Source organism: Myodes glareolus, chromosome 8, assembly GCF_982192425.1.
Source record: "Myodes glareolus chromosome 8, mMyoGla1.1, whole genome shotgun sequence".
NCBI lineage: Eukaryota > Metazoa > Chordata > Mammalia > Rodentia > Cricetidae > Myodes > Myodes glareolus.
The window spans coordinates 19,674,195-19,786,229 of NC_142033.1; the positions used below are offsets into that span (position 1 = coordinate 19,674,195).

General features: G+C 37.5%; 2 protein-coding genes, 2 long non-coding RNA genes and 1 pseudogene across 5 annotated transcripts; 3 read left to right on the forward strand and 2 right to left on the reverse strand.

The window, feature by feature from the left end:
• Window positions 1–16,470: 16,470 nt before the first annotated feature.
• On the reverse strand, window positions 16,471–36,223 carry LOC146893792 (uncharacterized). The gene is made up of 3 exons (XR_015002664.2): window positions 36,126–36,223; window positions 32,815–32,993; window positions 16,471–20,590 (listed from the first exon to the last, which is right to left on the reverse strand). It is a non-coding gene; the product is annotated as an uncharacterized LOC146893792 (long non-coding RNA).
• LOC148121109 (UDP-glucuronosyltransferase 2A3 pseudogene) lies at window positions 34,625–35,424 on the forward strand (annotated as a pseudogene).
• A 9,476-nt stretch (window positions 36,224–45,699) lies between the features above and the next one.
• Window positions 45,700–59,446, forward strand: LOC125406233 (UDP-glucuronosyltransferase 2A3). The gene is made up of 6 exons (XM_085691678.2): window positions 45,700–46,455; window positions 50,584–50,732; window positions 53,417–53,548; window positions 55,145–55,232; window positions 55,631–55,850; window positions 58,590–59,446. The coding sequence occupies exons 1-6, from the start codon at window positions 45,735–45,737 to the stop codon at window positions 58,882–58,884; spliced, it is 1,605 nt and encodes a 534-aa protein (XP_085547804.2). The 5' UTR covers window positions 45,700–45,734; the 3' UTR covers window positions 58,885–59,446.
• A 23,254-nt stretch (window positions 59,447–82,700) lies between these two features.
• Window positions 82,701–88,814, reverse strand: LOC148121110 (uncharacterized). Its single transcript, XR_015738544.1, has 2 exons — window positions 87,677–88,814; window positions 82,701–85,605 (listed from the first exon to the last, which is right to left on the reverse strand). It is a non-coding gene; the product is annotated as an uncharacterized LOC148121110 (long non-coding RNA).
• Window positions 88,815–89,529: 715 nt separating this feature from the next.
• LOC146893793 (UDP-glucuronosyltransferase 2B15-like) lies at window positions 89,530–111,576 on the forward strand. 2 transcript variants are annotated; one of them, XM_087908908.1, is made up of 5 exons: window positions 92,126–92,250; window positions 93,614–93,747; window positions 98,567–98,654; window positions 104,330–104,549; window positions 109,466–111,576. In XM_087908908.1, exons 2-5 carry the CDS (start codon window positions 93,619–93,621, stop codon window positions 109,743–109,745), a joined length of 717 nt encoding a protein of 238 aa, XP_087765034.1. In that variant the 5' UTR covers window positions 92,126–92,250; window positions 93,614–93,618; the 3' UTR covers window positions 109,746–111,576. The 2 variants fall into 2 exon arrangements, 1 of the variants encoding a protein (XP_087765034.1); XR_015738539.1 differs by lacking the exons at window positions 98,567–98,654; window positions 104,330–104,549; window positions 109,466–111,576 and adding an exon at window positions 89,530–90,311 and having other exon boundaries at window positions 92,104–92,250.
• The last annotated feature ends 459 nt before the right edge of the window (window positions 111,577–112,035 follow it).

Genomic DNA, 112,035 nt, shown 5'->3' on the forward strand with positions numbered 1-112,035 from the left:
TCTACTATCCATTTTCTGTAAACTTAAACTCATAACTTTTGGCTGTAATAATAAAATTTATTAGTTTACCAGATTTACTGAGAATGTGACAAATGTCTAAATTAAGAAACTTATATTGATATAGAAGATACCTGACATAGTAGAATTGATGCTAGAATAGACTTACTAATAGATTTGCTTAGAACTCACTAAATAACATGTAATTCAATTTAGCTAAAGGAGCACTGTCTCTAAGATACACCCAAAGATAAGTCGCATACTAACCAGGCGCCTTAGAGACCAGCAATATTTAGGATGCTAGGAGGCTAATACTTGTTCATCATGACTGACCTCTAATTAAGCTCCATTCCCATTACAATGGAGACAATCCTGACTTTCAACCAGAATTAGGCCCACCCTCCTATCCAAGTGCCACACAAAGGAGCAGCCAATATTGGCAGGACAGTGTCACAACCACCAATAAGTCCAGGTCTGTTGACAGAGGTATCTGGCCCACTCAGTCTGACAACCATTCAGTCCCAAAGTAACACAGAGGCTTACATTAATTATAAACTTATTGGGCAATTACCCTAGACTTCTTATTAACTGTTATAACTTATATTAAACCATAATTCTTGCCTGTGTTAACCGATTAGCTTGGTACCCTTATCAATGAGGCATTCTCATATTCACTCTGTTTGGGTGACAACTGCAGACTGAGTCTTTTCCTCTTCCCAGAATTGTCCTTTTCTGGTCATCCTGCCTATACTCCCTGCCATGTGACTAGACAATCATCTAGTTTTTATTAAACCCACAAAACTGACAAATCTTTACAAGGTACAAGACCATTGTCCCACAGTACTTTCCTTATTTTTTTTATTTCAAACCGAAAACTTTGAATCTAATCTCCTTTGTTTAGGTTTCTTCCTGACTATTATCCATAACAACTTATAACCAACTCTAAAGACAAAGAAAAATATCCATAATACATTTTTTGGGAATGTGGGCATAATTTTTAAGGCTACTTCCTGGTGATTGGGGGCCCTGATAGTCATATAGTGACCTAAAGAAAATTTATGATTATGGTCAAGTCCTGACTGAAATATTCTGTGAGGTTTGGCCATCTCAGCCAACAGTCTTGAGGCTGTCCTGTATTTAGAACTCATAGGAAAGTCCAACAGATGTCCTGTGAAATATGGATCCTCTGGCCATCTGCTTCTCTCAGAGATTTTTTTTCAGGGGGATTTCCTTGATCAAACCTAATTTTTCTTAAACGAGAATGAAACCACAGCCTCTTATTTCCTGTGGAAACAAAGTAGCAAATTTTTGACTTAAATTTTGAAGTCAGAGCACTTTAAAATATATATGTTATATTTATCCAGAAGCATTTGCAATCAAACGTCTTCTAGCGGCTATTGTTCCTTCCTCAGCCATCAAACCATTCAAAGGCAACACAATAACATATAGCATCCTGATTCTCTGGGTATTCCACATTTTTATGTGGCTTTATTTTATACTGTATTTCTTTTATTTTTATTTTTAATTTTATTTCTTTTTTTAAGTAATTTTATTAAATTATAAAAGTTTCCATTTCCGCCCCACCTCCCAACACCCTCCCACTCCCCCCACTCCCTCTCCTCCTTCCTCTTCGTCCCTAAGGGCAGACAGGGTTTCCTGCCCTGTGGGAAGTTCAAGCTCCTCCCCGTCCCTCCAGGTCTAGGAAGGTGAGAATCCAAACAGACTGGATCCCCAAAATCCAGTATATGCAGAAGAAACAAGTCCCAGTGTCATTGTCAATGGCTTTTCAGAAAGACTCCGGGCTAGCCACATTCAGAGAATCCGGCCACATTCAGAGAATCTGGTTGGATCACTTGCTCTTTCAGTCCCAGTCCAACTGGCGTTGGTAAGCTCTCATTAGATCCGTCCCCTTGTATCAGTGGGTGATAGCATCCCTTGCAGTCCTTATTTCTTTTTTCATTTTCTTCGTCCATCTGCTCCTCATTTGGACCTTGGGGGGCTCAGTCCGGTGCTCCAATGTGGGTCTCCGTCTGTATCGTCATCCATCTCCAGATGAAGGATCTATGGTGATAAGCAAAATATTCATTAGTATGGTTATGGGCCAAGGCCGGTTCAGGCACCCTCTCCTCTGTCCAGAGAACAATCTGGGGATCTCTCCTTGGACCTGGGATCCCATATATAATCAAGTCTCCTGTAATCCCAAAAATGACTCCCTTAGTTGAACTATATTCTTCCCTGATCCCATATTCATCCTTCCTCCCTCCCCCACATCCTGGTCCACCGAGCTTTGCCCATTCCTCCCCTACTCCCTTCTTTCTAACCGTCTCCCCTTCCAACAACCCTCCCCCCCCCATGCACCCGAGGTTACCTGGGACTCTTGTCTATTTCCTACCTCCTGGCGGATAGCTAAATAATCTTCATCAGGTTCATCTTCTTATTTAGCTTCTCTAGGATCATGAATAACAGGCTCAAAGACCTTTAATTATGGTTAGAAACCACTTATGAGTGAATACATACCGTGTTCCTCTTTTTGGGTTTGGCTTACCTCACTCAGTAAAGCGTTTTCTATGTCCATCCATTTGCACGCAAAATTCAAGATGTCATTGTTTTTTACCGCTGAGTAAAACTCTAATGTGTATATGTTCCACACCTTTTTTAACCATTCTTCTATTGAGGGGCACCTAGGCTGCTTCTAGGTTCTGGCTATTACAAATAGTGCTGCTATGAATATAGTTGAACAAATGCTTTTGCAGTATGTTAGGGAATCTCTAGGGTATATTCCCAAGAGTGGAATTGCTGGGTCCTGAGGGAGGTTGACTCCCAGTTTCCTGAGAAACTGCCACACTGATTTCCACAGTGGCTGCACAAGTTTGCATTCCCACCAACAATGGATGAGTGTTCCCCTCATTCCACATCCTCTCCAGCATAGGCTATCAGTGGTTTTTTTGAGTTTGGCTATTCTGACAGGTGTAAGATGATATCTCAAAGTTGTTTTGATTTGCATTTCCCTGATCGCTAAGGAGGTTGAGCATGACCTTAAGTGTCTTTTGGCCATTCGAAATTCATCTGTTGTGAATTCTCTGTTCAGATCAGTACCCCATTTTTTAATTGGGTTAATTAGGATTTTAGTGTCTAGTTTCTTGAGTTGTTTGTATATTTTGGAGATCAGACCTTTGTCTGATGAGCAGTTTGTGAAAATCTTCTCCCAGTCTGAAGGTAGCCTTTTTGTCTTACTGACAGTGTCCTTTGCTTTACAGAAGCATCTCAGTTTCAGTAGGTCCCATTTATTCATTGTTTTTCTTATTGTCTGCACTCCTGGGGTTCTGCTTAGGAAGTGGTCTCCGGTGCCTATATCTTGTAGACTACTTCCCACTTTCTCTTCTATCAGGTTCAAAGTGGTCGGATTAATGTTGATGTCTTTAATCCATTTGGACCTGAGTTTTGTGCATGGTGACAGATATGGATCTATTTTCATTTTTCTACAGGTTGGCATCCAGTTATGCCAGCACCATTTGTTAAAGATGCTATCCTTCTTCCATTGTATACCTTAAGCTCCCTTGTCAAAAATCAGGTGTTCATAAGTTTGTGGGTTAATATCCGGGTCTTCTATTCGATTCCATAGGTCGACTTCTCTGTTGCTATGCCAATACCAAGCTGTTTTCAACACTGTTGCTCTGTAATAGAGTTTGAAGTCAGGGATGGTAATGCCTCCAGAAGTTCCTTTATTGTATAAGATTGTTTTGGCTATCCTGGGTCTTTTGATTTGCCATATAAACTTGATTATTGTTCTCTCAAGGTCTGTAAAGAAGTTTGATGGGATTTTGATGGGAATTGCATTGAATCTATAGATTGCTTTTGGTAGAATTGCCATTTTTACTATGTTGATTCTCCCAATCCAGGAGCAGGGGAGGTCTTTCCATTTTCTGGTATCCTTTTCAATTTCTTTCTTCAAAGACTTAAAGTTCTTGTCAAATAGGTCTTTCACTTCCTTGGTTAGAGTTACCCCAAGATATTTTATGCTATTTGTGGCTATCATGAAAGGTGATGTTTCTCTGATTTCCCTCTCTGCTTCTTTGTCCTTTGTGTATAGGAGGGCAACTGATTTTTTGGAGTTGATCTTGTATCCTGCCACATTACTAAAGGTGTTTATCAACTGTAGGAGTTCTTTGGTAGAGTTTTTGGGGTCGCTTATGTACACTATCATATCGTCTGCAAATAACGAAAGTTTCACTTCATCCTTTCCAATTCGAATCCACTTGATTCCCTTGTGTTGTCTTATTGCTATTGCTAGAACTTCAAGCACTATATTGAAGATGTATGGAGGGAGTGGACAGCCTTGTCGTGTTCCTGATTTTAGCGGAATGACTTTGAGTTTCTCTCCGTTTAATTTGATGGTAGCTGTCGGTTTGCTATATATTGCTTTTATTATATTCAGGTATGATCCTCGTAAACCCAATCTCTCCAACACCCTTATCATAAAGGGGTGTTGAATTTTGTCAAATGCTTTTTCAGCATGCAATGAAATGATCATATGGTTTTTTCTTTCAGTTTATTTATATGATGGATTACATTGATAGATTTGCGTATGTTGAACCAACCCTGCATCTCTGGGATGAAGCCCACTTGATCATAATGGATGATTTTTCTAATGTATTCTTGGATTCGGTTTGCCAGTATTTTATTGAGTATTTTTGCGTCAATGTTCATGAGTGAGATTGGTCTGTAATTCTCTTTCTTGGTTGTGTCTTTGTGTGGTTTTGGTATCAGGGTAACTGTAGCTTCATAAAAAGAGTTTGGCAATGACTCTTCTCTTTCTATATTGTGAAATACATTAAGGAGTATAGGTATTAGCTCTTCCTGGAAGTTCTGGTAGAATTCTGCATTGAAACCATCTGGTATAGGACTTTTTCTGGTAGGGAGATTTTTGATAACAGCTTCTAATTCTTCACGACTGACAGGTCTATTTAGATTGTTCACCTGGTCTTGGTTCAACTTTGGTATATGGTACTTATCTAAAAAAATGTCCATTTCTTTTACATTTTTCAACTTTATGGCATATAAATTTTCGTAGTAAGATCTAATGATTCTCTGAATTTCCTCTATGTCTGTGGTTATGTCCCCCTTTTCATTTCTGACCTTATTAATTTGCAAGTTCTCTCTCTGCCGTTTGATTAGTTTGGATAAGGGTTTGTCAATCTTGTTGATTTTCTCCAAGAACCAGCTTTTTGATTCATTGATTCTTTGGATTGTTTTCTGTATTTCTATTTTGTTGATTTCAGCCCTCAGTTTGATTATTTCCAGTCTTCTAGACCTCCTGGGTGTATCAGCTTCTTTTTTTTTCTAGAGCTTTCAAGTGTGCTGTTAAGTCTCCAATGTGTGCTTTCTCCGTTTTCTTTAATTGGGCACTTAGTGCTATGAACTTTCCTATTAGCACTGCTTTCATAGTGTCCCATAGGTTTGAGTATGTTGTGTCTTTATTTTCATTAAATTCAAGGAAGACTTTAATTTCTTTCTTTATTTCTTCCTTGACCCAGGGGTGATTCAGTAGTTGACTGTTCAACTTCCATGAATTTGTTGGCATCCTGGGGGTAGCACTGTTGTTGAATTCTAACTTTAATCCATGGTGGTCTGATAAGACACAGGTGGTTACTAATACTTTTTTGTATCTGTGGAAGTTTGCTTTGTTACCGAGTATGTGGTCAATTTTTGAGAAGGTTCCATGAGCTGCAGAGAAGAAGGTATATTCTTTCCTATTTGGGTGGAATGTTCTATAGATGTCTGTTACATCCATTTGATTCAATACCTCTAATAATTCTCTTAATTCTCTGCTGGGTTTCTGTCTGATTGACCTGTCCATTGGTGAGAGAGGAGTGTTGAAGTCTCCTACTATTAGTGTCTGTGGATTGATGACTGCCTTGAGTTCTAGAAGTGTTTCTTTTACATAAGTAGGAGGCTTTATATTAGGGGCACAGATATTCAGGATTGAGACTTCCTCCTGGTGAATTGTTCCTGTTATGAGTATAAAATGTCTGTCTCCATCTCTTCTGATTGATTTTAGTTTGAAGTCAATTTTGTTGGAAATTAGAATGGCTACACCTGCTTGTTTCTTAGGTTCGTTTGCTTGAAAAACCTTTTCCCAACTCTTTACTCTGAGTAGATGTCTGTCTTTGTGGTTGAGGTGTGTTTCTTGTAAACAGCAGAATGTTGGATCCTGTTTTCGTATCCAATCTCTTAGTCTGTGCCTTTTTATAGGTGAATTGAGTCCATTAATATTAAGTGATATTAATGACCAGTGGTTGTTGACTCCGGTTATTATGATTTTTTGTTTGTTTGTTTAATAGAGTTTGTATGTGTCCCTTCTTTGAGTTAAGCTCGTGAAGGGTCGCTAGATGTCTGAGATATTGTAGGCAGTGTTGGTGATGTTGGATTCCTTGGGTTGCGATTTTCCTTCTATTACTTTCTGTAAGGCTGGGTTTGTGGCTACGAATTGTTGAAATTTGTTCTTATCCTGGAATATTTTGTTTTCTCCATTGACGGTGAATGATAGCTTGGCTGGGTATAGTAGTCTGGGTTTGCATCCATGCTCTCTTAGTTTCTGCAGTACCTCTATCCAGGACCTTCTGGCTTTCATGGTTTCCATAGAGAAGTCTGGTGTAAGTCTGATAGGTTTACCTTTATAAGTTACTTGACCTTTTTCCTATGCAGCTCTTAATATTCTTTCTTTAATCTGTATATTTTGTGTTTTGATTATTATATGGCAAGGGGATGTTTTTTTTGATCAAGTCTATTCGGTGTTCTGTATGCTTCTTGAACCTTCATAGGAATATCATTCTTTAGGTTGGGAAAGTTTTCTTCTATAATTTTGTTGAATATATTTTCTGGGCCTTTGATCTGCAGTTCTTCTCCTTCTTCAATCCCTATTATCTTAGATTTGTTTTTTTTTATTGTGTCCCAGATTTCTTGAATGTTTTGTGATGAGAATTTGTTGGATTTGCTGATTTCTTTGATCTGAGCATTTATTTTCTCTATGATATCTTCAGACTCTGAGATTCATTCTTCCATCTCTTGTATCCTATTGGTTATGCTTGATTCTGTAGTCTCTGTTCGTTTACCTAGATTTTCCATATCCAGCCGGCCCTCGTTTTGTGTTTTCTTCATTGCCTCCATTTCAGTTTTCAATTCTTGAACTGTTTCCATTACCTGTTTGATTGTTTTTTCTTGGTTTCCCAGTGTATCATTCACGGATTTACTCATTTCTTCAAACTTTTTGTTATATTTCTCATCCATTTCTTTACTCATTTCTTCAATCCTTTTGTTGTACTTCTCATCCAGTTCTTTAAGGGAATTATTCATATCCTGTTTAAGGGACTCTATTGCTTTCATCATGGCATTTTTTTCCAATTCTTCTGAATTAAGAGGTTCAAGTCCTTCTATTGTAGGGTCGTTGGGATCTGGTGATTTCATGTTGTTTTTTAGATTGTTGGAGGAGTTCTTGCCTTGGCGTCTGCCCATCTTTTCCTTCAACTGCTCTATATTGGCTCTTCTGGTACCAGGTCAGGTTCCCTTGTTGAGCAGGAACTTCACTGACAGAATGTCTACCTTTCTTCAGGCAGTCTATTGAAACACATGCACTCCCTCGTGCTGGGTTGCACTCACAGCCCCGTCCCAGCATGCAAGGGAGCAGCTGTGGGCAGATCTTGTGGCCCCAGGGGGAGGGGAGAAAGAGAGGGAGGTGTACCTGGATGAGGGCTGGGATGGGATTTGGGAGAGCTCAGCAGGGTATAGCCACCACTGCAGGGCAACCAGAAAGTCGAGGGGGGTGGGGAAAGTCTGAATTCCTCCTAGCCGAAGTCCTCGGGCCAGGAGCAACTCACCCCTCCTCCAGTGGATGTCTGCTAGAAGATCACTGTCTCTTGCTGGCCAGGAATGTGGCTGAGGTGATTCAGGGCCTGCCTGTCAGGCAGGCTCTCAGAGCACAGGAACTGCCCCTGCCCGGCTGAGCCCACAGCCCAGGCTCAGAGTCTTTATTTCTTTTTTGAGAACATGATTTCTCTTTATCTTTTGCTGTCCTGGTACTCACTCTCTAGACCAAGCTGTCTTTGAGCAGAGATCTGCCTGTCTCTGCCTCCCAAGTACTGGGATCAAAGGTGTGAGCCACCACAGCCAACTACTTTCTCTCTTTATTTTTTAAAGGACTTTGTTCTTTTACATTTCTCTCCAAAGACAACATATATTTTAAATCACCCTGTAAACTGTTTAGAGGTTTTCTTCTTCTGAATTTATATTTATTGTATATCTCTCGTTTTCTGACCACATGAGTCTTTAATTTGCTAAGCGTTGTGGCTAGGATTAAAGTTGTGACTTTGACAGCTAGATCCATCCAATTCCTTAGCTTTCTGAGAGTCTAGCTTAATGGTGGGGGTACTGGAGGGAACCTTGTTTATTGTCACAACTCTATGGAGATTTAAGGCATTCTCATCTTGCTTTCTCTGTGTGTGGGTGACACATAAAGACTGAGCCTTTCATCTTCCTAGAATTCTCCTGTTCTGATCACATTGTCTATATTTCCTGCCTGGCTACTGGCCAATCAGCGTTTTATTAAATCAATAAAACTGACTAATCTTTACAGGGTACAAGGCCATTGCCCACAGCACAGTTCTGTTGCTGAGTCCCCTGTACTCTCAGCATAGTTCTGCCAGATGGACAGGATAATCCTTAGAAAGAACTATTAAAAAGAACTACAGTGGTGTACTTGAGAAAATATTCATAGTACCTTTAGACTTGCAGTCTCTTGTCTCTGTTCAAAATTTTACAACCATAGCCCAAGGTCAGGAACTAAAAAAAAATTAAAAACTGAAGGTGTTAATGGATTGTAAAACCATAAGTTGTATGTAAGTTAGTAAAATTTTTTCATATCTGGCTCCTTTATGAACAATAGTCTGAACTGGACACATACTACTGTTAATAAGCTTTTCCCCTTTACTAATTTCTAAGAGTGATTTCTCACTTAGAGCGCATATCAATATTAATTCTAGAATATTCTAGCACGTTGAAGCTCTAGTTTTGATGTCCAGCAATGTAAATGTTGACTGAGAGAAATATCATTGTAAAATGACTTAGAACATTTTAAAGATTGTATTTCTTAACTAAGAAAACTCAAAATGAGGAAAAGAGTTCCAAGAGCAGACTTACCACACTTTAATTAAGAGATATAAAAAATAATAAAAGAAAGATGAGGGGGAGGATGTATAAACAACTCCATCAATAAGAACAAAGGCTGATAGTCCAAATTTCATAACAATTTTTTTGAACAAGAGTTTAGTTAGCTCCATTATTTTATCAATTTTATTAGGTTATACCTTTATCCTGCCAAAAGTGTATCCACAAACAATAGCTAAACCTTAAAATTACTTCCTGTTTTAGTCATCTGAATGGATTTTATTTCTTAGTCTGCTAATAAAAATTTCTTATAGTTTGCTCCTTTTATTGGGTGTTGAGTTTAGTATGGAGTATATTTTAAACAAATAGTACATTGTTTAATCTGTTTAACAATCTTGTGTACTCAAGTAGATTCTGAGTGGATATATTACTGAAATTTTACCACAATGTATCTCCTCATGTGGATGCTTTAGAGCTGGATTTACCAGAACTTCTGGAACTTATTAACTGGGAGTTTTTAGATTCTTGGCCTCTTATTCAATAAACTGGAAATAAGGTTCACAGAGATTTGGTTTTTTTAGAAAAAGGTAAGATTGGCCATGAACAACTTGAGTGAAGATGTTCAAAGGCCACAAGTAATGGTCTGGACTCAGTAGTTATTCCTAAGCATTGAGTCTGAATTATTCCACAAGTAAAGACAACAGAGTAGAAGTTTGAGCTGGGTGAATTACAGGATAAGTTAAGATGAGTGGCAGGATCAGCAAACAAGGGAAGGAAAAAGTCCATGAGAAAATGTTGAAAATCTTCAAGAATATTCTATCATGAATGAAAAATCAGCTTAAAGCTTCCTGCAAGGAAGGTCGATGTGGAATTAACATTAGACAAACTTTCCATCCAGGGAACTAAGCCTTTCTCATTGCATAGGCAAAAGGGCAACTTAATACGTCAGTCCCAAGTTAAATGTCTTAATAAGAGCCATTATTAATCTAAGGAATGGAACATGCATCTAATTATGGTTACAGTTCTTCCTTTTAGACTGACTGCCAGTATCCAGTGAATCTTAAGGATTAAACCTACACATATGCCTACAATTAAGTCTCTTTGGGTCCCTAGTTTTATGCTGGTATGACCTGCCTTCCTGATGGTGAAAGACAAAAATGACAGGACATAGTGAGATTTAAAAGTTGTAGACCAATAAATCCAATCATGGGCACAATTTTATTGGGCATTTGTACTTCAAAGCAATAGAACAATAGGACATTATTAAGGTCAAAGACAAAGCAGATTCCATAATGTTGGCTAGGTTTATGCCAGATTGACAAAATCTAGAGTCATCAGAGTGGAGGGAGTCTCACTTGACAGAATGCCTTCCTAAGATCTGGCTTTAAAGACGTTGTTGACTCCCCATGGGAGCCCTTACTTGTTGGAAGGAGTGGATGGTTAGTGGGCTGGTGGCAAGGCAAGGAGTGCAGGAGGAGAGGTAAATTTTGAAGAGATCTGAAGGACCTACAACAAGACCTGGAAACAAGGTAATGCTTATAGACCTCATAAGGAACTGTGATGAACTGGTGACCGAGGTGCTTCAGATTCTACTTGCAAACATCATGGGATTCAGCATGGGATACAACACAGAGAAAAACTGTAGCCAACTTGTAGTTCCACTCTGCTATGTACCAGTTATCATGCGTGAACTACCAGACTACATGATCTCCACAGAAAGGGTAAAAAATATGATGCTGTCACTGTTCATGAATTTGGGCTCCAGCAATATGACTTTACATTCTAGGATCAGTTTTATAGTGAAACACTAGGTAAGAGACTACATTTCTTGCTAAGCTAGTTGTTATATATTATTTTTAAGCTTAAATAAAAAAAAATAAAGGGAATACATTTGATAAACTTTGGTTCCCGGGTATAACTCTACAAGAATTTCTATACCCTCTTTTTCTTTTAAGAATGAGATACTGAATCTAATCTCTATTGTTTAGGCATATTTTTCTCTAAACACAATAGCTACTTGTAACCAAGCCCCATATATAGTGATAAATATCCATAACCTAATGAAAAACGAAAATCTACCTATCTCAACTTTTGAGAATGAGGTTGTCATGTTCTTAAAATTACTTTTTGTTGTCAACATCATCTCTAGGGGTCCCTAAAATGACCAAAACAATGGTCAAGTCAAGGAAGCCAGCTGCATCAGTTGTTACTAGTCTCTGAGTAATGGGAAGGTGGAGGGCTTTTCTATAGTTCTGGCTGGAGTATTGCATGAAGGTGGTTAATCTCAGCTAATCACCTTGGAGTTTTCTTGAGTAGTTTGTAGGCCAAAGCCATTTTTTTGGACAGTGTTTATCAGCATTACCACAATCTAGATAGAATCATCATTGTGGGGCCCCATTATCCTTGTGGAGACTTAAGTGATCATTGTTAGGAATGTTTAACATTTACTGCTGAAAAGTCAAACTTATTATATGTCATGTGTTGTAAATTTTAGGGAGGTTGAAGGACTATAATCTATTAAATATGTCTGGAATAATCAGCCTTAATCCCTAAATAACTGCTTCAGACTAAGCTTGAAAATACATAAAGTAAACTACTGATGTGGAAGTCCCCTCTGTATGCTGTGATTACCATTAATGAATAAAGAAACTGCTGTGGACCTATAGCAGGGCAGAACATAGGTAGTAGGGGAAAACTAAGATGAATGCTGGGAGAGAGAAGGCAGAGTCAGAGAGAAGTCATGGAGCCTGCAGAGACAGACACTTGTTGGAACTTTTCCTGGTAAGCCATAGTCACTTGGCAATATACAGATTAATAGAAATTGATTAAATTAATATAAGAGTTAGCCAATATGAAGCTAGAGCTAATGGGTCAAGCAATGATTTAACTAATACTGTTTTTGTGTGATTATTTTGGGGGTAAGCAGCCAAGACAAACAAGTGGCTTGCTGCTACAAATTGGTGCCTTATGTATGGATAGCATCATCCACATAATTCCTGAGAGGGCCTGAAAAGAAATTCTAGACACTAAAAAACAAAGTTTAGCTGCATTTTTTCTAAATAGGCTTTTTTTGAGGAGGCATGCTGTGGATCCTTTAAGAGAGGTCTTACTGATTCAGTGGTAACAACTGTTTGGTTTTAAAATGGCAGTTTTCCAGCTGTAGGCTATGCTGCTAGTATGAACTCTGACTCTTCTGGAAAACCAAACATTTGGATAGGGTTTGTGAGCAGTGTGCTGTGGCTTGCTTGGTGACAATGTTGACTGGCTGTGTGCCTGGAAGTGGGGTGATGTGCATGGCTTAGATGCATAAGTGGCTTTGCCATGCTGTACTGGGCAGGGCAAGCAGAAAGTACCATATATACCCTAGTAATGGTGCAGCTTAAGTTTTAAGAAGCATTTAGCATTTTCAAAAGTGCTTCTGGACAGTAAAGAATTTAAAATAGGCAATAAAGACAAATCCAGATGGAAAAGACCTCTAAATGGGTCATAGTGTTAGAAAAATGTATGTAGGCATGGTAGAGAGAAGAAAAAGAGTACAGAGATTTGGAAAAGAAGTAAATCATTAAAAAAAGTATCTAAAGAGACAGAGTACAGAAAGTCATAAATTAAAAAGAGTAAAGAAAAATAAGCCATGTAAAGATGGACTATACACATAGAGTCTTGATAATGTATATTATTGTGTTTTCTTTGAATTTTTTGACTGTGATGGAGCTAAGTACAGAGAGGCATTTCGTTGTATGGATTGCTAAGCTAAACCAACATAAGTGCTTTAAACGTATCTTGATTTCAAAATATGGATCTAAGGATACGTTGCTTTGAAAAAGTGGTTCTTCTTGTATTTCCACAGAGGATGAGAACCTGTGGATTGCTTCCAGACTAATATGTTTTGATGGAACAAGAACCCCTGAAATGTCATCTTGAACATTCCTCAAAAAACTACTTTGCCCAATAAAAAGCAGTAAACAGTTTTGAGAAAACTATGCCCATATTCCCAAATATTGTTTTTTAAATGTTTCTTTACATTTAAATGGATATGCTATAGAGATTTACATTGGTATGGATCTTGCTTTATTGGTGTAAGTTTAAGGTCAATCTTGTCATATGTATATTTTAGCTCTTGATTAAGGCATTGTGATTGTGTAATTTATTTAAAAATGTAATGTATAATTAAGAAATATAGGTTAATAGTCATCTATAATAGTCAAGCTTGTTGTCATGTTAGTTAGATTTTCTAGATATACAGAGATATATTTCAGATAGATAGGTATTCTTTTTTTAATTTACTTATTTATTTATTTAAATTTCCACTTCCTCCCCTCCTCCCAATACCCTCCCACTCCCCCCACTCCCTCTCCTCCTCCCTCTCCAGTCCTCAGAGCAGTCAGGGTTTCCTGCCCTGTAGGAAGTTCAAGTTCCTCCCCTCTCCCTCCAGGTCTAGGAAGGTGAGCATCCAAACAGACTAGGATCCCAAAAGCCAGTACATGCAGAGGAAACAAGACATAGTGCCATTATCAATGGCTTCTCAGTCATTCTTCAAATATTTCAGAGACCTTCAGAATATGGCATTTAAATGTTTTAAGAAAATAGGATTCTTCATGACAGTGAGATACATCTGCTCCTGGCAGCACCAAGCTACTTCAAGAGGAAGATGGGTACCAAACAGGCTCCTTATGGCACTGGTTAGCCATTTGGGCAAGAAACTGCTCTTGCCTGAACTGCTTAATGAACTGGACATTTTGTACTCACAGAGAAATGACTGCTGAAGTTGCCTAAAAATGAGATGATCTTTCAGAGTTCCTGCTTCATGAAGGAGTCTATAAGACATTCTGCAGGATACAAAAGAAAGTGACTAGCAAACTGCCAATATAGGTAGAACTCTTTGAAATTTCTTACTTTCTAGAAACATCTGCAGGATACTATGGGACTATAGGCTGGAGATGGATACCCCAATGGTACAGAACTTTGGGTGACTGTCCAGGCAGTGACATGTTTCTGTCAATTCTAGAGTTTTGGAAGTTGCTTATAATGTACTTCCTGTTTACTTAGGTAATATCATATCCTTCTAGAGTCTTTGATGGAGTTGAAAAATTTATAGTTATAGTTATAGCTTTCCTTATTTAAGATAAAAGATAAAGTAGATATAAATATCAAAAACTGCAATTCTTGCTTGATAACTGTTATATGCAATTTTAGTATGTTAAAGTTAAATCCTACCTTTTTGTTTAAACAGAAAAGGGGAGATGATGTGGGAGTCCCTCTGTGTGCTGTGATTATCGTTAATGAATAAAGAAACTGTTTTGGACGTATAGCATGGTAGAACTTAGGTAGGCAGGAAAAACTAAACTGAATCCTGGAAGAAAGAAGGCAGAGCCAGAGAGAAGTCATGGAGCCACCAGAGACAGATTCTTGTAGGAACTTTACTCGGTAAACCACATTCATGTGATGATATACAGATTAATAGAAATGGGTTAAATTAATATAAGAGTCAGTCAATAAGAAGCTAGAGTTAGCCAATAAGAAGCTTGAACTAATGGGCCAAACAGTGATTTAATTAATATAGTTTCTGTGTGATTATTTTAAAGTTAATCAGCCGGGATGTACAAGAAGCCTGCTGCTATAAACTACATGAAGCCTAAGGTTAGGATTGGTTAGTACTTTACAATACCATTAATGTCAAAGCAGGAAGCTTAAGTTTTGAGATAATATTTATAATATAAAAAACATTTTAAAAAGTCAAAATAAATTTGAGGAATATGAGATCAGGGACAACATAATAGTCCCTAGATTTGGAGTTTCTTTTTTTCCTTGCTAGGTCTCTCTTCCAATATGAGGTAAAGGCTTTGAATTTTTAACAAACATGTTTAGGATTAAAGAAGAGAGACACATGCACTCTAACTCCAAAGCTAGCTTTAGGTTTTAATTGAGTCAGGAATACATGAGGACCATCTCTTTATAATGTCTGTAGAGACCAGCAAAAGCAAACTTTTAGAAAGTTTTACGAAGTATTACCTTGTAGGGAATATTGTATTCCATTAGGTCAGATTATTTCTTTTCTTGGTAACTTTTCAAGATGGAATCCCTTCTTCTTTCAATGCTTCCTTTGTCCATAGGTCTTTAGATTCCTCATTTGGATGTTTAGATTTTTCTGGGAAGGCAGAATAAATCCCTGCCTCAACCCTAATTTTTGTGAGTTTTACTTTGTCTGGTTGAATTACCACATTGATTGATGAACTATCACTTGTCCTAATTAGGAGTTGTCTCCTGTTCAAATTAAATCTTTGTCAATTTTGATGATACCCATAGCATTTCTTCTTCTATGGAAACGAAGGTAATACTTCTTCTCTAATGAAATACATATCATGTTTTTTCCTGAGGTCAACACATCTTTAAAGTACACCAGCTGATTTAGTCCAGTGGTTTGTTTTTTCTTTATTATCCAATGTCTCTTTGTAGCTATTGTTCCCTTTTTGTTAGCATTTAAACAATTTAAAGACAATAAATCATTGTACAATCTCTCTCTAGGGGTTGCTTTATCCTTTCTGTTTATTAAGCATTTCTTGTAAAATGTGATTAGATTTTTCTATAGTTACTTATCCTATAGTTTGTGTAGTTTACCACCTGCAATATGCTTTATCTCTCTCTGTCTCTGTCTCTCTCTCTCTCTCTCTCTCTCTCTCTCTCTCTCTCTGTGTGTGTGTGTGTGTGTGTGTGTATCTTTCATTTTACTAGAGACAAATAGTGGATCTTTATTAGTCTTAATTTGAACAGGTACTCTAATGATGGCCAAAACTTTTAATAAATGTATAATTACAGAATCAGCTTTTAAAACTCATAATTGCCCATTGAAATTCTAAATATGTATTTATGGTATGGTGTGTGTTTTAATTTTCTAAACTCTGTAAAATGAAGCACATTCATTTGTCAAATTTAATTTCTTTTTATATCCTTTGAGTTAATTTCTGTAGGTACTGAAGTTTGGTTATGTAAAAGTACAACTAGGACTTGTACTATAATTTCCTTGGCTTTCTGACAAGTGATAAAATTTCCTTTATTAAAGCCTAATTATTATGATGATATTTCTTATTACGAAATTCTGAGACTTTTAGTCCCATATCCTACTAATAGCTGACAAATTTCATCATTACCTTATGCTAGTGAGCCTGGTAGAGCCACATGGGATCTGATACACACACACACACATATATATATTTTCATAAATATATATATATAAATATATATGAGTGTGTGTGTATGTGTGTATGATTTCAATTCTTGATTATTTATGTAATTGGATAAACAAAAAAACAGACTTAATTTTGAATCATTAGGAATAAATTTATTTGTTTCAAGATGTAAAACAACTCTATCTGCATATTGAAAATAAGTAACTATATTAAGAGCACTGAAATTTCTAATAATACCATAAGAACAGAATATAATTCTGACTTTTCAATGAAACAAAAGTACTTTGAGCCATTTTTATTTGAAGATTTATAACTTGCCTTTCCTGATTCATTTGCATCAATATAGACTGTAGGGACTCCAGATATTAGTGTTCTCTGTACAATGTAAGGAAGGACACAATTGTTTCTTTTTATATATTGAAGTATCTTGCTTTGGGGATATCTGTTGTTAATCTCTCTCAAAAAGTTACTGCAATATTTTTTGACAATATTGATTTTATTCCCATAAAGAGAAAATTTTAACATTAGTAAAAAGTACAACAATTTATTTTGGGTCCAATCCTGCTAATTGACTAAATCTCATGTTTTCTTTTAGAATCAATTCAGAAAACTTTTTAAACATAGGTCTTTAATTTTCTGCTCTCACTCTGTGAGATAAATATCCATTCCATGATTTTCTGCATAATAATTACAGTAGGAAAATTGTTTGAAGGTTGAATAATTAGAATAAAACCTAGCTCCATATTATTTTTCTCTATTATAGTCAATTTTCTTTCAATTTCAACTGATAATTTTTTGAACTATTTAATTCTTGTCACATTGTAATGTTTAAAATAAATAATTTAATTCTTGAGTTCTTGATCCAATTGTGGGTTCTTGTCAGTTCAGGCAATCCACAACTTCTTGAAATGAAATAGTATCCCAAATTGTTTTTTCTAGATTTGTATCCTATGGGGTTGAATTTTTGTAAAGCTATTTTATATCTTAAGTAATTAATAGAATCTTCTCTTTGCATCTTTTAAGGAGCAGCTTTTAATTCCCACAAGGCTTTACATTTTTAAACATTTCAGTCAGTAAGATATTCATTTAATGGTAATGTATAGATTGAGGAAACTGTTTACAAATTATTTACAACAAATGTAAGACAAAATATTGGCACATGGGAGAACTGTTTAACATCTCTTGTGGGAAAATTTTCCACTGACACCTTTTAATGGGCAGAGAATTATTAAAAATAGACACTGTAAAGGCAAATTTTTCTCTATCCTCTTCTTTTAAAGGTATACTAAGAAGCAGTCTTTTAAATCAATTGCTGTAATAGACCATCCTTTAAGTAACAAAGAAGGCAGGGAAATTTCAGGTTCTCGAAATCCCATCAATGGAATTACTTTATTTATCTCTCTCAAATCTGTTAACATTCTTCATTTTCCATATTTCTTTTTAATGACAAGAAATATAGGAAAATTCTAAGGACTGGTTGATTTTTAATATGTTGAGCATTTAGCTGTTCCTGTACCAGTTGTTTTAATGTCTACAATTTTTTTATGTTGAAGGCCATTGTTTCATGCAGACAACCATTTTAAAGATTGGGCTGTTGGCTCTGTTGAGAGGTCACCAATTATTGGGGCAAGTTTTGTACATTTTAAAAAGTCTGTGACCACTATAGGGAAAAACTTTAAATATTTTTTCTGAAGTATTTTTTAATTTTTGGTTTGTTTTGAGATTGGAAGATCTCGCTTTCACTGCTTTAACAAGTTCATTGTGATTTTGGCCACATATGGTTTTTAGACCCATTGTGTACTTTGTTTTAACTGAGACAAAATTCCAATCCTTAGAAGCTGAACTTTTACCTCCTGAATAAGCCAATTTGGATGCAATGATTTGGGCGCTATTATTGCTAAATCTGCCCCCGTGGCTACCAAACCTCAGTTTTAATGTCATTTATTTGTATTGTTAACTTTAGTTCTTGATAATTTATAGAAAAATTTTCAAAATATTCCTTTTATAGTTTCTCTGAAATTTTTGTTTTAACTTTTAAAGCTGTTTTCCCATCTAGAGCAATATATATATATATATTTTCAACAGGCATTTGGTTCTTTAATTGTCCTCTAGAAGATTTTCCCCTATGATGACAGGGAATGATTGAGGCAAATATGTCATCGTACTTCTGATTATCCTCCAAAGGCAATTTTTTATGGCAAAGGGATACCTTGTCTGTCCTTGGTATTCTGCCTTTATTGGTTCAATGTCAGCCTTTGCTGCACCTTTCATATATTCCAGAGGTCTGTGACTTTCTGATTGGATTATTTTAGAAACAAAATATTGTTTCTAGTAACACCCTGCCTACACACTTTTTAAAATAACCTTAGTTCCCACAATTAAATATCTGACATTTTGATGTTCTTAAACCTTTGTAAACCACTTTTTAAAAATCCTGGTATCATTCTTATGAGAATCAATCTTGACTATGTCTCAGATCCATTTTTCGGTGGTGGTTTCTGATCTTCTCTTCAGAGGCCTAGTTGCACTTTGCATTGTAAATTATTATTTTCAAAAGCCAAGATATGATTAATATTTGTCTAGATTCTGGATTTGTTATTATTTTATGTGTAGTTGAAGTAAATTTTTGTAAAAATCAGTGATGCCTTTTGAGGGGAGGGTCCTGTGTAACTCAAATTTCTTTCTAATTTTTCAACTTTGATCCAGGAATTTGAATCTATTGTATGGCAAAGAACCAATTTGTGTTGATCATATAGAGACCGTATTTGTGCAGCATCAGCATAATCACCTTTTCTAAGAAATTGGTCTTGGGAAATTTTCATACCTGCTGCCCTACTTTCTTGTTCCATGGTCCTATCCTCATCTTTTCACCAGGTCCTCCACTGTAATTGAGGATGAGTTCTAATACTGCTGTAAAGAAATTGTTCTAACCTCATGGAATAATTTTGTTACTAATTGTCCATGAGTTTAATATCTGCATCACTAAAGGTGAATGCATAACATATGAGAATATTGCATCCTTAAATCTCCTCAAATCTAACATTTTTATAGGAACCCAGGGAGTCCTTACATGCTCTTCAAAATACCCATCATTTGGTAGTTGTTCTCATTAGGTGACTGAGTAAGATTAATTTTTTGATAACCTTAGGCTGCTACTCTCTACTTTCATAATGTTATGGTGGTGTTTGTTTACCTCTAAATCTCTTTATGTCTAAAAAATTATAATCTGTTTTAATAAGTTTTTTCCAGCTTGTAAATTATCAGTCAGAATTGTAATATTTTTAGTAATTATTTGTAGGCCTGTATATTTTCAGTAGTAACCTTCTTTAAGGTATATTTTTTATGAATAGCAAGTTTTTTTTAAATTTTACACTTTATTACTTAACTTTTCATATTTGGCACAGTTATCAAATAATTTTAGGTATAAAATATGAATTACCATACTGATAATAATTATGACCGACATTATCTTAACACCAGCTAAGTTGTTTATCTTTTCATTTAATTTTTCATTTGTATCACTGTAACATGAGGGGGCCTGTTTGTTGGGAGTTTTTCTGTCCTGCCCCATTCCCCAGCTGTTTAGTCCCAGAGAAAAATCACACTGAGATCTCTATAAGTTATAAAGCTGATTGGCCCATTAGGTCTAGCCTCTTATTAGCTAACACTTTCATCTTGATTAACCCAATATTCTGATCTATTTTAGCCATGTAGCTTAGTACCGTTTTCAGTAGGGCAGCTCACATCCTGCTGCTTCAGTGGCCTGGGCAGGAGTGGGAGGAATCAACTTCTTCCTCCCCAGAATTCTTCTGCTCTCCTTGCATCATTTCCACTTCCTGTCTGGTTTTACCGCCTATACCTCCTGCCTGGCCAATCAGCGTTTATTTAAAACATGATTGCCAGAATATAGGCAATTTTTACGCACTACTTTCCCCTCTTATTTAAAAAAACAAAGGAAAATATCCATAGTTCATTTTTTGGAAATGTAGGCGTAGTATTTTAGGCTACTTCCAGCTGGTTGGGGGTGCTGATAATCTTATGGGGACCTATAGAAAATTTTAGAGTTATGATCAAGTCCTGACTGAAGTATCCTGTGAGTCTTGATCATCTGAGGCAGCAGTCTTGAATCTGTTCTGGATGAAGAACTCAGACATCTGGGCCATCTGTTCCTACTGGAGATTGCTCAGGTGGTCTCCCTTGGTCAAAGATGATTTTTCTTAACTCTAAATAAATCCAGAGCCTCTTGTTTTCTGTGGAAACAAAAGCAAAATCTCTTTTGACTCTTATGTCAAAGTTACATACCTTTTGACTTTAATTTTGAAGCCAAGGTATTTTCAAAATATCTATCTTGGATTAATTTTGTAGCATTTATAAGCAAATATCTTTTAGCAGCTGTTGCTCCTTCCTCAGCATTTAAACAATTTGAAGAGAGCATAATAGCAAACAGTATCAAGATTCTCTGTGTATTTTTCTTCTTTATGTGGCTTTATTTTAACCTCTATTTTTTTTTATTTTTACTTTTAACTTTTGGCTTTTTGAGACAGGTTCTCTGCATATCTTTGTCCTGGAATAACTCTGTAGACCAGGCTATCTTTGAACTCTCAGAGATCCGTCTGTTTCTGCCTCCCAGGCTACTCATTCTTTATTTCTTTTTTATTTTGAGAACTTTAACCTTTAGCCTGTATATATTTTTAACACAATGTAAACCATTTAGAGGTTTTGTTACTCTTTGAATCTCTCTTTATTGTGTATTTCTCTTTTTTTGACCACATTGGTCTTTAATTTGGTAAGGAATATGGAGAAAACAACAGTCAAAAGCTCCTATGGCTTTTCAAGGTCCTTGCCAGGAAGCAAGCTGCAACATTGTTTCATAGTCCGGACTGCCTGCTTGAAAGAGTCAAGAGTTATCCCTGGCAGGACAGCCCAGAAAACCGGCATTTTAAAACAGCGCAGCTTTTTTCCTGTCACTGCTGAAAACTAAAATGCTTTAATCTTTCCCAAGTGTTCCCAGGCTTTCTGTGGATTCAGTTATCCATGATGGACGCCATTCTGTAACATGAGGGGGTCTGCTTGTTGGGGGTTTTCTGTCCTGTCCGGTCCCCCAGCTATTTAGTCCCAAAGAAAAATCACAAGGGATCTCTATAAGTTATAATGCTGATTGACCCATTAGGTCAGGCTTCTTACTGGCTAACTCTCACATCTTGATTAACCCATTTTTCTGATCTATGTTAGCCATGTGGCTCAGTACCTTTCTTAGTGGGGCAGCTTACATCCTGCTGCTTCGGTGGCCTGGGCAGGAGTGGGAGAAATCAACTTCCTCCTCCCCAGAATTCTCCTTCTCTCCTTTCATCATTTCCACTTCCTGTCTGGTTTTACCGCCTATACCTCCTGCCTGGCCAATCAGCGTTTATTTAAAACATGATTGACAGAATACAGACAATTCTCCTACATCACTCAGAAAAAGAGAGATTCAAAGAGTAAGAAAACCTCTAAATGTTTTACAATGTGCTAAAAATATATGCATTTTTGAAAAAAAAAAGGTTTAAAGTCCTTAGAAATAAAAAAAGAAAGAAAGAGAGTAGTTGGGTGTGGTGGTACACACCTTTAATCCCAAGGCTTGGGAGGCAGAGGCAGGCAGACCTCTGTAAATTCATGGTGTGGTGGCAGACACTTTTAATCCCAGCACTGGGGAGGCAGAGACAGACGGATCTCTGGTAGTTCAAGGATAGCCTGGTCTACAGAGGGAATTCCAGGACAAAGATATGCAGAGAACCTGTCTCAAAAAGCCAAAAGTTAAAAGTAAAAATAAAAGAAATAGAGGTTAAAATAAAGTCACGTAAAGATGGAAAATACACAGGGAATCTTGATACTGTATGCTATTATGCTCTCTTTGAATTGTTTAAATGCTGAGGAAGGAGCAACAGCTGCTAAAAGATATTTGGTTATAAATGCTACAGAATCAATCCAAGAAAGGTATTTTGAAAATACCTTGACTTCAAAATTAAAGTCAAAAGGTATGTTACTTTGGAGAAGAGATTTTGTTTTTGTTTCCACAGAAAACAAGAGGCCCTGGAATTATTTAGAGTTAAGAAAAATCATCTTTGACCAAGGGAGACCACCTGAGCAATCTCCAGTAGGAACAGATGGCCCAGATGTCTGAGTTCTTCATCCAGAACAGGTTCAAGACTGCTGCCTGAGATGATCAAGACTCACAGGATACTTCAATCAGGACTGGATCATAACTCTAAATTTCCTTTAGGTCCCCATAAGATTATCAGCACCCCCAACCAGCAGGAAGTAGACTGGAATACTACGCCCAGATTCCAAAAAAAAAAAAAAAATGGACTATGGATATTTTCCTTTGTTTGTTTTTTAAAAAAAGAGGAGAAAGTGATGTGGGAGAATTGTCTGTATTCTGTCAATAATGTTTTAAATAAACGCTGATTGGCCAGGCAGGAGGTATAGGTGGTAAAACCAGACAGGAAATGGAAATGATACAAGGAGAGCAGGAGAATTCTGGGGAGGAGGAAGTTGATTCCTCCCACTCCTGCCCAGGCCACCGAAGCAGCAGGATGTAAGCTGCCCCACTAAAAAAGGTACTGAGCCACATGGCTAACATAGATCAGAAAAATGGGTTAATCAAGATGTGAGAGTTAGCCAGTAAGAAGCCTGACCTAACGGGCCAATCAGCATTATAACTTATAGAGATCTCAGTTGATTTTTCTCTGGGACTAAACAGCTGGGCCAGCAGGACAGAAACACAAACAAGCTGCCCCCCTCATATTACATATCACCTCCAAAATAGCACTGAATAGGGCCCGAATTCCCTGCAATGTGATATTTAATAGTTTAATGTGGGAACTATTTTAAGATAATACTTTTCCCTTTTAAACATATTTTTTATTTATTTTGATTAATTAATTAATTAATTTAATAGACCAGATTATTGTTTAAAAGTTCCCAAGTGTTTTACCAATTCTGATGCTGATCTTCTGACTATTTGGTTGTGTAGATGTAGTGATGATGTTTGATCAGCAGGTGGAGTCAATGCTCAGAGTGTTGAGTTGTATGAAGGCATTCAGATGTAGTGTTAATGTTTGACCAGCTGGTGGAGCAGGCACAGCACCAAGGCAGCTCAGGTAGAGCATGCTGAACCACACCAGATTCTGCTCCAGTACCTGACCAAGCTGAGCAGAATGGAACTGTTAGGGCAATGGCACAGCAGCCTAGATTCTGCTCCAGTTCTTGCATAAACTTAACAAAAACAGCTTAGGAGGATAGCTGCAGACCTGGAGTTCACACCTAGGAAGGCAGGAAGTGAGTCGGGAATGATGACTTATTAGAGCTCTAACCTTCATCACAGCAGCTTCCTAGCAGGCATTCAGACCAATAAGAGAGGAAAGTTGTTTAGGACCAAAGTGTTTTCTTCTTCCTCAGAATGTGGGAAAGTGTGGACTGATGCTAATTTGTAAGATAATTCATAATTTTGATACAATATTATTTCTATTTAGTTTGTGTTCTATTCATCAACCTTAATTGTCTTCATCTCATTTTCAAGCTAGCACTCTGCTGATGTCTGCTACCAATGCTTTATTAATCTTAAAAAGCCATATTTAGTTTCCATTTTAAGAGGTTTAGACTTGAACTTTTAAACAACTGGATCTAGAGCTTTCTAAGAATTTGACATATTGTACTCCCTAGAGGAATGTTCTATGTATGCTGTATCTGAAAGGCATCTTGACTTCTGTGTTTTTGTAACTTAGGAAGTTAATTTTTAAATTATTTAATATCTAAACTGCTACTAAACTAAGGTGATCCTCAATCTCCAGCTTGGAGATACACATGATAGACAACAATGTTTGACCAACAAAAACTCCCAACAGTTTAATGATCATAAAATGTGATAATAATACCAAAATAATCTGATAGTATTTCCCATTTTATTATCAATAAATGATTAATTACTTTTGCTTGTAGAGTTTTTACCTGGAGAGCAAAATAAATGAAATATTTTCCTGTTATTTTTAAATACATTTAAGCTTTAAAATAATATTTAACAACTAGAGTACATGAAATTTAATCTCATACCTAGTGTTTCACTGTAAAACTGATCCCATAATGCAAATTCAAAAAACAGTGGCAGCATCATATTTTCACTCTTTCTGGGATGGTCATAATTTTAGTTTACCCATGATAACTGGGACATAACAGAGTAGATTTGGAAGCTGGCCAAAGTATTTGTCTGTGGTGTACTAGATGACGAACCTCAGAGAATTCATAAAGGGACCTTAAGCACTTCAGTCACCAGGTCTCGCAGGGTCACACGAGGACCTTACCACAGAGGCCATAACCAACATTGGAAACCAGCAGCAGGAAAACTGCCACAGCACTCTTCTCAGATGCCATGCTGTGCCTCTTGAGCCACTCAGGGGAGAATGAGTATTTACTCAGTTAGGTGACAATTTAGACATTAAGTAATTTAAAAATTAACTTTTTAGTTACTAAAACACAGAGGTCAAGTCATCTGTTAGATACAACACCCATAGTTCATTCCTCTCAGGAGTACAATTAGTTAAATGTTTAGAAAGAGGTAGATCAAGGTGCTTAACAATTCTACTCTTAGCATCTAAAATAGAGACAAAATATGGCATTTTAAAATTAATAATGCAATGGTAGCAGGCATACCTGAGTGTCACATTGAAAACTAGATGAAGACGGTTAAGCTAGATGAAGCAAAGAATACAAGCTAAAGACAAATGATGTTGTATCAAAATTGTGAAATAGTTTATGCACTGGCCAAAATCAGTCTACACTTTCCATATTCTGAGGAAGAAGAAAACACTATGAGCTATGAGCACATACAACTCTCCTGATTTATTATCCTGAATGCCTGCTAGGATGCTGCTGTGATGAGCAGTCACAGACTGTTCAAGTTGTACATAAATTTGCCCCAACAACTGGTGACCTCTCAACAAAGCCAACAATCCAACTTTTAAAATGAATAACTGGTGAACCTGTCTTCATGATCACTCTAGGGAATAACTTTTAATATGTTTTTCCAAAGTATTTTTTATTACATGGTTTGTTTCTGAGACTGGAGGATTGGTGATGTCTTTTTCACTGCTGTGAAGCAACATCTTCATAAGTCCATTGTTATGTTGGCCACAAATGGTTTTTATTTTCATTTCTGTCTTTCAGGCTCTATGATTTTGACCTATCTTGTGCTTTGTTTTACCTGAGGTAAAATTCAAATCTCTAGAAGCTGAACGTTTACCTCTTGAAGAGGCCATTTGGACACAAAGATTTTGGCACAATTATTGTTAAGTATGTTTCTGTGTCTACCAAATCTCAATTTTAATGTCATTTATTTGTATTGTTAATTTTGGTTTTTGAAAATTTGTAGAAATTTGTCAAAATATTCCATTATAGCCTCTTTGAAAGTTTTTGATTTAACTTTTAAAGCTGTTTTCTTTTTAGAGCAATAAGTTTTTTTTTTTTCAATAGTCTTTGGATCCTTTCATTGTCCTCTGGAGGAGTTTCCCCTATGATGACAGGGAATGATTGAGCCAAATATGACATGGCACCTCTGATAAGTCCCCAAAGACATTTTTGATGGCAAAAAGATACCTTGTTTGTTCTTTGTTGATCTTCATTCATTGCTTCAATGTCGACCATTGCTGCACCTTTTGTATATTCCAGAACACTGGTGCTTTCTTCTTAGATTAGCTTTAGAATAAAACTTTGTTTCTAATAACACTCTGCCTACAATCTCTTTTTAGATAACTTTATTTACCACAATTCAATCTCTGACATTTTGATATTGTTAAGCCTTTTTGTAAATCACTTTTTTATCCAAGTATCATGGTTATGAGATTCACTTTTCACTGTCTTAGATCCATTTCTTTGTAGTTTTCAATCTTGTCTTCAAAGGCCTAATTTCCCATTTCATTGTAAATTAGCATTTTTAAAAATAAAATATCTAATTAATATTTATCTAGACTATTGATTTGTTATCATCTTATGTGCAGTTGATGTTTATCTTTGTAAAAAAAAAAAACACTGATGCTTTTGTATAAGTTTGGTAAAGGACTCAGTTTTTTTTCCAACTTTTTCAGTTTTGTCCCAAGCATTTGAATCTTCTGTATGGCAAAGAGCCATGGTGTGTTCATCATATAGAGACTGTCTTTGCACATCATCAGCATAATTGCCTGTTCTAAGAAAATTGGTCTTGGGAAATTTTAATACAAGCTGCCCTACTTTGTTTTTTATGGTCCTAGCCTCATCTTTTCACCAGGTCCTCCACTATAATTGAGGTTCAGCTTCCAATACTGCTCTAACAAAAATTTTCCAGTCTCATGGAATGATTTTGTTACTAGTTCTTCATGAAATTAATATCTGCCTCACTAAAGGTGAATTCATATCATATGAGACAACTACTTCCTTAAATCCCCTTAAATATAACATTTCCACAGGAATCCAAGGAGCCCATACATAGCCTTGGGAATACTTGTCATTAGGTAGTTGTCCCCATAAAATGACTAGTTAAATTAAGATTGGGTTTCTGATAACCTTGGATTGCTCCTCTCTAATTTCATAATGTAATATTGGTGCATGTTTACCTTTAAATCTCTCTGTCTGAAAATTTTTTATTATCTGTTTTAATGAGATTTTTTTAAGCTTGTAACTAATCAATCAAAGTTTTAATATTTTTAGTAATTATTTGTAGGGCTTTTATATTTTATTTAGTAACCTCCTCCAAGGAACATATCCTATGAATAGCAAGTTTTTTAAAAGTTTGTACTTTTTCCACTCAATTATTCATATTTGGTACAGTTATCTGCTGTGCACAGTGCCCCCCGTCTGCCCTCTATGCGCTAGAACCCAGTTCGAGAGCTTCAGGTAAGGGGCTGGATGTTGAAAATACACACGCAGAGACAAATTGACACACAGACCTTCCAACACTGGTACCAAAAAGCCCCCTTTAATAGCACCTTCGAGGTTTAAATACCCTGCAGTCAATGGCCAACAGGTGAAAATTCCATCCTCTGATCCTCTAGGCAAAGCACAGCTTTTAGTAACTTCAATTAGAAGGCTCTAGCAGGGAAAAGCAGCTGAAGGCCAGGACTCAATTAGTCCCAACAGTTATCAAATAATTTTTAAGTATAAATGATGAATTACCATACTGATAGTTATTGTTTCCAACAATATCTTGACCATAGTAAACTGTTTATCTATTCATTTAATTTTTCTATTTGCCTCCCCTCCATAATAGCAGTGAATATGGTGGTGCTGTGGAAATACCTTCAGTCAATAGTCTTTAAGATAGTGGCCCATTTTGGACATGGTGACATGTATTATATACATACATACATACATACATATAGATAGATAGATAGATAGATAGATAGATAGATAGATAGATAGATGTAGAAGTGTATGTGGGCCCTTGGCTGCTGAATTAAGTTACTGTTCCCCTCTCTTGCAAAGGACTGCAGATCTGTGAGTCTACTAAAAAATGGAAACCTTTATTATACTCAATTTAGAGCTAGTGTGGGACTATTTTATTACAATCAACAACAGGGCCCTAACTACCAGCAATGTGATATCTAATATTTTTAATATGGGAAATGTTTTAAGATAATCCTTTTCCCTTTTCAAATATATTTTATTTCATTTTAATTAATTAATTAATTAGACCAGATTGCCATTTAAAAGTTCCCAAGTGTTTTTACCAATTCTGATGCCGATCTTCTGTGTAGATGTAGTGATGATGTTTGATCAGCAGGTGGAGTCAATGCTCAGAGTGTTGAGTTGTGTGAAGGTATTCAGATGTAGTGTCAATGTTTGCCCAGCTGGTGGAGCAGGCACAGCACCGAGGCAGCTGGGGCACAGCATGCTGAACCACACCAGATTCTGCCCCAGTGGTTGACCAAACTGGACAGAATGGACCTACGAAGGGCACTACACAGCACAGTAGATTCTCCTCCAGTGCAGACTAGCAGCAGACCTGGAGTCTTTGCCTGGGATGGCAGGAATGCAGGAAGGCAGATCAGAAGGGGAATTGGGAAGGATTGAGGTATGTGTCCTGGACCTCTCACTGCTAAGTTGCAAGGAGCAGCAGCAGCTGTGGTTGGCATAGGAAAATTGCACTTCTTTGCATGGTCAAACAAGGCCCCACAGTGGGCGCCAGATGAAAATGATTCCTCTACCTTTTATTAATAAACAAATCCCATGCACAAAGGTAGAAGAAAATTTAAGGTAGAAGAAAAGCTTAGACGGAGCCAATTTCCTGTAAGCATACTGCACACACATTTGTTTAACAGTGTGAAGCCCTACCCGTGCGCTCTTTTCTGCTTTACATTATCTCCACGTGATTTTAGTTCCTCTAGCATTAGAGTTGAGCTCCACCCTAATTTATGACCTGTTCCTAGCTGGGTGATCCTGCCTCAAGTGGTGGGCTTCACCTTTTAATCGAAGAAAATGAACTTCATTCCATGGCCTTCATATGACTCTTGTGTCCAGTAACTGACTAGATTGGGGTTGTGGGAGAAGTTGTCTCTGATGTTAGGAGTGATGATGTATTATAGCTATAGTCCTCATTACAGCAGCATTTTAGCAGGATGTCAGCCCCATAAGAGAGGAAAACTGTATGGGCTCAAAGTGTGTTCTTCTCCCTCAGTATGTGGGAAAGTGTGGACTGGGGTCAATTGATGAGATAATTCATAATTTTGATACAATATCATTTTTCTTATATTTGTGTTTTTCTATTCATCAGTCTTAATTGTTTTCTTCTGGTTTTCAGTCTGACACACAGCTAGTATGCCTGCTACCAATGTTTTATTAATTTTAAAATACCGGATTTTGTCTTTATCTTTAAGAGCTTAGGCTAGAATTGTTAAACAACTGTATCTAGCACTTTCTGAAAATTTAACTAATTGTACTCCCCAGAGGAATGTTCTTTCAGACCTGTATCTGACAGATAACTTGACCACTCTATTTTAGGAACTTAGGAAGTTAATTTTTAAATTGTTTAATATCTAAACTGTTACTCAACTAAGGTGACCCTCAATCTTCACTGAGAAGGTTGGAGAGGCACATGATGACATCTAAGAAGTGTATTTTTGGCAGTCTTTCTGCTACAGTTTTGCTGTGTTGGCTGTGGCTTCTGCATCAAGGTCCTTGTACGACCCTGTAATATGAGTCGCTAGCTGAACCTAAAGACTACTCTTGAGGAGCTTCTGGAGAGAGGGCATGAGATGACTGTCCTGGGACTTCCCAATATCACCATGGATTCTAGTAAACATTGTGCACTGCACTATGAGGATATCACAGTTTCGTTTGGGAATGAGACTGCTAAGAATTTGCTAAATTATTCTTTATACATAGGTGTGAAAGTCATTCCAACCTTGTCACTTTGGCAAGCAGCAAAAGCATTTTAAGATTTATTTACTCAATTGACTGCAAATTTTGAAGAGATGTGCAAGAAGCATCTACAATCAGACGTTCATGAACAGGATTCAGGATGCAAAGTACAATATAATGGTTAAAGACCTGGTTGTTCTTTGTGGAGAGCTGGTCACCGAAGTGCCACAGGTCTCTTTAGAGAACACTCTAACCTTCATCATCAGCTACACTATAGACAAAAACTGTGGCCAGCTTCCAGTTCCACACTCCTATGTACTGGTCATGGGTGAACTAATGGACAATATGACCTTCATAGAAAGGGTGAAAATATGTCACTGTTTTGTAAATCTGGGGATCATCAATATGACTTTGCATTCTGGGATCAGTTTCACAGTGAAATAGTAGATAAGAGATTGCATTTCATGCTAAGCTAGTTGTTAACTATTCTTTCAAATCTTAATGCTTTCAAAAATAAAAAGGATACTTTTCATTTATTTTGCTATCCAGGTAAAACTCTTCAAGAAAAAGTAAATAATTGTTTGTTGATAACTAAATGGGAAGCACTATGAGTTTATTTTGACAGTTGTTTATAATCATTAAACCGTTGGAAGGCCTTCTTGGTCAAAGGTTGCAGTCTACTTTGACCTGGCAGCTCTCTCCAAGCTAGTTAACATGAAGGACATCTTCCCCAGATGTTTTCATCTAGTTTTCCACCTCACACTCAACTGGTATGGCTGCTACCATTGCATTATTAATTTTAAAATACCATATTTGTCCCCAATTTTTAAGATGCTAAGGGGAGAATTGTTAAACTACTGAATCTAGTTCATTCTAAAAATTTAAATGACTGTAATCCACAGAAGAATGTTCTGCGGATTCTGTATCTTGACCTCTGTGTTTTTGTAACTCATGAAGTTAGTGTTTAAATTGTTTAATGTCTAAATTACTGCTAATCTAAGGAGACAGTCAATCTCCATAGAGCATTTTAGGAGGCACAACATGGCATCTGAGAAGTGGACTGGGGCAGTTTTTCTGCTGCAGGTTTCTTGTGTTGTCTGTGGCTTCTCCCACAAGGTCCTCATGTGGCCCTGTAACATGAGTCATTGGCCGAACCTAAAGACTATTCTTGAGGAACTACTGGAGAGAGGGAGTGAGGTGGCAGACCTGAAATTTCTCAATATCATAATGGATCAGAGTAAACATTCTGCACTGAACTTTGAGCGTATCATTGTGTCATTTGCGAATGAGACTGCTGAATGAGATTTGCTAAATGACTTTGTCAGAATAGCTGTGAATTTCTTTCCAAAATTTTCATTTTGGTGAGCAGTAAAATCCCCTAAAGATTTATTTATTAATTTGACTGCAAGTTTTGAAGAGATCTGTAGGAGTGTAGTATACAGCCAAACATTCATGCACAAGCTCTGGTAAGCAAAATACAACATAATGGTTATAGACCCCGTCATTCCCTGTGGAGAGTTGGTGGCCGAGGTGCTTCAGGTGCATTTTGTGAACACCCTGAGGTTCAACATGGGATCTACCATAGAGAAATACTGTAGCCAACTTCCAGTCCCACTCTCCTATGTACCAGTTACCATGGGTGAACTATCAGAATATATGACCCTCACAGAAAGGGTGAAAAATATGATGTTGTCACTGTTTTTTGGAATTTGGGCTCCAGCAATATGACTTTGCATTCTGGGATCAGTTTTACAGTGAAACACTAGGTAAGAGACTGCATTTCATGCTAAAATAGTTGTTGTATATTATTTTAAATCTTAAATTTTTTCCAAAACTATAAAAGGAATACATTTGATAAACTTTTGTATCCAGGTAAAACTCAACAAGAAAAAGTAATGAAATGCTTATTGATAACTAAATGGGAAGCACTGTGAACACAGTTTGATATTATTACCATGTGTTTATAATCATTACACTATTTTGAGGCCTTGCTGGTCTAACATTTCAGACTACCATGCTCAGCCCTCTCCAATATCCAAACCTGGAGGAATCTCTCCCAGTGAAGATCACCCCGCCCTCTACTCTACCTGCCCTTATTTGGAAAATGCCTCTAAGTCTGGAATGCTGATCTTATCTGAAAGCTCTCCCTTGTCTGGATGTCTGATTTACAGTGAAGATAATAAGGACCACAAATATTGACAACACTTAGAAGATGTACCATCCTGGGTACTTGGGACCAGGCAGCCTGTTTCTCATTTCCTGCTCTGCCTGGGCAGGTCACAGGCCATGGTCAGTGGTCCTGCCATACATAGACCATGACTGGCTGGCAAATTTAGCTCCGGTTTGCAGGTGTCCGCGATTGCAGTAGCTTGGAGACTGTCACACTCATAAGCTTAGGCGAGCACCGCCATACTGATTATTACAGTCCTTGCCTTTTTTTTATTTTAAAACTTGTGATCACAAAATTAGGAGAATGCCTTAATCACCTCCTCTGTTAAAACCGTAGATTTATCCATATGAGCATCTTGGCTCATGAGTCAACTAGCCTCTAAGCATTTCTGTTGACCAACCCGGGGGCGCTGGCTGTTAGAGATATAGTCCTTTAAACTTTCCTGTCTGCCTTTCCTGGATCCACAGGAGCCTGGACTCAGCTGGCCAGAGCACATACGTGGACTGTTACAATCTCCGCGGTAACCTAGGACAATTCTAGGTCAAACGCCATACTTCCATCATTCTTTTGACCTGTTCAGTAGCAACAGAGGCTGCACTAGGTGACCAAAGCACCACTGCTTGCAGGGGTGAAGGCGAAGTCTTACTTTGGTCTCCCAAATGGTAGGGCTCTGGAGCAGCGAAGGCGCTGGCGGTTACGTCGCTAGCACAGAGGTAGGTAGGAATATAATATTTACAAACTCTAGAAATCTCTGTCTTTGTTTCTGCTTCATTTCAGTTCCTCTAGCTATCGAAATACATCTAAGCGACTGTACAGATAGTTGAATCCTATTTCTTTGTTCCACTTTTACAAATATTTAAAGTATAACTTCCGATTTCATGCCCCACATTTTTCTTTCCTTTTTTTATATCTACTATTTATTTCTGAGTGCTCATTACTTACCTGTTCATCTGTGGTGCAGTTTTCTTGCGGTGTCCCTCAAATGTTCCCTTGTATTCCTGGCCTCATTTCTTTGCGTTTTGGGGGTCACCAGTCAGCCCATCATTGTGACGCCATTTTGTCGACTGATCATCCCATGTTGGGCTCCATTTTGTCGGGAACCAGCCTTGACAAAAATAACTCTGGCCAGGGTAAGGGCGTGGGGATTTAGAAATATAGTAAAGAAATATGAAGACATGAATGAAAATAATAAAATGGAGAAACATATAGGATAGTATCGGGAGGGAATTTTTCAGTGGGTACTGAAAATTCACCCGTGTTTAATTTTCAACTGCTTCAAATACCCTTGACCCCAAAAGGTACAAGTAAGACAAGAGACTGCATTAACATGATACAAGGAAATGAACAGACCAATTGAAATTCATGGGCTTCATTCATAGTTAAACATTCTGTTGCTAGAACAAACCTAGTCACCAAGTCACACTCACGCCTAGACCAAAACATTCTGTAGGCAAACCACTCCCTGGGTGAATCCCAAGTTATCTCCATAAAGGGAACTGGAACTTAGTTGGATCCTTAGACTTTTGTTTGAGGTAAGAACAGATCTACTTCTCTATTTCTGGAGAGCAAGGTCTGACAATTAGCCACCACGTGTGTTGGCAATAAGAACTCTCTGAATCTAAATCTAGGTGGAACTTTTGTTTGATGTAGGCACAATAACCTTAAAGGAACTAGGTAAAAGTTCCAAACTCTCTGACCTTTGGTCAATGTGAAAACAGGCTCACATTTCCAGGCCTCCACAGTAGCTGTGGAAGAAATTACTCAAGTTCTAGTAAAATTTGGTTACAAGAGAATTCCACTTTTCATATTTTGGAGAGGATTTAAAAACAGCTGGTATTTTTTTTTGTTTTCAAAAATAAAAGTAAATTTCAAAATGATTTTATATTTTATCCAGATTTTTAAATATTATAGTTTGCCTGAAGAGAAATATACCTTTTTGAGTTATATTTTTATTGCTTTAAGAGATGCCATGACTATGGCAACTAATACACAAATTCCTTAGGACATGGTTTACAATTTCAGAGAGTGAATCCGCAACCATCATGGCACAGTACCAGGCAGACACGTATGGTACTGTAGGTTATATCTTACATCAAAAACACTGACAACTTATGCTAGAGAGGATATTGGGCAAAGGGAACACTCCTCCATTGCTGATGGAAATACTTTGGAAATTAGTATGGCAATTTCTCAGAAAATTAGGAAACAACCTACCTCAAGACCTGACAAAACTTTGTTTTTAAATTGTTGATGAGCTCTCACTTTTTATCATCTTAAGAACTCTAACCCTCTGGTTCCATCCACAGGCTGAGATATTATTCTCCCTGACACACTTTCAAAGAGATTTAAAATGAACCCAAAGTCTCCTCTTTGAACTTGACTTCTTGCCCACTCTGTGGTCCACACAGTGAACCGAAAGCTCCCCACGACAATGACCATAATTCCAACACCATTTTTCTTCAGTGTGTTCTTCCAGGCACCTAGTTCAGGAGTCTTCATTTAGCTTCTTGCTGACACTCAGGTGCTGTGCCTACAACCACTACATGGTTGATTTTAAAATATTGTATTTTGCCCCGTTTTTTAGAAGCTCAAAATAGAATTGTTAAACAACTGGATCAAGTTCCTCATGCATATGACTGTAATCTACAGAACAATGTTCTATAGGCGCTATATCAAACAGATATCTCTTGACCTGTGTGTTTTTATAACTTTGGAAGTTAATATTTAATCTATTTTATATCTAAATTATCACTTAACTGAGTAAACGCTCAATCTCCACTGAGCAGCCTGGGAAAGTGCACAATGGCATCTGAGAAGTGGACTGTGGCAGTTTTTCTGCTTCAGCTGTGCTGTGTAGGCTGCGGCTTCTGCGGCAAGGTCCTCGTGTGGCCCTGTGATATGAGTCACTGGCTGAACCTAAAGACTATTCTTGAGGAGCTTGTGCAAAGGGGGCATGAGGTGACAGTGCTGAAATTCCCCAGTATCATTGTGGATCAGATTGAAAACTCTGCGCTGAACTTTGAGAATGTTCCTGTGTTGTATGGAAATGAGATTCCTGAGAAAGTTCTAAACCATTTTCTGCACGTAACTGTGGATGTTATTCCACGTTTGTCAGTTTGGCAAGCAGCAAAAATGCTTCAAGATTTATTTATTCAATTGACTGCAAATTTTGAAGAAATCTGTAGGAGTGCATTGTACAACCAGACATTCATGAACAAGCTCCGGGATGCAAAATACGACGTGATGGTCATAGACCCCGTCGTTCCCTGTGGAGAGCTGGTGGCCGAGGTGCTTCAGGTCCCTTTTGTTAACACCCTGAGGTGCAGCATGGGATCCATCCTGGAGAAATACTGTGGCCAGCTTCCGGTTCCACTCTCCTATGTACCTGTTGTCATGAGTGAACTATCAGACCAAATGACTTTTCCAGAAAGGGTGAAAAATATGATGCTGTCACTGTTTTTTGAATTTGGGCTCCAGCAATATGACTTTGCATTCTGGGATCAGTTTTACAGTGAAACACTAGGTAAGAGACTGCATTTCATGCTAAGCTAGTTGTTAGTATTTTAAAGCTTTAGAAATGTTTAAATACAGTGAAAGAAATGCATTTAATAAACTTTATGTTCATATGAAACTCTACAAGTAAAAGCGATAAAGAGTTTATTGATAGGTAATTGGGGAAGTATGATGAAGCCATTTTTGCTATGATTAACCTTTGTTTATAATTGCCAGACTGCTTAATAGTACTTTTAAATTTAATAGGTCATCATCATATCTTAGAAAAGATAATCAAGGATAAAGTCAATAGTACAGAACATAGTTTTGTTTGTCAGATAAAGACTTATAATTTGTCAGATTAATTAATTACAGTTTGTTGTATCTTTTGAAAATGTAGGTCTCTTATTGCTAAACAATACACTGTTGCAAAAATAAGAAATCTCCTTTTTTCAGGTAATAAGATGATTATAAAATAATTTTAAGATGAGACTAAATTCACCATGAAGTGCATTGATTCTGAATTCTATTCCACAAATATTTGCAGCTACAAATTATTGCTCAAATCTATTTCATTCTCCTCTCAATTGTGGTGCCTCCCGCACAGTACCCTACAGCCGGCAAGTCCCAGAGAAAATCAACCACACAGAGATCTCTATAAGTTATAAAGCTGATTGGCCCATTAGGTCAGGCTACTTATTAGCTCTTATAACTTATGTTACCCCATTATCCTTATCTACATTAGCCACATGGCTCCGTACCTTTCTCAGCTGGGCAAGTTACATGCTGCCTCTTCAGTGGTCTGCGCAGGAGTGACAGAGGGAGCTTCTGCTTCCAGAATACTCCCAGTCTCTTTGCTCCACCCCTACTTCCAGTCTGGCTTTCCCGCCTATACTGCCTGCCTGGCCAATCAGGGTTTTATTAAAATATGATTGACAGAATACAGACAATTCTCCCACACCAATATATCTTCACATAATGCACACATATTCCACAACAGAATAGAGCAGCAATGAACAGGGTTGAGCAAGTGTCATTGTGGTAATATGAAGTGTCCTATGAGTATATACTCAAGAGTGGTATGGCTGGATATTGAAGTAGATTGATTCCCAGTTTTCTGTAGGACCACCGTATTGATCTCCAGGGTATCTGCACAAGTTGTCACTATCTCCTTTGATGGATGAGTGTTCCCCTTACTCCCTATCCCTGACAGCATGTGCTGTCACTTGCATCATTGACCTTTACCATTTTGACAGGTTTTAAGATAGATCTCTAAGTAGTTTCAATTTGTTTTTCCATGATGACTAAGGATGCTGAACATTTCTCTAAGTGTTTCTCAGACATTTGAATTTCTTCTACAGAGAATTCTCTGTTTAGATCTGTACCCCATTTTCAATTGAATTATCTGGCAGGTTTTTTGATATCTAAGTTTAAGTTTTTTATGTATTTTGGATATTAGTCCTCTAACAAATGTGGAATTAGTGAAAATCTTTTCCCATTCTGGAGGCTGCCACTTTGTCTGATTGACAGTGTCCTTGCCCTACAGAAACTTTCAGTTTTATGAGGTCCCATTTCTGAGCTGTCCATGTCAGTGTCTGTTATATCATTGTTATGTTCAGTAAGCCTTCTCTTGTCCTGATTAGTTCATTATTCTACACTTTCTTTTCTATAAGATTTAGTGTATCTGTTTGTCACTGAAGTCTTTGATTCATTTGTGGTTGAGCTTGTGCAGAGTGAATTATAGATATATTTGCATTGTTCTACCTGAATACTTTCAGTTTGACCAGTACCATTTGTAAAAGATGCTGCCTTTTACTGGTGTTTCTGACTTATTTGTTTTTTTTAAAAAAAGGATGCTCATAGGTGTGTAGTTTTATTTTAGAGACTTCAGTTCAATTCCTTTGACTAATATATCTGCTTTATGCCAATATCATGTTTTTTTATTATTATTATTACAGTTCTGTAGTACAACTTAAAATTGGGAATGGTAACACCTCCACTCCAACAGTTCTTTTACTGTTCATGATTGTTTTACCTATCCTGGTTTTCTTTTTTTTCCCATATGAAGTTGAGGATTATCTTTTCAAGGTCCATTAAGAATTATGCTGGAATATTAATCAGTGCTGTGGAAACTCTTTCTGTCAATAGCCTTTAAGATACCAGTCTACTTTGGGTGTGGCATCATGTACTACAAATGCAGACTATAAATACAAAAAACCATGTGCAGACCTCCTGCCTGATGGACTCAGTTCTAGTTCCCAATGCTTGCAAGACTGCAGATTGTTTTCTTTCTGTGAGTTTATCCCCAGATAAATAAACCTTTGTTATACTCCATTCTGTGCTACCATGGAACTCTTTTGTACACCAACACATCAGGATGGCATGGACTCTGTATATTTCCTTTGGTATAATGGCTATTTTTAACTATATTAATCCTACTGATCCATGAGCTTGGTGAACTTTCCATCTTTTCATATCTTATTTTTTTCTTCAAAGACTTGAATCTTTTATCAAACAAGCCTTTAACTTTCTCAGTTAGAGTTACCTAAAGATATTTTATATTACTTGAAACTTTGTGAAAGGTGTTGTTTCTCTGTTTTCTATTTCAGTGCTGTTGTCATTTGTACATAGCAGAGCTAATAATTTATGCGCATTGAACTTGTATTAAGCTACTTCACTGAAGGTGTATATTAGCTGTAGGAGTTCTCTAGTTTAATTTAGGGTCATTTATGTATACTATTATATAATTTGCAAATAACAATACTTTGACTTTTTCCTTTCCAATTTGTATCCCTTGTATCTCCTTCAATTGCCTTATTGCTCTAGCTAAGACTTCAAGCATTATATTGAATAGGTATATAGAGAATAGACAAGTTTGTTGTGCTCCTGATTTTAGTGGAATTACTTTGGCCTTCTCTCCATTTAATTTGGTGCTAGCAATGGGCTAGTTGTAATCTGCCTTTATTATGTATGCCCCTTGTATCCCTAATCTCTCCAAGACTTTTATAATGAAGAGATATTGGATTTTTTTTAAAAAAAGGCTTATTCTATATCCAATGTGATGATCATGGGGATTTTGTCTTTAATTTTGTTTATAGAGCAGATTACATTGACTGATTTTCATATATTTAACCACTCCTACATCACTGGGATGAAGTTTACTTGGTCATGGCTGATGACCTTTTTGTATCCTCCTGGAATCAGTTCACAAGCATTTCATTAAGTATTTTTATATCTATATACATGATTGTTTGAGGTAGAAGCACAGTAACCTTAAAGGAACTAGGTGAAAGTGATTTAACTGTTGTTTGTTTTTATATAGGTAATTAGTGCTGTGAGCTTATCTCCTTGAACAACTTTCATTGTGTCCCATAAGGTTGGACATGTTGCGAATTAAATTTTATTCAATTCTAGAAAATCTTTAATGTATTTCTTCATTTCTGTCTTGATACATTTTTCATTTAGCAGAGACTTGTTCAGTTTCCTTGAGTTTGTAAGCTTTCAGTTGCTTCTGTTGTTATTGATATCAAGGTAATATTTGTGGTGGTCTGATAGAGTGCAGAAAATTATTTTAATTTTCTTGCATCTGTTAAGACTTGCTTTGTGTTTGAGTATGTGGTCAATTTTGGAGAAAGTTCCATGAAGTACAAAGAAGGTATATTCTTCAAACTTTGGGTGAGATGTTCTGTAACTATCTCTTACATGCATTTGGTTTATAACATCTATTAGGTCCAACATTTTTCTGTTTAGTTTTTGTCTGGATGTCCTATCTATTGATTGAAGTAGGATGTTGAGGTCTCCCACTATCAGTGTATGAGGGTCTACATGTGGTTTAAGCTGTAGTAGTTTATTTTTATGAACTTGAAGCCTTTATATTTGGGACATAGATGTTTAGACTTGAAATGTCATCTTGATGGATTTACCTTAGATGAATAAATAGTTTCCTTCTCTATTTCTTTTTTTAATATTTATTTATTTATTTATTTATTATGTATACAATATTCTGTCTATGTGTATGCCTGCAGGCCAGAAGAGGTCACCAGACCCCATTACAGATGGTTGTGAGCCACCATGTGGTTGCTGGAAATTGAATTCAGGACCTTTGTATGAGCAGGCAATGCTCTTAACCTCTGAGCCATCTCTCCAGCTCCTAACTATTTCTTTTAATTAGTTTTTGTTTGAAGTCTATTTTGTCAATTTTTTCCCAATCTGTTTATTGAATACATTTAGGGTTTTTTGGTTTTTTATTTTTATTTGTGTGTTTGGATTTTGAAACATGGTTTCTCTGAGTAACTTGGGCTCTTCTGGAACTCACTCTGAATACCAGGAAGACCTTGGACTCAGAGATCCACCTGCCTCTCTCTGCCTCCCGAATCCTGGGATTAATTGTCAGAGAAACATTTTCACTCTTGGAGTCTTGTTCTTTTTTTGAAAAGGAAAGGCAGAAGAGTGATCTGGGGAAAAAGGAAGGTGAGGAAAGCTGGGAGAAGTGGAATTCAGGGGAATTGTGCTTGAGATATATTGTATGAGAATAAAATCAATTTTCAATGTTAAAAAATGGTCATATGATTTTTATCCTTGGGTTAATTTGCAGTTCTTCAGAAGTTTCATTGATGCTGTTATATATATATATATATATATATATATATATATATATATATATCCAAATTTCAGTTTTTCTTTTAAGGATTCTACTACTGAGATAAAAGTCTATGGTCAAAAACAACTTGAGGAAAATGTGTTTATTTCAGCTTTGTGTTCCACATCATAGTGTATCATCCAAAAAAGTCAGGGCATGTATCAAAGGCAGGACCTTAATGGCAGGAAACAAAGCAAATTTTTACTCAAAAGTGAATAACTCTGCTTATTATTTCTTATTCAATCTTCTATCAATTTAAATATGTTATTTGATTGTTATGATAAGGATATATTGTTCTAATAGTTTGATGAAGAATATGTTAAGGAGTTTTGATATAGTTCAGTTCCAAAATACTTGCCTTGTATTCATGAAGACCTGGTTTTAGAATCTAACAATGAAATAAAAAGGTAATAAATAAGCAAACCACTTGACTCCAGAGGTTGACCCATGAGTTATGCTGTGGGATAATGCTTTTGTGTCCTGTAGAGATTTGTCACTTGTATTGGTTTAATAAAACACTGATTAGCTATAGCCAGGCAGGAAGTATAGGCCGGGCAACCAAACTAGGAGAATTCTGGAAAAAGGAAAGGTTCAGTCTGCAGTTACCAGCAAGATGCAGAGGAAGCAAGATGAGAATGCCTCACTGAGTAAGATGCCAAACCATGTGGCTAAACTTAGAATATGAATTATGGGTTAATTTAAGTTGTAAGAACTAGTTAATTATAAGCCTGAGTTAACAGGCCAACTAGTTTATAATTAATATAGGTCTCTGTGTGTTTTGTTGGGACTGAACAGCTGTGGGACTTAGTGGGACAGAAATCTCCATCTACAGAGTTGCTGAGTTTAGAGATGTTTGTATGACCTTGGAAAGAAAACTGTTTAACATAGCCCAGACATCTATATCAGTATTGTGAAAGAAATTTACTTTCTTTTTCTGAGTAATAAAAGCATTGTAGTGAATAGTAAACCTTTATGGAATCTTCCATGTAAAACGGGATGTTGAAAGGCTCAAAATTACTCAGGTCTTATGATGGTAACCACAACTACTAGGTGTTTCAATTATAATTATAAACAATGTCAGAAGAAAACAGTGGAATTTCATAGTATTTCTCCCACCATCTTGCTCTTATGATCTTTCCATTGCCTATTCTAGTATGTCCCTTAAACCCTGAGTGTGGTGCTATAAATGTCCTATTTAAGATTGAGCATTCAGTACTAACGTGTTCTCAGCTCTTTGGCCTGTTATAACTCAGTGTATTAATCATTGCCTATCTAAATATGGTCCAAGAATTGAGTTATGTAAGGAGGATTATTGCTTGTGAGAAAACAAGAGTCTTGTGACCTCAGTTTCTTAAAAAAACCTGCTGTTCGTGGAATGTCTTTTCATGCTCCTCCCAGGTGTACTGGATAGAAGTGAGTTTACTTCAAAGTGTTCATTACACCCGGCCTATTATTATTTTTTTGTTAGTGCTTCTATGGAAAAACATGTTTATGCTGCATTTGACTTGTCAGTCACAAGTGACTTGCCCTTATGATTATACACTCTATGGTTGTGGAGCCTCTTAACCCTCAGAGTATAAATTGTTGGATGCTCTGAACGAAGTTGGCTATTACATGTGAATTTAGTCTATTTTACTTATTTATTATCCCCGTTTCCCAGGCCCTACTTCCTATAGAGTGATAAAAATCTCCCACTGTAAAGAGAAGTTGCCTTGATCAAGACTAGCATCAACGTTAGTCTATGAGTATAAACAAAAATATCTAACAGACACTTTGACTACATTTCTACTAAGCTAAACACAGTTAGTAGATTCTCTTCTGACTTATGACCTAACCAGTCACAGGCTCTAACTGGATTTATAGTAAAAGATATGAATTTCTTTCACATGGAGTAAGTCTCAAAGCTATCAGAAGATCGTTGGTAGCAACATCCACCCCAAACAGTCATGGTATTACTATACCAGTTGGAGTATCTTACCATCAGGTTGGTTCTATTGTTCATAGGGTTCATAACCGTGCAGCACAGGTAACTGTTTCTACCTCAGCATCCTGAATAGCACATTCTGACCTTATAAACACTGACCAACAGGGATTAAACTGCAAGTCAGGGACAAGCTTGAAAATTTGTGTTCAATATCAGAAATAAATGGTGTCTTCAGCAGCCTGTCTTTGCCATTTATTGCTCGTAGAAATAAAGAGCAATGACAATTGTTTATGCTGTTTAAGAAGCCTCCGAAGCTTTCCTGGCCAACAGCTCAAGCTCTCTGCTTGCTTTATTCTATTCCCCACCTTATTCAATTGAGAGTCCAATTCATGGAATGGTTTTAGCAGCATTCATGGTGTGTCTTTTTACCTTAGTTAACCCTCAGGGAAAACCTTTCTGGACATACCCTAAAGTGTGCCTCATTACTGCCATAGTGTTTCTTCCCCTCTTCACTTAGACAACAGAAAACCTGACATCACATTGGGAGCTAAGTGTCGTGAACTAGGCAAAGGCCACCACAAGATCCCTTACTAACAGTCCCATGAAATGAATATTTGTCCCTGTTTTTTATTGTTGTTGTTGTTGTTGTTAATTCTTCTATGTGTAAAATGGACAATGGGCTGTATACCAGCCCGCCACCTGGCTAGCTTTACCCCAAATAATTACATGAAAATTGTATTCTTTTAAACACTGCCTGGCCCATTGTCTTCATCTCCTTATTAGCTAACTCTCACGTATTAATTAACCCATTTCTATTAATCTATATCACTACTTGACTGTGGCTTACCGGGATGAGTCTAACTGGCGTCCATCTCAGAGAGGAGAGCCATGACGTCTGCCTGCCTTTGCTTTCTTTCTCCCAAAATTCTGTTCTGTCTACTCAACCCACCTATGGGCTGGTCTATCAAAAAGGCCAAGGCAGTCACTTTATTAACCAATGAAAGTAACACATAGACAGATGACCATCCTCCATCATCTATGAAGCATCATTTTAGGGTAAATGAGAGAATCATTTTGATTTTTGTTTTCTAACAATTTTAGAGTTTTGTCATAATTTCATTCTTTCTTTAATTAAAGTAGCTGGCTGACAGTGCTCACTATACAATATTTTTGCAACAGTGCTGCTCCGAGTCGGGCAGTCCTACTTACTATAAGTATCTGTACTAAAATTCATCTGTGAAGGTGAGAGACTCTTGTGAGTCCCAGATTATAGACTTTCATTCTTCTCTATGTCTCTAGGTACACTGTAGTTGTTGAAGAAACTGCTCAAGTTTTGGTGAAATTTTGTAGATTTCTGTTTTCATATTCTGGAGCAGAACTGAAAAGAGGACAGGTGATTTTTCTTCATTTTCCACAATGAGAATGAATTTCAAAAGCAACTTTATATTTTATCTATATTCTTAAATGGTATACTTTACAAGAAGAGAAAATTCAGCTGTTTGAATTATATTTTTATTGCTGTGAAGAGACACTATTACAATGCCAACTTATAGAAGAGTTCCTTGGGTGTTTCCTTACAGTTTGAGAGGGTGAATCCATGACCCACACAGCAGGGAGCATGGCAGCAGTCCAGCATGGTTCTGGAGAGTCACTGAGAGATTATATCTTGAGACAACCAAGACGAGGCACAGAGAGAGAGAACTAACTCAGAATTTCCAGTCATGGGATTTGAAACTTCAAAGTCAATCCCAAGTGTCATGCCTCCTTCAACAAAGCCATACCTCTTCATCCTTGCCAAATAGTTCCACCAACTAGACACCAAGCATTCAAATGTATGAGCTTGTAGAAGGAGCAGCGGGCTGCGTTCCCGCCTGGATATGGGCTAGCTTACTCCCGAAATAATTACATGGAAACTGTATTCTTTTAAACACTGCCTGGCCCATTACCTCCAGCCTCTTATTGGCTAACTCTCACATATTGATTCAACCCATTTCTAATAATCTGTATCTCACCACGAGGTCATGGCTTACCGGGAAAGATTCAGCATGTCTGACCTGGCAGCTTCATGGCGGGGAGATCTCTGCCTCTGCTTCTTTCTCCCAGCATTCTGTTCTGTCTACTCTGCCTTTCTAAGCTACTGTCCTATCAAAGGCCAAGGCAGACTCTTTATTAACCAATGTAAGTAACACATAGACAGATGACCCTCCTACATCATGAGCCTATGGAGATTTTTCTCATTCAGAAAACCACAAACCTATATCTTTAAATTTACCTAAATGAATGCTACTACATAGCCAGAACTAGACACTCTTTCCACAAAATCAAACAACTGGGAATTTTTAAATAATGCCTATTTATCTAATAATGCCTCTGGATGCCAGTTTTATAACTTTACAAGTGACATTATATATCAATGCCCCTTCCACTTAACTTCAAAATTTACATCATATCACAAACCATCTCATGTTGTACAAGTGACTTTTATTGCTTCTATGGTAATACATTTATTTCAAAAGACTTTGCTCACTAAGATATATTAATATTTTTAGGCCACTTGTTAACCCTTTCATACACTGGGAATTGCTTTTTGATGTTTTGGGGAGTGTTTCCTATGTGAGGTCACTAACCACTGTGCAAACTACACCTGAATATTTTGATTTTGCTACTAATTTGACTGTGATATTTTATTTTATTTTTGTGATATTTTAAATTAATGTGTTCTAGGACTATACTATCAAGTCAAAACTTCCAAAGAAATATGAAAAAAAGAATTACTTTAAATTATAGATATTGGGTATCATGGGTATCTACAAGTGAGTACAGACGTCTGCAGAACCTACAGGCCCCTGATTTCCATCAGCTAATGATTTACATGCCTGTCAGACTACAGACAATGGTGCTAGGAAATGAGCTTAGATACATGTTCTCTTTAACACTGGGCACTCTCTCCAGCTACAGAAATTTGAAATTTTGATAATCCATTTCTCAACAAATATTGAGGCTGAATTTAATTCTTAACACATCATGCATATAGTAGCAACTGATTTGCCATTCTCTTTAAGTTAAAATAGTACTTTTCCTCTTCATAAACTATTCATCCTTAACGATTCAGCTGAAGTATAAGTATATCCTTCCCTTCCCCTGGCCAGTCCATTTCTATTCCTACTTTTCTTTCATGTCTTTGCTACAGACATCACCTCACTCTGATTCCTCAGGTTAGGAACTGAGTCAGAATTTTGTTTTTAAATCATTGATGAACTCTCACTTTTCATCCATCTTAAGAACTCTAACACTATGGTTCCATCCACAGGCTGAGATAATATTCTCCATGATAAGCTTTCATTGAGATTTAAAATGAACCCAAAGTCTCCTCTTTGAACTTGACTGCTTCCTGCCCACTCTGTGGTCCACACAGTGAACCAAAAGCTCCCAACTTCAGTGATCATAATTCCAACATCATTTTTTCTTTAGCGTGTTCTTCCAGACACCTAGTTCAGCAATCTTCATTTAGCTTCCTGTTGACATGTATGTGCTATACCTGCGACCATTACATCATTAATTTTAAAATATTACATTTTGTCCCATTTTTTAGAAGCTCAAAATAGAATTATTAACAACTGGGTCCAGTTCTTCATGAGTATCACTCTAATCTCTGGAAAATGTTCTATGGGCACTATATCACACCGTTATCTCTTGACCTGTGTGTTTTGTAACTTTGGAAGTTAATATTTAATTTATTTTATATCTAAATTGTTACTCAACTGAGTAAATGCTCAATCTCCACTGAGCAGCCTGGGAAAGTGCACAATGGCATCTGAGAAGTGGACTGTGGCAGTTTTTCTGCTTCAGCTGTGCTGTGTAGGCTGCGGCTTCTGCGGCAAGGTCCTCGTGTGGCCCTGTGATATGAGTCACTGGCTGAACCTAAAGACTATTCTTGAGGAGCTTGTGCAAAGGGGGCATGAGGTGACAGTGCTGAAATTCCCCAGTATCATTGTGGATCAGATTGAAAACTCTGCGCTGAACTTTGAGAATGTTCCTGTGTTGTATGGAAATGAGATTCCTGAGAAAGTTCTAAACCATTTTCTGCACGTAACTGTGGATGTTATTCCACGTTTGTCAGTTTGGCAAGCAGCAAAAATGCTTCAAGATTTATTTATTCAATTGACTGCAAATTTTGAAGAAATCTGTAGGAGTGCATTGTACAACCAGACATTCATGAACAAGCTCCGGGATGCAAAATACGACGTGATGGTCATAGACCCCGTCGTTCCCTGTGGAGAGCTGGTGGCTGAGGTGCTTCAGGTCCCTTTTGTGAACACCCTGAGGTTCAGCATGGGATCCACCATAGAGAAATACTGTGGCCAGCTTCCGGTTCCACTCTCCTATGTACCCGTTGTCATGAGTGAACTATCAGACCAAATGACCTTCCCAGAAAGGGTGAAAAATATGATGCTGTCACTGTTTTTTGAATTTGGGCTCCAGCAATATGACTTTGCATTCTGGGATCAGTTTTACAGTGAAACACTAGGTAAGAGACTGCATTTCATGGTAAACTAGTTGTTAGTATTTTAAAGTTTAGGAAAATTTTAAATACAATGAAAGGAATGCATTTTATAAACTTTGTGTCCATGTAGAACTTTACAAGTGAATGATGGGGAAGCTCAGCGAATCACATTCTGTTTAGGGTGTGTCCCCCTCAGGCCAAAGAAAATAGATAAAAATCCAGGTGTGCTTGCTTCTGCCCTTTTTGTTCCTTGTGCTTCTGGATTGCTGGAACCCTGGTTTTGTAAGTTCCCTTTCTTCTGTTTATTAAAGCTGAATCTTTTATATTAAGCTAGTCTGGTTAATTTCTAACTTCCAATTGACCACGCCCGTCATTTGAAAGACTAAATTGTTTATTTTTAACTAATTGAGGAAATAGAATGAAATCATTTTACTACTATTACCCTTTGTTTTTAATTGTTAAACCCCTATGATAGTACTTTGAAATGTAACAGATCATTATCAATATTAAAAATGATGTACATATAAATATCAATAGAATAGAACATGATTTTATTTGCCAGATAGGAAAAGACAATTAATTCCCAATCATTTTCTGTATCTTTTCAAGGATGGTATAGCTCTTATTGTAAACAATATATTGTTACTGAAGTAAGAACTATTTATGCCAGTCATAAGATGAAATATAAACAATAATGTCAGGAGGAGAATAATTCAATGTCTATTACATACCTCTAAATTTCATTCCACATATATTTTCAATTGCAAATTATTTATCTAAAAGTCTATATCACTCCATCAGTTGAGGTACCTAATATCTTAATAACACTGAAAATAAAGGAAATCATGAAGGCAGTGACCAAAGCATCCTTGGCCATCTAGCACAATCAAATTTAAAATATTAACTTATTTTGTATACGAGCATGTCTTTCTGTTTGGTATTTAGTATATCATTTAGATTCTAGTTAAGAAAAAAAAAACTAAATGGAAAGATAGACTCCGTCTCAGAGTGAACATCATGTTGCAAGACAAAATTAGTCATTCATTAGAAAACAGAATGAAATAAAAAATAAAGTATAAGCCCTTGGAGGTGAAAACTTTGACTGTGCTTTAGCCTCTGAAGAAATCAAGTCTTTTAGAGATTGATAGTGTTTCCAGGTTTCTGTATTGACTGCCTGAGGTACATTCCAGCATTGCTTTTACCATGAAAACGCCTTAGGAAGCTGTCCCAGTGACTGTGACAAATTTTCACCCTTTTAAAAAGGGTTATATTTCTCAAAACTCTGTACGATCAAAGTTCAGCATCAAGCACTGCCTCGCCTTGAATTTAATTCCAACATTTACTTTACTTTAATTCCAAACATTACTTTTCAATGTTTGTATGAGGCAGACGCTCCCCACTGCTCATGTGGGGGTCAGAGGACAGCTCCGAGTCAGGTGAGTAAACACTGGTGACAAAGCAAGAACCTTTATCTTGTGTCTATCTCAGCAGGTCCAGGGCTGGTTTGGCTTAGACCTGTTCCCTCGTCTTGCAGACAGCTTCTTTCCCTTTTATTACTTAACCACCTCTCTGAAAATATGTCTATAGTTCTCTTTTTAGAGAGATGGCAGCCATGTTCAATTAAAGTCCCAGGTCTCAATCCATGTCATAAGTAAAATATGACTAATGGCTTGACCTCAATTTTGGCTGAGAGATAATTGGAATACAGGAGACCAAGATACATTACTGTCCACCTTTGCCACAGGAACTGTGAGTGAAGCCTATCTTCTACTCAGCAGCGGCTCATTGGAGGGGCAGGCATCTTAGTGTAAGACTGTAAAGTTTGCCACTATTCTCCCGGTAATTAAAAATTATGAGAGGACATTCATTTTATTTAATCTTTACAGCAGGTAGGACAATTAATTGGTTTTTCTCCTTTAGCAGCTTACATAGTACCTTCAATACTGTGAAAGAAAGCCCTCAGAGAGGAGGATTCCAGGACAGTTCTATCTGGATTCCTCTACATTCTATTTCAAACTTGTACAATCTCTTCATCCACAGGATCTTTGAGATTTTATAAGTCACTAATAGCAAAACATTATATTGTGTTAGGTATCTCCTGAACTCCTATAGAACAACAATTTGAAGAAAGTTTTCCCATTTCAGGAATTGGGATATTTGTTAGCTAGTTTATTATTCTTGTGGGGCTTCAAGTTATTATCACTCTGTGTGCTTTGTGGCATAATTACATATGTGTGTGAGGAAATACACTTCTGTGCATTTTTGAGTAAGCTTCTGAAATAGTGTTTCTCTATTGCTACCACGATTTGCTGTCAGTTGTTTTCTTGATCTTAGTCATTGTAATTGGGGTAAGATGAAATAGCTAAATAGTTTTCATTGTCATTTTTCTAATGGTTAAGGATGTTAAGCACTTTTAGAGTTATTCCTTACTTAGTTTTGTGTTTTTCTCAAAAAATCTCTTTCCAGACCCAGCACTAAGTTGTAATTGCTTTGCTTGTTTTCCTTGATACTTTACATTTGAGTTCTTTGTATATTCTAGATATTAGCACTGCATCTGATGTATAGCTGTGAAATATTCTGAATCAGGTGTGGAGAGTTTTATCATAGTTGATCATCCTCATGAAAAGGTTTCCTAGGCTGCTCTACAATTCAGGGAGTGTAATACAGAAGCCTGGTTAGTGAAGTCAGACTTAAAAATATGTTCTTGAGAGGGTTAAAAAAAATAAGGTTTTTTTTTCTTTCTTGTCACTCAAATTTTTCCCATTCTATTCAGTTTATGAGGTCCCATTTGTGAATTGCAGTGCTTAATTTTCTGCACTAATTTTTAGAGGATACTTCTAGGGTTTTTTCCAAACAGTTTCAGGTTTTCTTGTTTTCATATTTTGAGATCTTTGCTGCATTTGGAGCTGCTCTTATACAAAGTGATAAATACTGGTTAATATCATTCTTCTCCATGTAGCATCCATTTTCCTCAACATCATTTGTTGAAGATGTTGTGTCTTTTGACATTTTTGTCAAATAGGAAGATGGGTGTAGTTATATACACTCACGTTTATGCCTTCTACTCAGCTTCATACCTTGAACTTGCCTTTGACTGAAGGTAGAAACCATGGTGGAATATTGCTTATGTCTTACTACTAATGGCTTCGCTCAGCCCACTTTCTTATACCATCCAAATTTCCTTTATAGTAGTGTCATTACCTTCACAATGAGCTGGACCCTCGAACAATAATCATTACTGTACTAAAGTTTTCCTACAGGCCAATTGACCAACAGAGATTTCCTCTTCTCAGCTGATTGTGGATGTGTGTCAAGTTGACAACAGGCAGACCACAGCTGACCCCTTGTCAGGATGACAGAAAACATATCACTATTCATCTATATCTTTCCTTTCACAGACATCTCCAATATGTGATGTTAATATTAATAACACATATGAAGCATAATATAGTTTTAAAAGTTTCACAATATTTAAAAGTTTTAACACTTGAAAATCTGAAGTCCTTTTAAAAACATACACTTTCTTTAAATGTCCAAAGTCTCTTACTGTGGACCCATGTAAAATCAAAAATAAATTACATACTTTCTAACTCCAAGAGGAAAGAATCAAGACAAAGACAAAGAAAATCTAAGCAGAATCAAAATTCAACAGTGAGAAGACTCAGTGTTTGTCATCTCAGAACCATTCATGAACTTCTGGAAATCAGGTGGCCTGTGCAGTTCTGCTTCTTCAAGTCTGCCTCTGTATTACAGGCAACTTGTTGGACAGGTTCAGGTCAGTTCCATTCCACAGCTGTAGCCATCCTTTAAACGTATATTCATAATAAGCATATTAGAGTACTGAAATTTTCACTTTAATAACTTATGTAGAAATGTGGGACATTTGTAAACTATATTTTTATGTGTTTTAGTGTTTGCTTGCATGTATGTCTGCGTGCCACATGTGTGTCTGATGCCTGTAGTTGCATCAGATTATAACCTCCAGCTATAGTTGCAGATGCTTATGATCTGCCAGGTGAGTGCATACCCCAGGTTCGCTACAAGAGTAGCAAGAGCTGTTGCCAACTGAGCCTCCAGGCTCCCTATAATGCCCTTTTTCCTCAGTAAATATGACGCTAATGTTGTTCACTCAATTTTGTGCATGTTTTAAAGGAAGACCCACCACATTCTGTGAGACCATTGGGAAAGCTGAGATTTGGCTAATTCGGACATATTGGGACTTTGAATTTCCTCGTCCATATTTACCAAATTTTGAGTTTGTGGGAGGACTGCACTGCAAACCTGCCAAGCCTTTACCTAAGGTAGGTCTGTGACGGAGAAGATACTAGGAATTCTGTGGTATAGTAGCTGATTATCCTTCAAGGTTGATAACTTTAGTAATAGAGATACTAGTATTAGTAGCTTCACTATACCAGGGGAATTTATGTTCCTCATCATAGGTAATCTTTGACGAAACTTGTTGGATCTTTCCAACTTTACTATAGAATTTAGGATTAAGAACTAAAGTGGAATGATGTATTAAAAGTATCCATGTGTCTGCATTGTGGATATCGCAGTAAATAGTGGAAAAGAATCATGAAGATCACCAAGGCGAATTCCTCATATGCTTGGCAGAGCTGTGAACTGGAATCTTTGTCCAACTGTTTGACAGAGAAAGATGTCTTCTTGAGAGATCTGGTCAAATATTTTAGAATTTAATAAGTCAGAGAAAACATGTATTGAAGGTCTTCAGAATCAAGGCATGTGAGACGTGATAATTAAATAATTAATCTTTGGCAATAATTGATATGCTGACCTTTACTGCTGAAGTGATAATCGGCAGAAAAAAACACACAAAAAAACAGAGTTGACAGTGATGAGTTTGAATTTCAATTATATATGATAAAGAACCAAAGATTTATTATTTCACTGAAGAGAACTTTTGAGAATTCTAAGAAATGGTTCATTTGTTTGAGAGTCATCAGCATCAAGTAAAAATAATAAAATGGATAGACTCAAGAGATATATAGGGCCTCTATGAGTATGAAGTAAGGAGTTTTTGAAGTAAAAAAGAAAATTACATATTATATCTTTGAAAAGTGAATGCCAGGAATGTTGAAACAAAAACCCCTGAGAATAAAAGGGGATGACAGGTAAACAAAGTAGGAAAATTGCAGAGAATGAAGAGATAAATATAAATGTATTTGATTGGTAAGTCCTCAGGCACACAGTTTTCAGAAGATTGCAGATTAAGTGCTTTTTTTTCTGGGAAGTTCTGTATTCCTGTATAGGCTGTGGAGGGTGTATTTAAATGTAACTTTTATATTAGTTTTATGAATATGTTTTCTTATATTATAGTTGCCACCAAGCTCAACTAAATATTGCTGTGTAAAATTTAATGAATCAATACCTAAATGATACAGAGATGACTTGCATGGTAAACTCCATGACACACTATTAGATTTAATTTCCAAAAGTCCCTATATATGTAAAACTCTACAAAACTGTTTAGACATATTTCTTAGGAGTAAAGGGAACCTTCATTCCAAATGAAAGCTATCTAACAAAATAGATGCTGACCAAATAAATGTCAATAGCAGCTTTCATATTTTTCGAAATGTAGAATAAGGAAAAAATGAGGTTCACTCAAGTAAAAGCTCTTGTGTGTGTGTGTGTGTGTGTGTGTGTGTTTGTATGTCTGTGTGAGTATGTGTCTGTCTGTCAATGTGTGTTTCTACGTAAGTGCCCATGTATGAGTATATGTGGGTCTGTTTGTCTGTCAATGGGGTATTTCTATGTGTTTCTGTATTTATGAGTTATAATATAAATATACATTTGAAAATAAGTTAAAACAATCAAATAGTGTACCTGTCAATCTCAGCACTTGAGAGTTTCAGGCAGGAAATCTTGAGTCTGAGGTCAGACTGAGTTTACGTAACAAGACTGTCTCTAAAACAAAAACAAAGTTATATGAAGTTCTTAAAAATCTTAATATGAGCTGAAATAGCAGTCTTCTTTCATCCATTAATTGTAGATTTTTGGCCACAAAGAACACAGGACATATTTCTAGACTGTGACATTCACATGTTATTCTGTGAAGAACTCAGTTCCAGTCTTACAGTGCAAATATTTTAAAATGTGAATGTTCAGAGAAGTTTATTTTTAAATTATTTTTTACTTTGCCTATAAGGCTCCAATTACTGTAATTATTTTTATAGTAAGGTGGGAGATAATCCATCAGGAAGACAATAAGCATTGTCCACAAATGCCATTGTGATTATGGCAGTAAATTAACCACTATGTTCTTCTTAAGTATGTAATTCTAAAATCCCACTACTAACAGATTTCGTCTTGGTTTTGTGAAGTAGGGAAGACAATATATAAATGAAAGTAGCCTTAATTGTTTGTGTAACAATCAAGAGAGAAGGTGGATCAATCTAGAATATTGTTTATGTAGCAGACTTAATGATATTAAAATCATAGCCTTACTTCCATGGTATAATTCCCCATTTTCTAAACAATTCTGTTGCATGAGGAGTGTTAAATTTTGAAAGTAACAATTCCATTTACTTGGAGAAAAGTTGCCAGGAGCTGTTGTTTCTTTCTATATTGATTAAGTACCATGGTTTTACTGAATATATTTTACGTATGTTTCAAAGAGCTGTCTCCTCTTTAAATAAGTAGGTAGTTCTACAAGGTGTAATTAATGGATAATTGATTAGATATTATTAGATAAATAATATCTAAGCTATAATTAGATAGAATTAATCTAAGAATTTAAATCTTCTCAGTTTTACTAATTTCTATCATTTTTCCATTATGGTCACGTTTGCTTTTGAGACATGTCTTACTGTGGTTTCCAGGCTGGCCTGAAACTCACTATGTAAACCAGGTTTTTCTTGATTGAACACACAGAGATTTGCCTTCCTCTGCCTTAAGGCATGTGCACCTGTTGGGTGGGGCAGGATGGTGTGTGTTTTTAATTGACAGAATGTTATTTTTACAGGAAATGGAAGAATTTGTCCAGAGCTCAGGGGAACACGGTGTTGTGGTGTTTTCTCTGGGGTCAATGGTCAAAAACCTGACAGAAGACAAAGCCAATATCATAGCCTCAGCTCTTGCCCAGATTCCTCAGAAGGTTGGTACATCCTCTTGATCCTGGGAAACCATGAAGCTTAGGGCTGCCTAGAGAGCATAGAAGACAGGGTTCTTTGAAGATAGAAACTTCAATTTAATAAGTAGGGACCACAGCTGAGACCACTATGCAGTAAACATTGATCGAACAAGTAAGTAACAGCAAATGTAGTTACGTTTGAGCATTTGCCTACTGACTCTTAGCATGACTATGGGAAAACATGTTTTTGTAGTCTTTGATCTTTTTTCCTTTACTGCTCTCTCATGCATTATGGTCCCACCACAGTTCCCCCGCCTCCACTGTTTCCACTCCTACCTTCCCTCCTCCCCAGATCCATTCTTCCTCCATTTCCCTTCAAAATAAGCGGAGGCTTCCCAGGAATAACAGCTGCACATAGCACAATAAGTTATAATACGACTAGGCATAAACCCTCAAAGAGTAAGATCCCAGACCACGTGAAATTCCATGACCTGCACTGAGTCCTAGTAAAAAGTCCAATTCACGACTTAGCAAAGTGACTCACAAGATGTGAAATGCTACAGACAGAGCAGAGAGAGAAACCAGGCTTAAAAAGGATTATAGTTTTTTACAAGGAATTTACCAAAATGTACTTCATCTACAAGTCATGTCTACAAGAAACCTCAAGTCATGAATTCTTGCAAAGTTGAGGAGTCTATGCTTTCAATTATAGACTTGCACTAGTCAAAGAATATTAATATTCTAATTTATACTTAATGAATTTAAACAATAGAATTCTATATTTATATTTCCTATGTAGCTTTATATTTATGTGCAAGAGAAAGTATACAAAGATGTATGAAACATGCATTCTAACTATGCTTCGGAAAACTTGTGTGTTAAGGTCTACAGTATCCTTTAATTTTCTACATTTTAGTTATATGAAATTTTCTTTCTCTCTACAGAAAATATTATGTAACAAAATGTTACATTTTAACCAAATAACTTAATCTAGTCTAGAAACACAGAGAAACACGCATGCACGTGCACACACACACACACACACACACACACACACACAGAGAGAGAGAGAGAGAGAGAGAGAGAGAGAGAGGACAAGACTAGAGAGGAATGAAGAAAGGACAGAAACAAAGAGAAGATGGGAGGCAAAGTCAAATAAGGAGGTGATGTGAAGGGGAAGAAAAAAGTCAAATAAATAATAAAGAAATTTACCACAAACACTAAATCAAGTTATATTTTTGGAACAAGAATCGCATTTTAAACATGATAATTAGGATCAATAGATCTTGTGAAATAAATGTTTATGGCATTCATATTCATGGTGGTTTTGATTCCAATATTCTGATTGATTAAAATTTAAATTCTTGTTCCATCAGCTTTTCAGTACCGAAGATAAAGGTGGTAATATTATGCTTATTAGACTATTAGGAGAAGCTGTTGTGAATAGGTAGGTATGAACAGGTCTACTATATCTCTCAGTTTTGATAAGCAGCCCCAAATATGCTTTCTCCTTGAGGATCATCTAATCAATACAGGCTGTCTTTGTTCTAAATAACACCATGGCCAGACCACATTCTCACTGTGTGTTTTCAGCCTGCAAAATCACATTTTCTTCAACAGATTTTGTGGAGATACTCAGGCAAGAAGCCAGCCACTTTAGGATCCAACACGCGGCTTTTTAACTGGATTCCCCAGAATGATCTACTTGGTAAGTCCATGGGGTCAAAAACTATGCAGTCAGGAAATCATCAGATCAGTTGACAATATCGAATCATTTATATTTTCACATTGCAATTCTTCTTTAGAGACAACTATGATTAAATAATTAACTATGAAATTAAGGGTTGTTTTGTTTTTGTTTTGCCTTGGTTCACAAAAGAGCATCCTCCCTTGGGACTCTCATCAGTTTTCAGGATTCCATCCAATTTCACCATTCCAGTGGTATCTTCTCAGTCAGTGAAGAAAGGGTTAATTCTATGGAAAAAATGTCTCACGTGCTCAACCTTTGTAGACAGTGTTTCCTTCTTTAGTGACTCACACTATGCCTTTTGTGCAAATATGATAGCTGGAAATCTATACTAATTTGTCACTCTGTTCCTCAAACAGGACATCCTAAAACCAAAGCCTTCATCACGCATGGTGGAACGAATGGGATCTATGAGGCTATTTATCACGGGATCCCTATGGTGGGAGTCCCCATATTTGCTGATCAGCCTGACAACATTGCTCACATGAAGGCCAAAGGAGCAGCCCTGAAAGTAAATTTCAACACAATGACAAGTGCAGATTTACTCAGCGCCTTGAGAGCTGTCATTAATGAGCCTTCGTAAGTATCACCCTTTGGAAATCCTGTCAGCCACTGGTTAACCTTGCCATCATTCTTGAACATTCCCAATGTTTCATATCTTACATTTGTCTCATTTTCAAAGAGGAGAAAATAAAACAGTTTCCAAAAAAGGAAAATGTGTTTCTCCTTTCCTATCTACTAAAGTTAGCACCTGAAACTGGGGAAAGTAATTGCTTTGAAGTTTGTTCTAATCAATACATTTCCAAAGTAGTTTACTAATAAACAAATTCACATGTAGTTTTTATTTAAGAAATAAGTATATAAGTCCTTAGATAAAATTGTTTAAAAGCCAGAAGTATATGCTGAATATTATGTTTTTCAAAATAAAATTATAGTGTTATTGAACATTACAATTATATACTAGTTATCTCTGAGTAAGCATGTCAATATTTTAGCTACTCAAGGAATATATTTCAGGAGTTAATCTTCGGGCTAGAAATGTCAATGTTTCTTAGGCATGAGTAACTCTTTTATGTAAATGTTAACATAGCCTTGTGATACATTAGACTGTACCAAGTTCTTAGTGATAATTTGATTCATTTTTATTAACTATCAGAGTGGGTACATTTTATGATTACTTTAAACATTAATGCACAGAACATTCACTACATTTCATTATTAGTTTTAAAATTTTTGATCCAAAAAGAATCATAAATATTTTTAGAAAGCTAATATGTATTGATTTAAAAAACTCACATACACACACACACACACACACACACATATATATATATATAGTATACACCTTTAGGCAGCCCATTTAAATAGTATATATACATATATATGTGTATATATATATATACTAAAATGGTACTTTAAATAACCATAAGCACTTTTAGAATATATATATATCTACATAGCATAAAAGTATTTTTAGAAACCATATATATATATATATATATATATATATGATTTGGTATACATATATGTATACTGAAATGGTATTTAACATAAAATAAATTCATATTAACATAAACGCAAATGATATATCTAAGATTGCCTGGGAACATGGGGAATAGTGTTTTTATTCCATTATCTGATTCTTTAAAATAACTAAAAATTTCAACAGGGAGCTGGGAAGGGTCCTCAGTGTAAGCTCTGGCTATGAAATGTGAGAACCTGAGTTTAGATCACCTATGTTCTAACTTTTGTCTGCAATGCCTAGGTGTCTAGAGAAAAATGAGGTGTAGAGACAGAAGAATCCCAAAAGCAGACCAGCTAGGCTCCTGGGCACAGCAGTGCACAACAGACCCTGTCTTAGACAAGGTAGAATTTGAGGACTAACACCTAGTGATTGTTCTCTGACTACTTACTACATGGGCATGTACCACCACTCATCATGTTCATTTACACATGCAGAGATAAAGAAAGTGCAAGAAGATGCATTCTACCATGTATTACACATATATAAATGATAGTTATGTTAATTTATCAGGGCAATTTAACAGTTTTATGCCTAAACATTTGGTGACTAAAAGGTGAATTAAATTAATAAACAAAGGCCTTTATTGCCCTGCCTTGTTGTAAAAATAGAATTAAAAAAATTTAGTCACAAGGTTTTCTGACAAATATATGAAAATTTGAAATTTAATCTCTAAGCAGAAAACCTTATTGGAAAAGAAAATTTGTAAATATTAGTATTTTATCACCAATCTAGTTTGCCTAAATTTCTGTTGCATGATCCTGTGAAACTATATCTTGATTCTATTTTTGGCTCAGTGAAATAAAAAAATACAAGGCTTTCTTTTTCATTTGTTCTGTTTTCTTTTTTACAATGAACAAAGAAGAATGCACACAACTAGTTCCTTGCTATGGCTGGCATGCTGATTGCATTCCATGTGCCTGATGACCACAGGTCCAAGGAAGTCAACAACACTGAAGCTACTACCCACAAATCACATACCTTCTCTCATTGCCACCAATGAAATGAAATAACACGAGGCAGAATAATTCTGACTCAAAATTGTGAAGCTAAAAGAGACAACATATTTTGCCTTTTAGATATATAGATCCCAGCAATGAGTTGTTGCAAAAATGATTAAACCTTCACTCTTAAATATTTTTTTTGCCAAATGACTGAGGCATCTGATTTTAGAGAGCTATTTTTACTTCCTACACAACATTCAAGTCCTTGTACTTGTACATGTCATTCTCAAATGACAGTAGTCATTTTTGTTTTCAGTCACACATTGCTGAGAGAGAGAGAGAGAGAGAGAGAGAGAGAGAGAGAGAGAGAGATATGTTGTCTTTTGGATCACAAGTATATAAATGTGCATGGAGGAGTGAGAGATCTCAGAACACTAAACTGACTGCTTGTTTCCTGTATCTATAACACAAACTACCTGGATTCTAGTGGGCACCCTATGTGCAGAGGTACACATGTACACACACACACACACACATATGTGCAGATATCCCCTTTCTTTATCTTGGAACCTTTTTCAGCACTATAGTTCCTATGACATCATAGTTCTATCAGAAAAAGGAAAATAAAGGTTTGATACTGGAACTTACAATTTTTCTAGGTCGTATTTGACCACATCGTCTAAGAACAGATAGTTTACACAACTTTTCCTTTAAATTTCTGACAGCTCCTAAAACCAAAAAAGTTATAGAAAGTATTAAGCATGTCTTAAACGTATATAGCTAATGTCTTGCATAATATATAAGATGTTCATAAACAATCAATAAAACAGTCTATATGCGTTTATCTTTTAGTTATAAAGAAAATGCCATGAGGCTTTCAAGAATTCACCATGAACAGCCTGTGAAGCCCCTGGACCGAGCTGTCTTCTGGATTGAGTTTGTTATGCGCCACAAAGGGGCCAAGCACCTTCGTGTGGCAGCCCACAACCTCAACTGGCTCCAGTATCACTCGCTGGATGTGATTGGGTTTCTCCTGGTCTGTGTTGTAACTCTGGCATTCATCACCACTAAATGCTGTTTGTTTACTTGTCGAAAATTATGTTCGTCAGAAAAGAAGAAACAGAGAAACAGGAAAAAAAAGAACTAGGTCTTTCTAGGTTTGAGAAAGTCCTAAATGATTGTTATATTAATTCTAGCCACAAGGAACTTGCGTTCATCTGCTTTTATACTATTTTCAAGTATCCTGCTCTTTTCTGACAAAATATCATGTTAGATGTTAGGTTTACTTCATCTGCTCACCCTTCTTGGCTGTCATCTAGTAGCCAAATGTCATTCTCTGCTTACTGTCCTTCGATATGAAAATGGTTAATTCTAAACATGTTCTATAGAAATCAAGTGATGACTTATAGTATGTAATTGATATATGTCAGAAACCAATCATATTATCTAAGAATGATCACAGGAATTTAGTGTGTTATGAGAAGATACTTTTCTAATAAAAATGAACTTTTCTATTTCTCCAGTGTTGCAGGTATTAGAGCATGAACTCTTTTTATTTTTTGAAAATCTATTTTTATTTAAAATAATGTTTCATGTAAAACATTTTTCTTCCCCAATTCCTCCCATATCCTTGCAATCTCACTGCCCAATCAAATTCATTTTCTTTCTCTCTCAAAGGTATATTAAAAATGTCATTTTTTTGCCACTGAGCAGTACTCCATTGTGTAATTGTATCACATTTTCTTTGTCCAATCTTCATTTGAGGGTCATCTGGGTTTTTTCCAGGTTCTGGCTATTACAAATAATGTTGCTATGAAAATAGTTGAGCACACATCCTTGTATTATTGAGCATCCTTTAGGCATATCCAAAAGTGGTATTGTTGGGTCTTGAGGGTGGATCTCGAAAAAAACATACTGAGTGAAATAACCCAGACCCAGAAATATAAATAAAATATGTACTCACTCAAAGTGGCTTTTAGACATAAAGCAAGGAAAACCCATCCTACAGTCCACAACCCCAGTGAACCTAGACAACAAAGAGGACCCTAAGAGAGACATATAAGAATCTACATAGGAAGGAGAAAAAAAACAAGGTTTCCTTAGTAAATTGGGAGCATGGGGATCATTGGAAAGGGTAGAAGGGGAGAGGGAAAGAAGGGAACTTTTGGGAAAAATGTATAACGATATATATATATATATATATATATATATATATATATATATATATATATGAAAGACAAAAATGAAAGAAGAAAGAAAAAAGGAAAGAAAAAAAGAGCCAGGCAGTGGCTGAGCCCACCATTAATTCCAGAATTTTAGAGGGAGAGGTAGGAGAAGCTCTATGATTTTGAGGTCAGCCTGAGCTACTGGCACCAAAGCTACAGAGAAACCCTGGATCAAAATAGCTGAAAAAAAAGGAAGGAAGGACAAACACACACACACAGAGTCAATAAGGCGAAAAGTACACACACACGCGCGCAAGAAACACACACACACACACACACACAAACAATAAAACAAAATACGGACTCTTCTGTTGGTTAACTACTCCTGGATATGAGACCTGACCCAGTGTGTAGTTAATATACCCAGTGAAACTGTTATAGAAACTTATTTTCCCTCTCACAGTAGGTATCAATCACAAATAACTCTTAATTAGGGATGGGATTCTGTTCCCATTTTCCCTTGGTGCTGGAAATTTGTTTAGTCTGGACCTGAGCAGGTCTCCAGCATGCTGTCACATTCTCTACGTGTTCATAAGCATATCAGTTCTGTCATGTATGCAAAACACTGTTTTCTTGGAGTCATCCATACCTTTGTCTTCTTTCTCCTCTTCTTCTTTATTGATCCCTGGGCCTTTGGGGAAGGTATTTGATAAAGATATCCCATTGTGAACTAAGTGCTCCAAAGTCTCTCACTCTGCACAGTGCCCAGTTGTGAGTTTCTGTGTTACTTACTGTCTACTGCAAGAATAAGCTTTTCTGATATACGTTCAGTGAGACATTGATCTAGAGGTATAGCTCTAAGTCATTAGGAGTCACTTTGTTGCCACATTCCACTAGTAGAATAACAGTAGTAATGTTCTACTGTTTCCTTGGACTACCTATTCTCAGATTGTTGGCCATTTTATCAGTGCCAGGTATTGGTTTCATCTCAAGGAGTAAGCTTTATATCCAATTAAAGAGTGGTTGGTTACTGCCATAACATTTGTGCCACGGCTGAACCAGTATATCTTATAGGCAGGTCTCTGTTTTAGATGTAACTTGGTGAAATTGATGATTGCTTTTCTCCTTGAGAGGCATGCAGCCTAAGTAGTTCAGGTTCATGATTTCAGAGACACAATGCGCCTTACAGTTCCTGAGAGACCAATGCACTCCCTCAAGCAGTGAAGTGTTCAGGCTGCTTTGTGTTTCTCTGTATTGTTTTTTTTTAGCAGTAAAGGGAGCATGAAGACTTGGTAGGACAATTGGCTTAGGCATTATTCTCGTATGCCCTGTATGGCTTGCAAACTTCTCTGTATCCTGACAACTACAATTGTATTGATCCTGGCAATTCCCATTATGTTCTGTTTCTCTTACAAGTATAAAAAGTCTGATTGCTCTCAATATAATAGACACAACCTCTTTTTTGCAGTGGCCCTTCCAGCTGGCTTCATTTAACTCCTTGAGGCAATGCCAGTTAACATTGGTCCAGCTAAATAAGCACAGATGCTCACCATTTGCAAATCCATTGCTTTCTGGCTGTCAGGTGCAGATCTGGCATTCTGCAGGTTTCCTCTGTGCTCCTGCTCCTTTTGTGGTACAGAAGCTCTTTTTTATTAAGGAGGGGTGGTAAAATTTCATACTCTTTCTCCCTCTGCTATTTTTCAGATTCATACTCGTAAATATACCTTTCAGGTATGTTGGCTCGTTTTATATAAAACTGATACAAGTCACAGTCATATGAGAGGAGGGAACCCCAATTAAGAAAATGTCTCCACAATTTACCTGTAGACAAGCATGTAAGGTATTTTCTTAATTAGTGATTGATAAGGAGGGCCCAGTATAATGCAAATTTTAATTGGTCTTAATAATAAAAACCCCAGAGTCAAATATTAGGGGGTAAAATCTGAAATATCAGAGAAGCAGAGCAGCCAATCACTAGCTCTCACCTCTGCAAAATCCTCTGACAGAATTGGGTATCCTGTCTCTACAAATCAGACTGAATATCCTCTCTATGAAACCTCAGACTGAATCCTGAGCTCCTGTCTCTACCCATCTTATATTTCCTTCTCAACTCAGCCATATCACTTCCTGTCTCTGCCTCCCTAGTGCTGGGATTAAAGGTGTGAGCCACCACTGCTTGGCTCTGTTTCTCTTTTAGACAGAATCAATCTCAAGTAGCCCAGGGTAGCCTTGAATTCACACAGATCCATCTTCTTCTGCCTCCTGAGTGCTGGGATTAAAGGTGTGTTCAACCACTACCTGACCTCTATGACTAACTAGTGGCTAACTCTGTACTCTGATCTATAGGTAAGCTTTATGTCTTAGACCACAAACAAAGTATCACCACATTTCCCTTTTCTTGTCTAAAATAAAAAAAAAAGGTTGTAACCAATACAAGAAAAACCACATACAATAAGTACAATAATCATATTCAAATGTATACTGGCAATAATTACATTAACAATGTCTAGTCCATTAGTGTTTGAAAAGTTCAAGGAAAATACGTTATCTATCCTCTTTGGATGAATCCAATGTGCCAAAGTGTTGTACCTAATTCACTTTCTATATTATCTTGCGTTACCACAATTCTATATCCCACTTTTCTTTTGACAACAATATTCCTGAATCTAATCTCCTTTGTTCAGCTTTTTTATTGACCATTACCAATAACAACTTGCACCTAACCCTCTTTAAATGGTAATAAATATCCATTATCCGTCTTTCAGAATGTGGGCTTAGTTCTCTAGACTACTTCCTACTGATTGGGGGTGCTGGTAATCTTTGTGTGGTCTTGACAATAATCAGGATTATGGTTAAATCCAGATTGGGAATTCTGTGAGGCTGTGTCATCTCAGCCAACAGCCTTGAAGCTGTTCTGGATGTAGATCTCAGAGAAAACTGCAACAGAGGTGCATTGGATCATCTGGGCTCTCTACATTTTCAGAAATCTTGGGGGGGTTTTCCTTGATCAAACCTGAGTTTTCTTAACCCTGAATGTCCAGAGTGTCTTATTTCTTGTTAAAATAAGAGCAAAACCTCTTCTCCAAAGTAGCATATCTTTTGATTTAAATTTTGAAAATAATTTTCAAAATATATAGGTTGTATTAATCCAGCAAAGCTTATAATCAAACACCTCTTAGCAGCTATTACTCTTTCCTCAGCAGTCAAACAATTCAAAGATAACACAATAACATATAGTATCCAGACTTTCTGTATTTTTTATCTTTATGTGCCTTTGTCTCCTCCCACTCTGTATTCCTCACTTCACTCAGATACACCATTTCCTGTCTCCATCTCCTGAGTGCTCCTATTAAAGGTGTGAGCCACTACCGCTTGACTCTGTTTCTCTTAGAATTAATCAATCTTGTATATTCCAGAGTGGCTCTGAACTCACAAAGATCTGTCTGTCTCTGCCTCCCGAGTCCTGGGATTAAAAGTATATGCCATCACTTACTGGCCTCTGTGAATATCTAGTGGCTTAGCTTCACACTCTGATCTTCAGGCAATCTTTATTTGCTAGATCACAAACAAAATATTATCACAGGCCCAGTCAGTTGTAGGTGGTGCAATCCTTGTGCTGGTGGTCCTGGGTTCTGTAGAAAACAGACTCAGCAAGCCATGGGGAGCAAGCCTTTCAGCGGCACTTCCTCCATGGCCTCTGAGTGAGCTCCTGCCTTCAGTTCTGCTCCTGTTTGAGTTCCTGTCCTGACTCTTTTGTTGATGAATAATGATAGGGATGTGTAAGACAAACCCTTTCCTCTCCAACCTCCTTTCCTGTCATTCCGTTTCACAGCAAGTATAGAAAGCCTGAGAAACCAGGTCAATACCTTGAAGTATTTCCCCCCATAAATTCTTGTAGTTACACAGTTTGCGGTATCACACTTAAGTTTTTGATTACTGAGGAGTGTTCTTGGAGGAAATACAGACCTCTAAATTTTAATATGCTTTTGGCCAATTTCCAAACTCTTATTTATTAACCAACTACATTGAGGATATGAGCATCATCTGTTAAAGTACAAGTTTCTTCAGAGAAAAATACCTATATTTTCTGACATATAGGTTAGTCAGAGCATTGTTAATCATTATAAGTTAAATATGAGGTGTCTATAACAGAATCTTGTGGAATATATTGTCCCTTGATGGCGATATTCTTTGGAGAGATTCTGGAAACTGTATGTTGGGGAAGCACAGCTGAAGGGAGTAACGAAGTGATACTGGTCTTTAGGGTTTATATTTTATGTCTTCTAGTTTGACACCCTTACTCTTCTTTTATATAACATGAGGTATTGTAAGATTCTCACCCCTTATTCTCAAAGGAATTTCCTGGCAGAGTGTTTTAAAATCAAAAAAACCCCAGACTGGCTTCATGTTCCCAGAGCTGATGCTGCTCCCTGCTTTCTCTCTCTCTCTCTCTCTCTCTCTCTCTCTCTCTCTCTCTCTCTCTCTCTCTCTCTCTTCTCGGGAAATTCTAAAGCACAAGAGTCAGGATGCCTGACTATCTGGTGGTGACTAATAAATCACAAGATGCCCTGACTCAGGAGCAGGTCCTGCAGAATCAAAGTTGCAGGATCTCTATGATACAGAGCAGCAACATGATAGCTCAGAGGAGTCTCAGGGAGGAGTCAGCATCAATAGTGTAGCTGAGTCCAGAGGCCTTGAACCAGTCCAATGACTCATTGCAGTGAACATTCACAAGTAAAGCTGTTTGCTTAAAGAGTACACCGTGTTACACACTGTGAGACACTGTACCTTCCTCCATGAAACTTTTTTGTAATTTTAATTTTCTATTGTCTTTTGGGGAGAGAAGTTACAAGAGTGGAAGGCAGATCAGAAAGGCCTGAGAAATGAGTGTGGCTATGGTGTATGATATGAAATTCAAAGAATCAATAAAAAATTGATGGAAAAAATTAAACAAGGAAATAACCCTTATTCTTTTATGAAATAATAATGTGACAAAAATTTAAACAAATATGGATCTCATCCTCAAAGTCCTTCTCATATTCAGCTGGGTGTTGTATAATTACTGTGTTTGAGGGATTTAATTCAACAATTAATTCAAAAACATTAACTAACAAATTTCATACATTTTATTATAATATCCTACTGATGATTGCATCAGAACAGGAAAGACAATGTTAAGAAGACTTTGTAACATGAGGGGGCCTGCTTGTTGGGTTTTTTTTTATTTTTATTTTTTTTTATTATTAAGTTATAAAAGTTTCCATTTCAGCCCCTCCTCCCACCACCCTCCCACTTCCCCCACTCCCTCTCCTCCTCCCTCTCCATCCCCTAGAGCAGTCAGGGTTTCCTGCCCTGTGGGAAGTTCGAGTTCCTCCCCCCTCCCTCCAGGTCCAGGGAAGGTGAGAGTCCAAACAGACTGGAGCGCCAAAATCCAGTATATGCAGAGGAAGCAAGTCCCAGTGTCATTGTCAACGGCTTTTCAAAAAGGCTCCGGGCCAGCCACATTCAGAGAATCTGGTTGGATCACGTCCTCGTTCAGTCCCAGTCCAACAGGCCTTGGTGAACTCTCATTATATCAGTCCCCTTGTATCAGTGGGTGCTCGCATCCCTCGCAGTCCTGATTACTTTTTTTATTTTCTTCATCATTCTGTTCCTCATTTGGACTGTGGAGTGCTCAGTTCGGTGTTCCAATATGGGTCTCCATCTGTATCGCCATCCAACGTCGGATGAAGGTTTCCTGTGCCCTTGCCTTCATTGCTCATGATCTCTTTCCTTCTGCCTCTCATTTGGACCTAGGGAGCTAGGTCCAGTGTTCCAACGTGGTTCTCCGCCTCCATCTCCATCCATCGCCAGATGAGGGTTCTCACTCAGTAAAGCGTTTTCTATGTCCATCCATTTGCATGCAAAATTCAAGATGTCATTATTTTTTACCGCTGAGTAAAACTCTAACGTGTATATGTTACACACCTTTTTTAACCATTCTTCTATTGAGGGGCACCTCGGCTGTTTCCAGGTTCTGGCTATTACAAATAGTGCTGCTATGAACATAGTTGAACAAATGCTTTTGTTGTATGCTAGGGAATCTCTAGGGTAAATTCCCAAGAGTGGAATTGCTGGGTCCTGAGGGAGGTTGACTCCCAGTTTCCTGAGAAACCGCCACACTGATTTCCACAGTGGCTGCACAAGTTTGCATTCCCACCAACAATGGATGAGTGTTCCCCTCACCCCACATCCTCTCCAGCATAGGCTATCATTGGTGTTTTTGACTTTAGCTATTCTGACAGGTGTAAGATGGTATCTCAAAGTGGTTTTGATTTGCATTTCCCTGATCGCTAAGGAGGTTGAGCATGACCTTAAGTGTCTTCTGGCCATTCGAAGTTCATCTGTTGTGAATTCTCTGTTCAGTTCAGTACCCCATTTTTTAATTGGGTTAATTAGAGTTACAGAACACCGAATAGACTGGATCAGAAAAAAACGTCCCCTCGCCATCTGTTGGGGGTTTTCTGCCCCATCCGGCCCCCCAACTATTTAGTCCCAGAGAAAAATCACACACAGATCTCTTTAAGTTATAAAGTTGTTTGGCCCATTAGGTCAGGCTACGTATTAGCTAACTCTCTCATCTTGACTAACACATTTTTCTGATCTAGGTTAGCCATGTGGCTCAGTACCTTTTTCAGTGGGGGCAACGTACATCCTTCTGCTTAGGGGACCTGGGCAGGAGTGTGGGAGGAATCAACTTCTTCCTCCCCAGAATTCTCCTGCTCTCTTTGCTTCATTTCCACTTCCTGTCTGGTTTTTCTGCCTATACCTCCTGCCTGGCCAATCAGGGTTTATTTAAAACATGATGGACAGAATACAAACAATTCTCCTGCACCAAGACTTGAAGAAAACAATGACATTGTGTTGTAAACAATGGGAAAAGACGTAAATGTAGTTTTTTTCTCTTTGTTTTGTTTTATCTGTTGAGTTTACGTTAATTTTTTGTTTGATTTTATTTTTTCATTTATTTTCCACAAAAAACACAGTTTTCCCTCCCTCCATTCACCTCCTTCCTACCTTCCATCTGTGCCTCCTCTATTAAAAGAGGCAGGTCCCACATGGGAGTCAGCATAGCATGGACTATCAAGTTGAGACAGGACCAAGATCCTCCTGCTCCAGCAAAGCTGGGCAAGGCATTCCAACATGGAGAAGAGGTTCCAAGGAGCCAGCTATGAATCAGATAGGTCCCGGTTCCACTACTAGGGACCCCACAAACAGACCAAGCTTTACAACTGTCACCCACGTGCAGAGGGCCTAGGTTTGTCCATGCAGACTCCATTACCTGTTTGTCCAGAGTCATGAGCTCCCACTAGCTCAGGTCTGCTGTTATGTGGGTTCCCCATAACGATCTAGATCTTGCTGTTTCCGATTAAAATGTTGAACGAGACAAAGAGAGTTCTATATTTTATTAATTAGGAAATACCCTCTTTGGCAAAAAAAAAATGTTTCTCTAGTTAGCATTTTTTTTCAAAGATTAAAGTTTAGGGTTAAGTTTGAATGTTGCTCTCAAAATTTCACTTTGCTCATCAGCTGTACCATTTTAAATTAGGTAACCAATTAGAGTGAGGATGTAGAGAATATGACCAGTGGGCTGTAGGATGTCTACATAAGATTTGTCTTTTGAATATACTCGGTTTATTCACAGCAAACATTTCTTATAATATCTTGTAAATAAAAGTATAACAGACACCTCACCAAGCAGGGAACAGTTGCCAGTCAGAAAATGTTGCTGCAGGGTTCCTTTGGGGAATTTCCTCCCATGAGGATGCTTAGGAAACTATCTGTGGTCTGGACCCATACCATGGTGAAGTCCTTCAGCAGTGTGAGGCCACAGGAGGGAGTCCCAAGACCCTGAAAACACAAGGGGAACCTGTGAGCTTAGCAACAGTGCTAGAAGTTCGATGGTAACCAAAGTTGTGGTCACACAATCTAGTTTCAAAGTCCTCAACACAAAGGCTTGAGGAGCTAAGACTCAGGAGGGTCATGGCATGTTATCCACAATCAGACCATATTTCTCCTGCTTGCATATTAGAACAGTCAGGCCCCTATACTAGAGAAAGATGGACAGAATATACTCTGAGGCCAGGTACCTATGCAGCCACAAAAGAAAGAATATCTTTACCTTTGTCTGAAGTAGGAAGATATAAAATAAATAGTAAAAGCAAAAGGTAAAATCAAAGCCACTCATAAAGTATATTTCAGTACCAAAGTACAGATAATATTTTAGGAGAATAGATACTAACCTTTAGATTATCATCCTAGGTGATGTGCTAAGATTAATACCTCCACATAACTCTGTGTTTATTGCTTTCTGTTTCTGATTAGAGCTCAGCGTTCTGAGAAGTCAAGTGGAATTAATGTATGACTACAGGAATTTGAGAATTTGATCTGAGGGTATGTTAAATTCATTGCATCTATTTTATACTCTTAAGTATATACAAATTCCCTGTCTGGTAATTCACTCCGCTGAGCTGAAAATTTAACACTAGTTAGGATTACCTTCAAATATACTTCTTCCTCTTCTTTTTCTGTCCTCTGTCTCTCTCTGCCTGTACCTCTTGTTGCAGAAAATCACAAATCTCAAAGTAGAATTTTAGTGGGTTCCTTTATTTTAGTGTGTATATGTGCAGTATGTACTATTCAATATTCACGAAGATTCTCCCTCCAGTTAATTACTTCTAACAAGATCATGACAGTCTGTATCATCTGAAAGCTATGTGTAACCTAGGTACACACAAGTGCTGATTATGTAGGATTAGCTTCTGTATGCTGTGATTATCATTAGTTAATAAAGAATCTGTGCTGGACTGGCAGGACAGAATAGAAGTAGGTGGGGAAAGCTAAACTGAATTCTAGGAGAAATAAGGTGGAATCAAGGAGAAGCCTTGTAGGCCACCAGACACAGACTCCTGACAGAATCTTGTCAGTAAGCCACAGACACACGGCAATACACAGATTGATAGACACGGGTTAAACTAAAATATAAGAGCTAGCCAATAGGAAGCAAGAGCTAATAGGTCAACCAGTGGTATAATTAATATAGTTTCTGTGTGATTATTTTGGGGCTGAGCAGCTGAGAAAAACTAGGGACCTCCCTACAACATGCTTATTGTGTTCCCATTCTTGTATTAGATTTACTTACTTGCTTACTTGTGTGATGTTTTAGGATTTAGTTTCCAACTTCCTGACCCATGCAAGAACTTGTAGGTGAAGACTGCGTGTTCGTTTCCTGACCACCCAGACCCAAAATAATTACACACAAGCTATATTAATTTCAATGTTCTTTGACCAATAGCTTAAACTTATTTCTAGCTTGCTCTTCTATCTTAAATTTACCCATTTCTATTATTTTATATTTTACCACTAGGCTCATGGTTTACTGGTAAAAGTTGTGCTTTTCTTCTTTCACCATCCATACAGCATCTCTCAGACCCCACGTTATTTTCTCCTCTATTTCTGCTTGCAATTTCTGCCTTGCTCTCTTCTGACTTGTCATAGATCAAAAAGGTTCTTTAGTTAATAACCAATAAAAACAAGACATATACAGAAAGACTTCCCACACAAAGAACTAATTTCTTTATATTGCCATGAGATTATGTATATGTAGTTGTGTGCTTTCTGTGAGGTTGTCATCTGCCATGTCTATTACTTCTATTACTGAGTAGTAAAGGGTGCTTTCCATATTTGAATTCAGAGACAATCTCACACATATCAACTAACATTTAATCATTATCAAATGGAGAAATTTAATTTTAAAAGAGTTCCTCTTTTTTCCATGAGTTTATATAATGTCCACTTTATAAGTCTTGCTTTATGTCTTTCATTATTTGCAGCAAATAATATTTGGTCTTTAATTTCTTGTATAGTCATATACCTTTATTGGGGCATCTTTTGAGTAGAGCATTTGTTCAGTTCTCACAGGTATATCATAAAAATTATAGACATTGGATGATTTTATTTTATGCAATTTACATATAAAATCATTTCAACCAAAATTTGGAGAATGTTCACAAAAGATCAAAAGAGTAGAAGTGACTCTAAAATAAAGAAATGTAGGACTTACCATGCCTTCCATATATGATGGTCATTTCTTTTCATTACTTGGGATTTGAACTGGTAAGTTATGAGTACAGATGTGAACTCATGTGGACAATAGGTGTGGTTATGTCTTCTACTGTTGGCCTATAGAGTCATGCTATGCTTATAGGCTATGTTGTTACCATAACATATTACGCCTTAGCACAAAAGATTGGCCACAGCAAAGTACTAACTAAAACAAAAGAATGATCTCTCCAATATCATTGCAACACCATCACACAGAATCTGGCTGAATATATAGGATTAATACTCATCCTCTTCCTTAATAAGAAGTTCTAGTGTTTTGTTAGTTTAATTTTAGATATGATATAGAAAGAATCCAGAAAAGATATTCCTTTTGATAAATTTATAATAGTGCTTTGCCTATATAAAATATAAAACAAAAATAAAAATTTAAATAAAATTTTAAATAATGAGTAAAACTGGACAAATTGTTCATATATTCAAGTTTTTACTGTTTTCTCTGTATATAGACTTGGCTTACTAGATGAAGAAGTTTGACAAGAACTATTCACAAACACACAGACACACAGCTGATTGAGAAGAGATAATGCCATTATTATCTGTGGAGATCAAATGAAATCCTGAGTGAATGTGTGTTCTTGACATAAAAGTGTCACAGCAACCAAAAAATGTACACAATGAAAAAATGGTACCAAGAAATAGGACTATTGAGGTGATAAGTCTTATCATGTTTCTTTAGGGACTGATTACAAGAGGAATATGGAGGGGTTGAATCAGAATGGTGTAAGGAGAGCTTAATGGGATATTGGGCTATTGTAGTATGAATAAGGATGAAGACAATGTAGAGAAAATGTGAACTGAGGTTTGGCTCACCAGAATACAGAAAGGAAGGAGGACTCTAAGGGCAAATAGATTATAGGCCATTTAAGTCATATTTTGCCAAAGAATCTGGCTGATTCTGCCCATGTGCTGAGAAGCTGATTTAAGACAAAAAAGTGGGAACTGATTTGTTTGGCAGAAGAAATTTTAAGTCAAATTTCATTTAAACATGGTATCACTACTTTTTGCTGCTTTAATTCAGATCTGCACTGAAATATAGTAGACAGTTATGAAAAATTGGAAAGTTGGCAAGGAAAGCAGTATGAGAAAGTTTTCAGTTGCCAGCAAGAAGGGTACTGAAGACATAGTTGTAATTGTTGAACAGGTTTGCACCATTAGGAAGAAATCATGTGCCTTTTACTGGTCCCACTTGAAAAGTGCTTTGAGGGCATAACTCACTCATTGAAAGCTCTATCTGATGAAAACTCAAAGCAATTAGAAAAGAAAGAGTCTTGGTCTATGGAGCAAGTTCCAGACCAGACTCCAAAGATACAAAGAAAAACCATGCCTCAAAAGAAGAGACATAGTTCATCTTTTTCACTTTTCACATCAAGTAAGGTTTCTACTACACATGCACATTTCAAGTTATTTGCAATATTTGATTCACCATTTTGTGACTTTAGAAGCAAAAGATGGAGCTGAAAGTAGTTGCCTATTCAAACTAGGCCTGCAAATATTTGGTATAAGCAAGAAGACCATAATTTTAAAGTCAGATGTCTACATAGCTAGAGGAACTAGAGAAGATGGGTTGGAGAGAAGTTTCAAAGTTGAATCATCCTTTAGGCAGAAAACTTTAACACTGGCTGATAGACATCAGAGCCCAGCAGGGTCCTCAGTAAGATGAGTCAGTTTCATCAAAGGAAAAGATATGTTTACTATTAAAGTTTATAAGGTTTATAATGGTGTACACGGAACACTGTCTCTAAAGAAGGGAGAGGTGGATAAAAGGAGAAGGAGGAAGCAAAGGAAGATGAGGCACTTTATCAGTTTGAATAGAGTTTGCTACTCCAAACATGAGAATAATTTTCTTGAGGGACAATTTAAATAGTTCTATTATTTTCTCAGTTACTATAGAGAATGTCTTTGATAAACATGAGAACATGTCTCTGAATAATAATAAAATTTAAAATAATTGTTTTAAATATTTGAATAGTTTGTTTGCCACTCTTAATGAAACTTAACTTCTAATATTTTATATCTGTTTATTTTATTCTCATCCTATAATTATTTATTATCATATGATTGATATCAGATATAATCCTTTGAACAGTCGATCCTTTGTGGCTGTTTCTAATAGGCCCATCTCTACAAAGCTGCTCAGTTGTCCTGAAACTCTTCCAGACACCTTGGATGGTCTCTCCTTTCCTCAGGTTATTCATATTGTAATAGAGTATATTATAACAACTCTTAGTGTTTATAAGATGTTATAGAGGGTCAAGTGAATCTAGTTGGTCTCTGAGAGTTTCTGAAATTTTTTGAGTTGTTAACTTCCTAAACTCATGAAGCTGTCTTATAGGACAAGATATATCAGTATGACTCACAGCATCCTAAGTATTAGAGATGTTTCCTGAAGGATGGAATGTTTTACCTCTCTCAAGATATTCTTAATCTTAAGGAACTTCCCTAAAAGATGGAAGATTTTGTTGTAAAAAATGTATTCTTTTAAACACTGCCTGGCCCATTATATCTAGCCTCTTCTTGGCTAACTCTCACATCTTGCTTTAACCCATATCTAGTATTCTGTGTAGCACCGCAATGTTGGTTGTGGCTTACCAGGAAAGATTCAGCTTGTCTAACTCTGGCCACTTCATGGCAGCTCTCTATCTCTGCCTAGTTTCTCCTAGCATCCAGTCCTGACTTCCTAGCCTATCTAAGTTCTGCCCAATCAAAATGCCTAGGCAGTTTCTTTATTTGACCAGTGAGAACAACACATAGAAAGAAGACCATCCTACACTATGATTTTATCTCAGAGAAAATTGCCACACGAAGGCATCACAATTATCCCTCATCAAAACCTAATGACAGGTGAAAGGTTTGGAGGGCCAATGGTCAGAGAAAAATAGCAGGAAGATAAGCCTGATAGAGGCCCATCCTTGTAAGTCTATTTTCTCCTGTTAAGTCACACATGTCTATTATCATAAATTCACTTTGTCTACATAACTTAAAACAAGGAGCAATTTGTCAAAAAAAAGACTGCCAAAGAAAAATTTTATAACATTTTCTCTCAAATTTCACACATAAAATCTGTTGGATGAATATAAATACACATTCTAATACAAGTTACACTCTGTTAGTTTGGTTTAAAGTTGAGGAGCAACCCAATAAAAATCACTTCTTTCCAGAGTAGAGATGTGGAAGAAATGAAGGCAAAAATGACATGACAGCACCAGGAGGGAATTTCAGGGAATATTCAATCCAGGAATCACCTGCGTTTATTCTTCAAACAGCTTTTATATGAAGGTAAAATGGGGGAGCAGGTAACTATTGCTTCATTAACAATCTATTGCCTAAGTTGCTGGGTGACTCAAGTCATATTTTACTCAAGTCCACTTAGTCAAGTAGGCAGAAAAAACCTTTTCCTCATGTGACCTCATAGTTAAAATGGAAGGAGCAGAATCATATTAGCATTCTACCTCATGATGGCAGTGAGTTTACCCAACTTAAAAGAGGGCAGGCCACCACATCCTGTTTCTGGAGGTACAGATTTTGTCAGTTAGTCTCTCAGATTCTCCGACTGCCAGACAATGTGGGAAATGGGCCTGCATTTTTCAGCCCCCACATCATAAAGATTTATTATCTGGCCAAATAAGTATTGGTTGTGGCATTGTACTGATAACATTTGAAAGGCCTTGTATATTGTCAGTTAGCAAGATAGGGTGATGGTTTATTGCACAAGGGTGAAGTGACACCTTTAGGCCCAGAGTGCTTCCAATCAGAATCCAAGGTCTGTAACAGTTATTTGAAGGTGGATACATTCTCATCAGTGAGTAATCCTTCTGCTCCCTGGGGATGTAAATTTATGAACACTAACATTTTGTTTCTCATGTTATTAGGTAGTGTTTCTGAGTATGAACTATTTTTGGGTCCAAATAAGGAAGGCTAGCTGACTTCTTCATAGGAATGTAAGAGTTCCAACAGAGGTCTAAACAATCAGGCTAGCAGTTGTGACAGCTCCGTAGGATAAGTAATCGGTGGATAGGACTACTTTTCAGCTTCTTTAGACCTCTCTATGAAAAGTCCCTCATGCCATGATTCCTGACAATTTTCTTGTTGTTGGGCTATAGTATTTCTTCATTAGTCTGCATATAAGTAAGTAGAAACTTAAAATTGATACCTGGGCAACAGTGGAATAAAAAGGCATACTCATTTTTTCCTGAGGGTTCCCTAAAGTTTGAACCAATTGGGATACAAAATTGTACTTCCTATGGAAATCTGGAGGTAGCAGAGCTCCCTGGCTTGTAAGACTGAATAAACTAAGCTGCAGATACAGTTAGCCAGCTACTTCACAGGAAGCCTCCTAGGTAGAGTCCCAAGATGGTGAAATGGAACAGGAACTCAAGTGAGAATATACAGTTGAGTGAATTTTCCCAGTATAATATTCAATGTGATAAACTAATAACTCCAAAAAATGGGTTCAGAACTGGTATTAACCTATTGCTGTTTCTATTGCTGTGAGGAGACAAGATGACCGTGGTAAATCTTAGAAAGAAAGAGACTCATTTACAGTTGAGTGGTTCTGTTCATCATCATCATGGTGGAACAAGGTAGCATGCAGGTAGACATGCTAGAGAACAAGCTGAGAGTCCTGCATCTTGCAGTCAACAGGACTACTGTAAATACATAAATAAAGAATTATATCATATTGCCCTAGATATTTCTTAATCAACTAAACTTAGTAAACATAACTAGCCAGCACGACTTCCTATTTCTAAAATCAATACAGTTGACTTGCTCTGTGGACAAATCACAATATGCAGATACAAAATTTCTGAAACAATAAGATGATTTATGGCTATAAGGGAGAATCAGGCCTTTAAGAAATTAAAATTGACATTTTTTATTAATATTATAATAAATTCAAAATAAGATATTGAGTTTATCATAACAACAAAGAAAGTCAACAAGCACAATATGGGATTAAACTGTTATCATAACCCAACTTACTTACCCAGTGTTGATAACAGATTTTACACAATAGATGTGGGATATATATTCTACCATCTGAACATGACACATTCTCCAGAATCTATCAATCATAAGTAGGCTCACAAAATAATCCTCAGCAAGTACTAAGAAACCTAAACATTCAATCTCTCACTATGTACAATCTTTTACAATATCAATAAAATGGGCACTCTCACTTTTTTTTTGAAGTACCCTGGAGGTTTGACAGCCAGAAAAAAGACGATAGATGAAATTAGAATGTTGTGAGTTTAGAAGTGTTCTATGTGACCCCCACAGATCCCATACAGCAAATAGCAGAAGTTTTCATTCAGGGATTCTGTATTTTAACCTCTGCTGCAGTTTGAGTTCATTTCCATTGTGTTTGGTCTCACAGCTCATTGTGTTTTCTTTGGTAGCAACTCAAGTTATGAATATCTCTTCATATATAATTCATTTTCCTTCCTCACTTACCTCCTCTCATATTATATAGTGTGTGGATACATGTTTTAAATTAGGCTGCCATGTAATCTTCAGAAGAGTACGGCAAACAAACCATCTTTTAGTTATCTGTATAACTAGCTAAAATTGCGTATTAAAGAGACTTGGTTCCTTCCTTCCTTTCTTCATTCTTTTCTCCATTTAATCTTGATTTCTATTTCATTGTCTATATTTTCTTACAGTTCTTCCCTAGAGGTTGGAGAGATACAATGGTGAGACAACCATAGCACCATAGCACAGTGAATGACTTCTCATAGTATGTGATATACATGCCTCAAAAACATCACAGTAGCTTTTAAATAAAATTCTATTCCTATTCTTCTTTTAGTGCCAAATATTGAAGTGCACTTGACTTGAATCTCTGACTACTGTAGAACCATTCGAATGAAGATTATTTGGATTGTCACAAATTGTAGACTCTGAAAAACACTTAACGTTTATTGTCTAGGCAACAAATATCCTCTAAAGACAATGGATAAACAATTACCTCTACAAAATAAGTATGGCAGGAGTGTCTCTCGACCTGCTCCTCCCAATTACAGAACTGCCACATTCTTTGTGTTCACTGACATTGGTGCTATTCAAACAAATAAGATTTCAGAGTTCAGAGTCCACATTTGCTTTTAAAAGTAGGTCAGATGTGAAACATTCTTTAAATTTCTTCTACCAAACAACATATTCCATTGCTTTTGAATTTAGTGTTACTCAAGTTCTCAGAGCATAGATAAAATACAATCAGATTCTTCATAAGAATAGAACATATAGGCCACTAGCACAACCCTGATGAATCTTCATCATCTCCCAAAACTCCATGAACCCAGCCTACATTGTTCACACTTTGTATTTTCATTTAGTCTTCTGGACTCATATCGAAATGTCCCACAGAATAAGCTTACAGAATTATAGAGTCTTGCATTATCATATGTCCAGATTTTTTCATATTTCTCATAAAATTCCATAAGACAAAGTTTTATGCACCTTAAAGAGAGGCTATCAAATTAAAAAGGACACATATCATCATTAATTTCCTGTATTGGCTACTAATCTCATTATCATAACCTAACAGCCTACAAAAAGTCTTCTTAGAAGAAGAAGTGTTTACTTTTAGAGGCATTTCCAAAGAATATTAACCTTTTAGCTCACAATATAAGAGGAATACCTCTTAAGGCTCTCACCAACATGAATATTCTAATGAATTCAATGATATGATGGACACCAAAAGCTCAAAAGATGGTCCAACCAAAACCATTCCTGTTTTAACTTCTTTTTTTATCAGGCACTAACCTAACGATGACACAAATAAGTAATGAGTGGATCTTATTTTTAAATAACAGAGACTTCCCTGTAATGTCTTTTACTGTGTTTAGGTAACTGTGTGACCATCATTCTAAGAGTGTTTTAGAAGAGTCTGAAGAAGCATCTTCAGCTGTAGTAAATATTGATATTGGTGAATATTTCTGTCCTAGGCTGAATGGCTTGTGCACTTCTATTGTAAGCTACTATTCAACTTTCTAACACTACTAGACTTAGCAAGGCATAACCCGTTCTGAATATGTGAGAATTGTCATTTTATAGAGGTTATATAACATGTAGTCACCATGTTGAGTCCAGGAAGTTTCCTTCACGAATGTAATATGGTAGATAGTATGGAAAGTTTAAGGGATTGCTGAGTCTTACCAGGAGCCTGAGGAAGAACATAATGAAATTTAAAATTTTTCAGAAGATAATACTTGGAATATTGGTTGTTCAAAGATATGAATATGCACAGTGCCGATACCCATAAGTACAGGGTGATTATGACAGCAATGATTATCATCTGTGTGCTTAATCACTGGTGATTATCTCTCCAATAAAGCTTCATTTTTCTTGTAGATTAGTAGTGATTTGAACAGCATTTTTCTGCTATTGATCTCCAATAATAAAACAATTTCTGTATCCACAGGAAATGGAAGAGTTTGCACAGATCTCAGGGGAATAAGGTGTTGTGATGTTTTCGCTGGGGTCAATGATCAATAACACAACACAAGAAAGGGCCAAGACTATTGCATCAGCCCTTGCACAGATTCTAAAAAGGTAAAATGAGGTCTCCATGGAAGGCAAATTTCTACTTAGTTTACTAAAGTCTGGAAGGACTCTTTATGTAAAATCAAGTATTATGATTGCCCTTTATCAGGTTAGAATCAAAGATAAAGATAGCAGATTCTACCGAATGTGTTTTTGATGACAATAACAGTGACATCAACATCGTGATCACAGGGAAGCATGGTAAGTGAGTGCAATCTAAACTTCTCTAGTCTGATGTTACTGGAAGCAAAATTACCAAGGATAACTAAATTCTCAGTGGTCTCTTAAAACTTTTCCTTGAGCCCTGTTTGAATCTAGACATTCAGGGAAAATGAAAGTTTATTTAAAATCTTTTTTAGCAGATTCAGAATAATATCTGTAGTATAGCATTGATTGTTTCCAGAGCTACAGTAGCATAGAGACTTCCCAGGTTTCCCTCCACTCTCTATGAGAATGCTGAACGAGGATTGCTCAGTTACCACTCAGAAGACTTCTCAAAGAATGGAAAAAAAAAACAGCTCACCATCTCAGTCCCCTTGTACCCTGTTCATTGGGGAAAAAAAAAAACCAGAAAGAATCGGCCATTCTATAATCTGTCAAACCTAAAGCAAGACAATGTAAAAGAGAAAGTGAAATATTCCCTGTCTTTCTGGTGAACCACACACAGTCAAACACGGTCTATGGCACTTTGTCTCTAACCCAGAAGAGTAAAGTGTGGTACATTTAGGAAGAAGTGGGAACTAAGAGACAATGCAGTAGAAATAGGACTGATTCTAGGAAAGTTCCAGCTGACTCTCTTCATAGGATATAGGAAGATAACTTACCACATCTGAACTCTAATTTGGAGTATGTAGGAACTAGATTTTAGTGTCCTATCCTATGAAGTCTCCCTGTAATAACTCATGCTGGTTTTCCCTGAGATCCTGAAGAAAAGTTTAAATTTATTGTGGCAAACAGATATTGAACATGTTGGTGAGGCTCGCATTTATACAAGGGTAGTTTGGGATTTCTAAAATGAGCACCATTTGTGTGGTCTGGCTGTGGAACTCACTGGCATTTCACAAAGTGCATTAACCCTGAAGTGTTTTGCCATCTATCATATGGTTCAGATGCAGCACCATTGGGATTTTGAATGCTTTCTACAGCTACTGGTACTTAGGAGCAGAACAGCAGGTTCCTTTCCCACATGAAAGGAATTTCCAGTCTCAGCGACAGTGATATGACTCATGTGATGAAGTGCTCTGCACTTCCAGTAATTCCTAAGTAAAACCTGTGCCTCAACCAATGATGAGTAATATTAGACTTATTTTTTATATGTTAAAAAAATTATGTCAGTAGCTCTTTGTGGTTATTTTTGTACTGGAGGCAAAACCTCCTCAATATGCAGAAGGGTACAAGCAAGTATGAGAAATTTTATGCCTTCAACTAAGTCATTGGTAGTTAGTGGACAACATAAACACATATACTCTGTGAGGTTGTGGCCAGGATAGGATAGACAGAAATTCCATTCTCTGATTATTCATGGTGACACCTTTTCCAAAGAACTTGTAAATGGAGAAAAATTGTTAATATGGAATATTTGCCAGTAATAAGTAAAGAGTAACAAAAAACAAGTGTCAAATCCTATTAAAATAAGAGTACAAATGAATATAAGTAAAATCTCTGCATTTTTTAAACTGACAAGAAATTAATAATGGAAAATTAGAAGAATTATAGTAAATATGCATAAAGTTTAATCATTCTTGCTTACAGATGATGTATGAACATATAAAATTTTCAAAATATATTTATATTTAATTAACTCTCTCATGTGTGCACATAACTGAACATAAAAAATCATGATGACATTTGACCTGATTAAATGTAAAGAAAAACATAGATGGTATTGCCATACTCTGCCTTATATTTTGATAGCTTTTACTATTTAATGTGTTTTTTCCTGCTTTGAACACTGGGGATTCAAATGGCATTTAGCTATGCATTGTCTAATTCCTATAATACAATATTTTAAGTTTTGAAATGTGATATAAATTATTGTTTAACTTCTAAAACGTGTTTTGGAGATTTAAGGATATGAAAGCAGATAATTTAGGTCCCAATACCAGGATTTTCCAGTGTATTCCCCAGAAGGACCTTTTGGGTAAGACTCTGGGAAACTGAATCCTGAGTAACAAGATAAAGAGTGATAGAAAGCAATCTGATTTGTTTTAGAAAAGTCAAAAATAAAACCAATTTTTAAATTTTTTTTTTGCTTGAAAAAGAATGAAATGTGAGCTAGTATTGTATTTTTGTATTCCAGAAACAAATTGGGCATTGTAAAAGTATCTGCCTATTATAGGGAGAACTGTGTTCTTTCCTTGGCTTTCACAGGTTGAATTTTATACCTGTTCCCTTTTTCTAAAGCAGGAATATTTCAAAAACCACTAAGAAACATTAATGATCAATGACATATTGCCCATCACAAAAAGCTGACTCTGTTTATCATACAACAATACAGCACACTGTTACTGTTTTTTCACTATCAGGTTTCTCTGTAGCTTTGGAGATAGTCCTGGAAGTCGCTCTTGTAGACCAGGCTGGCCCAAAACTTACAGAGATCTGTCTGTCTCTGCCTCCTAATTGCAGGGTATAAAGTTGTGTGCCACCAATCCTGTCTACAATACAGCACTCTGATTGCCATGGTATTTCTGGATCAATACATTACTCTGGTTGTCATGGTTGTCCTGGCACAACAATCTGGTTGTCATAGTTGTCCTGAAGGCCCTAAAAAAAACTTGTGTCAGACTTACTACATGTGTTATGTATCATTTTCCTTTGTGAAATACTTCATTTTTGAGGAAACCATACGCAGATACTATATTTTCATTATTTTCAGGCTCATTTCTGTTTCCTTCAACTCCTGCTTTGCCCTCTAAAATATCTCCATCCCACTGAGTCCTGTTTTAGATGCTTGTAATATACACATGTTTAGGGCTGACAATGGAGTATTGGATAATAGATCAGGGAGGTCATACTGGAGAAACCTGGCACTCCCATCTTGATGACCATTGATTGCCCACAGTTATCCATAGGAATAGGACTTTGTGAAATTTTCCCCTTCTATGTTGGCAGATATCATATATGGATATCTTCCATCAGGCATCCTGGTCCCCTGGCTCTTATGCTCTTCTGATATCTTTTCCAAAATGATTCCATTGCCTTTGATTTAGAAGTTGTGCTGCTCTAAGTGTACTTACTGGGTTTGGAAATCCAATGATCATTTATTCTCTTCCTTTTTGACCAGCTTTGGATCTCTGCAATATTCTCCACTTGCTGCATTAAAAGATTTTTGATGAGTTGGTAGAGCTTCAGTTACCTGTGATTATAAGGATAATATACTTGTTTGGAAAACAGCTGTGGGAGGCTCTACTTCTGAGGTCTGTGATTTCTCCAGTCATGGGCAGCTGACACACTTTACAGAACCACTGACCTCAAATCCAATTAGAGTTAGATTTATCTTGATTACATCTAAGATTAAAGTGTCACAATTTTGTTGTTATGGATATTCTGCCACGCCAGTCAATGTTATAAGCCATAGGTCTGACAGCTAATAGGACTATTGATTACATTTCTCCCTAGAGATCTTATGGAGCCTCTTCCACTACTATGAAAATGCTCAGAGAGGAAGTTTCCAGGTCAGTTGCTTACCAATTGCTCCAGGTCCTATGTCTGAAATTTATAATGCCTTCAGACATCTTGTCTTCAAGTTCTGAGAAGCAATCAAGGACAATGACTAGAGTCTATATTTTAGGGAAGAGTCAAGGGCACCCCGTCCCCACCAGTCCAACAAATGAAAGTGAAATTTTTTATTCCTTGCACTGGATATTTTGATAACAGTCTATGATTCCTGAGGCTATCATCATCGCTACATTTGACAAAACCTTTTCCAGGTCCCTAGACACATGAGTATGCATATACTAATGAGCAAGCCATTATGACAGTATTTCCCTACTGATTCCTCCAGTGACTTTGTGTAGGTACCCAGATCTTTTTCCCTTTTCTTTCTTGGCATTTCGCAGGGCTGTTTGACCTCTGGCCCCTGGAGATTCTGCACTAGCACTGGCTTGAGGGTAGTTTAGAAAGAACTTGGCTGTCTTTGTTATGGTAATTCCACCTGTAAACAAGGTTGCTGCTGTGGGCTCTACAGGCCTCCCACGCCTGCCTCCCCCATAGCTGATTCTGCCTGAGGCACCAGGAATGTATCAATCTATTCCACTGCTCCTGATGGGAGGGGGCCATGCCCTTTTGAACCCTCTTGCCTCCTGGTATAAATACCCGACTTGAGTTTAATAAAGGGCTTTTTCACTCTTTGGCAAGCGAGCAGGTCTCTTGTGTTTGTCTGTTTAAACCCTTAGGACAGTCAGTCGTCCATTCTCGTGGCCCTGGTTCAGGAAAGTGCGCTCCTTGATTAGGCCTGGGTATCCACAGAAAGTGCTGAGGCTTACAACTTTGGTTCCATTTGTTATTTTGGGAAGAGGGTAATGGAAAAAAAGAAGCAAGAAAGAAATGGATGGCACTAACATATGAACTCCTTAAGTTGATAAGTTAAAACAAATACATGACATTCTTAAACATTCAATTTCTTCCATCCACAATGTACTCTGTGCATTCAATTGAAAACCCCCATCATTGTTCCAGTGTCACCATGTGCTGCAATGTCACTCATTCATCACTCAACTATTTCCTAGTAACCCTAGCATCACCTTTAAAAGAAAACAAAAGGTACAGCTCTCTCAGTTACACTACTTTGAACTTGGATGACTCTTGATGTGAATCTTTAAAACAATTTAAATAATTCAACATAATTTACAATGTTAAAAATAGCCTGACCATTTGAACACTTGATTACAGATTTTTAATATATATAAGAACTCTGATTAGTATATTTTCTGTTTCTTCTGATCCTAGGTAATCCAAAACCTAAAGTCACATGTCAGTTTCAAGATTCTGCATTTGCAGTCTTATAGAAATTCATGACCTTGAAAGAGCACCCGGAGGGTGTCTCACATGCGTGGAGACCCGTGCCCAAGAACCAGGTCCGAGAGCCACTGGATGCAAGAACAAGAGGCAAACTTTAATGTTCACAGGCCTGTGGGTGCTGCAGTCACATGGAGAACTGAGCACCCCGAGCTACGTCTTGGGGTATCTTTATATAGGCAGAAGCAATGTTACAGAAGCAAAAGCACGGTTACAGGGGTCCCATTGGCCAGTTTGAATGAGGCGAGGGGTGAATTTGAGGGCAGGCCTCGTTCCCCCTAGGCCAGATGTCTTGACCATAAATCCCCTGTCCTGCAGCCTGATAAGGCTGTCCTGGGTATCTCACCAGATGTCTGACCATAAATTCCCTGTCCTGCAGCCTGATAAGGCTGTCCTCATTCTGACCTCAGGTATCCTGCTTTGCTCAGCATTCGGGGGCCCTTCTCTGAACTGAGCTTCTTTGCAAAATGACATAACTGTGACTAAAATGAGTTGGGGTCCTTCATTCCCTCATTTTTCTCTTATAACTTGAGTTAATTCTTTAACTCAAACTGATCATGATATTTCTGTCTCCTATTGTCTCAGTTGCTGATATTGGTGGGTCAGGACCAGAGTCTGGATAACTAAAAGCCTGTCTTTCATAGGTTGCACCAGGTGATTTAAAATGCAGGGGCCGACTGTAATGATAAGAAGCAAAATAAGTAGGGGCCCAGCTATATATTGAAAACAAAATCAAAAGACTTGCTCAGACAATAACCACATGAGAACTAGCATTACTTCAGAATAGCGCTTAGTAAAATTATCTGATGAATGAAGCTTGAAAGTAACTACATGGTAGACATTGTGAACCATTGCAGACCTGGGATTAGCACCCATCATTGTGGCAATAGTCTATTGACTATCTCAGTCCTAAGAAACATATGGATGCCTTATCATTGTAAAACAATGTTTCCCTTAAAAGGCAAGTTCAGTATTATGAAGACAAATCTCCTTTGCTGTAGACACTGGGAGTGTTGATCCTCAATTCCAGAGAATGCGCCTGAGAAGTTAGCTTCAGCCCAGCTGGCACCATATGACATTCACCGGCTTCCATTATGTTCTATAGCATCAGCTTCATCTTCATCCAAATGTACAAGGGTTGTGCCTATTGTGAGAACTTCAACAAGCAATGAAAGAAAATGCAATACAGAATGACAAATGTTTAAAACAAAACAATGAGCCCCAAAGCCCGAGGACAGTCAATGTGGAAGCAGAAATCAAGAATTAGGTTTAGTTCGTAAGAGGTACAGAAAAATAGATATAATTAACCCAGTAAGTCCTAAAAGCTCAACATGTCGTAAAAACATTAGGCCAGCTTGGACCTAGGGACAACATTCAGAGATAAAATCAATGGGGGTGTAAAAGGGAGATGGTATATTAGGATTTATGTTCAGAACTAAAACAGAAATAGAAGAAAAGGATCAGCAGCATCTTGAGACCCCAGACAGTGGTTCTCCAGCCTCAGCACTCAGAGGGACTGGAATGGTGATTGTAAATAAAACCATATTTGTTTATCTTTTGAAAATTAGGCCATTTCATAATCTAAAGCAAAATTTTCCTGTAGAAAAGCAAAACCAGTCAAGAGGTGAGAAAGATTCAGGTGTGCTTGCTTTTCTCTGCCAAAATGGTCTAATCTGGAAAAATCTCAGATCGTATGAAATAATTTCTGTCAATAGGTCCCAGACACATAGGGGAGGAACAGAACAGAATTACTCTTCGCTTCTGTTATCTGTTACCGTGTTTAAAAGACATTAACTCTTAAAAAAATGAGCAGAGCCCTGTGGGCTTCTGACTTCAGGAAAGAAGAGCCTTAAAGGCGATGCAAACCCATCTTACAGCAGATGTGCCTGTCCTGTGCAGGCCCTGAGCTCAGGATATCCATCACCAGGGTCAGCCTTAGTCGGCAGATGCATGAGTAGCAGCTAACTAGCCAGGTAGCAGAACTAGTGGCAGCGATTGCTGTAGCGTTTTAAACCCAGAACAGGACAGAGGGAGGTCTGGCCAGTCATTTTGCTGGTCTCTAGGGCCAATTTTGTCAGTTTATATCCTATCTATCTGACCTGAGCTTTGGGGTTGGTAAGCATAATTGATCCCCAGTGTCTTTGGTCATGCCCTAACTTACCTGGGCAACAAAGGCAGGTCTATTATTGGACATGATTACCTTGGGCATCCCAAACCTCGGGAAGATTTTTTTTTTTTGATCTTCTTAGCCATTACATTGGCTGTCTCAGTCCTGACCAATGTATGTTGGCTATCTTCTTTGGCAAATGTGTGGCCGTGAGGAGACTCAAGATTTCCGCAAGTGTCAGCAGTCCTCTTTGTCTGTATATTGCTCCGTGTATATGGGTGGTGGCAAAAGCATACCTGTTGTCAGTGTAGATGTTTCCTCTGCCATCCATAGAATTTGTGTCAATGTCACAAGTTCAGCCTTCTGGGTGGGCCAATATCCCTGAAGGGAAGCTATTCATCCAAATCATTCGCTTCCTGTTCATCATTCCTGCCCCCACCTTTCGCTTACCTTCAGTCTTGTATACCTGCTTGGCTCCGACTCCCAGCCTTGTGCCCCAGGCAAGCTTCGCCATTATTTCCGGCTCTGCCTGGCGCTGCTCAGCCTGCCATTCTGCCAGCCGCCAGTCCTTTCTGCAGATGCTGATATGATCCATAGTCCATCGACGTGAGCAGGGCACAGGAGCAGCAGCCTGGTGCAGGAGGGCACCTGTGGTAGCATTGTGAGTGCTCTATTGCAGTCTGACACGAGTGAGGGGAGCAGACTGCAGGGTGAGCAGCCAGGGCTCCTGCAGGCTTTAAGACAAGTGTGGCACCAGGACAGTTGCTAGGAGGCAAGGATTTCTCCGGTGGCGATGGCATGGGGCAGTGGTCATCCTGGTGAGGAGGGTGTGGTGAAGGCAGAGGCAGGCAAGCAGCCTGCATCTTCTGCAGAACTGAAAACAGCAGGAAAAGTAAAAGTCCCTCGTTTGGTCAGCAAAAGCCTTTGGTCATACATTCAGGGATGACCAGGGAGGAATGAGTCATTTATGTGTCCTTAAAAAAATCTATAGAGGTATCTAATGTCCTTTTTCTTGCAATAAGCACAATAGCCTTTGTCCAAGGGGTGCCTCTGTTTATCTTTATTTGTCTTTGGTCCTCTTCTATTGCCCAGGCTCCCTATCTGTCTGAGTCCAAATTTCCTGTCTATGATCCCTCCGGTTTTCTCTTTTCTCTGTCTTCTGCTTTTCTCTCTTTTGCTTCATTTTTTCTGTCTCTCGTTTAACATTTTCTCTGTCTCCCCAAATTCTGCAAGGTATAGTCTTGCAACCTATCTATCTGCTGTAACTTCTTCCTTATATCTGATGTTGACTGCCCTATGAAAGCCATGGCTATCGCTGCCTGTTGACTTTAGAGGTTGGGTAAGATGCCTGTAAATCTTCATTAAACATTTAAGGAACATAGATTCTAACTGGCCCCTGGAGAACCTCTCTTTCCTTGGCCGAATTAGTGGGGTGCCTTGTAGCCCCCCTGAGAATTGCCATGAGCCCAGCATTTTGACTGTCAGTTTTTCCCTTTAAGAATTAATTGGACACCATCATGTAAAAGAATGAAAGTGGATCCATATTTCTCTATGCACAAAACTAAAATCCAAACAAATCAAAGAGCTTAACATAAAACCAACAATATTGAACCGCATAGAAGAAAAAGGGTTTTAAATACATTTTTAAACATAGCCTCAGTGGCATAGACATTGAGAGAAACAATCAATCAATAAATGAGATCTCCAGAACTGAGAAGCTTTCTGTATAGCAAAGGATATAATCAACAGAACATAACATCAGCCTGTAGAATGGGAAGATATTTTTATAAGAAAATTAGGAACTTAGTCCTCATAAGAACAAATAATCCAAAAAAATTATGTTACAGACCTAAACTGTAAACTCTCAACAGATGGACTTAAAATGACTGAAAGATATTTAAAAGATTCTCAAATATAACATCTTTAATCATTGGAGAAATGTGAATCAAAATAACTCATGAGACTCTATCTTATTCCTATAACATGATCAAGATCAAATACTGCTCATAACCTATGTAAAAGAGAAACTCCTTTACCATTGGTGGAAATGTAAACTGGCACAGCCACTTTGGATCCTAATATATTGAAATCTCAGAAAATTAGTCAACAAATCATCCCAAGACTTAGTTATGTCTCTATTGGGTCTGTAGGAACCTTTGAATCTATTATAGTCCCTAACTTTAAGCTGCGGGCGGGACATAGGCTCCTTGTGGGCTGCGCGCCCACGTCTCTCCGCCCTCCGCCCTCCTTTCGGGGCGCGCACCTAGCGTTCCTTTTTGTGCCACCTGGCAGTTCGCCTGGTCCAGTTTGTAACTCTCTCTCTCTCTATGGCTCTTTTGTATCCTTTAGCAAATCCTATCGGCGAGCGCAGGCGGACCGCCGCTCGCAGCCGCCTCCGCCTCCGCTCCGTAGGACGTGGGAGCCAGCACACACGCGGCCCCGCCCCCTGTGTTTCCGGCAGGAGCCGACGCTGCTCCCTCCCCACGTCTGGGCAGCACGGCCCGCAGCTCCCCGACGAGTTTGTATCCGGGCCTATGTGTTCTGGCCGCACTGCTGTTTTTCTCCCCCCCCCCCCCTTCTCGGCCTGTCTGTCACGGCCCTGGCCCATTTGGCAGGGTCCCGTGGCTGCCTGCGCTCTTCCTCATCTGCGGCCCACCAGCGGCGGCCGCCCCCAAGGTGCCGGTTGGCAAGTCCAGCCATTGCTCTCATCAGCGCGGTGCCCTTCGCCACCGAGAACTAACCAGAACTAGCCAAGCGCAGCGCAGCGCACATTCGGGGTAGGGCTTGGCAATCGCAACAACAACAACAGCAAGCGGGAGGTCGGGCTGGGTATCAGGAAGGCAGAGTTTTCTGGGTTTTTTTCGCTCCTGCATGGGAAAAGAGACAGGGGAGGGGCAGACTGCCGCTAACATCTGCACCATGCTCTGTAATAAAAATGGTTTTACCCAGAGTAGGGGAGTTCCCTGGATAAATTCTCCTGGTGGCCATTCCAGGAAGCAGACTGCTTGCCGTCTCTCGGATTTCCACGGCTTGGTCTGCAACTTCTCTCTAAAGTTAGAGCAAAGGTCAGCGGTGGATACTTGTTTACTGTCCCATGGTACCAGGTTTAGACTCGAGTACAAACAGAAACGAAACAAAATACAAAAACAAAGACATGACAAAGACAGAACAGACAGCCGGCGACGCAAAGCGCAACTTCGGTGACAAACCGAAAGTACAAATTCAGATGGCTGCAGCAAACCGAAAGTACTAATTCAGATGGGGAAGTGAAAACTCCACCCTACAGACGCACGAATTTCTAGGATTCGTGCTGAGCCCCTCGGGCTCTACAGATCCCTGGGGCGTCCCCCAGGGTAGCGGGAGAGAAGTTCAGAGCCCGTCAGCTCCTCCTCAAAGCCGCCCAGAATACAGATGACCGTGGATCCAGGTCTACAGAATACAAACGCTTGCGCATTACATCAAATTAATACATCAAGACAGCAAACAGACAAGGACAAATAGTGGCTAGCCAGCTTACCTCCCAGTGGGTTGTCGGATGGGTTGGGCAGAGATCGTCCACAATCCCACTCCTGACACCAAATGAAAGAGCACCCGGAGGGTGTCTCACATGCGTGGAGACCCGTGCCCAAGAACCAGGTCCGAGAGCCACTGGATGCAAGAACAAGAGGCAAACTTTAATGTTCACAGGCCTGTGGGTGCTGCAGTCACATGGAGAACTGAGCACCCCGAGCTACGTCTTGGGGTATCTTTATATAGGCAGAAGCAATGTTACAGAAGCAAAAGCACGGTTACAGGGGTCCCATTGGCCAGTTTGAATGAGGCGAGGGGTGAATTTGAGGGCAGGCCTCGTTCCCCCTAGGCCAGATGTCTTGACCATAAATCCCCTGTCCTGCAGCCTGATAAGGCTGTCCTGGGTATCTCACCAGATGTCTGACCATAAATTCCCTGTCCTGCAGCCTGATAAGGCTGTCCTCATTCTGACCTCAGGTATCCTGCTTTGCTCAGCATTCGGGGGCCCTTCTCTGAACTGAGCTTCTTTGCAAAATGACATAACTGTGACTAAAATGAGTTGGGGTCCTTCAACCTCAGTCAGGAATGGTGGTCATAGTGTTTCCTTGAGAGGAAAGAATGTAGGTACACATACTCATCTACTTTTTAGAGCCTTTGTGGACTAGATTCTGATAACAAATTATTCAACTACTTCTTGGGCTCATGAAAAACGATTGGACAGGTAAGATGAACCAACAGACTGCTTTAGCAGATAATATCACTCAGGTTAGTATATCAACTGTGAGTCTAACAACTCAATTGCTAGTCTTCTATTTCCCCAGAAACAAGTGTAGGAACAGGCTTTTGTCTATCTTCTCCAAGGGCTTCAATCAATTGAGTTTGTTAGGTGCATTACCAAGCTAATTGAGAAATTATACATATGCAAATATGTTCATCAAATTCTTATGAAAATTTTTTTAAAATGATATCAATAAAATACTAATAAGCTGTACAATTAATACATCTTTGGTTCTGTGGTGAGAAGAAATTTCTGACTATCTTCTAACTAACCAATGTTCATGCTACTATTCAAATATCCTAGAAACAGAACAGTTATGCAAACAGGTTATTGACTCCTGAATTTACTTCATTGCAAAACATTTGTCATTAAACATTGACCTGCAAATGTGAATAATTAATATTTGCTTTTACTAACTCCATTAGATCAGAAGTTCATTGTGGTCATTTAGTGCATTTGCCTTGATCAACTCCAGTTATATTTTAACTCAAGGCTTTTTCTCCTTAGATATAAGGATCAGCGATGACACAGGGGACACACTCTGAACAGAAGACTTTGATGACTCAGGATGACTGTGAAGTGGATGTCTGTTCTGCTTCTCCTGCAAATGGGTTGTTACTTAAGATCTGGGAGCTGTGGGAAGGTGTTGGTATGGCCAGTGGAATACAGTCACTGGCTGAATCTAAAGACAATACTGGATGAACTTGTACAGAGGGGTCATGAAGTGACAGTTCTGAGACCTTCAGCTTCTATCTTCCTTGATCCCCAAAAGTCACCTGGTCTGAAATTTGAGAGTTTTCCTACGTCTGTCAGTAAAGATGATATGGACAAGGTTTTTACAAAGGCTGTGGATGTATGGACTAATGAGATACCAAGAGATATGTGTTTATCCTTCTCTCCTTTGCTACAAAACCTGTTTGAGGAATATTCTAATAACTATCTAAAGATTTGCAAAGATACAGTTTCAAACAAACAACTTATGATAAAACTACAGGGATCCAAGTTTGATGTCCTTGTCTCAGATCCTGTTGCTCCCTGTGGGGAGCTGATAGCTGAACTTCTCCAGATCCCTTTTCTGTACAGTCTTCGCTTCTCTCCTGGCTATACAATGGAAAAGAACAGTGGGAAATTTCTAGTCCCTCCCTCTTATGTACCTGTAATTATGTCAGGACTAGGTGGTCAAATGACATTCATGGAGAGGGTAAAAAATATGATGTGTATGCTGTACTTTGATTTTTGGTTGCAGCCACTTAACGAGAAGAAATGGGATCAGTTTTACAGTGAAATGTTGGGTAAGTTATGTTTCTCCTCAGTAGCTCAATGACCGAAATTTCCCAAGTATTTAAATCTATACTCATGTCCATGAAGTGCAAAATGAAGTTGCCTTTTATAGGTGTCCAAATGTAATATGATGTTAGCTACCAAACTCACTGTAAAGGCTCATAGTATTGATCAAAGAGTAGCAGGTATCAGACCTGAAACAGGACATTCTGCTGAGATACAGACCTGCAAAGAGAAGCATCTTGCTGTAATTTTTAATGTATTTTCATAAGTCACTATCTAGGTAACAAAATCATAATTAATGTATATTAAGGAATGAAATATTTTACACTTTCAATATGTATATAATATTGAAGAAATTATTTTCTCTTGCAAAGACAACTATATTTATTTAAAACTAAACTATGGGGTCTGTAAATAGAACCAAAATGTTCAGAGTTTTTTTCTGTTCATTTTGAGTACCTGAGTTCTGTTCCTAGGACACACTCTGGTCCAGTGTCTTAAAATTGCCAGTAATTTCTGCTTGATGGGACCTGCTACACTTTTATGGTATCTGCTGATTCCTGAATAAATGTAGTATATATTCACGGAGGCACATATATATATAAATAAAAATATAAATTATAAAATATTTTATCTGTATTTCCTAAAGAATTCCTTTACTCTTAAAGATACTACGTTAGTTCATAGACTTAAAAGTGGTACTGGGGTTTCTACCAACACCATACCTTTTTATGGTATACTTTCCTAACATCCATTTTTTTAAATACTATGGAAGCATGAATACACACATACAAGGTCTGTATTTTTTGATGTCCTGTTTCTTTTCTTCCTCTTAAAAAATATTTCATAGGTTAGACTGGGCAAAATTTCATTTCTCATAATTTCTGAAAATATTGTGATTGTTTTTGTAAGATAAGCACCATTAAATTTCTTAATATGGAACAAAGGTAGAAGCACTAACCAAGAAATTCAGCAATTCACAAAATTTACAGCTCCTTTAGCAAAACAAGGAAGAAGGAATGGCTACAAACTACAAGGACCCTGGGGAAGTCTGACCATGGACTTTTGGACCTGGAATGTGTGTTTATATTTGCACTGTTACTTTTAGAGATGCAGAGAGGAATAAAATGTGTGCTCTTTAAATAGGGGACTGATCTAATGAGAGTTCACCAAGGCCAGTTGGACTGGGACTGAACGAGGATGTGATCAAACCAGATTCTCTGAATGTGGCTGGCCCGGAGTCTTTCTGAAAAGCCATTGACAATGACACTGGAACTTGTTTCCTCTGCATATACTGGATTTTGGGGATCCAGTCTGTTTGGATACTCACCTTCCTGGACCTGGAGGGAGGGGGGAGGAACTTGAACTTCCCACAGGGCAGGAAACCCTGACTGCTCTTAGGGTTGGAGAGGGAGTGGGGGGAGTGGGAGGGTGTTGGGAGGAGGGGCAGAAATGGAAACTTTTATAATTTAATAAAATTACTTTCTCAAAAAAATAAACAAATAAATAAATAAATAGTGGCTTAGGAGGTATTACAATAACTGTTTCAAGTTAATGTACAAACATTAGTTAACTTTTACAATTTGCTTTAAAAAAAGCCTAAACTGATATTTATGTATATTATGTGAGCAACAAATCATTACACTGCAAATTATGATACATATCAATAAACACTGGTTTTTAAATGCACATGTTCCATATCAAGCATATATTTTTCCATCATTTAAGGAAATATATTTTATATTCAAATGACAATCCTGTCAACTTTTCTCCTTCTCACTTGCTCATTTCTCCTTCCAGGAAGGCCCACTACCTTAACTGAGACAATAGGCAAAGCAGAAATGTAGCTCATTAGATCCTACTGGGATTTGGAGTTTCCTCGCCCAACCTTACCAAATGTTGACTATGTTGGAGGTCTCCACTGCAAACCTGCTAAACCCTTGCCAAAGTTAAGTACATTCTTAAGATCTCTTTCTTATTTGGTATCCTTTCTGGTGAACATGATTCTACAGGTTTCATTAGATTTTTCTCCCAGGAATAGAGATATATAGGAAGGTGACATAAGCATCCTGCTAAGTAGGAGGTGAATAAACTCAGGAAAGAATGTGATGGACCTGGGAAATATTACTATCAGTGAATTAAACTAGGTCAGTTAGGGTTCTTAGGTGGTTAGCAATTGATTAATGCCCTTTCCATGCAATTATGAGGATGTATGTTTGAATGACAACATCCAGGCAAAGGGTTGGGTGTCTCAGCACAGTGCAATGACATTAGCACTAAGGTTGCAGAAACAGGTTGATACTGGGAGCTTGCTGGCCACTAGTCTGTTAGAAATGGTAGGATTTGTGTTCAGTGTGAGACAGTCTCAAACCCTATGTTGAAGATTAGTAGAAGAAGACATCAGATTTTAACTTTTGGCATCTATGTGTTAAACAAAGCCAAGGAATCTCCCGAGCAACCCCGACACACACACATACATACCCACGCATATAAGCACACACAGGGGCAGAGACACATAAGCACATATACAATTATGCATAAACACACACACATGCAAAAACACATATGTGCAAACAAGCCCACTCACATATTAACACATGAGAAAAGACAGAGAAATTAAGTCAGTAAAACTCATCAATCAAAAACTGCTCATCACCAAAAGTTATTATTAACATATATCCTAAGTAATTGTTTGATATCTGAACAAACAGACAGACATGTTTCTCTCCAACCAGTAAATTTTGGATATTAGCTTTGAAAATACCCTATTCATGCACAATATCAGAAAATTATTATATAGTATATGTTTATCATGCGGTTATTCTTGTTTCACAAAGATTCAAAATATTTTATTAATCATAGTAGGAAGTTTGTGAAAATAACCACAGTGTAAATAATATAACATAAATATTACTTTATCAAACACTAGTTAATTATGTTAAATCAGTCATTACAGGAGAAAAACAAAATAGCAAGGGAAAAAATAACAAACATTTGTGTAAGCAGAAACTTTGTAAGTGAAGTGACAATCTTTAAATGCTTATAGAATATGCTTACACTCCTGAGTATAAAATTTTGTTAGAGGAAAATATTTAGAATATCACTCAGACAATGTGTGAGAATAGTTTGTGTGGATAACTGCGAAGTTCAAAGTCTTTGATATTGTCATGTTGGTCTTTTGTATGTATTAACACCACTATACTAAATATTCTTATAAACACTTCAATTATTATTCTCCTAGTTTTTCATAAATGTTTCATAAGTGGATTATTCTACAACTGTATTTTGTCATGAAGCAAATTCTCTTCACAGGAAATGGAAGACTTTGTCCAGACCTCTGGAGAGCATGGTGTTGTGGTGTTTTCTCTGGGGTCAATGGTTAGAAACATGTCAGAAGACAAAGCCAATGCAATCGCATGGGCCCTTGCCCAGATTCCACAAAAGGTGAGAGAAAGCATTCCATAGGAGGCGACTCTGTACTAAGTCTGTGAACGTCCTTGAAAGGTCTGCTTATAGAAATGATTGTGTGAAAAGTAAAGTTTTAAGGAAGTTCTAATTTCTTTTAGCCAAAGAGATATCCACAACAGATGTTTCAAAACTGCAGAAGGTGTTTTTGACTGAGAGTGACTTGTATATAAACACAGTGATCACTGTGGGCACATTCTGAAATGCTGGCATGATGATGACATTGCTATCAAGAGTATGTAGACATAGTCAAATTTTTCAGAGTCACTTGTTCTATTTGGTGATTACTTAAAGGCACTGCATACATTAAATTTTCAGGGGTGAGTTATTTTGTATTTATTATTTATTCCAGAATAACAATAAGCAGGTATTGAAAAAGTTTGTAATGCAGCATGACTCTGCATCCTAATTTTGGAATAGGCCTTTTTTAGTGTACAGTTGAGAGGGCCATTTAAAGGAGAGCAGCCTAGGCTTACCAACTGTCAATCAAAGTACATTTTTGGCTAATTGAAAGAAAATGCAATAAAAGAAAAAAAAATCTAGGTTTTGGTTGACCTGCCAGTATTTGTAAGAGAAATATCCAAAGAAAAGGTAGAGACGGGTGCTTCCCTCACAATGATGTCTGCATCATGAAAGATGAAACTCATCACTCTGCTTTTAACCAGTCAGAGTGAAAGTCCTAACACACAAGGAAGAAATAGGGAGCTTGTGTCTATGACACTACACAATATACAAATGCCTTCATAATTTAAAATCAAATAATTATAATTCTTCCATTACCACTCAGGGTATGTTAGCGAGGAGGGTACCTCAGGTAGGGACTGAAGGATGAAAGGAAAACAAGGCAGCCAGGTCAACTTTGCAATATTAAATAAGCACCTTAGCAATTTGTCCAAAGTTGAACCTAACAAATCTAAGTCCATCCAAGGTAAGGCCTCCCTTACAGGCTCTAAATCATTTGCTGCACAGTATTGACACATAATAGGGGATTTTGTCATGTCTTGGGTTAATACAATCCATTAATATCAAAATGAGATGCTTTATGGTTGAATGAAGAAACAGAAAAGTAAAATGTATCTTATTATGGCAATGAATATGTATAGTAAAAACTATTTTTTACAAAGGCAAAACTATTAAAAGTCAACAACAGCTGTTTTAAGTAAACCAGGCTCTGTAAAGCTCCCATTGTCTACATGGTGGCATTACCATTTCATAAATCAATCAACCATCTCCATTTACCAGATTATTTTTTAATTACAAAACTAGGAGAATTCCAGGGAAAAAGGGAAGCTCCATGTGCCTGTTTTTCATTGTTCTCTTACTACCTTGTGAAGATTCCGTATCTTTTCCTTAGAAACAGGACATCAAGATGTCCAGAAAGGGTCAATAGGCTTTTATATAATTTATGACACCTATGAAATATTAAGTCATATTTATGTCCCCATATACTTGTTTGTAGATCTCTACATTCTAAAGTAAATTAACTTCGAAAAATCTAGAACTTTTCTATCTCTCTTTGAGGCATGATTAATCCTTGGCAATCTTTATCAACATTATCAAAACCTAAGTGTTTTAATAATAACGCTCAAATTTGTTTCCCTTTTGCTAAATTTTCAGTAGCATCTTTGAGTTTTTCTATGAAATCAGCCAAAAGCCAGAGAGGGACATTGTATTTTTACTACTTTGCTAGTCCTGAAGTCAGATTCCATATCAGCTAAATCCAGGAAGCCATTGCTACATCACTAATGTGGGAGAAGCTGTCAAAAGCATATTATGCAGCGGATAATCTATTATACCAATCTACCACTCTCTGTCAGCATTTCATATGTAACAATTAGGATTACCCCAGTCCTAGTTCTATAGCATTTTATGGGCTTTCTCTGCAAACCACACTTGTCAGTGAAGAAGTCTGAAAGGGTTAAGAACCATTTTAGCAAATATATGGAAATCACAGCAACCATAGTGCATTATTGTTCCAACCAAAAAGATTCATAACTACATGGAGCAGTAGATCCACAGAAAGCAAAAGCCTTCTTAAAATCCTTCATTTTATTCATGTGTACCTCATGCTAAACACTTTTATTTTGTTGAAATTTCACTGAAACACCAAGCTGAGCTCATGAGGTCAGGGAGGAATTGGTAAATTAATTCCTTTCCTCTCATGCCCTAGCTTGTCTAGGTTGTAAACTTAAGCTTTTTCGTAAGCTTGCTGAAATCCTCATCAAAAAGCAGAAAGAATGCAAGATTAGGTTAATTATCAGATTACTTACCCCATGCTTCAGGAGTGACTTTAGAGAATACAGGAAACATTTTTAAAGGAGACTCCAAAAATTGAGCTGAGGGAGCCATCACCTGCATAGTTGACAGGGGTGCTGTATTTACTTTGATATTACCTACATTGGGAAATTTTCCTCAATTTTCCTTCTTTCCTAATTTTAAGATGTTATCAGTCAGTTTATATTTATGCAAGGAACTAGTCATTTCTTCCTCATGATTAATAACCTCCTTATCTTCATTTAATATTTTATAATAATTCAAATGAATGCCTAAGTGACCCAAATTGAATGGGGATCTCTTCCCCTTATTTAAATGCCTTTTCAATATTCATTCAACTCTGGCAGATATTTCTTCATCTAAAGCACTTTCTCCTGGAAACTTGGGGTTATAATCATAAGCAATAGTTAACTCTAATCCGAGAAACAGACAATGTACAATTTGAGGGTTTAAAAAGGTCATATGAGCAAGAATCACATGAGTTGAAGTTGTATACGATCAGTGTGAAAAGCCATGTGTGACAAAGAAAAAGTTTTTCCATAGTGTCTTGCTTAGGTTTTCATTGCTATGAGGAGACAACATGATCATGGCATCTGTAATAAAAAAATACACTTAAATGTGGTAGCTCATTTAACCATTATCATCATGAAGGGAAGTATGGTACCATGCAGGCAAACATGGTGCTGGACCTGAACATATTACATCTTGCAGAGAAAAGGAAGTCCCCGGTTTTTATTTAACAAAGATAAGCCTGAGGATGTGCCTTCCTCACAGGCTCTAAAACATTTCCTGCATAGTATTGACACATAATAGGGAATTATGTCATGCCTTGAAAGTAATAAATTACAGATATCAGAGTTCAGTTTCTTATGATTAAATGAAGGCAGAAAAAACTCAAAATGTACCTTATTATCAGAATGAATATGTATAGTATAAAAGCAATCTTTTAAATGCAAAACTATTAAAGGCCAATCTTTAACAATAACTGTCTCTAGATAAACCAGACTGTAAAGCTCCCATTGGCCACATAGTGCCTTTAATATTTCAGAAGTCATTCAGTCATCTCTATTTGCCAGATTATTTTTTAATTATAAAACCAGGAGAATTTCAGGGAGAAAAAGAGTTCTCTATGTGCCTATTCTCCCTGTTCTCTGCCAACCTTGTGAAGAGCCCATATCTTTTCTTTAGAAACAGATCAGACAGGGTCACTAGATTTTATTTAATTTTGACTCTTATAAAAAACTCAAGTCATGTTTATATTCTTGTCCACATGGGAATATAGGTTCCATAATTCCTTGTAACTCTTCCTAGTTCTTTCATTTTCAATAACTCAATATTTATTTACATTAGCAATTCTGATTGTGAAGTCGACTGAAAGTTACACTGATATAAACTTGAGACAAAGAGATCTCAAAGCCCACCCCATAGTGACATACTTAATCCAGCAAGACCACACCTCCTGATATTGCCATTCCCTTAGCGGGGCATTTTCTATCAAACCACAACAGAAACACACAAAGGGCAGTTTAAACTTTATCTAGATGACAATAGCAAGCAGTAGTGGTTAACCAGAAATAGATCCACTCTATCTGTTATACCTGGAAGGAGGGTAAAACACACTTACCAAAAACAATCTAGCATTTTGAAGAAATCGAGGTCACAAGACACTTGATTTGTTTTCTTAGAATGCTCTGTCAAGCACTCAGAATTTTGCTCATGTGACTCCATTCCTGGATCATGTTCCAAAACTACACTATGCAAAATTACTCTTTGGATTGGCCAGATGATTCCATATTTTTATTAATCAATACATTGGCATTGTTTCAGAGAACTTCAAACAAAGAAGAATTGTGGATCAGGAATATTTGTCACTAATAAGTAATCAAAGCCTAAAAACTTGAAATTCAATGAAAATAACACAGAACAAGTGAATAAAAGTAAACCCACAAAAGTATTTAAAATATAACAGTGTTAAAAGTAGACTATTACAATTGTCAAAATATGTTCATATAATTATGAGTTATTAATAATGTGCCACTCTTCTCTGAGATTGAATTATATCACCATGGGAGTATATTAAATATTTTCATGCATCATTAGCTATCTCATTTGTCTAAACATCTCTGCTTAGAAAAAGGATGATTATGTTCAGCCTGCCTGAATATAAAAATAAGCACAGAATCTGCTGGCACAATCTTCTTCTCAGTCTCTCTAGAGTTCTCAATATTTACCCTTTCTGATGTCTTCATCCATTTTTATGGGAGGTATTTACCTATGTTATATTTAAACACAAAAAGCTCTATTTTTACAATTTCTCTTTTTAAATTATAATACAATTGCATCATTTCTCCCTTTTCGCTGTTTCTCCAAAACCTCTTATATTCATTCTCCTTGCTCTCTTTCAAATTCATAGCATCATTTTTATCAATGCTGTTACATACATATATATTCCTAAATATAATTTATTTAGTTTGTTGAATGCTAAATTTGGCTCTAGCAATAAACATGATCTAATCTTTAACAGGTTCTTTGGAGATTTGAGGGCAAAACACCAGATACCTTAGGACCCAATACCAGAGTTTACAAATGGCTCCCCCAGAATGACCTTCTAGGTAAGACTCTCAGAACAAATGTATCCTAGTTTGTCGCCACTGCCTCGACCAGCAAGGAAGACGCAACATTTGACTCTTCTTTCTGCAGTTTATTCAGGAACCTTGAGCAACCTTCTGACCCAGGGGAAAGCCAACCCACAGATTAAATAGCCTCTGGGCAGCCAACCCCAGCATGCCACATGAGAGATGCAGATAGGTCCAGATACTCGAAGCAAGCCAGATCCTTAGCCTTAGCCATGTATGGAGTTATTTACAACTGAGAGCACTCACCATCGGGGAGGTGAAAGGCAGAAACCAATGCCATCTTTAAGACAAGGCCCTACGCAGCTCTCTACAGTTCCCCCTTTTTGTTTTAGACACAACAGACAAGAGTAGAGGCCTGATCTCTGGATATAGAAAGACATTAGGACCTTGTACTGATCCTCATTTAGGCATCACCCACCCGAAGAGTATCAGACCAGTCCGGTACCCTTTTTTCAGAGGCAGGATCTAGGGTATCAACCCTCATGCAATCAGGCATGCTCTTCTCTGGGCCCAAAGCGGCTGTCCCCAAGTGCAGTGCTTAACCTTGCATCCTGAGTGTAACAATCTAACCTTTCATGGTCGCCAACCATGCATGGGGGGGCTGTCCTGCTTCAATGGCCGTAAAGGCTTGAATAATCATGGCTGCATTGCGTTGTTGAGAAAACCTGATCTTGCATATACCCCACAGGCAAACCAGGGAGACCAAAACCAAGAGGCCTGCTAACGTTCCCATGCTTGCCCACTCCTTTAGATGATTCATGGCAGCAGTAATCCACGATGACAATCCTGTGACTAGTTCTGCATCCACTTGGGTAGAGTTCACCGTAACAATGGCCACCCTCAGCTGCTCCATCATGGCATCAAATTCTTCAGTCCAATTACCTAAAAGATAACTAGACAATTACTAAGAGAAGTTTGCAGCGTGAGTAAAGTTCTCATATTGTATGCTAGTCACACAGAGCCCAGCATATTTCCATTGACAACCAAGTCGAGCTGTTTACCATAGGGTATCGACCTGCTCCTGCACAAGGTCAATCTTTGATTGACCACCATCAAATCTCCTTTCAGTTGCTGAGAAGTTATTTAGGGTCTGAGCAGTCTGCACGGTATGGCTCATAGTTATAGCCACAGTGGTAACTCCAACAGCCACCAATGAAATAGCAGTAACAAAATCATGGCATGGGGAGCATCAACAGTCACAGGCACCCAGAGAGGCATGCGAGTACTAGCATTCCAGCATTGGGCATAAAAGCAAATGACAATCATGATGCTCCTCATGTTGAACTCTTCTAGTCAAATGCTCTGGCTCCCACACCAGATCTTGTTGGTCCTGTGGGAAAACACAAACAGAGCCTCGTGCCCATGTCAGCATGGGATCAGGCCCACGCCAGAGCCCTGTCAGGATATCCTTCCACTTGACCATTCCTTTTGCAGGACCATGGGAGTCCTGATGTCTAGCAGCTGTATAACGACCATGAGCGTCCAAATTTTAAAAATTTATAGTAAATAAAGCAAGGGAAAGTCTCTCTTTTGGGGTACAGCCGTGGCCTATTCCCCCTTTTTGTTTTTGTAGGTATTTTTTAAAGTGTGATGAGCACGCTCTATAATGTCTTGTCCTTGAGGATTGTATGGCAATCCATGAATAAACTGTATCTCTATTTGTAGACAAAAGGAGGCAAACATTTGACCTGCATAAGCTGGTCCATTGTTAGTCTTTAATTGTTGAGGTTTGCCCCAGGCAGCCCAAGCTTCCAGGCAAAGGGCAATGACATTTGTGTGCCTTTTTTCCAGTTAGAGGCATGGCATGCATTATGTCTGAACAGGTGTCCATAGATATATGTACATATTTTATATTTTTAAACTCAGATATATGGGTCACATTCATTTGCCAGATTTTTAGAGGGAGTAGACCCCGTGGATTTACTCCAATACAGGGTGGATGTTGATGAGTCACATATTGAGAGCAATTTAAAATCATTTGTAGAGCATCTGCTCGAGAGAGATGAAATTTCTGTTGTAATGCTTTAGCATTAACATGAAAAGTCTTGTGAAAAGTCCTCGCCTTCTCCAAGTTAGAACTCATGAATATATATTCCATCCTAGTCCATTGATCAACTATATCATTTTTTTTTAAATTTAAGGGTCCTGGTAGACCTGTATGGGCTCTAACATGCTGGATGTAAAAACAGTTTCTTCTCTGTCAAATTAATTGTTGCAATTGTTGAAACAAAAGGCAAACTGGACTGGAGCCTTTAATAGGTTCAGCTGCTTTTAAAATTTTAAGGACATTAACAACATAAGCAGAATCTGATATTAGATTAAATGCAAAAGGGCAAACTTTAAAGACTTCAACTATAATTTTTAACACTACAATCTGTGGGGAGCCAGGTTGGAATTGATGTAGCATAGGTTCTTGCTTACCTATCATATATACCCCATAGCCTGTCTTAGATCCATTTGTAAATACATTTGGGGCCATGGAAATAGGCTGCAATGATATTACTTTAGGAAATATCATAGAATGCTCTTTAAAAAAATCCCAACAATGGATGTTTGGGATAATGGTTATCTATGCTGCCAACAAAGCCATATTGTAAAATAGCCCAATCATCTATCATACCACATAAAATAGCTGATAGCTGGAATAGGCATTATAATGGTGGTGGGGGCAGTCCCAAAATATTGTAAACATTGTTGAATCCCGGTCAGGACTAAAGTTGTCATAGTAGTAGGATAATGCTCAAGAGATTTGGCTGGAGATATCTTGAGATAAATCCAAAGCAATGGCCCGTTTTGCCATAACAACCCTGTAGGCTGGTGATATGAAGGAAGAATGCATAAAACGATATCTTGACCCTCTTGAATCCTTTGTAAAAAGGCATCTTGTAATCTATTCCCCATCTTCCTCAATGCCTCTCGAGCCTCCTTAGTCAGTTGCCTTGTAGAATCCAAAGCAGAATCTCCATTTAAAACATTATATAAGGGTTTTAACTCATAATTTGGTAACTTTAAATAACATTTAATCCAATTTATACCACCTAACAACTTTTGAAAATCATTTAGGGTCTTTAAATTATCTTTTTTCAACTCTACCTTTTGTGGAATAATTTGCTTTTCATAAATTTGTGCTCCTAAATAATTGACAATCTTATCCTTTTGTACCTCTTTAGTGGCTATAAAAATCCCTTCTTTTTAAGCAATTTAACTAGTTCCATATAGGCCTGGTCCAGCATTTGTTTGCCCTTTGTAGCTAGCAATATGTCATCCATATAATGAACGCATCTCAGAGCAGGGAATCTCTCTCGCAATGGTGCAATAGCCTCCCCAACATACAGCTGGCACATAGTAGGGCTATTGGCCATACTCTGTGGCAAAATAACCCATTTATATCTTTTATCAGGTTCTTTATGTTTACAGGATGGAACAGTAAAGGCAAATCTTTTATTATCCTTGTGAAACAAGGGAATGGAGAAAAACAATCTTTTAAATCAATCATAATTACAGGCCAGGAAGCAGGTAGGGAAGACAGCAGAGGCAGCCCATGTTGTACTGGCCCCATAAGCTGCATCTGATTATTAATGGCCCACAAGTCATGCAATAGGTGCCATTTCCCTGATTTTTTCTTAATTACAAAAATAGGGGTGTTCCAAGGGGAGATGGATGGCTTGATGTAGCCCAGGGTTAACTGTTCTGTTACCGACTCATTTGCGGCTGTTAATTTTTCAGAGGAGAGAGGCCATTGAAGAACCCATATTGGTTTCTCCGTTTTCCATATGATGGGAATTCCCTCCCCAGTGGCCCCTAGGAAAAACCCAGCCCCTGCCTAGAAGGGCGTTGCTGTACAGATATAGGGTCTTTTTGCCCCTGTAGTCTTTTTTCAAATCTGAAACTTGGATGATAACCCATATTTGTCATCATCTGTTGTGAAGCTGGGGAGTACTCATTACTGAGTTTAAATCCTATGTCTTTCAGTAGATCCCTCCCCCACAGGGAAATGGGGGGCTCTAGGACATAAGGCTGAATACTCCCCGAATGACCTTCATCGTCACTCCATTGTGACTGTCTAGCATTCATATCTGGAGCTCTTGCAAAACCCAGTCCTTGTAAGGTTTGAGAGGAAGCTTGAATTGGTCATATGGATGGCCAATCCTTCTTGGCTATGATGCTTTTATCAGCATCTGTATCCAACAGGCCAGGAATGCATTTTCCATCTATTTTGAGCATTAAAATTGGCCGTTGGTCCAAGTCAAGGGACAAAAAATTTAAGTCCATGCCTGAGGAGCCAAAGCCTCTATTTTCTCTTTCTGTAGGGCAGGCTTCAAACTGCCCATGAAGACTAGGAAGGAGTATGAGCTGAGCAGTCCAATCTCCAGGAGAAATTGTAGAAATGCCTTTAGGTGACTCCACCATAATTTTGACTATTTCAGTGTAATCTGGATCTATAATTCCAGGATGAACTTCTAGACCCCTCAATGTCATGGAAGACCTCCCTATAAGCAACCTTACTCTTCCTGGATCAAGAGGCCCCTTAAAGTCTGATTTTATAAGCTGGACCCACATTTGGGGAGTTAATACGAGTCTGGTGGTGGCATGGAGGTCCAGCCCTACTGAGCCTGCAGTGGCTCTCCACAGTCCTTTGGATGTTGGAGGGTAGGCCATGCCCCCTGACATGTGTCATCGTTCTGACTCTCGACTGCCCCATATATTTGCAGGCCCTGGGGGCGGGGGCCCCACTGCCCATTTTTTGGACAGGAGCCTGTAGGCATCTGAGGCAAAGGCTGACCATTTATATCCTTACAGACTGGCACTCATTTGCCCAATGTTTCCCCTTTTTACATCTTGGACATACGTCTGGCTGAACTAAATGCTGGCCATCAGGCCCTTGAAGGGCACCTTCTCTTTCTGGACGTTACCGTTTTAAATGTCCCATTTTGCCGCATTTGACTCTTCTTTCTGCAGTTTATTCAGAAACCTTGAACAATCTTTTGACCTCGGGGAAAGCCAACACACAGCTTAGATAGCCTCTGGGTAGTCAACCCCAGCATGCCACATGGAAGAAGCAGATAGGTCCAGATACGCGGAAGCAAGTATATATGCCTTAGCCTTAGCCATATATGGAGATTTCTGCCTTCCACCATCGGGGAGGTGGAAGGCAGAAACCAGTGCCATCATTAAGGCACTGCACTACACAGCTCTCTACACTAGTTGATTTCAAAATCCTTTATATTACACTTAGTGAATGTATTATTTATTAAAAACAGCAAGTTCTGGTATGCAGATGATCACTATTAACACTCATTTTTTCATAGCTACCATGTACTCCATGTGTTCATCTGTAAATTAGAATTTCATAGTTCACCTCTCAAGTCTAAAGCAATTCTGTAAAATATCTCTCTGGAAATTTAGTTTCTTCTCACTCTGAGAGAAGAAAACATTTCATCAAGGTTTTGAGTACTAGAATCTTCACATAGCTATTTTGGGGATGAAAAGTGAGGGGAAACAGAAGTTGTGTGGTAAACTAAATTAATAAATTGAATTAAGTAAAATTAATCTTCATGTAGAAAATCTCCTTTCAGTTCCTGATAAGTGCACATTTCTCATTTCATATCTAAAATGTCAATTAATCTCAATCTGGATTCATCTTATTCTAGGTCATCCAAAAACCAAAGCCTTTGTAACTCATGGTGGAGCCAATGGAATCTATGAGGCGATCCATTTTGGAATCCCTATGATTGGCATTCCTTTGTTTGGAGAGCAGCATGATAACATTGCCTACATAGTAGCCAAAGGAGCAGCTATTTCATTAGATTTCAGAACAATGAAAAGGGGAAATTTGCTCAATGCACTGGAGGCTGTCATAGATAATCCTTTGTAAGTATACCTTTCAAAATCTCTATATGTTGGTATTTGTTTATCATTAATATGATTCTCACTGAAATCCAAAGGAGCAAGAATTATCCTGAAGGCAAAAATAATGGATGGTACAGAAACAAATTAGGGTATGATTCAGTGTCAGAGGTTTGTTTTTCCAACTTTATTTATTATTACTTTTTATTTCCATGTTGTGCTTTATATTTCTTTTCTATGTAAATTATACTTTTCCTCAATGTGTAATCCTTCTACTTAATACTCCAAACAGCTTGTCCAACAGGCATATGCCACCAGCTATGGACAATTTTTATTTTTAAGTCTTTTAGTAAAGTAATTGTTCAGAGTTTAAAGGATAGTATAAAACTTAAATAGCCAATAAGTAAAGTGAAATAAAATATTGAAGGAGAGAGCCATTTATTTGTTCCTTACCACCTAGACCCAAAATAATCACATGGAAACTATATTAAATTAATCACTGCTTGGCACATTATCTCTAGCCTTTTATTGGCTAACTCTTACATCTTAATTTAATCCATTTCTATTAATCTGAATATCACAACATGGCAGTGGCTTAAAGGCAAAGTTTCAGCACATCCTTAAACTCAAGAGAAACAAGAGAAGAAGGTCTTTTCTTAGGCAACACATCCTTAAACTCAAATTTGCAAATTGTGATACCTTTATAATATACTTGCTGGTTTAGCTTAGCTGCCCATACAATGAAACTCTTTGTACTTAGCTCTTTACAGTCCAAAAACTCAAAGAAAACACAATAATTTTCCAATAGATTTATGTGGCTTATTTTTCTTTACTCCTTTTATTTTATGACTGTCTATTCTGTCTCTTTAAAGACTTTGTTTTTTTATATGATTTCCTTATTTACAACTCTCTACACACTTTTCTTTCTCTCTCTCTAGTCTATGTAAATTTATCCAACACTGTGACCCATTTAGATTATTTCTGAATCTGTCCTATTTTGTATCTATAATTCTTTACAGTCCAGGAGTGCTTCTTAAATTGCTCAGTGCTTCTTAAACTTAAACTATGCCATTACTATGGTATATATGGTACTATCTGCTTGCCTGCCCAGTCTAAAACTCAAGCTGCACAATTACTATGATATATATATATATATATATATATATATATATATATATATATATATATATATATATGCTCGTTTGCTACATTCCAGCATGGCAGAGCTGTTTGCTGCCTTTGAGGCCATGCCCACAGCCCTATTCTCAGGCACACAGTCAGTCCATGCTGCCATTAAGCAAGTTGCAGCAGTATGATCACAAACCCTATCCAAATATCTGTCTCTCAAAAGAGCTAGCGATAACACTGCCAGCAAGACCAGAAAGCTGGCATTCCAAAATGGTCACAACTAAATAAGGAAATCCTCTTGTAAGGGAGCTGCAACATACTGCCAACAAACAGCAAGAAGTTGTGTTAAACTTTGTATTTTTGTGTATAGAATACCTTTGCAAGCTTCCTCACGTTTTACATGGATTTTAGTCCAACACATTGATACCAATTTGTTGGAGGTGAAAGCCACTTGATGGTTCCCAGCTGTCTAGAACCAAAATAATCACACAGAAAATGTATTAATTAAATCACTTCTTGGCCCATTAACTCTAACTTCTTATTGACTAACTCTTATTAATTTAACCTTTTTCTATTGACCTATATCTTACTATGAGGTCATGGCCTACCAACAAAGTTTCAGCACATCTATTTCCAGTGGCTTCATTGCATCTCTCTGACTCCACCTTCCTTCTCCCATTATACAGCCTAGCTTTCCCTGCCTAATTATTTTTTCCCTGCCAGAGGCTCAGAAGGTATATACATTAACCAATATAACAATGCATAGACAGAAGGACTTCCCACACCATTTCCCCCTTTCCAGATGTAGGCATGCTGGAACATTGCTAGTAAGCCACCGCCACATGGTGATATAAATATTAATAGAAATATGCAAAATTAATATGTAAGAGTTATCCAATAAGAAGGTGGAGCTAATTGGACAAGTAGTGATTTAATTAATGCAGTTTCTGTGTGATTATTTCAGGTCTAAGATAGCTGGGTGACCAGATACCAACAAGCATCCCTCCCTGTAACAATGAAATGTTAGAGGTGGTATCAAATATCGTACACCTAGAAGCCACAGGAAAATGCTACAACAAAGAAACTGATTGTTTTGAAAAAGATAGGTAACTTTTATGAAAGATGTAATACATAAAAATAGTGTAGATATTAACATAAAAGTAAGTATATGGTTAAATATTTAAATATGCAAACTGTCCTAGGATAAATTTAAATAATGGAAACTTATTACTATGAAACAAATGAACATGTTAATAATTATTTTTCTTTGATTAAAAGAGTCCATTTGGAATCTTTTTCCAAAAAGGGCTTTTTTTTGAAAAAGAATATTTCTTTCTGACTTTTAGCATTACTTTGGTGCTTTTAAAAATTTCATGTGGAATTAGGACCAGAGTCAAATCTACCTCTTTTCCTGTTAGCATGGCTACTTGTGTCATCCTTATTCAGATCTTTTGGAAGAAACTGCTTATTTGTTCCCAGTGACTCAGGATTGAAATAACCAATCAGAAATGATATTAATTACAACACTGCCATTTCTATTAGCTTATGCACATTTTTGCTAGCTCTTATATCTTAAATTAACTCATTTCTATTAATCTGTGTATCACCATATGGTTTTGGCCTACCAGTAAAGGCTTGCTATTGATCTCTTCCAGGGTCTTCATGACTTCTCTCTGACTCTACCTTCTTTCTCCCAGAATTCAGCTTAGTTTTACCTGCATAGATCTGTTCAGTCCTGTCTTGGACCCAAGTCACTTCTTTATTAACAATCTTATTCACAGAATACTGTGATAATACTATGTAATTATTTTTAATGTTCACACAAAAATATCCACATCAAGTACTTGCTTAGGGACTTATTTGGTTGAGAACAAATATAGATGTCTTACTTACTCAGATTTTGTTAGGGTCCTGTGTTTTTGAGAATAACCACAGATTTTCTACTTATTCAGATTTTGCTAGGGACCTATGTTTTTGAGAATGAGTATAGGTTTCATACTTATTCCAATTTTGTTAGGGACCTATGTTGTTAAAAAGACTAAAGGTGTCATCATTATTCAGATCTTGTTTAGGTACTTATGTTGATACTTAGATGAGTGTAGTTTATCAAAGAAACAACTTTACAGCACTTCCCTCTGGCTTTTAAAATCTTTCAAGCCTCTCTACTGTCTTATACCACAAAATTTAGTTTTCAGGTGGGGAATGTCAAGTCAGTTCCAGCTGAGAGGTCTCTGGATTCAGCTTTGAATTGAATGATCATTCAGCAATAAAAACTTACCTTCCACCATTGGAGAATAAGCACCACCAATAGGCTCTATGTTAAGGGAATTTCTTTGACAGACTTGGCCAACCTCTTAAAAAGAGGATTTCTCACATTTGGTATTGAGGTTTGTGTAAGGTGCTCTTTGACTCTTCAATTGAGTACCATCAGTAGAAGAGGAAAAGATCATTAAAAGCATACATGTCTATTTATACATAAAATTGTATGTGTTTTGGGAGAATTTAATACATTATTAGTAGTGAAATTTTTCATGGCCTTATCTGATATCTTTATTGGTACTTTGTTACTGTCTGCCTTTCTTTTGTATTAACCTTCCTCACTGTTGCCTAAGGAGTTTACCCACTTCTCATTTCCTAATCAGATAAGTTACAAATTAAATTTTAATCAAATGTAACATACATACTAAGAAATGATGATTATTTAATGAGAATAAATTCATAATTTTCTCATTATGCTTTGTAAATAAAAAGACAGTAAGTTACCATTATTACAATTGCTACTTTTGCGTCATTAAACTGATATCAGAGTTGATGACTTCTCTTTATAACCCTTCTCCTTTATATGCTCATCAATAATTATTTCAGTATGAGAATCAAGTACAACTTGTATTTGATCTCCAGTGTGAAATTTTTACAACTCATACTACTAAAATTACAATGCTAACAGAAAACAAATATTTACAAGAAGAGTAAAACTTAGGCTTGAAAGATGGCTCTGTGGATAAGGGAAGGTCTGCCCCAGCAGTGGACCAGAGTTCTGTTCCCAACACTTACATTAGTTGGTTGCAAACATCTGTAACTCTAACTCCAGCAGATCTCATAACAAACATACACAAACATGCACACAAACAAATACACATAGAGTTTACACACTTTAAACACAAACTCTCTCACACACATATTTAAAAGTAAAAGCAAAAATTTATTGTGATTACACTTAACAGTAAGCATAATAAACGTAAGAGAAACTTCAATACACTAACAGAGTTGAAAATTATTCTTCCTATTAATTTTATCAAATATTTGATGACCTTAATTAGACAAGCATAAAAGCACTGAGAAGCAGCTATTAGAGCTAATTAATAAGAACCAGTACACATTTGCAATTAAAACCACTAATCATTGATAGATGTACAAAAAAAATCTCATGTTAATCTTTATCAAATTTACACAGATATGCACCACCATGAGGACTCAAGAGTGATTTGTCTTCTACTTATACATCCTGAAACTAGTACATATTTTGCACACAAAATTACTAATAATTGCTTATAGATAACTGAGGCTTTATGTACTCAAATAATATCTCACTTAGCTGTGTCTAAACTCTACTTTAGATATATTTCATTTTTATTATTTTTCTTTATAAATGTTTAATATTGCATGCTCAACGAACTCAGACATGCCTCTGAACATAAAACAAATTATATTTTCCTTCTATATGGTATGATTAGCTTTAATGTTTAAAGAAAAGTTTATGTGTGTGCATTTTTCATTTTTATGTAAGTTAATGTCTGTTTTACTTCTATCAGCTATAAAAAGAATGCTATGGGGTTGTCAACCATTCATCATGACCAGCCCATTAAACCCCTGGACAGAGTCATCTTCTGGATTGAGTTTGTCATGCGGCACAAAGGGGCCAAGCACCTGAGGCCACTTGCACACAACCTCACCTGGTACCAGTACCACTCTCTGGATGTGATTGGATTCCTACTGGCCTGTGTCACAGCCATGGCTTTCCTTTCCATAAAATGCTTCTTATTCATTTATCGAAAGTTTGTAAAGACAGGAAAGAAAACAAAGAGTGAGTAGAGCTCATTGAGAATATACATGAACTACATTTCAGCATTGTTCTAATTTATAAACGGCCTTCTGGATATTCACAGATTACTCTATCAAGGCATATCTTCATTAGAGGGGAAGGGAGAAATAATGCAATTATATTATAATCTCACAAAATAAAAGACATAATGAAAAAAATGCTGAGCAAATGATAATGAACATCTTAGTAAGCACATTTCCTCTATGGTATCTTCTTCAGTCCTGCCTACTGAGTCCTGCTTTAAACCCCTGGCCTACATTTCCTCAGCAATGGACAGGAAGCTATGAGATGAAATAAACCCTCTTCTTTATCAAGCAAAAAAATGAAAATTTAAAAACTAAGGAGAGGCCTCAGCATGATACAGGGCATGCAGAATTATGATAAGCAAATATGTGGTGGAGAGGTGAGACAGAAAGGGAAGTGGGAGCAGTTTGTTCTCTGTGAAGACAGGTAGGACTGCAGACGTGAAGACAACAAGGAATGGCCTGATGAGAAAGGCCTGAACTGCTATTGGAGGCCATGGTGTTATCTAAACCTATGCTGTTGCAGAGGGCAGTGGCTCTTCTGTAGCAGGGTTCAGTGACAATATCCATGCAATGTGGACCTCCTTGGTCTGGGCTCCCATTTGAGACCATGATGTAGTCTGAGTACAGTGCTGAGCTGATCCATCCCCTCACCAGTCACCACACAGTAGCACCATCTGTGATAAAAGTGCAGGAAAGATGGCCCTGTTCCGTGCCTGGCCAGTGTGGGAGAGCTGGTTCGGATGGTGTGTCCATGGGAGAACTAAACCCAACAATTGCTGGCCACAGGACTAGGATGAACTAGCCATGCAACTTGCCTGAGCAGCTAGGAAGGGCTAGCCCTAAACAAAGGTGTGGATGGGCATGGCCTCATTAGTGTGTGAGAGCTGATCCTTACCCCTCATCTTGTCAGTGTCAGAGAGTTGGCCCTGGTGACATGGATGAGGTACAGTTAACTCTGATTGTGTGGAAATGGAAAAGCCAATCTCATCCCTCACTTGGGCATCATGGAGAACTAGCATCGGTGACCAACTCAGCTACCACTCAGGCCCGGATTAAAGATTTTGAGCTGGCCCACCCAACACACACCACATCTATGAGCTGCTGGAATTCAAGGGGCAGGTCCTGCAGAACCAGAGTTGTAGGATCTCCATGACACAAGGCAACAACAGGATAGCCCAGAGGAGTCTCAGGGAGGATCCATCATTTGTAGTGTACCAGAGCCCAAAGGCCTTGAACCAGTCCAATGACTCATTGCAGTGAACATTCACAAGTAAAGCTGTTTTCTTAAAGAGTACATTGTGTGATACACTGTGAGATACTGCACATTTTCCATGAGACATTTTTGTAATTTTAATTTTATTTTGCCTTTTTGGGAGGGAAGTTATAAGGGTGGAAGGCAGATCTGAAAGGCCTGAGAAATGAGTGTGGCTATGATGTATGATATGAAATTCAAAGAATTTAAACAATGAAATAACCCTTATTCTTTTATGAAATAATAGTGTGAAAAATATTTGAGCAATATGGATCTCATCCTCAAAGCACTTTTCATATTCATATGAGTTGTGATTACAGCTGGGTGTTATATAATTACGTGAGCATGAGGGAGTTAGTTCAACAATTAATTCACAAAACAATAATTGACAAAATTCATACATCTTATCATAATACCCTACTGATGACTGCTTCAGAACAAGAAAGGCAATGTTACGAAGACTTGAAGAAAAGAATGATATTGAGTTGTAAACAATGGGAAAAGATGGAAATGTATTCTTTTCTTTTTGTTTTGTTAACTTTACTTTAATGTTTTGTTTGCTTTTATTATTGTTTTTCATTTATTTTCCACTCAAACCTCAGTTTTTCTAACTCATTCACCTCCTTACTACCCTCCATCAGTGCCTCCTCCATTAAAAGGGGCAGGTCCCCCATGGGAGTCAGCATACCAAGGCAGACCAAGTTGAGACAGGATCCTCCCCTCCATCAAAGCTGGGCAAGGCATCCCAACACAGGAAATAGGTTCCAAGGAGCCAGTTCATGCATCAGGGAAAGGTCTTGGTTCCACGACTACAGACCCCACAAACAGACCAAGCTTTACAACTGTCACCCACATTCAGAGGGCCTAGGTTTGTAACATGCAGGTTCCATACCTGTTGGTCCAGTGTCAGGAGCTCCCACTAGCTCAAGTCTGCTGTTCTTTCGGTTTCCCGTCATGATCTTGATCCTGCTGTTTCCTATGAAAATGTTGAATGAGACAAAG

What these genes read in the sequence shown, in the direction of transcription:
- LOC125406233 (XM_085691678.2), top strand. Translation starts at nt 45,735, where the DNA reads ATGGCATCTGAGAAGTGGACTGTGGCAGTTTTTCTGCTTCAGCTGTGC. An exon ending in TTGCCCAGATTCCTCAGAAG is followed by an intron (nt 53,549 to 55,144) that starts GTTGGTACATCC and finishes TTTCTTCAACAG; the next exon opens with ATTTTGTGGAGATACTCAGG. An exon ending in GCTGTCATTAATGAGCCTTC is followed by an intron (nt 55,851 to 58,589) that starts GTAAGTATCACC and finishes TTTATCTTTTAG; the next exon opens with TTATAAAGAAAATGCCATGA.
- LOC146893793 (XM_087908908.1), top strand. Translation starts at nt 93,619, where the DNA reads ATGGAAGACTTTGTCCAGACCTCTGGAGAGCATGGTGTTGTGGTGTTT. An exon ending in CCCCCAGAATGACCTTCTAG is followed by an intron (nt 98,655 to 104,329) that starts GTAAGACTCTCA and finishes ATCTTATTCTAG; the next exon opens with GTCATCCAAAAACCAAAGCC. An exon ending in GCTGTCATAGATAATCCTTT is followed by an intron (nt 104,550 to 109,465) that starts GTAAGTATACCT and finishes TACTTCTATCAG; the next exon opens with CTATAAAAAGAATGCTATGG.